We start from the raw sequence: 128,894 nt of genomic DNA, 5'->3' as shown, positions 1-128,894 counted from the left end.
AGAAGAAGTAGAAGAAAGATAAATGGGCAGAGAGGATACTCGAAGAAATGACTGGAAACTTCTCAAATTTGAAGAAAGACATGATAATAAACATACAAGAAACTCGATAAACTCCAATTGAGATGATCACAAAAAACCCACACCAAGACACATTAAAATCAAACTTTCGAGAGTTAAAGATAAAGAGCAATCTTGGAAGCAGCAAAAGAGAAATTAATCATCACTTACAAGTGATCCTTAGTAAGATTATACGCAGATTTCTCATCAGAAACTTTGGAGGCCAGGAGACAGTGGGCTGATTTATTCAAAGTGCTAAAAGGAAAAAAAACTCTCAAGCAAGAATACTATATCTGGCAAACTGTTATTCATAAGTGAGAGGAAAATCAAGACATTCTCAGAGAAACAAATGTTAAGGGAGTTTCTGACCACCAGACCTTCCCTGCAAGAAATTATCATTAAATTCCTATGAAGTGAAATGAAAGGAAAAAGATGGTAACTCAGAGGTGTGTGGAGAAATAAAGATCTTAATAAAGATAGATACATGGACAAATATAAAAGCTAGTATTATTGTGACAATGGTTTCTAACTGTACTTTTTGCTTTCTCTATGTTTTAAGAGACCAATACAGTGGGATAGATTTAGAAATCAGTAACATAAAGAAAACTGGAAAATTCACAAAATGGTGGAAATTAAACAACACACTTTTAAACAACAAATGGGTAAAAGAAGAAATCACAAGGGAAATTCAAAAATAGATATGAATGAAAACAAAAACATACCAAAACATGGCTCTCAGCAAAAGTGGTGTTAAGTAGGAAATTTCTAACTATAACAGCTTACATTTAAAAAACAAGAAAGATCTCAAATCAATAACCCAACTTTACAACTTTAGGAACTTAAAAAGAACAAACTGAAATCAAATCTAGCAGAAGGAAGGAAATAAAGATTAAACCAGAGATAAATGAAATACAGTAAACATAAACAATAAAGAAAATCAACAAAACCAAAAAGTGTTTCTTTCAAAAGAGGAACAAAATTGGCAATACTTTAGCTAGATAGACCAAGGGAAAAAAAGAGAGAAAACTCAAATTACTAACACCAGAAGTGAAAGTGGGGGCATTACTATCAATTCCACAAAAATAAAAAGGAAAGTACTGTGAATCTTTGTACTCAAAAAATTTGAATAACCTAAATTAAGTGGAAAAATTCCTAGAAACACAAAACCCACCAAGGCTAAATCACAAAGAAATAGAAAGAGAATAGACCTGTAACTGGTAAGGAAATTGAATCAGTAACCAAAAATCTCCCCAAAATAAAAGCCCTGGATCTGTTGGCTTCACTGTGAATTCTACCAAACATTTTAAAAAGCACTAATACCAATCCTTCTCAAATTTTTCAAAATAGTAAAGAGGAAGGAACAGTTCCTAACACATTTTATGAAGCCAGCATAACCCTGACACCAAAGCCAGACAAAGATACTACAAGAAAACTACAGATCAATATCTCTTATGAACCTTGATGTAAAAATCCTCAACAAAATACTACCAAACAAAATTCAGCAGCATATTAAAAGGATTAGGTACCTTGACCAAGCAAGATTTATTCCTGGAATGCAAGGATGGTTCAAAATATGAAAATCAATCAATGTAATATGCCACATCAAGAAAATGAGGGGAAAAAAACACATGATCATCTAAATTAATGCAGAAAAATTATTTGAAAACAATTGAACATCCTTTTACAATAAAAACCTTCAACAAAATAATAGAAAGAAACTACTTCCACATAATAAAAGCCATATATAAAAAAACCATAGTAAACATGTGATGAAAGATGGAAAGCTTTTTCCCTAAGATCAGAAACAAGACAAGGATGCCCACTTTCACTACTTCTATTCAACATAGTACTGGAAGTTCTAGCCAGAACAATTAGGCAAGAAAAAGAAAAAAAAAGACATCCAAATTGGAAGGGAAAAAGTAAAATTATCTCTGTTTGCAGATGATACAATCTTACATGTAGAAAATCCTGATGACTCCAATAAAAGCTGTTAGAACTAATAAACGAATTCAACCAAGTGATACAAAATCAACACACAAAATTAGTTGCATTTCAGTACATAAATAATGAACAAGCTGAAAAGGAAATTACAAAGACAATTCAATTTACAATAACATCAAAAAGAATTAAATATTCATACTTAGGAATTATCTTAACCTTAACCAAGGAAATGAAAGACTTATACAATGAAAATGACAAAATATTGGTGATAAAAATGAAAGATGACAAAATAAGTGGAAACACATTCCACGTTCAAGGATTGGAAGAGAAAATATTGTTAAAATGTCAGTATTATGCAAAGTGATCTACAGATTCAATGCAATCCCTATCAAAATTCCAAAGATATTTTTTACAGAAATAGAAAAATCCATCCTAAAATTCATATAGAATTTCAAGGGACCCCAAATAACTGAAACAATATTGAAAAAAAAAGAACAAAACTGGAGGACATCACACTTCCTAATTTCAAAACCTACTACAAAGCTATCATAATCAAAACAGTGCAACAAGTGCAACATCGGCATGAAGACAGACATAGATCAAAGGAATAGAATAACGAGCCAGAAATAAGCTCTTTAATATATGATGAAATGATTTTTGACAAGGTGCCAAGACCATTCAATAAAGGACAGTCTTTTCAACAAAAGGTGCTGGGAAAACTGGATATCCACATGCAAAAGAATAAAGTTGGAAAGCTGAACCCTTACTTAACACCGTATATAAAAATTAGCTCCAAATGGATCAAAGGTTTAATGTAAGACGTAAAACAGTAAAACTCTGAGAAAAAAACAAAACAAAACATGGAACAAAAACTTCACAACATTAGATTTGCCAGTGATTTCTTGGATATGACACCAAAAGCACAGGCAATAAAAGTAAAAGTAGACAAATTGAACTTCATGAAACTTTTAAATTTTTGGTTGAGACATTATTCACAGAGTAAAAAGACAACCCACAGATTGGAATAAAATATTTGCAAATCATATGTCTGATAAGGGATAATTATCCAGAATACACAGGGATCTCCTAAAACTTGAAAACAAACAACCTGATTCAAAAATGGGTAGAGGACTTTAATAGATATTTCTCTAAAGAAGCTATACAAAAGGCCAATAAGCACATGAAAAGATGATCAACTTCACTTATCCTTCAGGAAATGCAAATGAAAACTGCAATGAGATACAACCCTATACCCATTTAGATGGCTACAATCTAAAACAACAACAACAAAACAATGTGTTGGTGGTGAAGTGGAGAGATTGGAACCCAGTGCAGTGTTGGTGGGAATGCAATATGATATAGTCACTGTGGAAAACACTATGAGGTTCCTTGAAAAATTAAAAATAGAATTAGCATATGATCCAGCAATTCCATGTTTGGGTATACATCCAAATGAAATGAAAGCAGGGTCTCAAAGAATATCTTCACACCCATGTACATAGAAGCATGATTCACTATAGCTAAAATATGGAAGCAACCCAAATGTCCATCACCAATGAATGCAAAATGTGGTACATACATACAGTGGAAGATTTTTCAGCCTTAAAAAGGAAGGAAATTCTGCAATATCCTACAACATGGATGAGTCCTAAAGACATTATACTAAGTGAAATAAAGCAGTCACAGAAAAACAAATATTATATGATTCCACCTATATGAGGTACTTAGAGTAGTCAAAATCATAAGGAGAGAAAGTAGGATAGTGGTTGCCAGGGGCTAGAGGGAAGGGAGAAAGGGGAGTTATTATTTAACAGGTTATAGAGTTTCAGATTTGCAAGATTTGTTGGAGGGGATGATGGTGATGGTTATATATCAATGTGAAAGTATTTAATACAATTACACTTAAACCTAGTTAAGAAGGTGAATTTTATGTTATGTGTATTTTAACACAATTTTTAAGAAGGAGGAAAAAGTCTGGCAGTTCCTCAAAAGGTTAAACTAAGAAATACCATATGATCCCCCAGATGGTGGATCTACTAGACAACAACTGTCTTTGAAATAACTGTCTTAAGGATGTTCAAAGAACTCAAGGAAGATGAGGCCAAAGTCAAGAAAATAATGTACAAACAAAATGGAAAATATCAATAAAGAGATAGAAAACATTTTAAAAACCAGAAAGAAATCATAGAGCTGAAAATTACAACTGGCAAACAAAAAATCACTAAAGGAATTCAAAGGCAGATTTAAGCAAGCAGAATAAAGAATTTGTGAACTTGAAGAACAGAAAATATTGAAGCTGATGAACAGAAAAAGACTGAAGAAAAGTGAAAAATGCCTATGGGACTTATGGGGTACTATCAAACAGATCAACATACCCATAGTTGGGAGTCCTTGGAGGAAAGTTAAGAGACAGAGAAATTATCTTAAGAAATAATGGCTGAAAACTTACCAAGTTTGATGAAAGATATGAATAAAAACATCCCCAAAGCTCAACAAACTCAAACTAAAATGAGCTCAAAGAAATCCACACCAAGACACATTATAATTAAACTTTCAAAAGACAAAGACAAAGAGAGAATCTTGAAAGCAGCAAGAATGAAGCAACTTGTCACATACAAAGGATCCTAAGATTATCAGTAGATTTTTTCATCAGAAACTTTGGAGGCCAGAAAACAGTGGGCTGATACATTCCTAAGTGCCAAAAGAAAACAAAAATTAACAACTAACAATCCTATAACCAACAAAACTGTCTTTCAAAAGTGAGAAAGTAAGTAAGACATTTCAGGTAAACAAAAAATAATGTAGTTTGTGACACTCACTAGACCTGCCTTGCAAGAAATTCTAAAGGGAGTCCTACAGGTTGAAATGGAAGGACATAAGACAGTAGTTTAAAGCTGCATGAAGAAATAAATCCTCAAGAAATGTAACTATATGGGCAATTATAAAAGCTAGTATTATTCTAACAACAGTTTGTAACTCCACTTTCTGTTTCCTCCATGATTTAAGAAACTAATACATAAAAACTTATTAGTCTAAATGCTAATATTATTCTAACTTTGGTTTGTAACTCCACATTTTGTTTTCTACATAATTTAAGAGATAAATGCATTTAAAAAAAATTATTAGTTCATGGTTTTGGACACACAATGTATACATGTAATTTCATGACATCAGTAACTGAAAGGAGTGGGGACAGAGCTGAAAAGGAGCAGAGTTGCTTTATGTTACTGAATTTAAGCTGTTATAACTTCAAATTAGAGTGATTTAACATGAGGATGTTAAATGTAATCCCCAAGGTAACCACAAATAAAATAGTTAAAACATGAAAGCAACCCAAGTGTCCATCGATAGATGAATGGATAAACAAAATATGGTGTATGAATACAATGGAACATCTTTCAGCCTTAAAAAGGAAGGAAATGCTGACACAGGCTACAACATAGATGAACATCGAGGACATTATGCTAAGTGAATTAAGCCAGTCACAAAAAGACAAATTCTGTGTGACTCCACTCATATGAAGTGCCTGGGGTAGTCAAATTCATAGAAACAGACAGTAGAATGCTGGGGGTGTGGGGGAAAGGAGGAATGAGGAGTTATTGTTTAATGGGTAGAGAGTTTCAGTTTTGCAAGATGAAAAGAATTCTGGAGATGGATGGTGGGGATGGTTGCACAACAATATGAATCTATTTAATGTCACTGAACATACACTTGAAAATGGTTAAGATGGCAAAAATTATGTTAGGTGTATTTTACCATAATAAAAAAGAGCAACGGAGTGGCTGAGTTCCTGAAAATAGGTGTGTGGGTGAGGGGACTGCTCAAGCCTTCAGAGCTTGGAAGTATAAGCTCTGGAGTGTAGTCTTCCATGTGCTTTCATGTTGATTTTGCTTGGACCTCACAGTCATCGGTGCAGAAGGCAGACCCTGACTTCCCCATTTTAAAGATCAGAAACCTGAAAAAAAAAAAAAAAAAAAAAAGACCTCCACAGTGATTTTTCAAACTGAAGCCAAAATGGACCAAAGAATGTTCTGTGCCCATTGGCATAAAGAGTTTATGACACATTTAACAGCATTTTCAGCTTTCCTTAGAGAGTGCACATAACAGAAACTGAGGCAAACCTTTGTTAGGACAAGAACAGCTCAGGACCCAGGCCAAGCATTGACTGGAGCAATGGAACGTCACAGAAGCCCTGGGCTAAGAGCCAAAGGTTATTGAGCACGTATGATGTTCCAGGCAACGCCTTACAAGGTTAGTTTTGTTCTATCCCCACAGCAACCCTGGGTAGTAGAACATACAGACTCCCCAGTTCTTCTAAGAGACAGAGAGTTAATTAGCTCACCACATTCACTCAGCTAGAAAGAGGTGGAATAAGGACCTGAGCCTACACAGGCTGCTCGAGAACCTGCATTCATAGGCTCCACCCCCAAATGCCCTGAGATGGCCACATGGGGGAGGCCAGGCCCCTGATTTTGGCATACATAACAGGATGAGCCAGAGGACCAGATCTCTGGAACCCAAAAATGTGAATTTGAGCTGTGATTTATATATTTATATAAATATATATATATAAAACTATAAACTTCAGTTCACAGCCTGGTTTCACACTTCATCTATGATAGCTGACTCCTGTTTCTTTCTATAATGTGTTTAGTATAAGTCTTTGGTTATATATGTAGCCTCGAAAAGTACATCCTGTTATTTTATTTTATCTGTAAGAATTTTTTATTTATACAAATGGCATAGGCTTTAAAATCTCATTTTGTTTCCTACTTTTCTCACCTGGTACTCAGTTTTAAAGCTGTATCTATGTTGATAAGCGTGTGTGTGCGTGCACTTATATGTCAGCAGCTATGTCAGATCCATTGTATGCGTCTGTCTTATTCAGGACCCCTGCGAGGGAGACCCTGAGATGTGAGTGCATCTCAGAAAGTGGGTACAAGTGACTCATTTGGGACATGACCCCTAGAAATGCCTGAGTGCAGTGGGAAAGTGGAGCAGGGAGAGAAGGAAATCAGTTTCTTCTCTGGCACTTCTGGCCTGCCTTGAACGCAGGCAAAGGTGACTCCAGCCACCAGATGAAGCCCCTGGCAAAGAGGTGCAGGTACTGGCAGAGAAATTGTAAGGGCTGGGGGCATTGTGGGGTGGGGAGGAGGTACAAACAGCCTCTGCTACAGCATCATTCATGATCATTCCGCTTTAGACAGACCTTAGCTTTCTGCTACCACATATAGTGCTGTATTGAATATCCTTGGCTCCTGCCCCCTTATGATCCTGTGTGGGAGGGTTCCTGAATATATGGCCCAAGAGTAGAATTACTGGGTCTAAGGGACGTGTGTGCTGAGTTTCCCCAGCTCAACCAGACTGCTCTTCCCCGGCACAGCCCTGACTAACAGCCTCGCCAGCAGTGCATCAAGTTCCAGCCACACCATCACAGGATTAAAAACCATTTCTGGTCCTGTCCACCCATGGCGTCTCACCCACACTACCACCAGCACGTGACAGAATCTCTTTCTAGTCCTGTACATCAGAGAGATGGAAAGTGGTCTCCCATTCTGATAACGAGTTAATTTCTTATGTTTATTAACTGCTCAGGTTTTTGCAGGACAAAGGAAAAAGCTGGGTACTTCCTCAACACTGCACACCAAAATAAAATGCAGTTATATCATTAAAAACAAATTATTTAAATTGTAAAAATATTTGAAGAGAACAGGGTTTTTTTGTGTTCTTTTTTTTTTTTTTGCAGTACGCAGGCCTCTCACTGTTGTGGCCTCTCCCATCGCGGAGCACAGGCTCCGGACGCACAGGCTCAGCGGCCATGGGTCACAGGCCCAGCCGCTCCGCGGCATGTGGGATCCTCCCGGACCGGGGCACGAACCCGTGTCCCCCGCATCAGCAGGCGGACTCTCAACCCCTGCGCCACCAGGGAAGCCCGAGAACAATTTTGTAAATGTGAGTTGAAAGTTGAAGTGTATATTTGAAAATTGCTAAGAGTAGATCTTAAAAGTTGTCATCACAAGGGAAAAAAATGTGTATGTGACAGATGTTGACTTTTTGTGGTGATCATTTTGCAATATACACATATATCAAATCACCTTAAACTAATACAATGTTATATGTATATCTCAATAAGAGTGGGAAATAAAGGTTAAGTTTGAAGAAGACCTTTCTGCACAAGACACAAAACCCAAGGGATGAAACAGGAAAAAATGGCAAATTTGACCCCCAAAAAAATGTTTAATTCTGTACAATAAAAGATACCTAAGCAAAGTTTTTTTAAAAACACAGAGATGCAATGTAGGGAAATAGGTACAACATACATAAAAGGAGATAAATATTAAAAATACATCAAATCATATAGAAAAAGAAAAATAACCTTATGGGAAAATGGGTAAAATTATGAACAAACGATGCCCTGAAGAAGTTTTACAAATGGGCAGTGAGCAGCACAAAACACCTCACTGGAAATGAAGAACCATCAGTCAGATCCACTAAGACTCATTCATTTCTCCATTGTCAGACTCACAAGTGCTCTGTGTGGGCATGAAACAGGGTTACAGGCTTTTACCAGTTCTGTGGGTGGCAGTATAGATCCAGCCAGTCTTGGCCAAGGTACCTGGCTCTTGGGTCACACACAGGAGCTGCATGCGGAGGAGAGACAGCTACACAGGAAGTCCCAGAGGTACTCATTTCTCTCCTGAGAGCTTAGCAGAGTTTAAGCTCAAAGTCCCTTTACTGGTGCCATGCTCTAGCCTTCTGGAGGCTTCTAAGAGCTCCCCCCACCCTGAATTGGACAATGGGCAGAGGAGCAATGAGGAGGTGGTCTCTAACTTGAGTGTCAGACCTCTGGCAGCTCTTATAGCACAGATTGCTGGGTGCATTCCTGGAGTTTCTGATTCAGAGTGAGATGGGCTCAGAAATCAGGGGATGTGGACACTATATTAAAGTATGAGCAAAACATGGTTTTAATGACTGTATTAGTCTGCTTGGGCTGCCATGACAAAGTACCACAGACTGAGTGGTTTAAACAACAGAACTGTGTTGTCTCACAGTTCCAGAGGCCAGAAGTCCAAGATCACGGTGTTGTCAGGATTGGTTTCTCCTGAAGCCTCTCTCCTGACTTGTAGATGCCTGTCTCCTCTCTGCCTCCTCACATGATCATCCCTCTGTGAATGTCTGTGTCCTAATCTCCTCTTTTCGTGTCCTTATAAGAAGTCAGATTTGTATATACCAGTCAGATCACACTAGGACTCACCTAGTGACCTCATTTTAACTTAATTACCTCTTTAAAGGCTCTCTCTCCAAATACAGATTCTGATGTGTTGGGGTTTAGGACTTCAACATACGAATTTGGGGGGAACACAATTCAGCCCATAACAATGACCTCACCCAGAATTTCTTAGTCAGATCTTGGGCTTCTTTTGCTCCCCTTGGCCAGCATATCCACTTACCTCTTTTCCTCAGGTCATATTTGAGTTATCAAAAGAAATAATTTCAGAAATCTTGTGGGAATAGAGTCACCTCCAACACTACTTATTTTTCTTGATTGTATCATGTTTTCATTCATCTTACCTCCTTTATTGATGTCTCCAAACTGTAAATGCCATGAGGGTAGGGACCTTGACTGCTTTCTTTACAGTTGTATCCCAAGGTCCTAAGTACCCAGCATGTAGTAAATGCTGAATAAATGTGTATCAAATATATGACTGAATGACCCACCCCTCTCCTTCCTTCCAGCATTATCCCACAAAGCATGTTCATCTCACACACACACACGCGCACACACACACACACACACACACACATACACACACTTCTAATGTATGTAATATCTATTCAACGGTCCACTCTGACCCATTTCTTGCAAAATCTCTTTAAGCAGCTTTTGTCTGTGAAAAAGAAGCAATGCAATGCTCTGTTGTATAGATACTGATGAGGAAATGTCCCTAAGATACGTTTAACTTTTAAAAAGGAAGTCGCAGAACATATCCCCCCACACCTTGCCCCATGCCCTCTGCTCCACTCACACTTCTCCTCATCCCACACCTCACCACCACATTACTAAAGAACTAGTTACAGTAGGTCCTTTTACCCAGTACATGATGTCTAGCTGCCAAAAGAAAATTATAAGACATACCAAACAGCAAAATATACACTTTGAAAAAACAGAGCAAGCATCAGAACCAGACCTACACATGGCAGATATGTTGGAATTATCAGACCATGGAATTTAAAATAACTATGAGTAATATGCTAAGGGCTTTAATGGAAAAAGTACACAATATGAAAGCACACAATTACATATGGGCAACAGAGAGAGGAAATTCTAACAAGGAATCAAAAAGAAACACCAGAGATCAAAAACATTCCAACAGAAATAAAGAATGCTTTTGTTGGGTTCAATAGTAGACTGGACATGGCAGAGGAATAATCTCTGAGCTTGACGATATATCAACAGAAACCTCCAGAAATGAAAAGTAAAGAGATAAAAGACTGAAAAAATAAAAAAAGAATATCTAAGAACTGTGGGTAACTCGGAACTGTGGGGCCACTGCAAAGGGTGTAACATACAACTAATGGGAATAACAGAAGGAGAAGAAAGAGAAAGGAACAGAAGCAATATTTGAAGCAGTAATGACTAAGAATATCTCTGAATTAACCTCAGACACTAAAGCACATTTCAGCAGGATAAATGTAGAAGAAACAAAAAACTTGCACTTAAGCATATCATATTCAAACTTCCGAAAATCAGAGATTAAAAAAAATAATTTTGAAAGAAGCCAGAGGGAAAAACACCCTACCTGTAGAGGAGCAAAGATAAGGGTTACATCTGACTTCTCAGAAACCATGCAAGGGAAAAGAGAATGTAGTGAAATATTTAAGTGTTGAGAGGGAAAAAAACCCACTATTCTAGATTTTTGAATGCTGCAAAATTATCCTTCAAAACGGAAGGAGAGGGCTTCCCTGGTGGCACTGTTGTTAAGAATCTGCCTGCTAGTACAGGAGACACGGGTTTAATCCATGGCCCGGGAAGATCCCACATGCCACGGAGCAGCTAAGCTCATGCTCTACAAATACTTAGCCTGCACGCCTAGAGCTCGTGCTCTGCAACAAGAGAAGCCACCACAGTGAGAAGCCCACACACCGCAATGAAGAGTAGCCCCCCTCGCCGTAACTAGAGAAAGCCTGCACGCAGCAATGAAGGCCCAACACAGAAAAAAAATTTTTTTTAAAAACAAAGTCAAAAGGGTTTTATTTAAAAAAAAAAAAAACTGAAGGAGAAGTATATTCTCAGACAAATAAAAATTAAGGGAATTTGTTCCTAGTAGACCTGCCTTGTGAGAAACATTAAAAGAAGTTCTTCAGGGAGAAGGAAAATAATACAGGTCAGAAACTCAAATCTACATAAATAAAGAGTATCAGAGAATGAATATGTTGAAGGTGAAATAAAAACATATTTTTCTTATTCTTTTGTTCAAAATAATATTAGCAGCAAGGTATTCAGTTATGTATGCTAATGTGTGTATGTATGTGTATATAGTAAACATACTCTTACCAAAAAATCCAACAATAGCACTTTTTGGTATTTACTCAATTGAACTGAAAATGTATGACTGTGCAGAAACCTGCACATAAATGTGTACAGCAGCTTTATTCATTCATAATTACCAAAACTTGGAAGCAACCGAGACATCCTTAAGTAGGAGAACGGACAAATAAACTGTGATACATCCACAATGGAATACTATTCAGCACTAAAAACAAATGAGCTATGAAGCCATGAAAAGACATGGAGGAACCTTAAATGCATATCTCTAAGTGAAAGGAGCCAACCTAAAAAGGCTACAAACCATATGATTCCAACTACTGTATATGACATTCTGGAAATGCTAAAAACTATGGGGACAGTGAAAAGACCAGCAGTTGCCAGAGGTTAGAAGAGAGCAAGGGATGAATAGCTAGAGCACAAAAGATTTTTAAACAGTAAAACCTTTTTTTTTTTTGGCGGTACGCGGGCCTCTCACTGCTGTGGCCTCTCCCGTTGCGGAGCACAGGCTTTGGAGGCGCAGGCTCAGCGGCCATGGCTCACGGGCCCAGCCGCTCCACGGCATGTGGGATCTTCCCAGACGGGGGCACGAACCCGCGTCCCCTGCATCGGCAGGCGGACTCTCAACCACTGCGCCACCAGGGAAGCCCTAGGGAAGAGTAAAACTTTTGTATCATACTATAATTGTGGATACCTGTCATTATAAATTTGTCAAAGCCAGTAGAATGTATAACATCAAAAGTGAACCCTAATATAGCCTATGGATTTTGGGTGATAATGATGTATCAGTGTAGGTTCATCAATTGCAACAAACATACCTCTCTGGTCGGGGACGTTAATAGTGGATATTGATAGTGAAATAGACTGTGCCTTGTAGGGACAGGGAGTAAATGGGAAATTTCTGTACTTTCTGCTCAGTTTTGCTGTGAACCTAAAACTGCCCTAAAAAATAACTTATTCAGGGCTTCCCAGGTGGCGCAGTGGTTGAGAGTCCGCCTGCCGATGCAGGGGACACGAGTTCGTGCCCCGGTCCGGGAAGATCCCACATGCCGTGGAGCGGCTGGGCCCGTGAGCCATGGCCGCTGAGCCTGCGCGTCCGGAGCCTGTGCTCCGCAACGGGAGAGGCCACAGCAGTGAGAGGCCCGCGTACCGCAAAAAAAAAACAAAAACAAAACAACAACTCAATTTGAGAGCTCAAGGTTGCAGACAAAAAGCACAATAGGATTTCACTTTAAAAATCTGATTGAGCACTACTCGGTCCAGAATTTGGGAGAAGGAAGGATTTCGGGGCTCCACCTAGGAGGGTCTGGACCCTGCATTTGGAGGGCACTTTGTCAAGATGGAGAACAAGCTGACTTTCAAATCAAGTAATTATGAGAAATGAAGAGAATAGGAAGTATAAGGAGTTTAGAGCCCCCCTTGGCCTCTGCTTGGCGCTGCCCTGATTCCACCACCTCTTTTTTGAGCACTTCTCTGAGTCCCTACCACTTGGACCAACATGGCAGCTCATGATGGGCTTTTACATTGCCCTATACATAATTTGGCTTGAATTTTATGCTAACTAGAACAACCCGTCTTGTGGTCTATCATACATACATTGTACATCTGCTTTAACCATTAAAGAAAAGGGTGCATTGTCCAGGAGTAAAGAGTGTCCATCTGGAAGACAGAGATAAATGCCTCCCTTCCTGGGACTCCTTTGACGATAAGGCTTCCTTCCTACGAGCTAAGGCCATACTGACTCGCTGTGTATGTGCCAATCTGTCTTTTTTGAAACCTTGAAGAAATGTACCCCCATCAGGTTTGATGTTTTGTTCTGACAAAATATAAAACTGTCCTGGAAACCATGCTTCTCTGGAGCATTTCCTCAGAGCTATCTGAGAAGCTGTCTTCTGGGCAATAGTCCCCAGTTTGGCTTGAATAAAACTCGCCTCTATTCTTATTATAGATTGGTTTATTCATTGTTTCCAGTGGCATCAGCAATCTCAGTGAGCACCCTGTCAAACCCCTTCATGTACAGATCGGGAAACTGAGGTTAAGAAAGGTGGAGTGACTCACCTGAGGACACCAAGCAAATAAGCAGCAAGCACAGAAGGGAGGCCAGTCACCAATAGGTTACCCTTGTTCACTGGGCCAAGATGAATTGTGCCAACTGTCTGACTCCTTCCTTTAAACCTTGCTGATTGAGGTGGGAGGAAGAAAGGAGGTGAAATATAAACATGACACGGAGAGTCCTTTTGCCTTATTCTCTGATCATATTTTTGTTCAGGGTACATATGAATGCTTTCTTCAACCTAGATGACCCATATGAAGCCACAGGTGTGCATGTCTGGTCCATCTCTGCTGGGGATCCTGGCAAGTCACCTAGTAACTCCCTAAATTGGCTCTGAACACATGCTCCAACTTCCAGGTAATGGGTCCCTGCCCTTCTGTCACCACTGAAACTGGAACTTCTCCAATGATTACAATAACTGCCAGTTATTACTGTCTATTACTGTGCTAGGTGCTTCATATTTATTAAACCTTTTTCTCTTCATGATAATCCAAGAGGGAATTACCATTTCCATGGTACAGATGAGAAAACTAAGAAAGCAGAGGGATTCTTTTAAATGTGCTGTGAGCGTTAAAGCTAGGACAGGAGGCCAGACCCATTCAACTAGGCCTGGACTACACATTCCCCCGCTCTGGGGACTGTGGCCTCCTGTCCCCACTCCAGCTCCCAGATATGGGCCTGCAGCCTTCCCAAAAGAATCAAACTTAAATCTTTTCCTTATTCCATGAACACATCACACCTGGAACCCAAGCTAGACCCCGAGCCTGGGGCTCCTTGACTATCTCATAAAGAAGATTGATGTGATTACTTTGTTTCAGGGTCTTCATCTAATAAAGAAATCTAATAGATGGAAAAATAGAGAGAAGAAAGGAGAAGTGAGGAAGGGAGAGAGAAAGATACTAAAGCAAACCTCCCTATACCGGTTTATCTCACTACCCTGGGGGTATTCATAGTAGTGCAAAGCAGTGCATCAATACATACATGCATACACATACATACACCCATGCATACACATACAAACACATGAATGCATGTATATATGCAGGAGTGTGTAGACGTGAATATATATGTAATGTACATATTTGACTCTAATGTATAAAACTAGTAAGGATTGGTTGTACATGATTGTGAGTCATTGAACTGGAAATGTTAAATGCATGTGAAAAGATGTTTCCTGAATGACGAATGCAAGTCATCCGTCTCAACCAGTGGAACAGGAAGAGGGGACACCTGGGCATCCCACGATCACCTGGTGGGATCTGAGTGGTTATTTATTGTTGAGATTGTCATGAGGAGTTAGGGAGATAAGTTACATGAAAGCTCCCAGCACTAAGTCTAAAACTTGATAGGTACTCAACAATGAAGACTGCTATGACTATGCTGGAAATAACATAGAACAGGAAGCAAAATAAAAGCAAAAATGTAAGTTTCTTGTACAAATGTTTCATTTTAAAACATCTGGATTTGTTTTCCCACACAATAGTAGTAAGGGTCTAGGTGAATGTAGGTTATGTGCGGCACAGTTCTGAGCACTTAGCATGTGCTGTCTTGTTCTGTCTTATTTATTCCCCCACAGTCATCCTTGGAAATGAGTTCCACCATCATCCCTGCTTGACAGATGAGGGAACGAGGCACACAACTAGGAAGAAGGTGCATGGGGATTAACCCATCCTCCAGACCACACCGCACCCCCTTGCTCTCCCCAACACTAAGCACAAATCTTGTAAGGTCAGAAGGTTCACCTTCAAAATAGCATTTCCTTTAAAAAAAAATTTTTTTAATGTATTGAAGTATAGTTGATTTACAATGTTGTGTTAGTTTCTGCTGCACAGAAAAGTGACTCAGTTATATATATATATATATATATATATATATATATATATATATCCTTTTTCATATTCCTTTCCATTATGGTTTATCACAGGATATTAAATATAGTTCCCTGTGCTATACAGTAGGACCTTATTGTTTAATCCTATATATATTAGTTTGCATCTAAAATAGCATTTCCTTTTGTCCAAGCCCAAAGCCCAAAGCCCCTGGTGATTTTAAGTTCACGGTTCTGTTTGTATGACCAGCAGAGTTGAGAATTGCAGTGTGCCTGGGATTTCCCTTTAAACAGCATGCTTCCCACTGCCTAGCACAAAAGCACAACACCGGAGAACAACAAACATTATCAACAGCATTTTTTCTCTTGAGTGTATTCATTTTAGCAGTTCAAATTCATTTTTCAAGTTTCCTACAAACAAGTTTCTCTATTAAATTTGACTCCTCAGAACTCACGTGAACTCTTCACTCTTTTTTCCTTCCCTAGTAAATTAGATTTGTTTTGGTTTGTTTTGGAAATAGGATTTTGATTAAATTTTGTTTCCTTTGAAAGAATAAAGCAGTGAAAGAATAAAACACTTTTAAGCAGGTACAATTCTATCCTTCTCAGGAAGTGGAGAAAAGTTCACCGGCAGAACCCAGGGAAGATCTGGGCTGATTCCAGGCTGGCGTTGGGTTAGCTGCAGTGCCTGATTCAGGGGCAACCCCACTGGGCAACCGTCCATCTGAGAGATGAAAATCCCTCAGCTGCTGCTGGCGTGAGTCTCCTTGGTAGCCCAGATGCATTTCAGGGCCCAGCGCTCACTCCTGGCAGAAGCACTGCCCTGCAGTGGGCCCTGGGGCTGCCTCCAGTTCAGACACGGCCAGCTCACTCAGGGATCACGCAGGGACCATTCAGGGCTCCCCCATTTGGCTCGATGAACCTTCAAGAGAAGGTAGGCCACTAGGATCATTTTCTACATTCCAGATATTTATCTGATATGACCTTTGAGCCCTTAATAAAGATATTCTCTATAGGTGCATAGTAGTAGTATTAAAGATCACCAGTTAAGAGAAGACATTTTAATTAAAAACTAATATAGTCATTAGAAAGAATGTTTATATTTTGCTCATTATAGGGAACAGAGATAGAGTGTGTTAAGGACCAAGGATTCCTGGCCCTGGGTCCTCTCAGGGGCTTCAGAACCAGGATGGCCTCTGCCACAGTGTTCCCCAGAGCTGCTCCAATCCGTCGACTCCTATTCAGAGGAGCGGAGAAAACCTGTCTATAACAGGTCTCCCAAAAGACAGTGAGGGGTTAAGGGGTCCCAGCTCATGCAACTAACTCATTCCTGCTTCTCTGTACCTTGATGGGTAATGGCTAGACCACAGGAAGTATTTGCAACTCCTAGAAAAGAAGGGGATTACAAATTAACACAATGTAAATATAGTAAAATAAAATGTTATCCTAAAACAGAGAGGTGCACAACTGTTTTTCTTTTACAACGTGTCTCTGTCTCTAACTAGCTAGCTGACTTTGAGCAAGTCACTTTATCCCCTCTCCTTTCACCCCTGAGTTGTTCTCTCTGAAAAATGACTGAATTTGAACTTGATGGTTCCTGCGTGCCCTTCATGCCCTGCAGTCCCGGGCACTCTGGGCTGCCATGAGGGGATGATGGCTTCTTGGTGGCTGAGGCATCAAGTGAGAGCAGCATGGTGTACCAGGTACTTGCAGCCACAACTTGATTTAATTTAAACTGTATTCCATGAGGTAGATATTAATATACCCATTAGAGATGAGAATACAGAGTTTTAGAGAGAGTATTTACCAAGGTTCCTAGAGCTGGTTAAGTGGTAGAGCCTGGATTCAAACCTTGACAACCCATGCTTTTGGCGGCTCTGCATTGAGATCCTGCCACTATGCTAGACATTGGAGTAACAACCCCAGGTACACAGCACTTCCCAGGAGCCAGACACAGTTCTAAGCACTTTGCATATACTAACTCACCTAATCCTCACAACGGTCTCATGCCATTTCACAATTGAGGAAACTGGGGCACAGAGAGATTAAACAACTTGCCCAAGGTCACAGAGCTGGTATGTATAAGAGGGATATTCATAAGCACAAACGATAACTTAGAACTGGGTTTCTCCTTTAAAATAAAGTATGGAAATACTGTTTTTTTACAACTATCTGTAGAATATTGGCACAGAAATTTTTCCAATACCAAATCATCTACCTTTCAAAACTTCCTCCCATACTAAGGTTCTGTTCCCCAAGAAACCTAGTCACAGCATCACCCCAGGACCCTCAGGTTGGGTATACTATAAAATACATTTGTTTCTAGAACAATTAATTTATCCTTCTTTAAGAGAGCTCTCCTAATTAAGTTAATCTGCACTTTTAAAAAAATGTGTAACGTAGTTATCCAAAACTTGAAAGATGAATAGGATTCTATGACATTATAAATTGTTTATTTATAGTATCCTGAACTGAAACTTAATAATTTCACCAAGCATAAAATAAGCTCTTGTTTAAGTAAAATGCTGGACAATCATTGCTTGTACAATCTAAGATCACCCTTTTGAAGTTTTTCAGGATTTAGGATTCAGAATAACATTTTAAAATGACTCAGTGTTTATACAACACCAGCATAGGGAGGTGGGGGTGAAGGTGAGAGAGCAAAACACAGTGTTCGTATATTTTATAATTATTTATTGAGTAGGCACTAGATACTTGTGAATATAGTGATGAAAATATTGTCACAGCTCCTATCTTTGGTCAATGGAGAAGGCAGACATTAACTCATACATACACAACTACATACTTAGGTTTTATTACGTGAAACCAAGAAGTGCAGAGTCCTAAGAGAGCTTATAACTCAGGGAGGGGAGAGCTCCCTGAGAAAGTAGTTTGAGCCGAGATCTGAAGGAAATATATCTCAGATCTTGGCTGGGAAATGAGAGCATTCTAGGTACAGAGTGTGCATTCCAGGTACATGTGTCAAGATGCACAGAAGAGGAAAGGAAGGGCTAGTGGGGATGGGACACGGAAGGAAGGATTGTTAAGGATGGGGCTTTAGGTAACGGTGTGGCTGGCACAGTGGCACATCCAATTCTACTCTCTCTTTCCTGAAAACAGAACCCCACTTTATTCAGGCAGTAGGCAGACACCCTTTGATCTCAGTGATCCCAGCCCCCAGACTCAAAAGATAAGTCATAACTGGTTGGCTAATTCTTTGCCTCCTTTCCCAGTGACCGGAGAGGGGTAGGCAAGTGGCCAATTCTGACCAATAAAGGAAAAATGAAAGAATGCTGGAGGGTTCTTGGGAAAAATTAGATTTCCAGATATAACCTCAGAGATCAAGAGAAGACATCCTTTTTGCCTTGCCCGTCTTGTCCTGACTGTACGTGACAGTGTGGTGTGGTCACCTGGAATGCATGACAATCTTAACAACACAAAGCCACCGGGTGGAGGATGACAGAATGGAAAAGTAGCATCTGGGTCCTTGACATTTCCGAGCCTCTGAGCAAACCCTGGAACTGCCTCCCCCAGGCTCCTTGATATGTAGGATCATTGAAGGCCTTTGTTTAAGTCATTATTGCTCAGGTCCTCTTATTCACAACCAGATGCAACCAAAACTGATATGTGCGGGAAGGCATTTGTTTCAGTGGTCTATTGTTAAGTCATGAACCACCTCAGAACTTAATGGCATCAAGCACCCATTTATTATTATCTCTCACAGTTCTGTAGGTTGACTGTGACCAGCTGGGCAGTTCTCACTTGAAGTCTTACAGGTGGTTGCCGTCATACAAAGGCTGCAGTCATGTGAAAACTCGACCAGGTTGGATGCCCAAGGTGGCTCACTGATGTGGCTGTTGGCTGGGTGCTCAGCTGGGGCTGTCAACCATTGTGCCTATTCATGGCTTTTTCATGCAGCTTTAGCAGCTCACAGTATGGTGGCTGGTTTCCTAGAGGGAGTATTCCAAAAAACAGTGTTCTAGCAGAAACAGTAAAGTTTTCTATTACCCACTTTCAGAAGTCACATGGCATCATTGGTCAAAAGCAAATTGCAGTCATCTTTGAAGACTAGCTTCCATACTGTTGAAGGGTTTTAAGTGATGAGTGGTGTAGTCAGATAGTTGCTGTATCGAATGGATCGGTAGAAAGGAAGATGAAATAGGGAGACCAGTGAAGTGGCTTTCGAGGATTGTGATTGACCCCAGTATCCATTCTGTTCCTCCCATTGTGTATCAGCAAATCATCCCTTCTGTCCTTTACACTTACTGATTCAGGTGTGGACAGATCCAAGTCAATGTAGACCAAGGAGACTTGAGCAGAATTCTCAGGATCTCTTAGAAAATTCATTCCTTGCTCTTAAGAAAAAACCTCTTGAAACCAGTCTCTCTCTTTGCCTGGACGTGAACATGGAATCATGCAGAACTGATTACCATCAGCTGCTGTCTTATAGCCAGTGAGGAGTACTGGTCTTAAAATTATCCTGATATTGGTCTTACAAAGAAGTTAATACTGTGGTTAGTGGAACAAAGATCTCAGAAGAACCAGAGGCTTCAAATAGCTTTGTTGAGCCACAGGACTGGAGCTGTCCAGGGATGACCTGAACCTCACTTTTTAAATTTTTCACAAATTATTTGATTGATTGATTATCACTGCATATTTTGCAAGGCTACAGGTATAATTAAAGATACTAGAGCACGTGTCCAGAAGGACAAGGGATGAGAATGGGAGTGGGGACTGGAGACAAAGTGGGGGGAAATGAATGGATAGATGAATAAAGAAACTGCAAGTGATTTATAAACTTAGCAGTCTGAATAACTCAACTTTATAGCCCTACAATAATAAAAATAATAATAATGAATTGAGACCCCTTAAGAAATATTATCTAAGGAAGGGTTGCAGGAATGGATTCAAGGGTGTGTATACAAAACTACTTGTTTGATATACTGCAGGGTAATGGGAGATTTAAGGGATTTTCAGTTAATTTTAATATTATGCCAACAAATCTATTTGATTTTAAATCCAAACAGAAATTTTTCTACATCCCACAATAAGATATTATTCCACTGTTCAATACACATAAATCACTGATAACAATGACTGACACATAATGCTAAATACGTTAGGTAAAATATTATAAAGAACAATTAAAGATACAACTTTGCCTAATTTTGATTTTTTTCCCATTTATACTATATATACTTACGCATATCATAGCTTAAGAATTCAGATAAAAACAAGAGGTTTATAAAAATAAAAATCTGTCCTGGCCCACACTTCCCTACCCCAGATTCCCATTTCCAAAAGGCAACTATTTCTTTTAGTTACTTCTAAAAATTTCTTTATAGTTTTTTTTTTTCTTTATAGTTTTAAACAGCTTGCTCTTCTGGTATTTGTGTCTTCATTTTGCTGCTGTTCATTAACAACATGTTATAGAAGATAAAGATTCAGGTGTCTTACTTAACATTATCCCTCACACACATTTCAACATTTCACCAACTCCCATCTTCTCAATATAGTTGAACCCATTTTTCAGTTAAGTTCATTCACAGTGTTTCTATTATTAAATGACTTTAAACGTTGTTCACTGTCAAGCCAAACAGTGATTCCTCTCTGTAACATTTTTCTTCTGAGGTTAATTGCCTCTTTTTGTTAATTTTCTTGACGTTGGACCCACTTAGATCCATTCCTTCTGTCCTCCATCCCGTTAATCCAATTTGGCCTAGTCACACTTAGGCCTGGCCACAGCTGTCATCCTGGAATCTCCTTCCCTTCTTTTCTGTGTGAGGTGTCCCATGCCATCTTCTTTCTTGTTTTGCTACTCATTTGGGAGTGGCATATCACCTCGGAGTTTCTTGAGAAAGCGTACCAAGGTGGATCGGTTATTAAGAACTTGTGTACAGGCATTAGTGCTGTTCTGTTTTCCAGACATGGAGTAACATCACACCTCCTTGCCACATGAGTAGAAGTGGCATGTCACCTTCATGCCACAGCACTAATTGCTAGTGCGAAACTGGCACTAACACAATGATAGGTGATGTCCAGGATGGTGGCTGTTGTGTTGGCCTTAATCATGAAAAAGGGCAGTGTTACAGAATCTCCCCTACTCTCAGATTTACAAAGGGGTGTAGCATAAACAAGAAATAAACTTGCTATAATAAGCCACAAAGATTTGGGGGATGGTTGTTACTGTAGCATCACCTAACTGATCCTAATTGATATACACTGTATGTCTTCATTCTACTTTTATTATTGTGTAATAGTTAATGATAGACTCCTTTGTTGGAAATCATTTCCTTCAGAAGTTTGAAGGCACTGGGGACTTCCCTCGTGACGCAGTGGTTAAGAATCCACCTGCTAATGCAGGGGACAGGCATTCAATCCCTGGTCCGGGAGGATCCCACAGGCTGCAGAGCAACTAAGAGCGTGTGCCCAACTATTGAGCCTGCGCTCTACAGCCCACGAGCCACAGCTACTGAGACCACGTGCCAACACTACTGAAGCCGCAGGACTGGAGCTGGTGCTCCGCAACAAGGGAAGCCACTGAAATGAGAAGCCTGCGCACCGCAAGGAAGAGTAGCCCCTGCTCACAGCAGTGAAGACCCAACACAGCCAAAAATAAATTTAAAAAATTAATTTTTTAAAAAAAGTTTGAAGGCATTGGTCTATGCTGTCTGGCTTCTAATATTGCTAATGAGAAGTCTGACCCTATATTTACACTTGATCCTTTTTATATGACCTGTCCTCCTATCCTCCCTTTTAGAAGATTTAGGAGCTTTCTTTATTTTCATTTTTCTTTAACTTTACAATGGTATAAGTAGTTGTGGGACTTCTTATAACCAGTATGTTGGGCACTTGAGGGAGCCTTTCAATCTGGAAACTCATGTCCTTTGGGGAATTTTCTCCTATTATGTCTTAGATTGTTTCTTCTCCATCTTTTCCTATGTGCTATCTTTCTGGAACTCAAGTGTATGAATCTTGCAGCTCCTAAACTGTTTCTCTCATCTGTGTGTCTTTTGTCCCTAATTTCTATCTCTTTGTTTTTCTGTTATATTTTCTGGGGCATTTCTTTATCTTTCAAGACTTTTAACACATTCTTTCATTTCTGCTTCCATGTTTTTAATTCCCAAGAGCTCTTCCTTATTACCTAGATGTTCCTTTTTATGACATATGGCTCTTGCTTCATGGTTGCATTACATTCTTCTTCTTCCCATGAAACTATATTTTTTCCTTCTTCATTTCACATTAACCCTGTTTCCCCAAGTTCCTTTTTTTTTAAATAAGCTTTTTATTTTACAATAGTTTTAGATTTACAGAAAAAATTGTGAAGATAGTAGAGTTCCTATATAACTCACAACTAGTTCCCCTATTATTAAACAGCTTATACTAATATGGTGCATTTGTCACAATTGCAAAGCCAATTGTGCCAAGCTCTTTTTATTCTTTGTTTTGGTGTTTTTCTTTCATGTTAAATTATTTTTTCAACTCTGCGATGACTCTTGGATGACCAGTAATATTTAAGAGTTAGGAAAATCCTGATATATAAAGTAAATGGGATTTTACTGGGGTTTAATAAAAAAGTCTTCTCAGTGACTATGGTAAAGTCTGTCACTATATTAACATTCACTTTATTCAGTCTCTGAGTGGGCAGCAGTCCAAGGTAGGAAAAAATTAAAATTTTAGAAAAATTTTTTAAATTTTAGAAATGTTTTTCAAATGTACTGTAAACTAATACCTAATATGACCAAATAGAAGTAATATCTGAGGAAATATGGTCAATAGGGAAAACAGGAGGCCATTTTAAAGTAAATGTAGTTAATATACCCAGAAAGTGGTGCTTTAAGGCAGAGTCTTTTTTTTTTTTTGTGGTACACAGGCCTCTCACTGTTGTGGCCTCTCCAGTTGCGGAGCACAGGCTCCAGACGTGCAGGCTCAGTGGCCATGGCTCACGTGCCTAGCCGCTCCCCGGCATGTGGGATTTTCCTGGACCGGGGCACGAACCCGTATGCCCTGCATCGGCAGGCGGACTCTCAACCACTGCGCCACCAGGGAAGCCCTAAGGCAGAGTCTTTATACCTCTTTTCTCCTGTATCTACACTCATTTCCATTTCTATTCCTTACCTCTCTTCTGAACTTCGGATCCAAACATCCACCTGCCTATGGGACATCTCCATGTAGATGTCTAACATCTGCTTTCAAACGTGCTCACCTTCAGTCTTTCCCATCTCAGAAAATGGTAATGCCATTCACTCAGTGATTCAGGCTAAAGACCTTGGAGAATCCTTGATCTACCTTTTTCTCCCAACCCACAGTGGCAAATCCTATCAGTTCTATCTTCAAACTGTCTTTGGTATGATGACTTCTCACCTCATCCAACTCTACCACCGGGGTCTAACTAAGTCAGGACCTTTGCATTAGCTCCCCTCACCTTACACCAGCCACTCTCTCAGCTTTGGTATTTCTTGAATTCCCAAAATATTTTCTCATCGCTTGGTCTTTCCCCTACCTATAACACTCTTTCACCAAACATTCATAAATTTCATTCCTTTATTAAAAGTTCTATCCAAACAACAACTCTTTAGAGAGGCTTCCCTGTCCACTTTCTGTAATTCTTTATCTCTATACATACTTTCCCTTTCTTCGTAGCATTTCATGACATTAAGCCATATATTTTGTTGTTTATCTGTTTATTACTTGTCTACCCACTAGAGTGTAAGCACCAGGAGCACAGGGATGTGACATTTTTTGTGCATTTCTATGCTCCAGTGCCTTAGGAAGTAAGTGCTCAATAAATAAATGTTGATGAATTCCACATCTAGAATTGTAAATAATTAACATCTCCAGAAATTTAAAATGATCACTGAAATTAGAATTTAAATCAATGATCTGATGGGCTGAATAGGCACAACTAAAGACAAAATGGTGGACTAGAATATTGACACCAGGAATTTTACCAAAATGAAGCTTAAAAGAACAAAAATTGGAAATTTTGGAAAAAAGTTAATCTATATAAAATTTAAATACATGCATATAAAGAAAAAGGAGTTCTTTATTGTGGTAAAACATACATACATAACAAAATTTACCATTTTAACCACTTTTAAGTGTATAATTCAGCACCATTAAGCATCCTTTTATGTGCTTAGTGACTATTTGTATACCTTCTTTGGTGAAATATCTGTTCAGATCCTTTGCCCATTTTTTAACTTGGTTGTTTGTTTTGTTGTTTTTGTTCAGTTGCAGGAGTTCTTTATACATTCTGGATATTAATCTCTTATCAGTTATGTAGCTTGCAAATATTTTCTCCCATAAATAAAAAACTGTTTTAAAGGTAACATAAATAATGAGGTAGAAATAGTCAAAAAAATTGTTCTAGAACTGAAGAAAGACATAATGCTTCAGCTTGAAAGAAACCACCTAGTACCCAGCAAAATAAATAAAAATGTTTAACATTACTACGTATAATACTTGTGTGTGTATGTTGTGTCAGTCTCAGACTCTTGATAGTGATGCTCATGGTTAGCAATGCCTGAGACACTTGCCCAGGGCCTATATTACAAGCAGCCAGTCCCCACAGACATTTCCCTGACCTGAGCCAGTGTTGTGGCTGGTCTGGTCCTTGTAGTTCTTATTATGATTGCAGGATGCACTTCAGCAAAAACCATCAGGGAACTTTAAGGAACAAGGTTTATTACTCACAGGTCTTGACGGGTACTCGGCAAGCTCCAGGGCCACACTGTGAGGTCATGGAGGGAGGGAGGGAGGGAGGGATGGAGGGAGGGATGGGGTTTTCGGGGGGGGGGAGAGAGAGAGAGAGAGAGAACCTAGCAAGAATCAGGGGCTCTGCCTTTGTTAGGGTCCAGGGTTGGGGTGTGTAGGGTTTTGCAGGTTCACTCTGTCAGGAGGAAGAAATTTTTCTCTACCCTTCTAGGTTCTCTGGCTGGTCTAAGAATTAAATTGACATGAAACAGATTAACAGGAGAAAATCACACAAAATTTTAATAACATGTATACGACCCAGGAAAACCGGATAACTCACCAAAATGGCAGAAACCCTCACCTTACATATTATGTTCAGCTAAAGACAAAATAGGATGTTGGGGATAGCAGTTTGGGACTTCAAAGAGGGGGAAGGCAATTTACATGGAGATGGAAAAGCAACTCTTTGGTAAACAAATGTTTGCTGGCTATGCAGAGACAGTGAGACAGAAAGGAATTTTTAAAAACAAACTGCTAGGTTCCTCCCTATGTACACACCCAGTTCATACCATAGTTATCTATGGTGATAGCTCCCTTCCTGAAACAGGTCCTCTATCTACATTCTTTAGGCAGTTAGGAGGAAGTTCAAAGGTTCTTCATGAGTCTTTTGGGTTTTGATTTTTTTCAGCTCAAAATAATCTGCATGCCAAAGCAACATTTTGGGGTGAGAAATTTTGTTCCTCTGTAGTCCCACTTTTGAAACTTCTCTTAAGTTTCACAGTCCAGAAGTTAAGTTGATAGATTGCTTTATATCTCATTGAACCAGTATCTTAGTCCTGATAATAGGTCAGTTCAGTTACTCATTTCAGGAAGCAGAGATGCAGGTGGGCTCCCAAAGCTAGGCCTATAGGGTGTGAGAAGTTGGGTATTTAATAAGAGGCATATCTATGGAGACAAAAGAAAAACAATGGTTAATGACTGGAGCAAGTTTTAAACTCAGTCTGAGTGAGTTCTGACTGCTGCCAGTCCAGAAGATTTCTCGATGTCAGGGCTGAAGCATCTTTTGCAGTTTGAAATGTCTCTGAGGATGTCATCAGGTGTTCAGGTAAACTTTCTGAGTGCCTTACACAGCAATAAGCACAAAGATTGTCTAAACATGGGCTATTGAGTTAACCTCTCTTAAGTTTATATCAAGTTGTTCAGTTTCAGTTCACAGGACTTCAGGAAAATGGCAGTTTTAGTTCTCAACAATTCCACATCCAAAGTGGGAGAAAAATTGGAAACATTAATTTGAAAAGTTGTAGTAAAAGATTTGGGTAAACTAGAAGAATTCAGGATCCAGAGCAGCTAACGAGTGGAAAAGCAAAACCTTGAAGACAATTAACAGAACTAGAATCTAATATCCATGACTGTGTATTAAAGTTCTACTGAAAAACAACTTTATTCTCTAAAGTCACCATCATTTCTAACAAAGATAGCTGAATTAACATTTAATTTGTTTGCCAAATAAATTTAGTTTCATTAAACCTAGCCTGATTACTTAAATCCAGAAAGAATAGTGATTGACCATAAAGACTATTTTAAATTTGCTTTGCTGGACCTTTTCACAAGGAATTCCAGATTCAATTTTTATTAGCTTATGGAGGCCAGGAAGCCATGAAGCCACACCAAGGACTTGCCATCTGACTTGCCTGTAATACCTATATATTTGGGTGAATTCCTCTCTTCTTGAGGTCCCCAAAATATTCTGAGATTCTTGTGCCTTCCAGAAAGCGACCTTCCTTACTCACCTGGTAAGGCCACTGAGAACCTGTTAGCAGGGTACCAGGCTAACTTTCCAAGGGATTTTATGGCTCCCTAAAGTCAACCTCAGTTCCTTAAAGCTGTCTAGTTGTATCTGATTCTATGCACATTCTCAAATATGACTTTCCAGCCAAAGCCATAGCCAAAGTTTCCAGCTGGGTCTTGTTATAAGGGGAACATATTCTTAGTGAACTTATACAAATAACTATATTGCCATGAAAATAAGAATACTCACTAAGAGTCTCCAAATTCTGGAGCAATCAGGTAGGGAGAAAAAAAGATAACTGTTTCAATTCTACTTACAAATGTATAATTTACCAAGTAGCTGTAATATTGTTAGCTTAAGAGGAAAGATTTCCTTATATCTGGAAAGCAAAGACTAAAAAGCCTGTAATAGTTCAGATTAAAAATCATAAAAATTATGATCATGTTCATCAGTTCATTCAGTTTGGTATAATTAATTCTTATTGATCTTGATCTTTGTTAGCAGTTTTATGAAGCCATCAGGGTTTTCATTAGAGTTCTGTAATTTCTTACTCAGTTAAGTATATGATTTGAAAGTTATCAGAAAGGTATATATGTCAAAAAATTCTTTCTATAAATCTTCTTGAACGTGAAGCATTTTTGTAAAAGCATCAGAGTAAAACAGTAACTGTCTATAAATGACAAAATACTTAAAATGGTATGGTTAAAGATCTTATTATAATGCAATTGACATGGAAATTTGGTTATTTCTGTGACATACAACATTATAAAATAATAACTAGAATTGTGATTGATATTATACCAGGACATATCTGAGTTTTAAGAATTTTATATAATTTCTATAACATTTATATTAGTAACATTCATTCATAAAATATAACCTAAGGTTTATCTCAAATTATCACTCATTTGACAATGCTTTCCATGTAATTTAACATACCAAATAAGCCTAATAAGTTTAATATCTCTCTTTGAGATTTTTCAGGGGCCCTCTGAAAACCTCAAAGTTAGCTAGAGGTCAGAAAGACTTCATCTAAAATTTGATTTGGGGAAATTTGTCAAAGATATCAAAAAGTTTATAACACTTGGTCAAATAGGATCATAGGTCACTGTGAAAGAATACTTATTCACTTAACCAAAGTGACAATAAAATATTTCAAAGGCATATACAGAAAATTACAACAGATTATTTAAAAGGTAAAGAGGGCTTCCCTGGTGGCGCAGGGGTTGAGAGTCCGTCTGCCGATTCAGGGGACACGGTTTCGTGCCCTGGTCCGGGAAGATCCCACGTGCCGCAGAGTGGCTGGGCCCGTGAGCCACGGCCGCTGAACCTGCGGGTCCGGAGCCTGTGCTCCACAACGGGAGAGGCCACGGCAGTGAGAGGCCCGCGTACCGCAAAAAAAAAGAAAAAGGTAAAGAAATTTTACAATCTGCTATCAAAAACAGATCAATATTGCAAGATAATTTTGTCCACTTAACAGAGAGAAAAATTCAAATTCTAGTTTTGCAACAGCTTAGTTTTAATATTAAAATTCATTCACTAAGTTAGAAGGAGAAAAACAAATACCGTATGCTAACACATATATATCTAAGAATCTAAGAAAAAAAAAAACAGTCATGAAGAGACTAGGGGTAGGACGGAAATAAAACACAGACCTACCAGAGCATGGCCTTGAGGATATGGGGAGGGGGAAGGGTAAGATGTGACGAAATGAGAGAGTGGCATGGACATATATACACTACCAAACGTAGGGTGGATAGCTAGTAGGAAGCAGCCGCATGGCACAGGGAGATCAGCTCGGTGGTTTGTGACCACCTAGAGGGGTGGGAGGGAGGGAGACACAAGAGGGAAGAGATATGGGAACATATGTATATGTATAACTGATTCACTTTGTTGTAAAGCAGAAACTAACACACCATTGTAAAGCAATTATACTCCAATAAAGATGTTAAAAAAATAAAATAAAATTCATTCACTCAATTAAATTTATTACCTTTATTCTAAATTTATTCTATTTTATTCTTAGCCAGTCCTAACCATGCACAAAAATTTTTCTCAGAGTTTCTTTTCCATAAACCTCTATAACACCTTTCTTTTGTATATTCAAATTTTGTCCTATGCTTTCCCTTTCTCTCTCTCCTTTTTCTTTTAACTTCTTTTTAGGACGAAATTACTTGTTTTCCCCTTAACAAAATGCATTTCCATTCCTTATATTTTTTTCCCCTTACATATAAAGATGTTTTCCTTATTAATTTTAATAATTTAATTATTTATATTAATTAGAGTTCTTAACCCTTAGAAACCTTAATTTCTAGTGAAAACTAAGGAGTAAGCAATTGTGAACTGTTTGTTATACCAATATTTTTTGGTTGGCAAACATATGAATACATTTCATAATTTCTAGAAACATACATTTCCTCATAACATCATAATTTTTTTTCAATGTGGTACATGACATGTTTTAATAAATCTAAACATATTTAGTTTTTCGGTAATGAGAAGACAAAAAGTAAGTATATTTATACTTGTTTAGCAATTAATATTTCAGCAATTTATCATATTTGGAAATGATCTAGACATTCGATGAATTTTCATCATTTAATTTAACTTAGCAAAACTGTACAGTTTTGTTACCAAATTATTTTGGAAGCTGTTTTTAAGTTTTAGCTTACTTACATTTATCTACATCACTGTTCCCAAAAATTATGTTTAGATCACCCTTGAAAACTTCAGGAGACATTAGACAAAGTTGATCAACATCCCGAGCTATTTTTCTTGGTGACAAATTTTGTATCAGAGATAACATAAACTTATTTGACTTTTGATAAACCTTGGTTGAATAAAAGTTTTACATTTAATGCTGACAACTCTTAACACATGCCTATTTTAATTGAACTGATAACCTTAAATTTACATTTATTTGTTAAAGATTAATCCTGCATCACATGAACTTGAAAAATATTTGGGTTTGTTTCTATTACATTGAAAAATATTTAATTTGTAAGCACTTTTAAGCAAAGTAAACAGAGGTCTTTTACAAATTAATTTCAATAATATTATCAGAGGTGGAAAAAAATACCGTATCTCCAACATACACCACAGACATACAGATGCAACCAGTGATCTCATAGCTTCATTTTAAAACTTTAGTCATGAATCTTTTACAAATTAATTTCAATAATACTATCAGAGGTAGAAAAAATACCATATCTCCAACATACACCACAGACATACAGGCACAACCAGTGATCTCATAGCTTCATTTTAAAACTGTAGTCATGAATCAGGTATTACAATATAAAACTCACTAGGTTATAAATAACAGTTGGAATAAGTTAAGTTTATCTGCTCAGAAGACTAAGGTTTTTTACTACTTGTGGAAAAGACTTTTAAGATTTGCATTTGTCATTGAAAAATCTTTACAGAGACTATGAATTAGATTTTGGGGCAAGGAAGTCTTTCCAGCAGGTTGTACTTTTTTAAAGCTCTCTTTCCCTCTTTTTTCCCCCTTTGGTTTCAGATACTACCTGACTGAGGTAACAGGACCCAGTCTTAGGGCAACAGTGAGCTGTGTTTACATTTCTGATTAGGTAGAGATTACAAGACAATGTTTTCAATTTCCCCAGAGAACTAGGTTGCCGCCTAAATGATATGAAAAAGCTGACTTGCTGTTTCAATTACATTTTCTTTCACTTGCTTCTTTTTATCAAGGAGATTTCCAACAACTAAAATGGAAATCAAAATATTTCTATGTTCTAGAATTTCGGGGTTTATGTACCACATTTTTAAAAAGTCTGCACAAGGCATTCAACAAAGGCCCTCTATCTGAGTGCATAAGTCGACCCTAAACCAGTTCACCCTAGGGACAAAAATCCTCCGCTACTGCTCCTGTCAATCCCCAGTTTCCACCTTACACTACGTGGGATCAGGCAACCCTATTGACTTCTTTTAGTATGTTGAATTCACGTACTACGTTGCCCAAAATGTGGATTTATATGGCCTGTCTTACAACAGGCAGGGGAAGCAGTCCACAGTGAGACATAAAGTTCACTCCCACAAAACAATCAGGCAAAAGAGACACAACCATTTTACATAAAGCCCATTCAAATATTCCCATTTTCTCCAAACTGAGGTAAATAGAGCAGACTTGTTTGGGGCCTTTTAATGTTGGGGGGATGAGTAGGGGAGTAAGTAACCACATCAGTGTTTGCTTTATATATCCCACTTCTTAATAATTATCAAAAGATTTTCATCCCTCTGTGATGAATCCCATGATTCTTCCTTTTTTGATTCCACTTTATTCTGCCTCTAGCAATATTTGCTAGACATAGGTGATATGAGGTTGCCCCTGAGCAGAGCTATTTGCTTAGGTGGCAGCTGCCATTAAAAGTGCTAAAGAACTTCAGGCAGGGCAACCTTGACTCAGAGCAAAGTGTCAGGTTTGCTTTCTCACCACTCAAGTGGTTTATTTTTCCTTGTTAGACCCTAGCTGATACATTGCTTCTAAAATGATCCCATCAATCAATTTTCAAAGAGCTGGCAGAGAAATCCTGGCAAATGCAAGCCAGAGCATGTCCCTCTTCTGTTCGGAATCCTCCAACAGCCCCCATGCCATCTGGGAGATGGCAGAGTCCTGAGAGCGACCTACAATCCCCGTAAGACCAGGTTTCTTCCTCACTCCTAACCGCACCTCCTACTTTTCTGCCCTCTGGCTCAATCCAATCCAGCCAGAAGGGCCCCTCATTCTGCCTTGAGTACTCTGAGAATGCTCCAACCTTAGGGCCTTGCACCTGTTAGTCTCTCTACCTGCAAAGTTCATAGGAGCTGAGAAATTTTTGTAGTGTGTAGCACAAAGGACAATAGTATCGACTAGGTATCTGCATGGCTAGCTCTTTCATTTGCAACTAGTATTTAAGTCAAAAGTTAACTTCTCAGTAAGCCTTCCCTGGTCGTACTATCTAAAAGATCAACCTCTCAAACAATTTATATCCCCCTTCCCTGCTTTGTTACTTTCTCTCTAGGATTTATCACTATCTAAGACACTATATTTTCCTTGCCTGTCTTGTTCCTTTCTGGTTCCCTTAGTAGGATATAAGCTCCAGGAAGAAAAAGATCTTTGACTATTTTGTTCACTTCTTTGTCCCTATCTCCTTAGGCTTATAGTGGGTACTGGTTAAATATCAGTTGAAAGAGTAAATGAAGAGAAAACGTAACCTCATGAAACAAGAACTGACTGTTATGAATAAGAAACAATGAGCCAACTGAATTGCTACATTCACCAAGAACAAAATACCACAAAACTACAGTGAATTTAAAAAAACACGGTGCAAACTACTTAATGGCAAAGGAATAGTATCTAGATTACACAAAGAACTCTTAAAACTGAACAGTTAACATAAAATCCAATTGGAAAATGGGCAAAAGACATAAATAGACATTTTACCAGAGATGATATACAGACCTCTCTCATCCTTATTTGATAACAAATAAACATATGAAAATTGGAAAATTCAAATTAAAACTACAGTGAGATATAATTACATACCTATCAGAATGGCCAAAGTAAAAAATTGTGACAAGACCTGGTAAGGATGCAGAGAAACTAGATCACTGATATGTTGCTGATGGGAAAGCAAAATGGTACAGGCACTCTGCAAAATAGTTTGGCAGGTTTTGTAAAACTAAACATAAAATTACCATATGACCCACCAATTTCACTCCTGGGTATGAATCCCATAGATATGAAAGTTGATGTTCACACAAAAATCTGTATACAAATCTTCATAGGAGCTCTATTTTTAATAGCCTAAAACTGGAAACTACTCAAGTGTCCCTCAACATGTGAATGGCCTAACAATGACCTAACATCCATACCACAGAATACCACTCAGTAATGAAAAGGGAAACACTACTGATACATGCAACTTCCTGGATGTATCTTCAGGGAATTATGCTGAATTTTAAATGCAAATCTTAAAATTTCCCCTATGGTATGATTCAATTTATATAAAATTCTAAAAATGAAAAATTATAGAAATAGAGAACAGATTAGGGGGTGTCGGGGGACAGAGACTGAGGAGAGAGAAGGGGAAGTGGGTGTAGCCATAAAAAGGCAAAATGAGGGATCCTTGTGGCAAGGGAATGCTTCTGTATCCTGACTGTATCAATGTCCATATTCTGGTTTAAATATTGTACCATAGTTTTACAGGATGTTATGATTGAAGAAAACTGGGTAAAGGGGACATGAGATCTCTCTGATTTATTTCTTACAATGCCGTATGGACCTGAAAATATTTCAAAATAAGTAATTTATTTTTTTAAGTAATATTGTATCAGAATGGGCACAAATAAAATAGATTAATGGAATCAAATAGATGCTCCAGATACAAACTCTATCAGGTTTGGTTTTCCAGAAGCAGACTATGAGACAAGGATATGTGTGAAAATGATTTGTTAAGAAGCATTCTTGGGAAAAACTGGTGGGAGAGATTGGTGGTAAGATAAGAAAAGAAAGGAGGCTGTAGTAAGTTGAATGGTGGCCCCCAAAGACATGGTCTTATCCCAATCCTAATCCTACATTGTAAATGTCACCTTATTTGGAAAAGGGGCTGTAATAGGTGTAATTAAGGATTCTAAGATAAGATCACCCTGGATTATCCAGATGGGTCCTAAATCCAGTGACAGTATCTTTATAAGAAACACAGAGGAGACATACACAGAGAAAGAGGAGAAGACCATGTGAAGATGGAGATAGAAATTAGAGTGATGCAGCCACAGGCCAGGGAATGTCTGGAGCCACCAGAACCTCAAAGAAGAAAGGACACATTCTCCCCTGAAGCCTTCAAAGTGAGTACAGCCCTTCAAACGGCTTGATTTTGGATTTTTGACCTCTCAGAATATAAGAAAATAAATTTCTCTTTTTTTTCTCCCACCCCATTCGCGGTAATTTGTTACAACAGCCCTAGGAAACTAATACAGACTTTGGTACTAGGAAGTGAAGTGCTGCTGTAACAAATACCTAAAACTATGGAAGTGGCTTTGGAATTAGGTAATGGGTAGAGGTTGGAAGAATTTTGAGGTGCATGAGAGAAAAAGATTTGAAGAGTCTACAAGTAGAAATATGGGCTTTAAGGATAATTCTGATGAGATCTCAGAAGAAAGTGAAGAGCATGGTAGAGAAAATGTCTATCATCTTAGAGAATGGGGATCCCATCATGACCAGAATGTTAGTAAATATGGATGTTAAAGTCATTTCTGTTGAGGGCTCAGAAGGAAATGTGGAACATGTTATTAGAAACTAGAGGAAAGGCAATCATGGTGATACAGTGGCAAAGAACTTAACTGAATTGTGTCCTGTAGCTACTGTGGAAAGCAGAACTTTTAAGTGATGAACTTGGATAATTAGCTGAGGAAATTTCTAAGCAAAGTGTTGAAAGTGTGGTCTGGTTCCTTCATGCTGTTTCTTCAAAAATATAAGAGGAAAGAGGTAAACTGAGGAAGGAACTGTCAGGCAAAAAAGAACACAGCACTTGATGACTTGGGAGGTTCTTGGGTTATCCATATTGCAAAGGATGAAAAAATTAGTAGAGTCACTGCTGGGAAACTATGCTCTGGAGAGAGGGTCAAGGATGCAGCTGGACAAACTTTTTGTAAAGAGATTAAATATGTGACTCATGGATCCACTCAATCATCTCAGCAGAGCCAGAAGTGGAGACAGGGTTATTCAGAAAAGATCTCTGGACAACTCTCTGTCTAAGGCACAGTCTCATGACATACATGGGAGACCCACAAGGTTTCTGAGAATGTTGTATCAGCAGAAACACAGTCAGCTTGGCCTGAAGGGACAGAGACAGGAGAAAGTGAAAGAGTGCTGTTGAATTTCCAGAATTCTTTTGAATTTCCAGAATTCTACAGGGCTGTTAGAGCTACTTAGCTATAAGCATATGCTCCCTTTCAAGAAAAATGAAGAATGACTATAAGGGCAGAGCCATGGACTCAAGAGGTAGAAGCTGGAGGTATAGGAGCAGAGGTCTACCAATCTACCATAGGTACAGAGGCCTATGGAGCTGTGTGTCCAGATGATGTAGCTTCATAACACAGAGAATTATTCTCAGGCCTTGAAACAAAATGAAACTAGCCCTGCTGGATTTCTTTCTTGGGACTGATGACTCCTTTATTCCTTGCGTTTTCTCCCTTTTGGATGGAAATGTCTATCCTATTCCTGCCCCACCCTTGTATTTTGTATGTGACCTTCTGGCTTTACAGGTCAATAGATGGAGAATTTTGCCGTTGGATGGTTTATACCTAGAGATTCATTCATATCTGATTTAGATGACTTAGATGATGAGATTTTGGACTTTTTGAATTGATTTAGATGAGGGTTGAAACTTTTGGAAATGTTGGAATGGAGTGAATGTATTTTGCATGTGGGACAGATGTGAATTGTGGGCCAGAGATTGGACTGTAGCTGAGTTTAATGGTGGGCCCCCAAAGTACATGTCTATGTCATAATCTCTGGAACCTGTGAATAGGGTCTTATTTGGAAAAAGTTTCTTTGCAGATGTAATTAAATTAAGGCTCTTGAGATGACATCAACCTGGATTATCAGGATGGGTCCTAAATCCAATGACAAGTGTCTGTAAAGAGACACATATAGGACAGACAGAGAAGACCATGTGAATACAGAGGCAGAGATTGTAGTTGTGCAGTCACAAGCTAAAGAATGCCAGGAGCCACCAGAAGCTGGAAGAGACAAGGAAGGATTATTCCCCAGAGTCTTTGGAGGGAGTGCAGCCCTGTCGACAACTTGATTTTGGATTTCTGTCCTCCAGAACTGTGAGAGAATAAATTTTTGTTGTTTCAAGCCACCCAGTTTCTGATAATTTGTTATGGCAACCTTAGGAAAATAATACAGGGACTACGCAAGAGTGCAAAAGCCTGCAAGGTTCCACAGAGTACCCATTCCAGTGATCTATTGTAGCAGATAACATCTACAAAGCAACCAATCCCAAAGCAGTGGCTTAGAACAATAACAATCATTTGTTTTGCTTACAAATTTTGGGGTTGTCTGAGCTTAGCTAGACATTTTTCACTCAAAGTCTCTCAGGTGGTTGAACCAGAGGGTGATTAGAGCCAGGGTCATCTTGAAGGCAACTTCCCTTACATGTCTGGCACCTGGACTGGTAAGACTCAAACAGCAGGGGGCTGGAGCAGGTGGGGTCACTTCGCCATCTCTTTTCCTGTGTATGCGGTCCCCACATGATCTCTCCACATGGCAGCAGCAATCTACTGTAGAAGTTGTCACAAGGTACACCCAGATTCAAGCAAAGAGAACACAGACTCTACCTCTTGATGGGTGTGTCAAAGAATTTGCACACAGTACCCCGACTCAATCTAGAGAAGATGGTGAGGTTTACACCTCAGAATCGTCTTGCTCCGTGCAGCCAGGAAGCTCCAATATTCTACACCCCAGCAACCATCAGTCACCCACCCAGTAAAGGGCTGCCTGAGAAAACATATGTTCTCAGATCCTTCCAGTTCTCCATGAGAGTAGGAAACATGGGTTCTGGCAGCCTGAAGGTAGGCCTCTGAAAATTGCAGGAGCTGGCTGTTGCGAGTGAGTGCACCTGGGCGAGGCAGCGTGCGCAAGCATGGTACTGGATCCCAGGGCACCAACATCATCGGGTACATAGTGGCAACTTCATGTGCAGTGCATAGTGCTGGTGCCATTTCACAGAATTTGGGAAAATCAGGATTACTCAAATAAATGGCACTGAGAAAAATTGTTATTCCTTTAGGAAAAAGTAAAGGCCCATGCCTCTCATCATACAAAAATACAATTTCCAGAATAATTAAAGAGCTAACTGTAAACAACAAGCTGAAGCATGGGAGGAAAACCTAAGTGTGGTTAAGATGGTCTTTCTAAGCAAGATACAAACCCACAGACAATAAAGGAACAGACTGACACATTACATAAAAATTAAAATATAGTTATGACAAAAGACAATGTAAACAACTAGACAGGAATTGGGCAAAAATAATTGTCACATATGAAATAGGAAAATATAAGATATTCAGAATGCATAAAGAGCTTCCATACATCCATTAGAAAGTGAAAAATAACTAATAGAAAACTGGGCAAAGAATATGAATTGATGATTCACGAACAGACTACAAATGCCAATAAACATATAAGAATAACCATGAATAACAAGCAGCATGGAAAGTAAAATTCAGTGAAGAGACATTTTATCTCCATTAAATTAAATTGGCCAAAAATTTTTAAAGATTGATAATATCCATCATGAGATAGAGTGTGGATACACTTTCAAACATTTAAAATTCGTTGAGCCATTCTGGAGAGCGTATGGCAGTTATTTATTGACATTAACATGCATATTGAGTAAAATTCAACTTTGAGGAAACTTGCCAGATATACCCCAACACACACAGAAAGACAATAGGGCACATCGATGTTTACTGTAGCATTGTTTGTAGTAGGTGAAAAAGTAGAAAAAACCTAAGTGTTCATCAATAGGAAAATGTTACATAAAATGGAAAGAGAAATATACATAAGAAATTATTCCAATAAATAGGCTTCTGCGTTGATTAAAAACACAAGATTTATAGCCAAAAAAAGAATGGAAGAAAAGCAAATTGTAGAACAATATTGTCCCTATGCTCCCGGTTATATTTAAGAAATCCAACTGAAGTGTGTGTGCACACCACGTTGGGATATATAGGCTCTTGAAGGTTCCACACCAAACTCCTATATGGTTTAATATCTACAAAGCCTTAGGCTAGGCTTTATACACGGTAAGTGCTATATAAGAGTTGTCTATTTTTTTAAGATAATGCATTCCTGCATTACTTATGTAATTTAAAAGTAAAGAATATGTTTGCGATTGCATTAATAACTCCCTGCACCTAACTGCCTGCCAAGCGCGAGGGCCATTTATTAAAATCTCTCCATCCTAAGACCCCAGCACGGGGTCTGGCACATAATGGCCGCGTTGTGAACACCTGTTGCGAGGACCAGCTTGCCGCTTCCCACCCCTCCCCGCACCCAAGCGAGACTCCAAGTTGACCTTTCACCCCTAAACCTTCCTCAGCCAGCGCAGCCACCAGCCGCCCAGTACGCAGGCGCGAGAAGGCGGTGCCCAACTCACGGCAGCCCCGCCTTCCGGGCGTGTTGACGTCACTGGACGGCGCCGCGCAATATCAGACGTACCTGTGGCCCGCCTTCCGGAAGGAAACCCTGGCGGCTAACTATGGCGACGGTCGCGGAGCAGTGGGTGCTGGTGGAGATGGTACAGGCGCTCTACGAGGTGAGCTTGGCGACCCCAGGGGTCCACGACCACACCCAGCCCTGGGGAAGTGGGACGTTTTGTGTGGATTTTTGGTCTGAGGTCTGGGCGAGGCTGGCCTGATTATGCCCGGACCCCCGGCGTCCCTCGCTGGTTAAGGCTCATAGGCGCACACATTTCCCAGTGGCGGAATGTAGGGAGGCACGGGCGGGAGCCGGAGCTGGGGGTCTCGAATTACGCTGCTGCGAGCGCAGAGCCCTCTCCAGGTCCTTCCCGGATATAGGAGAGAGGCTAGTCAAAAACAAGAGTTGGGACTAATGGTAAAACGGAATGATGAAAGTAGATTGGAAAATCTCAGTCTGGAGAGGCCCTAGGGAAGACAGGTTCTCGGAACTATGGAGCAGGGAATAGGGGAAAGAATTGTAATAAGTTGTACTTTGTTTTTGTTGGGACGTGGGGTTAGAAAGGAAGCCAAATGATTTAGGTATGTGAAATAGTTTGTCATTCTTGCCTACGTCCCATTTTCTGTCTTGTAAAGATACAATTATTTTAGTAAAATTTTAAAGAAAGACCAGTTAGGAGCTTTTTTGAAAGGCCAGCTATTTCAGGTCGGTAAAATAATACGAAATTTAAATGTCAATCTTGGAGAATGTTCATTTATTTGACATTTAGTGAGTTTCCGTGCACTATGCAATGGAACTTTTTGCGTGTTCTCTGAGCTGTTCAGTACAGTAGCCCACTAACCACATGTGGCTGTTAAGCACTTGAAACGTGTCTAGTGCAACTGAGGGGCTGAATTTTTCATTTAATTTAATTTAGATGTGTATTTAAATAGTTGAGTGGTGCTAGTGACTACAGTATTGGACAGCAGAGATCTAGATGCTAGGAATAGTGCAATGAGGGAACAGGTAAAAGCCCCTGTGCTTACAGAGCTTACATTCACTTAAAGTGAATCTGTTTTCTTTTGATAATTTTCTTAAAACTTAATATAGCGCTTACTGGTAAGGGTGATGATGCAAGACTTTTTGAAAAAAAACAGTTAAGAGAGCAAAGAGAGCTTAAGTGATTTCCAACCTTAGGTAGATTATAGTGACTAAGAAGAACCACTAAAATTTAAGATTTCTTTTTTTCTTTTTTAGAAATGAATAATTTCTACTATATATTGTTGCTGCCTTTTTGAAGACTGGCCTTTGACTATGTAACTTCTCATACCCTGGTATTGACCATGAGTGAGACTTGGGAGAAGGTCTCCTTGATGTAACATTTCCTAGGGAAGAAAAGAAGCCACATTTGTGATTTTTATTAATTCAGTAGACATTTCAACTTTTCTTAGGATTTCTTTGTGGAGTGGAATGTTTAGTGACTTGGACTTAATGTTTGTCAACTATAATCCAATTATTGATAAAACCAAAAGGATTTTTTAGTAGAGTCCTCATTCTTAAATGAATTATAGTCAGGAGGGATCAGCAAATTTTAAAAATAGTCTTAGATTTCTGGTTTTGCTTCTAATTTCTGTGCACAGTGTATGCAGAATTTGAGGAGTCTTGCTGTGTACCCATATATATGTAACATGTATGTAATTTTAAAGTTATTTGTCCAATGACTTATTTATGAAATAGTCAGCAGTTTCCCTGGTCCCCCCTTCTGAACTTTTTTAACTATTGTGAGTCATCATTGCTTTCTTTTTGTCTAATGTTTAAGAATAATTTGTATTTACGTTTCTAAATACCTCTTTTTTTTAAAACATCTTTATTGGAGTATAATTGCTTTACAATGGTGTGTTAGTTTCTGCTTTATAACAAAGTGAGAATCAGCTGTACATGTACATATATCCCCATATCTCTTCCCTTTTGCATAAATACCTCTTTTAAATGACTTTCCAATGACAACCTATTGGAATGTAGCATCCCATAACTGACTTATGGAGGTTTAGTTGATACCTGGAATCTTTTATATGCACTTACTGTATCTAGTTGTGTAAGACATAAAAGTCAGCCTGCCTTTTATCCTGGAAATGTACAGTTGAAAAGAAGACCTGATGTGGATAATTTCATTAAGGTACCTTTATGGATGTTGACATGGAAAACACTACATACTTTTGGGGAACTGTGGTAGAAAAGAGACCTGCTATTTCTTTAAGCACTTATAAAGTCTTTTTTTCTCTGCCACGTTCCAAGGAGAATTTAAAGAGGCCTATTGGGGATACAGGAAATATAGTAAGTTGTGCAAAAGTCTTTTGAGAACTATGGAAACTGGTGTCCAAATAATTCTCAATTCATCCATGATATGTGGGGGTTGTAGAAGGCTTGTGAAGCTGCGAAATGTTTGTTACAGTCATTTCCCACCAGTAAAAATATAAATTACCTGGAGGATCTGATAGTTGATATTGTTTGACTATTGGAATTCTGTGTCAGATTTAATTTTAAAAATTAATTTTTCTTCCTAAAGATGTTTTTATTCCTAACACTGCAGTTTTAGAGATTTTTCATGTAGGAAAAATTGCCTTCTGTTAGAAATGGGAAAAGGAATGAGTAGAAATGAAATGAGCTTTTTAAGAAGTAATAAATAGGTTAAAGGTCATGGGAGCAGTATATGCAGGTGAATTCAATTTTAAGTGCAGGTTTTGGAAATGTTTATTTCACTTCTTGTTTTGCTTTTGTTTTTGACTCACTCCTAGGCTCCTGCTTATCATCTTATTTTGGAAGGAATTTTAATACTCTGGATAATCAGACTTCTTTTCTCTAAGACTTACAAGTTACAAGAACGATCTGATCTTACAGTCAAGGTAAGAAGTTAAATCTCTATTTTATTGTTCGGTGTATGATTATAGTTGCTACATCTTTCAAAACAGGACTTGTGGTGGCTCAACTATAAATGTTAAAATATTTTCTGGAATGTAAGGAAATCAGGGTAAGCAAAATATGGGGAAGCCAGGGATAAAGTGAATACACAAAGGAGTACCATGTTTCAGGCCTTTATACTTTGCTAGGAGTAAACAGCAGTCTGGGAATGTACTAGATGCTGGACGGGAAGCATGAATGCATGCTGGATTTCAAATGTCCATATACAAGAAAGATTACATGAGTTGCTCGGGAAGAGCACCACTACTTCTGAAGCCTGAATGGAAGTTTCCCCTGTGGTCTGTATAAAGGAAATTCAGAGTTAGAAGGAATCCTCCCCATCCCACTGCTGTCCACCTTCCCACCCCAAATCAAATTTTGATGTGTCCTGTATGGTCAGGGACCCAGCTCAAGCCCAAGCTAGGCAAACCATAGGAAGAAGAAGTGTCGAGAGGACTTGCAGTCTTGCCCACTTCGAGTCTGTTAGTATGAGGGACCAAGGGCTTTGTGGAATCCCCTACCTTCTCATGCAGGTAAGAACACTTAGTAACTGTGCCCCAGGAGTGAGAGGAAGAGCAGTTTTGACTGCAGTGTGGTTTCTGTAACTTGGATTGTTTCCTTATCCAGCCTCTGTAGCAATGTGCCAGAATACTACTTAGGGATACAGAGACGGTGAGAGATGTTTTCCCACAAAAATGCGTGAAATTTTGGTTCACAAGGCAGCATTGAGTGTGGCACAATGATGGAACACTGCTCTTTTCTGGAGCATTCACAGAAGGAAGTGCAAGTGGAATGGAATTACAGCAATGTGGCGATTGTTCCCCTGGTTTCACTGGCTGCCCTTGCTGTCCTGATCATTAATATTTGTCATGAGATGGTCAGGCAGTATCCCCCCTAGGGGATAGGGGATATGTGGCAAATGGTTCTTAGGGCAAATAAGTTTTGGAAACCTGGGTAAAGAAGACTAAAGAGGTGTCTCATTGCATGATTTCTTGTAACCTTTAATATGCCAGTGGATATTTGGGCTGCTGTTTGGAGAACTGTCCTAAACTTGACCATAGATCCCCACCCCTGCCTTTTTTTTTAATGAATGCCTTGTGGGATTAATGTGCCATAGAACACTCTTTTGATAGTATTGCAGTAAGATTGGGCTATCTGGGCAAGAAATCCTGTCTCTACTTTTTTCCCTTGGTATTTAGGAACTCCACATGAATGATTATGAGGCCATGGAATAGATTTCTAGCCCAACTTTTTAAGGGGTTGATCATTCCTAATATTCTTAGTTTAAGTTTAGACAAGTCAATCCACACAAATATGCATTTTAAAAGAAGGATACTGAAACATAATTTTAGGATAACCCTCTAAAAGCAGAACTTACCTAGAGCAAGATTCAGTAATCACTGACATCTCACCCTAAAAGCTGTGGAAGAAAAAAAAAACTATATGAGTGTTTCTAAAGCTTAACTTATGGCAGCAAAGAAGAAATGCCCTTCTCAGTTTTATAGGTCTGCAGAGTCTCTTTTTTATTATTAATTAATTAATTAATTTACTTTATTTTTGGCTGTGTTGGGTCTTTGTTGGTGCACAAGGGCTTGCTCTAGTTTCAGCGAGCGGGAGCTACTCTTCATTGAGGTGCGCAGGCTTCTCATTATTGTGGCTTCCGTTGTTGCGGAACACGGGCTCTAGGTGTGCGGGCTTCAGTAGTTGTGGCAGGCAGGCTCAGTAGCTGTGGCTCGTGCGCCGTAGAGTACAGCCTCAGTAGTTGTGGTGCACGGGCTTAGTTGCTCCGCAGCATGTGGAATCTTCCTGGACCAGGGCTTGAACCCATATCCCCTGCATTGGCAAGCGGATTCTTAACCACTGCACCACCAAGGAAGTCCCCTGCAGAGACTCTTGAATACCAGGCAATCCTGAGTTGATTCTCAAATCTGTGTCTGTGGTAGCAAGTGGATAGTGTGCATGATACATACTTCAGGCTTGTTCAGGCTGCTGTTCTGTGCAGTCATTGGCAGAAATAGGTGAGGAATTTATTGGCTGATTTATTCAGCCAGCACTTTTGAGTGCCTGAGCATCAGGTGAATATGCTCCTAGCCATGCCCTAGAATTGCCTATTAGGAGAAAAATGCACAGAAGCATTTAACAGGAGTGTGAAAATAGAAGTATTGAGAGTGGGCCTATGTAAGGCAAGAGTTGCTGTGGCTGTCATGTTCATCAGGTGCCTCATCTCATCCTGTACATCCAGACTACATTTTCAAAATTACATTGTTTTCTAGTTCAAGAAAGGATAAGAAACTCAAAATACTTGGAATGCATGAAATAACAGGTAAAAGGAATAAAGTGGTTTTTTATGAGAAATTTCCAAACAACTAAATCCTATTACAGTAATTACTATGAGAGTCTTTGGTATATTTCAGTTACTTCTGAATCCTTGTCAATGGCTTGTAGAAACAGTGCTTTGTAGTCTAGTTGATCCCTTCCTGAGACAGCCATGCTGTAAGAACTTAAGGCATGGCTGTCTGTCATATCTTGCAGTAGAGGCTGAGTTCCCTTACCTGCAGTCATGCCTCTCACCTTTGTGTTAAAGACTTTTTGTTTTATCATCAGTAGCAGTTATACTTCCTACTTCCCACAGTGAAAAATCCTGAACATAGGAATAAAATTTTTAAGAAATTTCCAGTCAGACACAGCTTCATGGAAAAAGAGCCTTTAGCACAAAACTCAATAGTGATTCTTTGTCATTTCCAGGCACAGCAGGTGGACGTCTGTGTCTAGCAGTGTGTTCATTATAAGGGTTCCATTACAACAAACAGCTTAGATACCGCTAGAGTTGCTGTCCAGTAAGTAGCACTGCACTGTATTTTAATTGCTTTTCTCCTGTAGGAAAAGGAAGAATTGATTGAAGAGTGGCAACCAGAACCTCTTGTTCCTCCTGTCTCAAAAGACCATCCTGCTCTCAACTACAACATCGTTTCAGGGTAAATTGGTTTTGCTAGTCAAGGGCTTATATTTGGTTTCCTGTAGGCAAACTCAACAAAGTATACAGTGGTTTATATAGTATTCCTTTTTTAACTGAAATAAGATTTTTAGAAATTTCTGGAGATCAGAAACTGCTTTTTAATAGTCTCCAATTTGGGTTTCAGAGTTTGTCCCTTTTAAAAAATGTACATATATATTTTTAAAAGTAATACACACATGTAATATTTCAAATGGGAAGACAGTTAAAATGAAAAACCTACTTTTTCCCACCTGGATTGTTTCTCTTTTTAGATCTGTTGAAGGTTACCTTCATAACTAGATATTAGCAGTATGCTTACACTACTGTTTCTTGATTGATTAATGATAGACAGTGCCTGCTGACTTTCACAATATGAATTATGAAACTTCATCTCACTTATGCTACCTACCTCCTGGCTTCCAATGTTTTATTTATTTTTATTTTTATTTCTTAAATTTAAGTATACAGAAAATGTCAGGTACATATGTATCTACCACCCAGAAGTAATAGGTATTAACATTTTGCTATCTTTACTTTAAATCTATTTTTTAAAAGAAATAAAGCGTTGTAAAGGAGAAACTAACACACTATTGTAAAACAGTTATTCTCCAATAAAGATGTTAAAAAAATAAAAATAAAATTCTCAAAAAAAAGAAATAAAGCATTAGAAATGCAGTTGACCCTTGAACAGTATGGGGGTTAGGCACTCTGACCCTCTGGGAAGTCAAAAACCTGCATATAAATTAGAGTCAGCCCTCCAGATACCCGGTTCCTCCAGATATGTGGTTCTACATCCATGGATTCAACCAACTGTGGATCATGTAGTACAGTAGTATCTACTGTTGAAAAAAATCTGTGTATAAGTGGACCTGCACAGTTCAAACCCATGTTGTTCAGGGGTCAAATGTATCACTAAAGAAATCCCTTCCCATCTATCACTTACTCTTGCCTCCCAGGCAAGATAACCACCAACTTGAAGTTGGTAGATGTTTTTCCTTTGCTTATATTTATACTTTTGCCACAGCATGCCTGTTGCCATGAAAGTGTTTAGTATTCTATTTAAAAATACGATGTAGGATATTCTCCTGAGTATGTCCTTCTACTTCTGGTCTGATGTGAGAGAGGCTTGTATTCTTCACTTTTGTGAATTTCTTTGGTCTCATGAAAGTTTTACTTGTCCTAAAATCAGACTTACCAATCATTAATGTTATGGTTATAAAATCCTTCCTACCACAAAGGTCTGATTTGCCTGTTTTCCATATGACAGTCAGTTGTCCCAACATTATTAGTTGAATAGTCCATTTTTTACCCGCTGATTGGAAATTTCCCTTCTTTCATGTGTCAAGTTCCCTTATAAAGGATCTGTTTCTGGCTTTATTTCTATTCTTTTGGTATATTTATCTCTCCCTGTGCCAGAACCTCGCTTATACCCCAACTTAATAATAGACCTTGACTAGAGTGAGTCCTTCACCTCCTTATTCTTCACAATTGTCTAGGCTATCCTTGACTCTTCACTATGAGTTTAGGTTTAGCTGATCAGATTTGACCAGAAAATGGGTTTGGGTTTGTGACTAGTAATGCATTGAATTTATGGATTAATTTGGAGAGAATTGGTATATTGCTAATACTGAATCTCTTCACCACGTACCTTGTGTGTCACTTGTATACTTAGGTCTTTTATGTCTCTGAGAGAAGTTACATAACATTCTTCATAAAGATTTTGCTTAACTTTTTTTTTCCTAGTTTTTATTTGGAAATAATAGTAGATTCCCATGCAGTTGTAAGAAATAATGCAGAGAGATTTCATATACCCTTCATCAGTTTCCCCCAATGGTAACATCTTGCTTAGCCATAGTACAGTATCACAATCAGGAAATTAACATTGCATATCTTTTAATAGCTTCGTCTCTGGGTTCCAGAGAGTTTTCACTTATGTCATGAGGCATCATTTTCTTATTGTTTCTGTGTTATTGTACTGATTGATTTTTTTACATTAATTAAGCTTGTACATAAATTTTTATGAGAAAAATTGCAAGCAACCATGCCACTCATCCTCATCCCAGATTCCAGCTCTGTAGACTTGCAGAAAGATGGGAGATTTACTCTCTGGAAAGGCTAATATATAATTGAAAGTCCTAAGAATGTGCGAGGAGGCGGGTGCCATTCTAAAAACAGAAAGCAAGTATATAATGAATAATGGGATGCTAATCCCGTTTCCTCCAACTCAGCTTTCAGAAAGTTGGAAACCAGATTTATATCCTCATATACACCTCACTGGAGGATTCCTCTCTGGTGAAACTCAAAGTCAAGAGAGTAAAAACAGAAAATTTTGAGTTTGGGGTGTCCACAGATGAATAAATAAGTCTATGTCTCATTATCATAGAGTGAAGCCCAGCATCAGTCAAGAAGCCAAGCCCATTTGCACAGTGCTTGCAATTAGCATTTCAGTGTCTTATTCTTAAAAATGGGTGGACAACCTTAAATTATGGTCCATTGATTTTCAACAGAATGCTGAGACAATTCAGTAGGGAAAGAATACTCTTTTTAACAGATTGTGATGGGGCAACGGGACATACACATGTAAAAGAATGATGATGGACCCTGACCTCACACCATGTGTAAAAATTAGCTCAAAATTTAAGAGCAAAAACTATAAGTTCTTAGTTTAGAAGAAGGAAAACAAAAGAGTAAATCTTCATAACCTTGGATTGGCCAGAGATTTTTAGATATGACACAAAAGCACAAGCAGCAAAAGAAGAAATAGACAAACTGAACTTCATTAAAATTAAAAACATTTGTGCTTCAAAGTCCACTACTAGAGAAATGATACAAAACCCTACAAAATGGAAGAAAATATTTTCAAGTCATGTATTTGTTAAGGGGCTAGTATTCAAAATATTAAATGTGTAAAAAGAACTCTTACAACTCAGTGATAAACCCTATTTAAGCATGACTATTTGGTTAATTTTTATTAATTGTTGGATTTTTTTTTTTTTTTTTTTTGCTAATATTTGGTATTTTTAGCATCAGTATTGAAAAATGAGTTTAGTCTTTTTCTTTTCCCTTACTGTGCTGGCCCAGCTTTGGTATCAGAGGTATATTAGTCTTATAGTTTTCCTGGCAACACTATTTGTTTTTTGTTCTGTTGAGCATAGATTTTTAATCATGAATTTAATATCTTCAGTGAGTTTTTAAAGCTGTTCATATTTCCTTTTTGAGTAAGTTTTGGTTACTGCCATTTAGTAATTGTTCATTTCTTCTTTTGTTTTCAAATGCATTGGCATGAAGTAGTTCATAGGATTATCCTGGGCAGTTATATGTAAAATATATACATATAACTTTGTATATAGATGTATATAACAACACATCTATGGGGTTTCTGTCTCCATTGCAGGCATTTGTGTCTCCTTCTTTCTCACTCAAATTTGCCAAAGGTTTATCCTCTGGTTTAGTTGAGTTTCTGTTTTATTTTCTTCATTTTGGGCCTTTCCTGCAAAGGCATTGACTCTCCCTTCAGCACCGCTCTCATCAGCACCCATGTAAGGCAGCATTCTCATTTGCTTTATTATTTCCTTCATCCCCAGTGCCTGCATCTGTTCTCCTCCCCAGTAAGGTAACCCACTGTAATACGTGTATTTTGCTTTCTTTTATTATTTTATGTTATTAAAATCATATATGTTATTATTTTTATTATGTATGTATGCTTGAAACCATGTAATCTTAATGTCTTATGAAAGTTTGTTTTTAATTTTGTGCTCTAGACTTCATTCTGGTTTTTTTCTTACAAGTTTTTTACTCAGCACTTATTTTTCAACAAATATTTGAGTGCCTACCATGTTTAAGGAATGTGCTGGTGAGCATGTGCGATAAATCAAAATCTTAGTTCTCTTGGGGCAGGCCGACCAAGAATGAAATAAATACAGTGTTAGCTGGTGTTGAGTGGTATGAAGAAATATCAAGCAGGGCAGAGGGGTGGAATTGCTAGATGGACTTCCTGTTCCTTTCTTCCAACTGCTACATATTATTCTGTTGTCTATGGCCACCATGTTTTACTTAGTGATGGGTAAATTTAGTGATTTTCCTTGTGATGGATACCTAAGCTACCCCCACTCCCCACTGCCACAAAAAAAACCCTGGTGATTAAACCTGTTTAATGTCCTCTTGTGGACCTGTCTGAATCTCTAGGAGTGTGGGACCAGGAATTGGGTACTACTATACGCCTGTCTCATTTCCCTATGGTACTTTCCTACATTGTGATTCTCCTGAGTTAGTATATGGGCGTTCAGTTTCCCACAGCTGTGTTTGGTAGCATTGTTTTGTTTTGCATTTCTGTGATTATTTGAGCCTTTAAGTATCATTTGGTCTACTTATTATTAGCTGCTGGGGTTTTTCCCTCCTGTGAATGCCTCTTCATATCTTTTAGTTCTTCTACTTGATTCCCAGTCTATCTTTCGATTATCAAGAGTCCCCAGTATTGTGTAGATTTTAATCCTTGGTCAGTTTTTGAGTAGTAATCTATTACAATGAGTCTAAGAAACTTTTTTTTTTTTTTCCAATTTTAAGATCTCTGAAACAGGTATGAATCTTACAGCTGCTGAGAGTCATTGTCAGCTAGGGGCAGGTGAGGGTATCATTTCTTGCACACTGATAAACTTGGTCATGGCTATGCTTACTGCCAGCACCTCAGTTGAGTTTTGTGCACTGCTGGTAAGTAAATCAGCTGATGGAAGGAGAAATGGCAAGATCCCTCCAGACAGTTGAACAGAGGCTGCTGGGACTAAGGCTTTGAACATTCCTTTGTCAAACTCATGCTGCCTTTGGGTAATAACAGTTTACTTTCTAGAAACGTGATTCATCTGCATAAAGATGAAACTAAGAGTTTAGTCCAGTAGGAAAGTTCCAGCATCAGACTTACAGAATGGGTGATACTGACTTGTCAGGTAATCTCAGAGATGATAGCGGAGCATCCTCCTAAGCAATGCCAGGATCCTCCTGTCAGCAGGGAGTATGAATACCCATGATATCCATTACGTAGCAGAGAGCAGACAGTCAGAACTGCTGACTAGAAGTTACGAATGTCTTGACTGATTGATCTTGCTTATATTTTTCTTTTCATAGGTACAAAATTAGAATGACAAAAATCTGTGTCAAGATACCACTTTCATTAAATATGAACTAAAATAGAAACAATAAGAAAACATCATTGCATTTTATTTTATTTTTTTCATTTTTGCCTGCGTTGCGTCTTCATTGCTGCGTGCATGCTTTTCTCTAGTTGCGGTGACTGGAGGCTACTCTTCGTAGCAGTGCGCGGGCTTCTCATTGCAGTGACTTCTCTTATTGTGGAGCATGGACTCTAGGCACACAGGCTTCGGTAGTTGTGCCACATGGGCTCAGTAGTTGTGGCTCATGGGCTCTAGAGTGCAGGCTCAGTAATTGTGGCACACGGGCTTAGCTGCTCTGCGGCATGTGGGATCTTCCTGGACCAGGGCTTGAACCCATGTCCCCTGCATTGGTAGGCAGATTCTTAACCGCTGCACCACCAGGGAAGTCCCTGTATCATTGCATTTTACTTGGCTTTGTCTTTCTTCCTTAGTGATAGATAAAATACAGTCAATGCCATCTTCGATTCATGAAATCCAGTAAATCTCTTTATCACCCATCTGTTAATTTTGTCTTTGGTATCTTCATTGAACCAGAATTCTAAATTTGGACTTGGTCATATTCATCCATTTTAGCCTCATGGTTTGTGTGTTTGGATACTTGTTTCAGAAATCATTACCTATTCCAAGTTCACAAAGACATTCTAAATTTTCTTCTGTTACCTTTTCCAAAATACTTTTTAGGTTTTTATTAATATGCCTGGAATTCATCTTTGAATATGGTTATTCAATTTTATTTTTCTCCATAGAGAAAGAAATATGTGTAACTTAGTAGTTAGTGGGGGCAGCTGCTATCATTTGCCATATATTTATATATAGGCATACCTCATTTTATTGCACTTCACTTCATTGCACTCCCATAGATACTGCATTTTTTACGAATTAAAGGTTTCTGGCAACCCTGTGTTGTCAGAAGATGGTTATCATTTGTTAGCAATGAAGTATCTTTTAAACATTAGAAAAAAGGGAGACCTTCAAGATGGTGGAGGAGTAAGACATGGAGATCACCTTCCTCCCCACAAATACATCAGAAATACATGTACATGTGTAACGTCCCCTACAGAACACCTACTGAATGCTGGCAGAAGACCCCAGACCTCCCAAAAGGCAAGAAACTCCGCACATACCTGGGTAGGGCAAAAGAAAAAAGAAAAAACAGAGACAAAAGAATAGGGACGGGACCTGCATCACTGGGAGGGAGCTGTGAAGGAGGAAAAGTTTCCACACACTAGGAAGACCCTTCACTGACGGAGACAGTGGGTGGCGGGGAGGAAACTTTGGAGCCATGGAGGAGAGCGCAGCAACAGGGGTGCAGGGGGCAAAGTGGGGAGATTCCCACACAGAGGATCGGTGCTGACCAGCACTCAGCAGCCTGAGAGGCTTGTCTTCTCACCCGCCGGATGTGTGGGGGCCGGGAGCTGAGGCTCTGGCTTAGGAGGTCAGATCTCAGGGAGAGAACTGGGGTTGGCTGCGTGAACACAGCCTGAAGGGGGCTAGTGTGCCACAGTTAGGAGGGAGTCCAGGAAAAAGTCTGGAACTGCCTAAGAGGCAAGAGACCATTGTTTCAGGGTGCGTGAGGAGAGAGGATTCAGAGCACCACCTCAACAAGCTCCAGAGATGGGCACGAGCTGCGGCTGTCAGTGCGGACATCAGAGATGGGCATGAGATGCTAAGGCTGCTGCTGCAGCTACCAAAGCCTATGTGCAAGCACAGGTCACTATCCACACCTCCCCTCCCAGGAGCCTGTGCAGCCCGCCACTGCCAGGGCCCTGTGATCCAGGGACAACTACCCCAGGAGAACACACAGCGCGCCTCAGGCTGTTGCAACATCACGCCAGCTCAGGCTCGCCCTGCATTCCGTACTCCTCCATCCCCCGGCCTGAGTGAGCCAGAGCCCCCTAATCAGTTGCTACTTTACCCCCTCCTGAGTGAAGAAGAGACACCCTCAGGTGACCTACACACAGAGGCAGGGCCAAATGCAAAGCTGAATCCCGGGAGCTGTGTGAATAAGAGAGAAGGAAATCTCTCCCAGCAGCCTCAGGAGCAGCAGATTAAATCTCCACAATCAACTTAATGGACCCTGCATCTCTGGAATACCGAATAATGAATCATCACAAAATTCAGGCGGTGGACTTTGTGTAATTTTTTCTGTATATCGTTGCTTTTACCATTTGTTGTAGGGTTCCATCTGTCCTTTTTTTCTTTTTTGTTTGTTTTCTTTTTATTATAGTTTTTAGCGCTTGTTATCATTGGTGGATTTCTTTTTTGGTTTGGTTGCTCTCTTTTTTTTCTTTATTACTTTTTAATTTTTAATATTTTTTTAAATTTTTTAATAACATTTTTTTTTCCTTCTTTTTTTTCTCCCTTTTCTTCTGAGCCGTGTAGCTGACAGGGTCTTGGTGCTCCGGCCGGGTGTCGGACCTGAGCCTCTGAGGTGGGAGAGCTGAGTTCAGGACATTGGTCCACCAAAGACCTCCCGGCTCCATATAATATCAAACAGCGATAGCTCTCCCAGAGATCTGCATCTCAGTGCTAAGACCCAGCTCCACTCAATGACTAGCAAGCTACAGTGCTGGACACCCTATGCCAAACAACTAGCAAGGCAGGACCACAGCCCCATCCATTAGCAGAGAGGCTGCCTAAAATCATAATAAGGTCACAGACACCCCAAAACATACCACCGGATGTGGTCCTGCCCACCAGAAACATGATCCAGCCTCATCCACCAGAACACAGGCACCAGTCCCCTCCACCAGGAAGCCTACACAACCCACAGAACCAGCCTTACCCACTGGGGGCAGACACCAAAACCAACAGGAACTATGAATCTGCAGCCTGTGAAAAAGAGACCCCGACCCCGAACACAGTAAGTTAAGCAAAATGAGAAGACAGAGAAACAGCAGATGAAGAAGCAAAGTAAAAACCCACCAGACCAAACAAATGAAGAGGAACTAGGCAGTCTACCTAAAAAAGAATTCAGAGTAATGATTGTAAAGATGATCCACAATCTTGGAAATAGAATGGAGAAAATGCAAGAAATGTTTACCAAGGACCTAGAAGAATTAAAGAGCAAACAATGATGAACAGCACAATAAATGACATTTAAAATTCTCTAGAAGGAATCAACAGCAGAATAACTTGAGGCAGAAGAACGGATAAGTGACCTGGAAGATAAAATAGTGGAAATAACTACCGCAGAGCAGAATAAAGAAAAAAGAATGAAAATAATTGAGGACAGGCTCAGAGACCTCTCGGACAACATTAAAGGCACGAACATTCAAATTATAGGGGTCCCAGAAGAAGAGAAAAAGAAAGGGACTGAGAAAATATTTGAAGGGATTATACTTGAAAACTTCCCTAATTTGGGAAAGGAAATCGTTAGTCAAGTCCAGGAAGTACAGAGTCCCATACAGGATAAATCCAAGGAGAAACACACCAAGACACATAATAATCAAACTATCAAAAATTAAATACAAAGAAAAAATATTAAAAGCAGCAAGGGAAAAACAACAAATAACATACAAGGGAATCCCCATAAGGTTAACAGCTGATCTTTCAGCAGAAACTCTGCAAGCCAGAAGGGAGTGGCAGGACACATTTAAAGTGATGAAAGGAAAAAATCCACAATGAAGATTACTCTACCCAGCAAGGATCTCATTCAGATTCAGCAGAGAAATTAAAACCTTTACAGACAAGCAAAAGTTAAGAGAATTCAGCACCACCAAACCAGCTTTACAACAAATGCTAAAGGAACTTCTCTAGGCAGGAAATACAAGAGAAGGAAAAGACCTACCATAACAAACCCAAAACAATTAAGAAAATGGGTATAGGAACATACATATCAATGACTACCTTAAATGTGAATGGATTAAATGCCCCAACCAAAAGTCATAGACTGGCTGAATGGATATACAAACAAGACCCGTATATATACTGTCTACAAGAGACCCACATCAGACCTAGGGACACATACAGACTGAAAGTGAGGGGATGGAAAAAGATATTCCGTGCAAATGGAAATCGAAAGAAAGCTGGAGTAGCAATTCTCATGTCACACAAAATAGACTTTAAAATAAAAACTATTACAAGAGACAAAGAAGGACACTACATAAAGATCAAGGGATCAATCCAAGAAGAAGATATAACAATTGTAAATATTTATGCACCCACCTCAGTACATAAGGTAAATGGTAACAGACATGAAAGGGGAAATCGACAGGAACACAATCATAGTAGGGGACTTTTAACACCCCACTTTCACCGATGGACATATCATACAAAATGAAAATAAGGAAACACAAGCTTTAAATGATACATTAAAGAAGATGGACTTAATTGATATTTATAGGACTTTCCATCCAAAAACAGCAGAATATACTTTCTTCTCAAGTGCTCATGGAACATTTCATAGGATAGATCATATCTTATGTCTAGCCTTGGTAAATTTAAGAAAACTGAAATCATATCAAGTATCTCTTCTGACCACAACGCTGTGAGACTAGATATCAATTACAGAGAGAAAATACAAACACATGGTGGCTAAACGATACACTACTAAATAACCAACAGATCACTGAATAAATCAAAGAGGAAATTAAAAAATACCTAGAAACAATGACAATGAAAACACGATGATGCAAAACCTATGGGATGATGCAGAACTATGGGATGCAGCAAAAGCAGTTCTAAGAGGGAAGTTTGTAGCAATATAGTAATATTTCTTGTTTCTTCCTACCTCAAGAAACAAGAAACATCTAAAATAAACAACCTAACCTTACACCTAAAGCAGTTAGAGAAAGAAGAACAAAAAAACCCGAGTTAACAGAAGGAAAGAAATAAAGATCAGATCAGAAGTAAATGAAAAAGAAATGAAGGACACAGTAGCAAAGATCAATAAAACTAAAAGCTGGTTCTTTGAGAAGATAAACAAAATTGATAAACCATTAGCCAGACTCATCAAGAAAAAAAGGGAGAAGACTCAAATCAATAGAATTAGAAATGAAAAAGGAGAAGTAACAGCTGACACTGCAGAAATGCAAAGGATCATGAGAGATAACTACAAGCAGCTATATACCAATAAAATGGACAAGCTGGAAGAAATGGACAAATTCTTAGAAAAGCACAACGTTCTGAGACTGAACCAGGAAGAAATAGGAAATATAAACAGACTGATCACAAGCACTGAAATTGAGACTGTGATTAAAAATCTTCCATCAAACAAAAGCCCAGGACCAGATGGCTTCACAGGCAAATTCTATCATTTAGAGAACAGCTAACAGCTATCCTCAAACTCTTCCAAAATATGGCAGAGGGAGGAGCACTCCCAAACTATTCTACAAGACCACCATCACCCTGATAACAAAACGAGACAAAGATGTCACAAAGAAAACTACAGGCCAATATCACTAATGAACATAGATGCAAAAATCCTGAACAGAATACTAGCAAACAGAATCCAACAGCATATTAAAAGGATCATACACCGTGATCAAGTGGGGTTTATCCCAGGATTGCAAAGATTCTTCAATATATGCAAATCAATCAATGTGATAAACCATTTTAACACATTGAAGGAGAAAAACCATATGATCATCTCACTAGATGTAGAAAACTCTTGACAAAATTCAACACCTATTTATGATAAAAACCCTCCAGAAAGTAGGCATAGAGGGAACTTACCTCAGTATAATAAAGGCCATATATGACAAACCCACAGCCAACATTGTTCTCAGTGGTGAAAAACAAACCATTTCTTGTAAGATGAGGAACAAGACAAGGTTGTCCACTCTCACCACTATTATTCAGCATAGTTTTGGAAGTTTTAGCCACAGCAGTCAGAGAAGAAAGAGAAATAAAAGGAATCCAAATCGGAAAAGAAGAAGTAAAGTTGTCACTGATTGCAGATGACATGATACTATACATAGAGAATCCTAAAGATGCTATGAGAAAACTACTAGAGCTAATCCATGAATTTGGTAAAGTAGCGGGATACAAAATTAATGCACAGAAATCTCTTGCATTCCTATACACTAATGATGAAAATCTGAAAGAGAAATTAAGGAAACACTCCCATTTACCACTGCAACAAAAAGAATAAAATACCTAGGAATAAACCTACCTAAGGAGACAAAAGACCTGTATGCAGAAAACTATAACACACTGATGAAAGAAATTAAAGATGATACAAACAGATGGAGAAATATACCATGTTCTTGGATTGGAAGAATCAACTTTGTGAAATGACTGTACTACCCAAAGCAATCTACAGATTCATTGCAATCTGTATCAAACTCAATGGCATTTTTCACAGAAGTAGAACAAAAAATATCACAATTTGTATGGAAACACAAAAGATCCCGACTAGCCAAAGCAATCTTGAGTAAGAAAATCGGAGCTGGAGGAACCAGGGTCCTGGACTACAGACTATACTACAAAGCTACAGTAATCAGGACAGTATGGTACTGTCACAAAAACAGAAATGTAGATCAGTGGAAAAGGATAGAAAGCCCAGAGATAAACCCACACACATATGGTCACCTTATTTTTGATAAAGGAGGCAAGAATATACAGTGGAGAAAAGCCGGCCTCTTCAATAAGTGATGCTGGGAAAACTGGACAGCTACATGTAAAAGAATGAAATCAGAACAGTCCCTAACACAATACACAAAAATAAACTCAAAATGGATTAAAGACCTAATTGTAAGGCCAGACACTATAAGACTCTTATAGGAACTCATAGGTGGAACACTCTGACATAAATCACAGCAAGATTCTTTTGACCCACCTCCTAGAGAAATGGAAATAAAAATAAAAACAAATGGGACCTAATGAAATTTAAAAGCTTTTGCACAGCAAAGGAAACCATAAACAAGGTGAAAAGACAACCCTCTGAATGGGAGAAAATATTTGCAAATGAAGCAACTGACAGAGGATTAATCTCCAGAATTTACAAGCAGCTCATGCAGCTTAATATGAAAAAAAAAAACCACCCAATCCAAAAATGGGCAGAAGCCCTGAATAGACATTTCTCCAGAGAAGATATACAGATTGCCAATAGTTACATGAAAGGATGCCCAACATCACTAGTCATTAGAGAAATACAAATGAAAACTACAATGAGGTATCACCTCACACCAGTCAGAATGGCCATCATCAAAAATTCTACAAACAATAAATGCTGGAACGGGTGTGGAGAAAAGGGAACCCTCTTGCACTGTTGGTGGGAATGTAAATTGATACAGCCACTGTGGGGAACAGTATGGAGGTTCCTTAAAAAACTAAAAATAGAACTACCATATGACCCAACAGTCCCACTACTGGGCATATACCCTGAGAAAACCATAATTCAAAGAGTCATGTTCCACAGTGTTATTTGCAACTCTATTTACAGTAGCCAGGACATGGAAGCGACCAAATTGTCCATCAATAGAGGAATGGATAAAGAAGATGTGGCAAATATACAATGGAATATTACTCAGTCATAAAAAGAAACGGAATTGAGTTATTTGTATGAGGTAGATGGACCTAGAGGCTGTCATACAGAGTGAAGTAAGTCAGAAAGAGAAAGACAAATACCGTATCCTAACACATATATATGGAATCTAAAAAAAAAAAAAAAAAAGGTTCTGACAGGAGTAAAGCCGCAGATGTAGTGAATGGACCTGAGGACACGGGGAAGGGGAAGGTGAAGCTGGGATGAAGTGAGAGAGTGACATGGACATATATACACTACCAAATGTAAAACAGATAGCTAGTGGGAAGCAGCTGCATAGCACAGGGAGATCGGCTTGCTGCTTTGTGACCACCTAGAGGGGTGGGGTAGTGAGGGTGGGAGGGAGACACAAGAGGGAGGAGATATGGGGATATGTGTATATGTATAGCTGATTCACTTCATTATAAAGCAGAAACTAACACACCATTGTAAAGCAGTTATACTGCAATAAAGATGTTAGAAAATAAATAAAATTTTAAAAATTTTCATGTCTTATTGAGATATAATTGACGTATAGCGCTGTATAAGTTTACGGTGTACAGCATAATTATTTGACTTAAACACATCATGAAATGATTACCACATTAAGTTTAGTGAATATCCATCATCTTATATAGATACAAAATTAAACAGCAAAAATTTTTTTCCTTGTGATAAAAACTCTTAGTATTCACTCTCAATCTTCATATATAATTTAACAGCAGCATTAATTATATTTGTCATGATGTACATTATGTCACCAGTACTTATTTATCTTATAACTGAAAGTTTGTGCCTTTTGACCTTCATCCTGTTCCCCCTTCCCCCACCCTGCCTCTGGTAACCATAGATCTGATCTCTTTTCCTATGAGTTTATTCGTTTCTTTTTGAAGTATAATTGACTTAAAACACTGTTAGTTCCTGGCACACAACATGGTGATTTTATATTTTTGTACATTTCAGAATGATTACCATGATGAGTCTAGTTACCATTTGTCACCATACAAAGATATTACAGTAATTATTAACTATATTACCCACACTGTACATTTCATATCCATGACTCAATAACACACAACACACCACGCATATATGCCACATCTTCTTTATCCGTACATCTATCAGTGGGCACTCAGATACTGCTTCCCCATCTTGGCTGTTGTAAATAATGCTGAAATGAACATAGAGGTGCAAGAATATTTTCTAATGAGTGTTTTTGTTTTCTACCCAGGGGTAGAATTGCTGGATTGTATGATAGTTCTATTTTTAGTTTTTTTGAGGAGTCTCCATACTGTCTTCCATAGTGGCTGCACCAATTTACGTTCCTGTGAATAGTGCATGAGGGTTCCTTTTTCTTCACTTCCTTGCCAACATTTGCTATTTGTGGTCTTTTTGATGATAGTGATTTTGACAGGTGTGAGGTGATATTTCATTGTGGTCTTCATTTTCATTTCCCTGATGATTAGTGATGTTGAGCATCTTTTCATGTGCCTATTGGCCATCTGTATGTTTTCTTTGGAAAAATATTTATTCAGATACCCTGCCCATCCTTGTCTTGTTCCAAATCTTAGAGGTAATGCTTTCAGCTTTTCACCATTGAGTGTATTAGCTATGGGCTTGTCATATGTGGCCTTTATTATGTTGAGATATGTTCCCTCTATACCCACTTTGTTGAGAGGTTTTATCATAAGTGATTGTTGAATTATGTCAAAGACTGTCTTTATCCTTACTGAGATGTTCTCATGATTTTTTTTTTTTTTTTTTTTTTTTTTTTTTTTTTCATTATGCGGGCCTCTCACTGTTGTGGCCTCTCCCGTTGCGGAGCACAGGCTCCGGACGCACAGGCTCAGCGGCCATGGCTCACGGGCTTAGTTGCTCCGCGGCATGTGGGATCTTCCCGGACCAGGGCACGAACCCGTGTCTCCTGCATCGGCAGGCGGATTCTCAACCACTGCGCCACCAGGGAAGCCCTGTTCTCATGATTTTTATTCAATTTGTTAATGTGATGTATCATGTTGATAGATTTTCAGATATTGAACCATCCCTGCATCCTTGGGATAAATCCCATTTTATCATGGTGTATGATCCTTTTAATGTATTGTTAAATTCAGTTTGCTGATATTTTGTTGAGAATTTTTGCATCTATGTTCATCAGTGATATTGGCCTGTAATGTTCTTTTTTGTGTGATATCACTGGTTTGGGTATCAGGGTGGTGCTGGCCTTGTAGAATGATTTCAGAAGCATTCCTTCCTCTGCAGTTTTTTTGGAATAGTTTAAGAAGGATAGGTCTTCACCCTTCTTTAAAGGTTTGGAAAAATTCACCTGTGAAGCCCTCTGGTCCTGGCCTTTTGTTTGTTGGGAGTTTTTATTACTGATTCAATTTTATTACTGGTAATTGGTCTGTTCATATTTTCTACTTCTTCCTGTTTCAGTCTTGGGAGATTGTACATTTCTAGGAATTTGTCCATTTCTCCTAGGTTGTCTATTTTTTGGTGTTTAGTCGTTCATAGTAATTTCTTATGATCCTTTATATTTCTGCGGTGTCTGTAACTTCTTTTTTCATTTCTGATTTATTGATTTGGACCCTGTTTTTTCCTGATGAGTCTTGCTAAAGGTTTATTAACTTTGTTTGTCTTTTCATAGAACCAATTCTTAACTTCATTGATCTTTTCTATTGTTTTTTAGTCTCTAGTTCATTTATTTCTGCTCTAATATTTATGATTTCATTCCTTCTGCCAACTTTGGGATTTACTTGTTCTTTTTGTAGTTCCTGTAAGTGTAAGGTTAGGTTGTTTATTTGAACTTTTTCTTGTTTCCTAAGGTAGTCTTATATTGATTTAAACTTGGAATAGCACACTTCCCTCTGGTCACCAGAGCTATGTGCTCTGAGTGTGCCCTGTGTGTGTGCTGAGCGAGTCTGTTTTGGTGTGCTGACTAACTACTATGGGTGCTTGGTAGCCATAACTGGCCCTTGGTCCAGTTGGTTCCCAGACCCTGCCTTGTGCAGAAGTTGCTGGCCCCTGGTAGGCATTCCCAGATCCTGGCATGGCTGGCTGCATGGCCAGGGGAGTCCCAGTCCTGGTGCCAACCAGCTGGTGGGTGGGCCCAGGTCACAAAGTAGCTGTCTGTAGGGCCAGGGGTCCCAGAGCTAGTGTTGATCTAGTGTTTGTTGGCAGGGCTAGTCCTGGATTGCCTGGGGCTCAGGGGGTTCTATGATAGCCTGCCTGCTGGTGAGTGGGACTGTGTCCCTGCCCAGTTGGCTCCTTGGCCTGGTGTTTCCCAGTACTGTTGCAGACTAGCTGGTAGGCAAGGATCAGTTTCAGTGCAAATAAGCTAGAGTGAGGATTCAAAAATGGCACTCGCCAATACCAGTGTTGCCATGGTATGATGGTCTCCCAAAAGTGTCTGCTGCCAGTGTCTGTGTCCACAGGATGAGTTCCATTTGCCTCCTGCCTCTCCGAGAGGCTCTCTAAGATCAGCGAGCAGGTCTGACCCAAGCTCCTTTCATATTACTTCTGCCCTGGATCCTGGAGTGTTTTGAGATTTTGTGTGCAGCCTTTAAGAGTAGAGTCTATTTCCCACAGCACTCTGGCTCTCCCAAGAGGAAGCTCCACTGACCTTCAAAACCAAATGTTTGGGACTTCCCTGGTGGTCCAGTAAGAATCTACCTTACAGTGCAGGGGACCCGGGTTCAATCTCTGGTCAGGGAACTAAGATCCCACATGCAGTGTTGCAACAAAGTCCATGCACCACAACTACACCAAGCCTGCACGCCTCAACTAGAGAGGCCACGCGCTGCCAACTACAGAGCCCATGCACTCTGGAACCCCTGTGCCACAACTACAGAGCCCACCACCCCAGAGCCTGCATGCCACAACAAGAGAAGAGAAAACCTGCACACCACAACTAGAGAGAAGCCCACGTGCCCCAATGAAAAATCCCACATGCCTCAATGAAGATCCCACATGCCTCAACTAAGACCCGGTGCAGCCAAAAATAAATAAAATAAGTAAATAAATAATAAAATTTTTAAAAAAACGCATATGTTCTGGGGGTTCATCTTCCTGGTGCAGGACACCCAGGCTGGGGAACCTCTTGTGGGGCTCAGACCCCTCACTCCTTGGGAAGGACCTCTGCAATTGTAATTATTCTCCCATTTGTGGGTCACCTACCTGTGGGTATGGGTCTTGACTGTACCATGTCTACACCTCGCCTACCCATCTCATTGTGATTCCTTCTTTATATCTTTAGTTGTGGAAGATCTTCTCTGCTAGTCTTCAGGTCATTCTCATCGATAGCTGCTCTGTAAATAGTCGTAATTTTGGTGTGCCCATGGGAGGAGGTGAGCTCAGGGTCTTCCTAGTCTGCCATCTTGGGCACTCCCAATGCAATAAATTATTATTTATTTATTCATTTTTGGCTGCAGTGGGCCTTCATTGGTGCACACGGGCTTTCTCTAGTTGTGGCAAGCAGGGACTACTCTTCATTGTGGTTCACAGGCTTCTTGCTGTGGTGGCTTCTCGTTGCGAAGCACGGGCTCTAGGTACACAGGCTTCAGTAGTTGCAGCATGTGAGCTCAGTAGTTGCAGCACACGGGCCCTAGAGTGTGCAGCTTCAGTAATTGCAGTGCATGGGCTCAGTAGTTGTGGCTCGAAGGCTCTAGAGCACAGGTGCAGTAGTTGTGGAGCACGGGCTTAGTTGTTCCTGGCATGTGGGATCTTCCCAGACCAGGGATCAAACCTGTGTCCTCTGCATTGGCGGGCGCATTCTTAACCACTGCACCACCAGGGAAGTCCCAATAAATTATTTTTTAATTAAGGTGTGTACATTGTTTTTTAGACATAATGCTGCTGTACACTTAATAGACTATAGTATGGTGTAAAGCACTGGGAAACCAAAAAATTCATGTGGTTCTGTTGATGTGCTATACTTGCTTCATTGCGGTGGTCTGGAACTGACCCCCACAGTATCTCTGAGGTGTTCCTGTATACAGTTTTCTTGAGTTCTGGATTCTTTCATTCGTCCGGTTGTCTGTTCTCCCTCAAGTGGCAAACCTGTTGTTAATGGGGGTCTGTGGTATTTGTTTCTTTCTGGTAAAGCACCATTGTCCTATTTCTAAGTTCACTTATGTAATTACTGACTCTCACTAATAGTGTGGTTGTGGGTTTTGGCTGGGAAGGGTTTTATTTTCCCACCTTTGACTTCTGAAACCTTGTTGTGGAGATGTCTTTCCATATCAGTTTTATTTACTTCTGTGAGGAACTTTGAAGTGTCTTCAGCTCCAGGATTCCTGTGTTAAGTGCCCCGTCTGTCTTACTGCTGCAAGCCTGCATGGGGCACAGGTGTGAGCCTTCCACTTCTCATGGAAACTTTTCCTTTCCTGCCCCATGTGCTAGGCAGAAACAAGATGTGTACATCCCTACATCATGCTGGCAGCTTATCGACTCTGGTCAGGGGCTTTGGGTGTGCTTATTCCTCATAGTTTGATTTCTCTGCGTATCACAGTTTTTGTAGAATGGCCTCAACTTTCACAGCAGCAACCATTAGTACAGACTTGTCTACGTGGATATTTTGTTTTTTCATCTTTTGTGGGTGCCAACACCACATCAGGGAGGACTTATGAAACTAAAGAAGTCCTGGGAAGTGGGAAACTAAATAACACAGTGGATTATTTGAAAGAGAAGAAGCTCTTGAAGCAATAGGGAAAAAAGAAGAAAATATGTAATGAACACCTCTTATAATGACAAGTTGAGAGATGAAGAAACTGAGGCTTATGCAGGCCAGGTAATATCCCTGAGTTTCTGAAGTGGTCAGTAGCCATAATACTGACGGATCTGCCTGACTCCACAACCATGTTCTTTTCACCGAGTCTTGTATGAGTTCATCTGCTTTTGTGAATTTACTTCAAGTAGTCATTCTTTTCCTTCCCTGGTTTCCTATCATCTTCCGTTATTTTTCTCATAGAAAACCAGTTCTGGTAAAACATACCAGTGAGAGTGGTGTTTCCCAATCTTTTCTGACCACAGTACATTTTACAGAGCAGCCCAGTGCACAGAGCAATGCATGTGTAGAGCAATTACGTGCCACCGTCCTTTCCCTGGCCTTGTTAGTGCATTTCCATTCCATTCTATTCTTATGACTTTAGGTGAAATAGGCTGGCTGTGACTAAGTAAATTGATCTCACAACCCTTTAATGGCTCATGTCCCATAGTTTGGCCAGTGTTTTGTTTGTTTGTTTGTTTGTTTTTGGCTGTGTTGGGTCTTTGTTTCTGTGCGAGGGCTTTCTATACTTGTGGCAAGCAGCGGCCACTCTTCATCGCGGTGCGCGGGCCTCTCACTATTGCAGCCTCTCCCGTTGTGGAGCACAGGCTCCAGACGCGGAGGCTCAGTAGTTGTGGCTCACGGGCCTAGTTGCTCTGTGTCATGTGGGATCTTCCCAGACCAGGGTTTGAACCCGTGTCCCCTCCATTAGCAGGCAGATTCTCAACCACTGTGCCACCAGAGAAGCCCTGGCCAGTGTTTTTGAAGCATGACTTAAAGCTAGAGTATTTGTCAGCAGAGGACGTAATAGGTTGTCTCCTCAAGAGCCCATCTGTTGTCTCAGCTGAACTCAATCCATGCTTCTACTATGCAACTGGCCACTCTGTTTTCCCCCCTTTTTGGATGAGGGGGATTCTGTTTAAGTGGTATTCCAGCATTAACTTTAGAAATTGGGAACAGAGCTCACTTATTCTTTTGGTGGCTTCCTGTAGTTAACATGTAATTTTTAAAAAATATTTATTTATTTATTTATTTTGGCTGCACCGGGTCTTAGTTGCTGCATGCGGACTTCTTAGCTGCAGCGTGCATGCGTGATCTAGTTCTCCACCAGGGATCAAACCCAGGCCTCCTGCATTGCGAACGCAGAGTCTTACCCACTGGACCACCAGGGAAGTCCTAGTAACATGTATTTTTAAACCACTTAACTGTAAGATTGTGACTTGCTCTGCCTCTTCATGCCTTTGATCTTGATCTTTTTATATTTCCTCCCTGTTTGTCTCCTTCCAGGTACTTTATTTAGCAACTCCTTTCTTAAGTGAGTTTTAAAACTAAAGCAACAGTTTGCCTTTCATCTATTCATCTTGGAATTCTAGCTCATTTTTTTAATTTAAGTTCTACAGGATGGCCTATTAAGAGTAGAATTGATGACCGAGTATGTGATTTTTTAATATACTGTTGTCTAATTTTACTTTTTAAGAATAAAAAGAGAGCTAGGAGGCCAGAATGCAAGTAGAGTAGAGTGACAACACTTGTGCGTCCTGTCGCCTTCCCTCTTCTGGACAGCTGATAATGTGTGTCCTGTAACAAGAATGACTGCTGAAGTATACCACTCTTGTCTCTTTCCCCAGCCCTCCAAGCCATAACATTGTGGTGAATGGAAAAGATTGTATAAACTTTGCCTCATTCAATTTTCTTGGATTGTTGGATAACCCTAGGCTCAAGGTAAGTAGCACATATGCTGAAGTGGACAGATAACATGACTGACGTAAGCATCTGGACATAAAATAAGAGACAAATGCAGAATATCAGAAAGGGCTGTGTAAGTATTTACTCTTTAGTAACAGAACTGTAACCTAGTTTTCAACAAAGGGAGGCAAGAGTGTCCTAATGTGGCTTAGTGTTGGGTGACAACCAGAGAACTATATGAACCAGACCTGGGTAATAGCTGGAGATGTGTCTAGGAAATTGCTTCATCTCCTGTTAGGATTGTGGGCCAGTAAACATTTTTTGAGGAAAGACCTGTGCCCACAAATGCCAGAAAGTGCGAATGCATTGAGTTAACCAGGTTTTAATGATCAAGCTAATATAACTTTTCCATGTTTTAAGTCGTATACCTAAGTCTTCCCATCCCTCTTTTCTTTATATCCTGTTAGAATTGTCTTAGTACTAAGAAAGGAAAAGCCAGGGTACTGGGGAGCTATGTGGGTTAAAGAATAGGAAATGTCATTTTTAAACTGTTAGAGATATATTATTATAGTCTAATTTTTTTTTTTTTTTAACTTTCACAAAGGCAGCAGCTTTGGCATCTCTAAAGAAGTATGGTGTGGGAACTTGTGGACCTAGAGGATTTTATGGCACATTTGGTATGTTTTCTGTCATATTTTTCATACTGCTGCTTTCAAGAATTAAGATTCAGGGCTTCCCTGGTGGCGCAGTGGTTGAGAGTCCACCTGCCGATGCAGGGGACACGGGTTCGTGCCCCGGTCCGGGAAGATCCGACATGCCATGGAGCGGCTAGGCCCGAGAGCCATGGCCACTGAGCCTGCGCGTCCGGAGCCTGTGCTCCACAACGGGAGAGGCCACAACAGTGAGAGGCCTGCGTACCGCCAAAAAAAAAAAAAAAAAAAAAAAAAATTGAAGATTCAATTTGATTTCAAAACTCCTTGGAAAAGGTATCCTTAATTAGTTGAGGTAATAAGCTGGTGAACTTCCTAGATTTTGTGTTTGAAATCATTGGTAGGAGTTGCATTTGCTTCTTATCTTGTGGAGAAGAGTCATAGGTACCTAAGGCACACTGTCTCAGTAGGGCGAAGCCTGAGCTCTTGTTGCATTTGCCTGAGAAGTCTGTTTCTGCCGTGCATGATATTGTAAGGGGAAGCATCCGGTTGTGCGTGGCTCTGCTCTTTGTAATCGTATGGGAACCCGGATTTTCTGTCCCGTTGCTCTAGGCCTGAGGGCACCGTCTTTGTCTGTGTGGCCGAAGCCAAGTGATGAGTATGGGGGAGCAGGAGTGCAGGGCATTGGTACCTGTTTAGGTGGGCAGGAGGTGTTGCTCATCATTCTGCCCACATTCTGTTGGTGAGAACATAACCCAGGTCATGTCTCCCAGCAGAGGGACTGGAAAGTTGTTCTCGCTGGGCAGCCACCATGTGCCGGGAGGAAAGTGAGAACAGATTTGGGGGATGGGGGAGGTCATAGACCGTGTAGCCCTTTTCTTTCTGGAATGAAGACAAAGGATCATTGATTTCCTTGTGTGTGGATGACCTGAAGATGGGCTAACTACATATTAGGATGAGAGTGTGATTGCAAATACGATGAACTCCTTAAATCAGAGTCATCAAAGAAGACCCTGGAATTTTATGGTGGCTTTTTATTAAATGTATATTGTTCTTTGCTTCTGAAAATTTCACAAATGTTTTTAAATAATTTTCCAAATGAGTATATTACCAGAAATAACATTCTGGTTTACAAAATGTCAGAGGGTGGGGACAATGGGGCCAGGGAAGTCTCTTTTGTCTTCTCTACTCATTTTCATTTCTGGGTCTTTGTTTTTTTTCACTTTAACAGTTAAGATATTTTTATTTAAGGGAGCACCTTTCTTTATCCCTTAGCTAATTGAGTGGTTAAATTATTTTTATTGGAAACAGATAATGGGAGTTGGTGTCCAAGAATGCTACAGCTGGAAAGGATCTTTAAAATCTTGTATTCCAGCATACCAGCTATTCAGAAGAATAGAAAGCTCAGAGAGGTTAAGTGACTTCTTCATGGTCACATAGCTAATTAATTTCAGCCCTAAAACTCGAAAATAAGTATTCTGATTTGCAATATTAATAGCAAGATCAAAGACTTAAAAGAGCAGATCAGAGGCTCCCTCTTTCCTCTAGCCTAGTGCAAATATGATTTGTTTGCCTGCTTTTTATTGGTAGCGTATTATTTCCTTCATAAGAATTAGAAAACTAGAAAAGGCATTTTTTTTTTTACAAGGTTGTTTGTTGTAATCTGACAAGGCTTTCTTTCCGTGATCTGCTTGTGGGGTAAAGAAATTGCTTTCTTAAAAGCCTCCCTTTCTAGTAGATTTTATTTGCATGTGTGGCCTTGGCTCTTGCTCGGGAGTTAATCTGAGAAGACCAATAAGAGATTTATTGCTAAATTTAGTGAAAAAAAAGTTTCAAATCTTCAAGACCAGTTTTCCCAGAGCTATGGAAATATGCTGTTTTAATTGCCCAGTCAGTTTTTCATTTGGATCACCTGAAATATGTGTAATAGGATGCTGTGTGCCTCCAGACTTGTGGGGATCTTTAAATTAGTGATTTTTAAATTATTTTTTAATTTAAATATAGTTGACATACAATATTATGTTAGTTTCAGGTGTACTGTATAGTAATATGACATGCATACATTATGAAATGATCACCATGGTAAGTCTAGTAACCATCTGTCCCCAAAGTTATTACAATTTGGCCATATTCCTTATGCTGTATGTTACATCACCATTGCTTATTTATTTTATAACTGGAGATTTGTACCTCTTAATCCCCTACACCTAATTTTCCCCACCCCGATCCCCTTTCCCTCTGCAACCACCCTTTTGTTCTGTGTATCTATGAGTCTGTTTTCATTTTGTTTTATTTTGTTTGTTTTGTTTTTTAGAGTCCACATATTAGTGAGATCATATGCTATTTGTCTTTCTCTGTCCAACTTATTTCACTTTTCATAAAACCCTCTTGATCCATCCTAAATTAATTTTCTTGATTGAATAATTCAATCCATGATATAAACCTCAAAGATTTAAAGAGATAGTGAAGTCTTCTCCCCACTGCCATTCCACCCCCCAAAAAGACGGCTACTATCAGTAGTTTCCTGTTCATTTTTCCAGGCTTTTTGCAGTGTGTGCAAACCACTTCCATACATTTTCCCCCCAGTTTTACAAAAATGGTAGCATACCACATACATGTGGTGTGCTGTTCAAGTGCATTTTAAATTTAAATTGGATTTAGTCTTTCAAGTGTCTGAATGGGCCACCAGAGTCAATATAATGAACACATAGTTGTGTATTAGCTACTCTGTGAACTATATTGTTGGTCACTGTGTCATCCTTATCCTAATGTAGTTGAAGGTTCAAACAGACTGTGGTATCTGGACAAAAGTTGAAGGTTAATTTGCAGTGTGATGGTTTTGTAATAAGACACCAAACCTGTAGCTTGGAGTAATGTGTATTGTTTTCTGAGTACATTGTCCTTCCTGTAAACTTGTTTTGATCCTTTTCAACAGTTGCCCATGCTTGCTTATCATCTTTTTTCCTTTCTTTATGTGTATATCATATGTATTTTTACTTGGTTTTCCAACAGCGTATTTTCTATGTTTTTCACTATACTGGAACTAATCACTTAAATTACTGTAGTTGTATTAAATTACCTTGAAATTTCAGTGTTAGATAAGTTCAGGAAGCTACTTGAGGTCAGCTAAGGCTATATTTTAAATCTCTAAAATACCCTCGGGACTTCCCTGGTGGCTCAGTGGTTAAGAATCTGCCTGTCAATCCAGGGGACACAGGTTTGAGCCCTGGTCCAGGAAGATCCCACATGCCACGGAGCAGCTAAGTCTGTGCACCATGACTACTGAAGCCCATGCACCACAGCTACTGAAGCTCACATGCCTAGAGCCCGTGCTCTGCAACAAAGAGTAGCCCCCATTTGCCACAACTAGAGAAAGCCTGTGCATAGCAACGAAGACCCAACGCAGCCAAAAATAAATAAATTTATTTATTTTTAAAATAAAATAAAATACCCTCTATAAATTATTCTGAATATTTAGGGTACTTTTGCCCTTTGTACTGAGCATTAAAGCAGAAGTGAACTTCCCTTTCCTCTCATTTCAGTAGCTTGTGTGTGAGGCTAGGGTCTCTTTCCCAGACCCACCAAAAGGTTGCTTTTGATTTTGGCTTTTTCTTTTCCTGGAAGTACTGATATTACTCAGGCATCTGTTTTCAGTGATGAAAATGCTCCCTCTTTTAGCTCTTTTCTCAACTTTTCAAATAGTGAATGAAAATCACTTATTGGAAAAGTAAATTTCCTTATTAAAACATTTTCTGTTTATTATTTCATAGTAACATATTAGATGGTACTGGATGATTAACACAGAAAAAGAAAATTGTCAGTTGAATTAAAATTCTTGTAGTTTCTTAGGCTAAATGTTCTCCTGCCTCCAAAAGGCCCAGCAGGTTCTTAAAATAGTCTTGTGAGGACTGTATATCAGAAGTTTTTCCACCTTCTCATCTTTTTGTTTTAATGTGTAGTTTAGAATCAATCAAGTGATTTTATCAGGTTGTGGAGCCTTCCTTTCCCCTAAGGCTAATGGGGTCCCTGTGCACTTTGATAGTTTCTCTTGTTGAACCTCTCTGATTGTTTTGTTTGTAATGCATTCAGATCTCATTTACATGTGGGTTATCCCTGTGCCTGGGATCTGCTTTGCATACATGATGCCTACTTGACTCTTTGGTCTTAAACTAAATCAAAAGACAATTAGTGGCAGAGTTTCATGGTGAGAGATAGTGGCATGTAATTGTGTTCTAGAGCCAATAGTAAACAATTGTTCATTTGTTTATTTTAAAAAATATTTTCTCTCTGTTGTAGGACCATGACTGCATGTAGGAAGGGCGTTTGGTCATAAAATTCCTAGATCTGCCACTTCTTCCTACCAGTCATGGAACTGCAGTGTTCGCAGCGTAGGCAGGGAATGATCTTTGTTGCACAACTTAGAACATTTTGGTAAGAACCACATAAGATACTGTATGTGAAAACATTCTGGAAAACATTCAGCACTGTTTTTAATGTTCTAATGAGTACATAGGTGATATTTGTACTTTTAAGAAAATTGTCCAAGTCTCAAGGGATTTAAAAAAAGTATGGGGCTTCCCTGGTGGCACAGTGGTTGAGAGTCCGCCTGCCGATGCAGGGGACACGGGTTCGTGCCCCGGTCTGGGAAAATCCCACATGCCGCGGAGCGGCTGGGCCCGTGACCCATGGCCGCTGAGCCTGCGTGTCTGGAGCCTGTGCTCTGCAACAGGAGAGGCCCCAACAGTGAGAGGCCCGCATAACGCAAAAAAAAAAAAAAAAAAAAAAAAAAAAGGTATGTAACACAAAAATATGGAGATTTTAAGAGAAAATATAGTTGGTGGTTTTTAAACTGTTCTAAAGTTGGGTATTTTATAGTCTTTCCTCTGAAAAACAGTCAAGAAGGCCACAATACCTCCTTTTATTCTGATAAATAGGAACTTGAACAAGTGGCTTTAATATAAGATAGTCCTTAAATATCCAGGATTTGGGGCTTCCCTGGTGGCGCAGTGGTTGAGAGTCCGCCTGCCGATGCAGGAGACACGGGTTCGTGCCCTGGTCCGGGAGGATCCCACATGCCGCGGAGCGGGTGGGCCCGTGAGCCATGGCCGCTGGGCCTGCGCGTCCGGAGCCTGTGCTTCGCAACGGGAGAGGCCACAGCAGTGAGAGGCCCGCATATCACAAAAAAAAAAAAAAAAAAAAAAAAAAAAAATCCAGGATTTGGATAACTTAATTAGCAGATAGTGTACCTTTTTTCCTTCTAAAAGATTACTTTTTTTAATTCTACAAATATTGAGTTAATTGAACAAACACCAACATGTTGCTTTTTCCATGCCAGACATTGTTCTGAGTATTTTATAAGCATTCTCTTGTGGTTCTCATAACAATCCCTTGAGGCAGGTAGAACTGTTAACCATTTGACAGAGGAAGCACCTGAGAGGCACAGAGCAGTTTTGGGCCTGTCCATGGTTCACACCTGGCAATGAGGGAGCCCAGATCTGAACCCCCTGTGATGACTGCCATGGCCAGGCCTTGTGTTTGGTGTGGGGCATCCTGCCCTGGCCTTGCCTCCCATCTTGTTACGTTCTGGTGAGGGAGCAGGTGCCAGAAAGGGCAGCAAGTGCTGAGAAGACACAGAGGCTTTCTGGTCACCTTCCTCCGTGGCCTCTTGCGTACCATATTGGTTCCTAGCAGTGAATTAGAGAATGACACATGCAAATCTGTGGCACTAATTGTTGAAATGGATCATACACACAGAAGATAGGCATCCAACGTCAAAGAACATGCCCTGGCAGTTTTTCTGTCTGCTGCCTCCCCTGCTCTTGGGTTAAGAGTTTCTTCATTGCAGAGTAGCTATCAGACATCAAAAGAAGTTATGCAACTGTCCATGTTTACCTGTCACAAAACCTGCTTTGCAAGGCTGACATCAGCTAAAACCCAGTGTCTTCAGATAGGAGGAGAAAAGGCACATCTTTTTTAAACTTTGGGGACTAGGCAAGAACCAGTTAAGTCATTGATTTATTGTAGAGAGATTCTTCTTACCACTTTATGGCAATGACATAAAAATGGCTATGAGTATGTATAATGAGAATACTAACATAATTTTTATCAATTGGGTAGCTAACTCTAAAGCCCTAAAACAAAGCCAAGATTGTTTTACTGTTTTATTGCTAATCAATGAAGAGAGTCATTTAGAGCTACAGAATGATTTAAAATCCTGTTTTGTAGTTGGCAAAAACAGTTTGTCTGTATCTATATCATGTTTTTTCTTTTTAAAAAGTAGAGAGCAATTCATTGTGGCTTGGGTTGTCCATCTGCTAGCTAAATTGTTGAGATTTGGGGTAGACGATTCCCAGTTTAGAAGCAGTATTGTAATTTGAAGGAGGCCTCCTACGGGGAACCTGCCCTCCTGTCTCATCAGAAATGAGAGGCAGCAGAGTGGTGGAGCCCTGTCTGTAGGCAGGGTGCTCAGGGAGCACAAACAAAGAGGATAGGAAGACATGCCTGAGACACGCCCATGCCCGGCTGTGTGCAGGTACCTGCTTCTCCGGTGCTTTGCTGCTTTCCTCGTTCTTGCCAGACTTTGCCTGCCACATTTCCCTGGCAGCATATCTCGTGGAAGGGCGGGCAGTCAGGAGCAAGATCAAGTCTTCAGACTTGGTGGTGTTGATGTCACAGATTTGATGCTTGAAGAGCTAAGCACTCTTTTGTTACCATTTTGATCAACCGGGATGCAGTCTTCTAAACGTTATTGTGAAATCTCATATTTGTTTAATGTTGATCTAATGAAAGTGTCACTTCTATAAAAATGACTACCTGATTGGTAATGGAAATCAAATGGTATTTCATGTGTTTTTTATGTAATAAACTATGTTGGTATACATTTTAACTTATAAATGGGAAGAAGCATGCCTAGTTGTTTATCGTTACTTGATGGGATAAATTGGAAAGGGATAAATAGTTCATTTTCACAATTCTGTATCATCCTTTAAGAAGTCTCCAAATGAAGTGGTCTTCAATTTATTTTATTACTTGGATATTGCTGCTAAATTTTCTAATTCCTCACTATACCTCTCTTGCCATCAAATTGAGATTTAGTTCAGACCTTCTGTGTCTTCTTATCTCTCACTCAGTAGCTGGCACCCACCCCAGCAGCCTTTGGTTCACAATCGAGGGACCTGTGTGCCTTTAGTCAGAAGTCACTGTGAACGTCTTGTAGTTCTGAGTATAGAAGGGACCCAAGTGCTTCAGACCAGGGGACTGAAAGCACAGCTTAGCCTTGTATCTGCCCTCTGGGCTCTGAGTTCTCCATTGACAGCTGCCAGATGCCTCTCTTAGCTGTCTCACTTTGTCAAGTGGCAGAAACCCTATATTTCTCTTTGATCCAGTGCTTATCAGAGTATTTTTATGTGATACTTACTAAATGTTTGATTAACAATTGAATGAGATTGTTGGACAGCCCTTATTTAACTACTTTTAAAAATATAGTCCTTTGTGAAGTTGTATCTTTTATAATTCTTAATTTTGTCTTTTACTAGTTAAAAAGCATCACAATAAGATTAACTTGCCTCTGATAAATCAGTGAGTGGGTTTACAGATTTTAGACACTTTATTCAAATATTCTAAAAAGTTGTTTATTCCTGTTGCTGAACTGACCTTACTCACTTGTTCCTCCCTGGAAGTTGGTGGAAATCTCACACTTAACAACTAACCAGGTCTCTGTTGGAAATATTTAGTCCACTTAGTGTCCAGCCTTGTATCCAGCTGGGTTAAGTTGTTTCTTTTGTACATCTCAGTCCCTCAGGTCTTTTCCCTCTCCCCCTTCTCACCAGGAATGTCTCTGGTAGGGAGGGGCATACTTGGAGGGAAGGCTGATGCTGAAGGGGTCTCCTGGAGTGAGGCTCCCACCCACAGGTCCTCGACATCTGGGCCAGAGGGCTCTGCCAGGCCATCAGCCCTCTCCAGCACCCCTCACTGGGGAACATCTGGGTCCCCTGCCACTGCTTACACTTCTGAGTTCCCCTCAGTGGACATGCTCTGAAAGTCTGCCTTTACTTCTCAGAGTTCCTCGTTTCTCCCATGAAGCTCCAAGGCTGGAGGGGCCTGCCTGCATCCTTCCTGTATCAACTTCTGACTTCTCTTTGTGCAGAGCATGTGGTAAAACTCTGATCTTGTTCTCCAGACTTGGGTCCTGCTATAGTTAAAAGAGCTGAAGAAAGTTTAAAAATTTTTTCTCTCTCTTGGGTAATGCCTCATTTGCAGACACTTCGAAGTTTTCCAGTTCACAGCCAGCTGGTACACTATTTATTTTAGACATCGCTGGTCCCTCCATCCCAGGGTGTGAAGCCTCATGGCTTAGCCTGAGAAGGTGAAATGCTATATGGAACCATGATGTAAGAGAGGAAAAAAAAAACAGTTTAATAATTACTATTTATGCCTATAATTACATCAACATTCTTCTTAAGCTGCTTCCATAAAAGGACCATATTTCTCTTTGTACTATACGTTTGAATTCACCAGTACCCTTGAAAAGAAATTCAGACAGAAACTCAGTCCTGCAGAGTGTTGGCAGGTGCCACAGCTAAGTGCTGACACAAACTGTTAGAGGAGTGACCACCACAACTGAAAAAGTTCCTCTCTCTTGATGCAGAGTATGTGGGGCTCTTTTTAACTTAACTACTTTTCTTTTTTCTTTCTGTTCCTTTTAAAAGCTGGTTGACAGTTGTCTTAATGCCTGGTTTGGTCACTTCTAATAAAATGCAAAAAGGCGTTAATAAATCAATGTCGTACATTGGTAAAGTCTTGGCATTGTTGGTTGAGGGAAGTTAAAGCAGGCAAGGTCACTGGACCTTGAATTCTTATTGCTACAGTGATATAAAAGCAAAACCTAGAGTCAGAGCTGTCCCAATCACATATTTATAGACAAATGAGTAGCTGATTCATTTCACAGGGTATAGAACCAGTTTTGGCCCAGAATTATCTTAGACAGTATTAATAACTAAACTGTTTATGTTATTTTATTTATTCTTTAGTCAAAGAAAAAGAATAATAAGACAGTTTAAACATTTAACTTTTTACTCTTGAACTAGATGTGCACTTGGATTTGGAAGACCGCCTGGCAAAATTTATGAAGACAGAAGAAGCCATTATATACTCATATGGATTTGCCACCATAGCCAGTGCTATTCCTGCTTACTCTAAGAGAGGGGACATTGTGTTTGTGTAAGTAATCTTTACTGACATTTCTTATCAGAATTCCTTTGGAAATAATATTGGCCCTCCTAGAGAATTCCTTTGTTAGAGGTCATCTGCCTAAAATAATATTGATTTTTTTTTTTCAATTTTAAAGAAATAGATAGTCACCCAGCCAAATAGTTCTGCAGAATTAGTGAGACCTCCACTGGAAGGATGCCTTAAGGTGTCGGTACTTTGTTATCTGCCATTATGATTTTATTTATTGATGTTGAGAAGGCCAGACTTACGTAGGAGGGGGCCAGCCCTCTGCTTTCCCTGTGCAGCTCTGTGACAGTGTGGTGTCCTTGTGAGTCCATGGTCATAACCCACATAGTCACTCACACTACCTGATAAAGTCACTCCACTTCTCAGCACCCTCGCTGCATCTCTTGGTCTCTGCTGATCTTGCTTCATGGCTTGTTAAGAATATAGAAGTCATGAGTTGCAGACTTCCTTAACTTTCCAGGAACAAATCTACACACCTGCATACATGTGCACTAGATGTATGGTGTTGCTTTTTACTGTGGAGGGGAAGAGCAGAGGGGAGTAGAGTGGGGGCTGGCATAGCCCAGGCAGCTGGTTATACCCATCAGAAACACCTGCCACTAGCCCGAGCCTCTGTTATCTTTTGAGTGGACTATTAAATGACTCTCTTAATTTAGGTGTCAGAGTGACTTTTGTTTCCTCTTTTCCTTTTTGATGCCATAGCCAGACACTCCATTTAAGAGCTTTCATTGTTCCTAAAATAAATATCCAAGTTTTTATTATGACCTTGTACATTCTAGACTACTGTTTTAGGCCCATTTTCTACCATTTTCCCTTAGGTGGTCATGCTTTGTAGCCTTATCAGCCTTATATGCTGATAAGGCCTATGTTATTTTATTTATTCTTTAGTCAAAGAAAAAGAGTTATAAGACAATTTAACCATTTAACTTTTTACTCTTGAACTAGATGTGCAAATCCATTGTACAAATGTCTTGTTGTACAAATGCCTAGAACATTGTTCCTCCTCTCATCTCCTACTTAATTCCTGCTCATCTTGCACATATACCGCCTCTGCAGGAAAGCCTTCCCCAAGTTCTCAGATCAGGTCAAGACCCCTTGCTGCATGTGGAGAAAATTGTACAGCCAGAGGAGTTTGGTATCCTTGTGAATCCATGACCATGTAGGCACTTACATGCCTGTCAAAATCAGTTTCTCAAGCCTCCCTTAACTTATATATGCAGGTGTGTGCATGTGTGCTCATGTGCACCCGTACCCTCTGCTCTAGGCTCATCTCGCCTCACACTCACTGTACTCTTTTATAGCACTTTCAACAGTTTATACCAGCCCATTGCTTGGATGGCATGTGCCATTTAGTGGTGCTCAATAAATACCTTCAGTAAGAGAGTGACTGGAGGCTGGAGCTCAAAAGAGGGGTCCAAGTGACTGGACTTCGGAGCCCGGCTTACCTCCGTCCCTGTACCATCCTGCTTCTCACTCACTGTCAGAGCACCTGTAGTGCAACAAGCTCAAGCATATGCTGCAGGGCTGGCTCTTCCTGGGGGGTTTTCAGTGCGCTTGTGACCCATTCTTCCCTACAGCCCTGTGACAGTTACCTCAGAGCACTCCAGCACATGGCGTGGGCCTGAGTAGAATTGTTTCCCAGTGTGACCATGAAAATGAATGTTTCTATTAATTTCTTGCACATAGTTTAAAAAATCAATAATAAAGACTCATCACAAATTTGAGAGCCAGTGATTTAAACAGTGATTCTAGGTTTTTAATAAAGCATAGTTGCAGACAGCTACAATACAGTGTCAGCCAATATCGCTTTATACAAACCCCCACCATAAATTCCTTTTTGAGTTTAAAGTCCAGAAAAAGTTTACAGTTACAGTTGAACTTGTATGCTTCCCTTGTCCGATAATAAATACTATATTGTCCTTTTGGTTTTCACTGCTAGGGTCCCTAGTCTAAACTCACTTTCAAATCTTATGCCTGGTGTCTTAGAACTTCAGTTTCTAATGAGTCATTAGACAACTTAATTATTCCCTTATACATAATTTTAAATATTCCACCTGAAATTCATTTGAAAGTAGGAACGCTAGAGGTAAAAATGGTGTTTAGTAAATTATTTGATAAATTGTTTTTGATAAATTCATTGGGCATAGACAATATGTTCGATATTTTATTTTCTTTCTTGTGTAGTAAGCAGTGATAATGCTTTACCAGTAGGTCTCAGAACAATGGTTGTTTATATACATAAGTCTTTCCTTGTCACTCTGTCTTTATGTTCTTTGTATACCCTTCTCTAATGAAATGTTTTATATTGAGATAATTGTGGATTCACATACACTTGTAAGAAATAATACAGAGATTTTATGTGCCCTTTACCCAGTCTTCCCCAATGGTCACCTCTTGCAAAACTGTAATACAGTTTCAGAAGTGGGATGTTGACATTGATGAAGTCAAGATAATCCCTCTTGTTGCCACACCCATATCCCTTCTACCCTACCTGCTCTTTAACCCCTGGCAGCCACTAATCTATTCTCCATTTCTATAATTTCATCATTTCAAGATTGTTGTACAAATGTAATCATACAATGGGTAAAACATTTGAGGATTGGCTTTTCTCATTCAGCATTAATTATTTGGAGATTCTCCAGGGTTGTTATGTGACTCAAGAGTTTGTGCCTTTTGATTGCTGAGTCATATTCTATGGTATGGATACACCACAGTTTGTTGAACCATTCACCTATTAAGGATATCAGAGTTGTTTCTAGTTTGGGGCTATTACAAATAAAGGTGCTGTCAATATTCATGTATAGGTTTTTCTGTGAACATAAGTTTTCATTTCTTTGGGATATATGTCAAGGAATGCAGTTGCTGGTCATAAAGTATTGTGCATTAAATTTTTTAAGAAATTGCCAAACTTTTCTAGAGTGGCTGTATTATTTTACCTTTCCATCAACAATGTATAAATGATCTAGTTTCTCCAACATCCTCAGGAGCATTTGGTGATGTCACTTTTTTTTTTTTTAGCCATTCTGATAGGTGTGTACAGATATCTCATTGTAGTTTTAGTCTGTATTTCCCTGATGCTACCATACTTACTGTTTTTAGACTTTGGTCTTGGCATCAACGTAATACTTTCATAAAATCAATTTGAAAATGTTCCCTCTTTTATTTTCTGGAGAAACTGTATAAAACTGTTGTTAATTCTTTAAGTGTTTGGTAGAATTCTCCAGTAAAAACAACTGGACCTGGAGTTTTTTTTTTTTTTTTTAGAAGTATTTTAACTATGAATTTAATTTCCTTAGTACTTGTAAGGCTGGCTATTCAAATGTTGAGTGAGTTGAGGTAGTTTGTGTTTTTCAAGGAGTTGGTCCATGTAGTTTATGTTTTTCAAGGAGTTGGTCCATGTCTTCTAAGTTGTCAAATTTGTATGTGTAGCATTGTTTGTGATATTCCCTTATTATCCTTCTAATGTCTGCAGATCCCTGTTCCCTTCCTAACTGGTAATTTCTGTCTACTCTCTTTTTTGTCATTTTTTGCTAGAGATTTGTCAGTTTTATTGATCTTTTCAAAGAATCAGCTCCTTGTTTCATAGATTTTTCTACATTGTATTTTTGTTTTCATTTCTACTGATTTCTGGTATTATTTCCTGCCTTCTGCTCATTTGCAGTTTAGTTTCCTCTGTCTAGGTTCTTGAGGTGAGAACTTCAGTTACTGATTTGAGACTTTTCCTCATTTCTAATGTATTAGTGCTATGAATTTCCCTGTCTTCACTGCTATAGTTGTGTTCCACAAATTTTGATGTGTTTATTTTCATTTTTGTTTAGTTCATTTTTGTATTTTATTTCTCTTTAGACTTTCTCTTTGACCCATGAGTTATATAGAAGTGTGTTGTTTAGTTTCCAAGCGTTTGGAAGTTTTTAATTTGTTACAGTTTGTTTTATGGCTCATGATGTGGTCTATCTTGGAATATGTTCCATAGTGACTTAAAAAAGAATATTCTGGCAAATACAGAGAAAAGGCCACATGAGGACACCAGTGAGAAGGTATCACTCCATGATAGGACACATGTGATTAATTTCCTTCTTTATACATTTCTGTTTTTCATATTATAGTATTCAATGATCAAATGTTACACTGATCATTATTTTTTTAAAGTCACTGATACGCAAATTAAAAACCAAAAAAAAACATACAAAACATTCATTTGCCACTTCTATCCTTTAATCCACTAAGGAGAGCGCTAGCTTTACATGTCAACTTCCTAAGGTATACTTATATAAAAGTTTTAGTGAGACAAAAAGCAATTTACATATGAAACTACCTTTTGAGAGAAAATATTTTTTTTGTCATTATCATTAAATAGAAAAAAATATTCTGCTGAATGGAGTGTTCTATAAATGACAATTAGATCTTCCTAGTTGATGGTGTTATTGAGTTCTTCTATATCCTTGCTGATTTTCTGTTTGGTAGTTCTGTCAGTTGTTGTAATTTGTCAGTTTCTACTTTCACTTTTATCAGTTTTTGTGTCTTTTGTAGCTCTGTTATTTGGTGCATATTTAGGATAAGTTTTCCTGGTTAATTGATTCTTTTTATCATTATATAACATCCTTCTCTGTCTCTGGAATTTTCTTTGTTCCAAAGTCTACTTTATCAGATTTTAACATAGGCACTCTGCTTTCCCTTTTGAATGTTTGCATAGTGTGTTTATTGTATGTAATATGTATGTATTATACCCTTACTACCTATATTATTGTATATAACATACATACATATATACAGCATATAACTATATATATATATAACTACATGTATACACACACACACATATTCCCTTACTACCCATCTCATTATATTCGAAGTGAATTTCTTATAGGCATCATGTTTAATGCACTCCGCCACTCTCTGTCTTTAAATTGTATATTTTAGCCATTTGCATTTAATGTAATTATTGATATATGGGATCTTAAATCTCCCAGTTTTTATTTTTTGTTTCTTATTTGTTCTATTTTTTGTTTTCTTTTTTCTGCCTTTCTCAGGGTTAATTGAATGAGTTTTGGAGTTCCATTTTTATTTATCTCATTTATTTTATTTGTTTTCAAGTGTTTCTCTTTGTATAGTTTTTTAGTCATTGCTCTAAGTATGATGTTATATGTATGCATAAGTTATCACATTCTACTGGTGTTATTTTACCGTTCAGTTATAGAATCCTTTATCTTCCTTTACATCCCCTTACTCTCCTTATTTATAATACAGTTGTTTTCAGTATTTCCTGTAAACACTTTGAGAACCACATCAGATAGTGTTAGAATTTTTACTTTAACCATCCAAAATAACTTAGAAAACTCAAGAGGGGAAGAAAAGCCTAGTGTGTTTGTTCATACTTTTTACAGTGTTCTTTCCTCCTTCCTGATAAGCTAAGATTGTTTTATTTATTTTTTCTGTGTGGAGAGCTTTCTCTAGCCATTCCTTTAGGGGAAGTCAGCTTGGGACAGAGTGTCTTAGGTTTTTTTCAACTGAGAATGTCTTCTCCCCCTCATTCCTAAAGGATATTTTTGCTAGTTTTGGATTCTTGGTTGCCAGGTCCTTTTTTTCAGCATTTGAAATACATTGGGACACTTTTTTCCGGTGTTAATGGTTTTTGATGAGAAATCTACTGTCACTCAAATTGCTTTTCTCTTACATGTAAGGTGTCATTTTTCTTTTACTGATTTCAAGATTTTTTTTCTTTGTCATTAGTTTTCAGAAGTTTGACTATAATCGTATTGGCATTTATTTGTTTGGGTTTACCTGCAAGAATTTTGCTCAGCTTCTTTAATCTATAGGTTTTCAGCCATTATTTCTTTAAGTACCTTTTTAGTCCCACCCTCATTCTCTTCTTTAGAACTCCACAGACTTGAATGTTGCATATTTTATTGTAGTCTCACAGGTCCCTGAGACTGTTCTTTTCTTTCTAGTCTACTTTCTCTCTGCGATTTACATTGACTTGATTTCTACTGTTACATCTTTCAGCTCACTGATTCTTTCCTCTCTCCATTCTGCTGCTGAATTCATCTACTATGCTTTTTCTTTTGACTGTTTTACTTTTTAGTTCTAATATCCCCACAGGATTCTTCTTTGTATCTTCCTTTTTTCTCTGCTGCAGCTTCCTATTTTTTCATTTGTTTCAAGCATGTTCGTAATTACTCATGAAACATTTTTATCATGACTGTTTTAAAGTCATTATCAGATCATCCTGACAGCTCTGTCATCTTAGTACTGGCATTTGTTGACTGGTGTTTTTTTTGGTTTTTTTTTTCATTGTTTGATATTTTCTGGTTCTTGGTATGACAAGTGAAACATGAACAGTTTCATATTATGCTGTTATAGTTTATGCTTTATTTAAACTTTCTGTTTTAATTGGCTTTCTCTGACAGTCTTCCCACAAAGGCAGGGGGGCACTGCTGCCTCATTACTGTCAGGTGGAAGTACAAGTCCAGGGTCCACATGGGGCCTCCACTGACACTGAGATGGGGTTATTTTCATTTCTTCTAGTTGTTGGTGAGGGTCCTACTCTTCTCTGAGCCTCCCCTGACACAGCCTAAGCATAGGCAGGGGAGAGTGTCTCTCCCTGCAGGGGATTGGAAGTTAGGTCTCTCCACATGGTCTTTCACTAACACCACAGTGAGAGCCACTTGTTACTACCCAGCAGAGATACAAGTTCTGGCTCCCTTCTCTGACAGCTCCCACAAGGGTATTGGGAAGCCTTGTTATGGCCTTGTGAGGGCTAGAGTCTGGGTCCCGCTCTCAGCCTTTGCTAGTGTGGAGGGGACAGGCCCAGGTTTTTCTGTGGTTTGGCTGCAGTAGAGACATTTGCTGGGCTGCCCCCTTTCCTGTCCCTTTGGCTACAGAGAGCAGACTTTCATCAGAGCTTTTCTGTCTGCCTGTTGGCATTTCCAGTTTGCCAGCTGCATCAGCTCCAAGTTAGGAAAATCCAGGAACTTGTTTCATGTCATTTCTCAGGTCCCTCGCTGGTCTGCCTTTTCTCTCCATTTTTCAGCATCCTCTTATGTTTGTCTTATACATCATGTCCAGGATTTTTGGTTGTACCCAGTGAGAAAAATAGGGAAAATATGTCTATTTTCTCAGAAGTAGAAGTGTTGCGTGTACTTTTAAACAATACACTTAATTTAAGAAATATATCCTGCCCCGCATTAACTCAATTTAGGAGATCTTACTGAAGATTAATCTGCATGACTCAGAGCTCTCCCCTGGGTTATGTAGAGTCAGTAACCCAGTATTCCTTTTGATGGCAAAGTAATGGCAGAGTGGTGGCCAGTCAAATCAGAGATGCCACTGATGGTGAGATACACCAATATTTCATTTATTTTTCAGAAATAGGAAAGTACTTTGAATACGCTAATATGCCATCCGTATAGTAAGATGCATGCGGATTTCTCAGAGGTCAAAATATGGCAAGAGTTTACTTCCTGGAACAGAATCAGTATGGTAGTTATGTGGAAAGACTTGCAGAGTAAAGTGCAAACAATAACGTATTAATGTTCAAACATGTTTTATTTATTTGCCATGTTCAGTTTAACAAGTGGATGTTGGTCAGCTTACAAAAGCAAGCATTCCTTTTCTGAGAATGTTGACAAAGACCCTTTAAACCCCAGTTTGGTGGGTCTCTCTTCCTTGCAGAGATAAAGCTGCCTGCTTTGCTATTCAGAAGGGATTACAGGCATCACGTAGTGACATTAAGCTATTTAACCATAACGATATGGATGACCTGGAGCGACTATTGAAAGAACAAGAGATTGAAGATCAAAAGGTATGAATCTTAAAAAAATTAAAAATAAATTAAAAAAATTTTCTTAAAAAGGTATGATTCTTTTGAAGAAAATTACACAGTTCTTTTGTACTTTCTAACCAGCTAAATTATAAATGAAATGGTAATTTGTCATGAAAACCTGCCTGTGGATCACATTTGTACATTAAATAAGGGTGTTTCTGCTTATTAAATGTACCTCAGATTAGAGAGTCAAGGCTGATAGTAATTTCCTCACCATTGCCATAATTATATATGGCAAATTGGGGGGAAGGTTGTCTAGGTGGTTTCTAAAAGAGAGAAAGAAAAATAGCATGCATTTTGGGGGTGGAGGGATGTATACTCAACTCTACAGAAGTAACAACAGAACTCATTAGGGCATTAACAAGGTGTATCTAGTGAATTCAAAATAGCCTTACTCATATCAGAATAAATCATGTATCAATTCACCAGAAGAAACTATGGTGGCAGATCTTAATTTATGAATTTATGAACAAAGTGAAAACTCTTTCTCCCTACCCCAACCTCATCCCAGATCTCTGAGCAGCTGCTCCCTATGGGAAGCAGCTGCCTCAAGCATGGTTTCCTTCTACCTTGCAACCTATTTACACTTCTTCTCAAGCACCTGTGTAGTCCCTTGGGACAGGGAGGGAATTAGGCAGGTAGAACTTGCTCCATGTTGTTCTGATAGAGAGTGGAACAGAGGAAACGTGTTCAAAGCATCACTGTTAGAATTAGCATTTATTTGCCACTGGCAACATGAACAGAGAAGGTAGTTCTGTGGTCTGTGGTTCTGCATCAGGAACCACTGTGTGTGGATTGTACTGGGAACCCGGTTACCACATCCTTTGTCTCAAACACCACTTTCAAGTGGACTTTCCCAGTGTAACCCGTCCATTACTAGAGTAACTGATAAAAATGCTCATCACATCCTTAATTTTGTGTTAATTTCCATTTTTCCAGATATTTGCATTATTCCTTTTGGATTCTGTTATCTTTGTTTAGGTGATAGCCTAAGAGCAGCACTTCATGATTATACACATTCTTGTGATGAATATGCATAGACTTCTGCTATTTTATGCTAGGTGTGCTATAGACAGTGTTTTATAATTATACAATTTAGAAAAATCTATAGGGAAAATCTTAAAATTGAGACCATTCCACCGATGAATTCTTTGTACAGATTGTAAAAAGATGTCCCTTTTCTGATTCAGTAATAGAATGCTACCGTATTTTAAAACACTGCCTTAGAAAGTGTGACCAATGAACCAGTCTACTGTAGAGTTATTTCGCCAAATTAGCATTGTACAAATTTGGAAGACAACATATTCAAGTTCTGTGTGTGTGTTGTATAAGATTTATAATCTGTGGAACATTTTTTTAAATGAATAACAAGAAATAAAGTTATCTTAAAATTTATTTCCATTTTATAGTTTTTACCTTTTTACTAATTAATTTATACCACATATTCCTACCAAGAGTAGGCTTTCTAAATTACTTTACATTTTGGTTTTTAGAAATAATTCTTTTTAAATTTTGTTTTCACAAAAATAATAAATGTTAACTTCTTAAATATTTTGTACTTAGATGCTTATATTTCCTTTGAAAGTAAGTTAAATAATCTGAGTTTGGATCAAACTCTTTTTGTCAGTTTCCCAACTAATGGGGTTCATATGTTTTTTCATTCCTTTTCTTTTAGAGTTCTCTTATCCCCTATTAATCCTTCTTTAAAAAAAAAGACAGTAGATAAAAATAGCAGTTCATAGAAGAAATGCAGATAACTGAGCAAATAGAAAATAGTCTGACCTCACTAACAATTACAGAAATTAGGATAAGAGTTTTTGCCTTTCCAATTAGGGAAAACTTTTTATGGTAATAATCAGTGCCACACTGATGCATGTGCAGATACAAAGGGCCTTCCAGAAACTCTGAGGAGAGCTACAGTTGGCACAGCCTTTCTAGAGGGTAAATGGGCAGGTATATTCTGGGATTCTTAAATATCCATACCCTCTGGAGTGCTATCTTTAGAAGAGAATCAGAAATGGTGTCAAAGATTGAAGCATATTCACGTGATGTAAAAAAACAAAATGAGGGAAACAACCTAAGTCCAACACTGTGGGAGTAGTTAAATAATTTATGGTATATCTACAAGGTGGAATATTAAATCTCCATTAAAATCATGGTTTAAATAATATTAAATAATGTGAAAATGTTCACAACATAATATTTTAAAACCTCACGTCCTAGAACGATTGCAGTAAAATCCTGATTTGAACAAGGTAATTTACAAAGATATGTATTTACAAGAAAAAGTTACCAGTGTGTGGTGTAACAAGCTCATTTGTTAAATTCTTTTTTGTACTTTTCCATTTCCCAAGAATATTCCAAAAATAAAATATTCCTTCATTGAGTATTTTAAGATGATAAGAAAGATACTTTGTTTTTTAAAGGCAAGGAGAGGCGGGATGCCCCCATGTACTCAGCTGTGACCTCCCAGCAGACCCACAGCCTTCAGGTTTGAGTTAGTGACAGAGTGAATATGACCAAGAATGATGTAAACTTTTGCATGCTTCAGCCGACACTTTTTTGAGCATTACATACAGCTGTGGGTTCTAAAATACCCCTTAAAGAATAGCTCTGATATTTGAGTTTCTAGTTGTTCATTAGAAGCTTAGAGGCAAGAAACCTTTGAGTAGAAAGTTGGCGGCAAACTCTGTGGAATTTTTTCAGTTCAGCATACCTGAAACATCTACAAATTCAGCAGTGGGAGTGGTTTATTAGTGATATGATGTCAGTGGGGTGTGGGAAGGTGTGTGTTACTTGAAAGAGTCCCTCCACTGCACCACCTTCAAACATGGTCATAGTCCAGTCTTACTTGAACCAGTAGTGAGGAGTAAGGAAGGAAAAGGGTTTCATCTGTTTTTTGGTAAATAAAGGAGATCAGGGTTTGTCTGTTTTTTAACTTTTTATTAGGAAAATGTCTGGCACATTCAAAGGAAACAGTAGTGTAGTGAAGCCCCCGGTACCCTTCTCCCAGCTTTGTTTTCAATATTCTGCCATTCTTGTATCATCTGAACCTTCACCTAACTCCCCACTCAATCTCTGTGATGATGATGATTGTCATCATCATTAGAGTCCTTTTTATTTTAGGTAAAATATACAGACATTGAAATACATTAGTCCTAGTTATACAGTTTTGACCAGTGGTTATACCTGTGTAGCCCAGGTATCATGATGGCCCCCATCATGACATAAAACGTCCCCATCTCCCCCAGAAAGTTCCCTTAGGTCCCTTCCTAGTCATTCTGGGCTTGGAGGATTTTGTGTTTTAGTATTCTCAGTGTCTAAACAGTTTGTGTTTGTGTGTGAGGCCTCCTAGTTGACTGTGTGACCTGAAAACATGTCTGAGAGAAGAAAGCACTGTTTTTCATCTCAGAATAACAGGATCTCAAACCTTGAGCTTGAAATTAATTTAGTTTGACTATCTATTTGTTGATTTATCTTGGTGAATAAATCTTGTAGGGTGAAAGTGCTAGAGAGCACATAACAGATTTTGTTTTTGGAGTTACTGAAATTTAAAACATCTATTTTTGTTTTTCTTTTAAAGAATCCTCGCAAGGCTCGTGTAACTCGACGTTTCATTGTAGTCGAAGGGTTGTATATGAATACTGGAACTATTTGCCCTCTTCCAGAATTGGTGAGCAACCATGTTTATTTATTATTTTAGTATTCAGACTATTTGGCAGTTATGCCTTTTGTTTATGACCATTTTTAATATATAATGTTTGCATTGCTTTGCTTAATAGGTATCATAAGCACATTCTGATCATACTAGGGAAGTAGATTAACATTAAATGCCAACCCTGACCTTTAAAGAGTAATTAAGACTGAGTTTTATAAAACCAACTTTGAGGCATAATTGACACATAATAAAATATACTCACTTTAAGTGTACAGTTTAAGTTTTGACAGATGTATACTCCCCTATCACCAGCACCACAGTCAAGATATAGAACATTTCTGTCACTCCAGAAGTCCCTCATGCCCCTTTGTAATCAGTACCCCATTCCTGGCCGCAAGCCACTGTTGATCTGCTTTCTGTTCCTGTAGTTTTGCTTTTTGTAGAATTTCATATAAATGAAATCATATAATATGTACTTTTTTAAACTCAGCTTTTTAAAGGGGGATACAGTACACTGTCTTTAGAAACCATGACTATTGAGTTTTTTTTTTTTTTAGGTGAAATTCACACAACATAAAACTAGCCATTTTAGAGTGTAGGGTTCAGTGGTATTTAGTACGTGTGCAGTGTTGTGCACTCATGAACTAGCTAGTTGTAAAACCTTTTTGTCACTCCCAAAGAAGACCCAGTACCCACTAAGCAATCACTCCGCATTTTTCCTTGCCCCTAGCCCCCACCAGTCTGCTTTCTGTGTATATGGATTTACCTATTCTGAGTATTTCTGATGAATCATATAATATATGACTATGGCTTCACTCACTTATAATGTTTTCATCGTTTATCCAATTTGTGGCATCATTTATCAGTATTTCATTCCTCTTTTTATTTCTTTTTTTCTTTTTTTTAAAATTTATTTTTGGCTGCGTTGGGTCTTCGTTGCTATGCGCAGGCTTTCTCTAGTTTTGGCAAGCAGGGGCTACTCTTCGCTTCATTCCTTTTTAAAGCTAAGTAATATTTCATTGTGTGGGTATATCACATTTTGGTTTTGTTGTTAACAGATATTTGGATTGCTTCACCTTTTGGCATTTGTGAATAGTGCTGCTGTGAACATTCATGTACAAGTATTTGTTTGAATCCCTGTTTTCAACTCTTTCGTGTATGTGCCTAGCAATGTAATTGCTGGATCATGTGGTAATTCTATTTTTAACTTATTGAGGAACTGCCATGTTTTCCACAGTGGCTTGTACCATTTTACATTCCCACCAGCAATGGAGGAGGGTTTCAGTTTCTCCACATCCTTACCAATGTATACTTTTTTTAAAAAAAATTTTTGCCATTCTAGTAGGTGTGAAGTATATTTGCATTTCTGATTTGCATTTCTTGAATGACTAATAATGTTGAGCCACTTTTCTTGTGTTGGCCATTTGTATATCTTCGGAGAAATGTCTGTAGAAGCCCTTTGCCCATTTTTAAACTGGGTTGTCTTTTTGTAAAGTTCTTTATGTATTCTGGGTACTAGACCCTTATCAGGTATGTGATTTGCAAATATTTTCTCTCATTCTATAGGTTGTCTTTTCATTTCTTTGATAGTGTCCTTTGATGCACAAAAGTTTTTAATTTTGGCAAAGTCCAGTTTATCTAGTTTTTTGTTGTTGCTTGTGCCTTTAGTGTCATATCTAAGAAATACATTGCCAAATCCAGGGTATGAAGATACACCCCTGTGTTTTCTTCTGAGATTTTTATAGTTTTAGCTCTTATTTTAGGTCCTTGATCCATTTTGACTTAATTTTTGTATATTCTGTGAGAGAGGGATTCAGCTTCATTCTTTTGCATGTGGTTATCCATTTGTCCCTGTACCATTTGTTGAAGAAACTGTTGTTTTCCCATTGAATGATCTTGGCACCCTTGTCGAAGTCAATTGACTGTAGGTATATGGGTTTATTTCTGGACTCTCAGTTCTATTCCATTTGTCTATATGTCTAGCCTTATGCCAGTACCATGCTTAATTACTTAATTCATGTAGCTTTGTGGTAAACTTTGAAATCAAGACGTGAGTTCTCCATTTTTGTTCTTTTTCAAGACTGTTTTGGTTATTTGGCATCCCTTGAAATTCCATTTGAATGTTATGATCAGCTTTTCCATTTCTGTAAAAAATGACATTGAGATTTTTTATAGGGATTATAGTGAATATTTAGATTTCTCTGGGAAGTATTGCCATCATAATGATACTAAGTCTTCTCATTGATGAACATGGAATGTATTTCCATTTATTTCAATTTTCTTCAATTTCTTTCAGTATTTGCAATTTTTACTGTAAAGTCTTATACCTCTTTGGTTAAATTTATTCCTAAGTATTTTATTCTTTTTGATGCTATTATAGATGGAATTGTTTTCTTAATTTCCTTTTTGGATTGTTCACTACTAATTATAGAAATACAGATGACTTTTGTGTATTGATCTTGCATCATTCAACTTTTGCTGAACTTCTTTATTAGCTGAAACAGTATTTTTATGGATCTTATTCTGTATATAAGATCATGTCATCTGTGAATAGAGCTAGTTTTGCTTCTTCCTGTCCAAGGATGGATGCTTTTCTTTTTTTTTCTTGCCTGATTGCTCTGGCTAGAACTTCCAGTACAGTGTTGACTAGAAGTGACAAGAGTGAGTATCCTTGTGTCATTCCTGCTCTTTAAGGGGAAAGCTTTCAGGCCATCACCATTGAGTATGATTTTAGCGGTGGGTTTTACATAAATGCCCTTTATCAAGTTGAGGAAGTTCCCTCCTATTTTTTTTTTTTTTTTTTTTTTTTGTGGTACACAGGCCTCTCACTGTTGTGGCCTCTCGGTTGCGGAGCACAGGCTCCAGACACGCAGGCTCAGCGGCCATGGCTCACGGGCCCAGCTGCTCCACAGCATGTGGGATCTTCCCAGACTGGGGCACAAACCCGTGTCCCCTGCATCAGCAGGTGGACTCTCAACCACTGCGCCACCAGGGAAGCCCCCTCCTATTTCTTATTTGTTGAATGCTTCTCTCATGAGAGATTTGGGGTTTGTCAGATGCTTTTTCTGCATCAGTTGAGTTAATCATGTGGTTATCCTTCATTCTATTAATATGGTGTATTACACTGATTTTCCTGTAATAAACCACTATTTTTTTTTTTTTTTTTTTTTTGCGGTATGCGGGCCTCTCACTGTTGTGGCCTCTCCCATTGCGGAGCACAGGCTCCGGACGCGCAGGCCTAGCGGCCATGGCTCACGGGCTTAGTTGCTCCGCGGCATGTGGGATCTTCCCGGACCAGGGCACGAACCCGTGTCTCCTGCATCGGCAGACAGATTCTCAACCACTGCACCACCAGGGAAGCCCAATAAACCACTATTGCATTTGACCATTAAAATCTGAATCTATGAGTCCATCAATTGAATAGGAATTCAAAATGTTTCATATCTTATTTTTTTAGTTTTTCACTGTTTCTTGAGGAAATCTAGATACATCCTAAATGTCAATAAAAGAGATGATTTGTTTTCCTCTCCTTCCTTTTGTGAGTGTCAAAGACTGATAGAATAATGTAGGAGAGATAGTCAGCCACAAGATAATAAAACTGTATGTTACAGGGGTACAATAATAAAGCAGTACTGATGGGCAAATATACAACCAATGAAACAAAATGTAAAGTGAAGGAACAGATCAAGTACCTAAAGTACTGAGTATGTAAAATTACAGGATACAAATTAGGGTTTGACAAAAGGATTCCAGTTTTGTTTTACTTGTCTATTTGTGTTCTAGTACTGTGATAATATTATTAAATATTTTCTAAAACATGGTTTTTAGAAACTATCTCACTCATATAATACCTCATATTAATGGATGGGAAAGAATCAGTATTGATAAGATGTAATTCTCCCCAAATTAGTTTGTTCATTGTTAATGAAAATTCAGCTAAAAGCCCAGTGAGGACCCCTCTCCCAATCTGATGTTGATTCACAAGATTAGCCTGTAAAATCTTGATGGTTAAAAAATAAATTATCAGACTCATGATATGAGACATCAACCCATCTTATATATTTCTGTGCATTATTTCTATAGTTACAGTGGAAAAAAATCATAGTATTTAAACATTTAATAATTAAAATTATGATTCTGGCACAAGAGAAGATTACATGAGTCATGGAAAGATTTAAGAGCCCAACTTCTCACGTTATATATATAAAAATTTAGTGGTTGATAATCACTGTATTTTGATTCAGCTGTGAAACTTTTCACATACATATCATAAAAGGGTAAATTAAATAAACCCTAGGGGGAAAAAATCTGTACATACGTTCAGCCTCCCAATGTATAAACCAAAATATTTATGAAATAATTAGAAGAACATATAGATAAATATGCATCTAAACCTTAGATGGGAAAGGATTTTCTTATAAGCCGGAAAGCAAAGGGGAAAAAAAAAACATTAAAAAACATATTAATTAAAACTTTTTCTGGGTTAAAAAAATGAATCTAAATTGGAACAGTGCCTCTGAGGAAAGAATATTTACAACATTTCCCTAGGAGTTTTTATGTATAATCAGACCAGTATTTAACAGATAGATTACATGTCTGTACTCATAATGTCTTAACAGTTCCTTTAAAAATTAGCATTGTGCTGTCTGTATTACTGAGTTAAATTGAATCATTTTAGAGCATCTAAAGTACAGTTATTTTTCATTATTCTGTAAAGTGTGTGTGTGTGTGTGTGTCTGTGTGTGTGTGTGTGTATATATATTTATGTTCTATAAACCTGCTGCAAATACTGTACTTTTGCTCCTAGGGCTACAGAGTTAGTTTTATGTAAGCCTCTAGTCACAACATTTTCATCAGTCACTCAATACATAACGTTGTTTTATATGTGCTTCTGTTTAAAGACACCTTATTTAATATATATCGTTGATTTATTCATATTGAACTCACAGCCAACAGTACTATAACTCAGGCCTGAATGAAGCTTATGTGACACACACATTTTTTCCATCAAGGCATATCACAGCCTTCTTGCACTTAGGGACTCTAGGGACTCTAGCACTTCAGCACTGTGCTTGGGGGCCATTTTAAACAACAAAAAAGCACAAAATGCGAAAAATGTGGCAGTAAACAGAATGTGAAAGGGACACTTGTTTGCACTATAAGCTGAAGCAGTAGCCTGTGAACTCAGCTGGGAAGGTGCATTTCAGGTGACTCAAAGTTTTTCACCACCCTGCAAATATGCCCTAAGTATTGATTTGGAGGTTACAAATAAATTTTAGCAAGTAGGCAGGTTCACAAATATGAATTTGATGAATTTTCAGTATTTTAAAGTTGTGTTTATTTACCACTTAGGTTAAGTTAAAATACAAATATAAAGCAAGGATCTTTCTGGAGGAAAGCCTTTCGTTTGGAGTCCTGGGGGAGCATGGCCGAGGAGTCACTGAACATTTTGGAATTGATGTAAGCTCTCCTTTTTTGGAACATTCCGTCGTATAGTAACCATGCAGTTCCATCCTGCTGGGCAGGTTTCATGGGCACAAGACAGTGTTCCTCATCGATGTGCAGCGTGCAGCTTTGGTGTCTGTCACTTCACTGAGCCCACAGAGGATTGGGTCAGCCAGACCAGGGTCCCTATCTTCCCTTGGAACTCAGTGGCTAATCATAGAATTTGTGTTCTGTTTACACGGTAATATTTGACCCCAGCTTTCAGTGTTTCTTCTCTAGAAACAGTTAAATTTGCCTTCCATTTTTTCTTTAAAATCAGTAAGAATTCTCTAAGTTGTCCTTTAGAAAGTATCAAAGCAGTGAAAAGATGTTCTTTCTAATATTTAAAATTCTATATTGTTATTTGTGTGTATGGGGGTGATTTATATATATATATATATATATATTTTAGAAATACCACCAGCATGGATTCACAAAGCCGCTCAAGGTCCCAGACAACTGGAGTGAGTTTTTCATTGTTTCTTTTGCTGAAAGGAAATGAGCCTCAACTAGCCCCACTCTTAGTGGGTTTTGCTCCTAGAACCTCGGAGAGGAACAGTGTGGGCCCATCTGCAGAACCTCTCCTCACCCACCACTTTGTGACCTGTCCTTACCCACCGCTGTGTGGTTGATGTGAAGGAAGCTTTTCTCCAAATCTTGTGCATAAAAGTTTTGCAACTTGTGTTAAAATGTTGAACTATAAAACATACTACCCATACAGACCTAGAGAAAAATGTAGAGCCGAATGAATATCACACCAAGTTGACTGAAGCATACTCTTCAAAGACAAACTGACATTTGGCAGTGAAATGCACTCAAGAATTTAAAACGAAAATGTAATTCAAGTAAAATTTACACCAGCGCAATTTTTAAGGCATGAAAATTTTAAAGAAGGAAAAAGCACTATCTAGTTTCACTGTTCTAGTTTTCTCACTGCTTCCAGCAGTTGTCTCAGAGGTAGTATTTATAATGGCTTGAGTAAGAGTGCAGAATGTATGAACCTTATTTGGACCCTAATTCAAACAAATACTGTGAAAAACAAGCTTTGTGAGATACTTGAACACTCAGTATTTGATATTAAGACATTTTTCATTTTTTAAGTGTGGTAATGGTTTTGAAAGAGTGCGTATCTTTTAGAAATGCACATTGAAATATTTATAGGTGAACACATGTAAAGTCTGAGATTTGCTCCAAAGAAATGAAGAGGGCAGTAGGGGGCTTATATGTGGAACAGGATTGTCCATAAGTTGATAATTATTGAATCTGGTGATGGGTATTCTTTATACTTCTGTATATGTTTGAAATTTTTCATAATGAAAGGTTAAAAAAAAAGAAGAGGAGTGCACAGGTTTCCTTGTTGGATCTGTGGAACACTTGGAAAAACACCAGATGTGATCTGACCAGTCATTATTATGGCCATCAGTGAGTAATTACAGAATGGCTACTGTATGCAGGATGGAACTTGGTGCTGGGGGCTGGAGCAGAAGGTGAGGACCAAAGGAGTGCTGAGCAGTTGAGAAGGTAGTGGGTACTCAGGAGCCCAGTGGGCACATTAAGTTCATCCACTGCCCAGTTGGTCCATTTTGGTCAGAGCCTATGATGGCCCATTGCCATCATGTTTGGATACATTGATTTCATTTTTGAAAATGTGGAAAAGGTAAATGGAATGTAGTACTTGTTCCAAAGTGTTCAAAACCCTGATAGATTTCTTTTTATTTCTCTCAAGTACCTTCTATGGAGAAGGCCAGCTGAGACCACTGTTTTAGCAAAGAAATGATCTTATCTTGTACCTCTGAATATGTTAGTATCAAACAACTTTAGATTTCATCTTTTATCTAGCTCTTCCAATGTGAATAAATTGTCAATGAATGATGGAATGGCAAAAAAGTATAAGGTGAGACATCTTCAGAGGTGGGCTATGAAACATCGGTCCTTTTAACAATTGATTTTGTGTGACTTACCCTTTATTTTCAAGGAGATAGTTTGAATACAGATGTTGACATGATTAGTGCTGAAATTTTGTCTCTAGGATTGACATTGGCCTTTTTTTGCCCCCCTCCTTTTCTTTAAATTGAGAAATAACTCCCACTGTCCCTCTTTTCTGACAGATTGATGATATTGATCTTATCAGTGCCAACATGGAGAATTCACTTGCTTCTATCGGGGGTTTCTGCTGTGGCAGGTCTTTCGTAATTGACCATCAGGTGGGTTCTTTTTAGAAACAAAAGCAAAAACTGAAACCTGTTGCTCCATTGGTCAACTAAAAATGTAACCACTATTACAAAATTTAATTCTAACTTAGTTTATCACAAAATTTTATTTAGAAGTAGATTTGTTAAAGAATCATTTAAAATATTTTCGTTTAGAAATTATCTCCCTTTCTAAAAAAGTTTTGGTTTTGTTACATAACTTCTGTACATGCCTGGGTCTTACCACCTCACCATTTGTACGTGCTGTTTGGTAGGGAGTGCAGAGATTTGGTGCCTTTAGATTTTTTAGCCAAAGAAAAAGACCAAAAAAAAGTTTATGTTTTATAACTTGTGTGTTTCTTCCCAGCGACTTTCCGGCCAGGGATACTGCTTTTCAGCTTCATTACCTCCCCTCTTAGCTGCTGCTGCGATTGAGGCCCTCAACATCATGGAAGAAAATCCAGGTATAAACCTTTAAACACAGGAAATCAAAGATATTTCAAGTCATGTTAGCCATGCTGCTGGTTTGCCTTTTTGGAGAAATTAGCTGGAGGAAATGATTTCCCAGACAAAGCTCTGGCTCTGAATTACATTATCTGGCAATTTATGGGAAAAATGATGGTGAAGAAGTTGTCCCTGCCTGAGGGTTTTGGGTTAGAGCTTCTCTCTTGTTTCTGGAGATGAAGCCAGAGCCAAAGCAAAGCTTGCACCCTTGGTGGGCAGAGATGCCAGAAAAAGGAGGGACTAGCTCTGGGCCAGTCATCATTTAGTTTATCAGGTTTTTTTGAGAAATTAGCTGAAGTATGCTAATTTTTGGTACTTATAATTTTATAACTGTTGTCTAGTTTTCTTCATCAGCCTTTGATTCATGAGTTGGTGCTGAGGCCATACAGGTTTACCAACTATTAAAGCTTGCTTAATGGGCAGCCGACTCAATTTAAAATGTGGTTTTGGGCTGTGATAGCGCCTCCTCACCAAAGGCTAAAAGGAAAATGGAAAAGCAGGCCTGGTATTTGTAATTTTAAATTTTATAAATTTCTAAAGATTCAGCATTGGTTTTAATTCAGAGAATCAATAAAAGTGAGTGTTTCTACGTGCACATTCATATACTTGCTTGTCAGATATCCTGCTACTCCTGTCTCCTCAGATATTTCAGTTTGTGGATTTTCCTTCAAAGAAAGTGAAAATATCAAGAAGAGATCATAAACATGACTGCAGTGTCTCTTTTTTTCGCAAATTGTTTAGGAACCAGAAAGATTTAATATGTTTGTACCCTTTTGTTCTTGGCCAGATAATTTATAGTATCTTCATAAGAACAAGAGCCATTGTTTTGTTGTGGAACAGCTCATCCCAGATTTTGCTGAACGTTGGGTGAGCAGGTGCCAGCTAGTATATGCCACAACTGAAAGTGGGGACCTTCACAGGAGTTACTGGCTGGCTATTCGTGTGTTATTTGTAGGCAGAAGGATTTGCTGCATTTGTAATTGATGAACTGGATCTTTAAAACCATTTTTAGATTAGTGTATGCAGTCTTCCAAACGTACTATCAAAGGTATTTGTTTCCTTCAGGTATTTTTGCAGTGTTGAAGGAAAAGTGCAAACGAATTCATAAAGCTTTACAAGGGTGAGTTTTATATATTTTCAACCAACTCAAAAGTTTATCTGCACAACATTTAAACAACTTGTGAAAAATTTTGAATGTCACTTCTTTGGTTTTCAGTGCATTTAATAGGCTTGAGTCAGTTTGTCTAAACTGCAGCTAAGAAACCAAAAACACAGTTCATTCAGATTTGTCTCTGTGTGTGAAATCAGAGCATCCATTTTGTCATTGTTTTAAAAAATCATAACTTTGTTTTTCCAAAAAGGATACAAGCTCATTGGTAAAATATTACAGCAGTACAGAAGATAACAAAGATGAAAAAAAATAACACAACATGCTGCCACCAGAAATAACCAGCATAAACACTGGAGAATTTCCACACATCTGTAAGGGTAAAAGGATGATAGTGAGTTCATACTGTCCATGCTGCTTTTTAGAAAATTACTGATTTATTTTAAGTTACTTCAAGAAAAAGGAACAAGTGAAATCGAAAACCTTATAAGTGTTCTGTTTAGTTTTAACTACACAAGAGTAGTTCTTTAAGATTCCTCTAGAATTGAGAAAAAAAATTGAGGCTAGTGACATCTTCAGGCAGATTTCTTATCTTACAGAAAATGATCTCACCTTGCTTGTGCTTTATTTTTGCCTTTCCAAGTTGAAACCTGCCTTCTCAGTCATGGAAGTCCTATCCCTATTGCCAGATATGGAAACTAGAAACTTTTCTAAAAAGCACAGTTAATAAATAAGCGGGTCACAGATGTTCCAGATAAAGTAGGGGGAGAAATAATTGAAGTCTGGGTCTGACTTTGTGATCCTAACAAAAGTCCTTGCATGATTTATGGTAGAGAGATATTATTGTTTCCAGTTACATTGGCTTATGAAATATTAATAAACCAGCTCAGCCTAGCACATTGGAGTCACTGTCAATTCATGAACACCTGCCTCAGATGCCCTTTATTCTATGAGTGTTAATTTTTTAAGTCCAGTCCTCTACTTTTCCCAGCTCTTTCTTCTCTCCAAAATCCCTAACCTCTGTCTCACTCCACCCACTTTTAGCTGACAGCCCTGCCTCATGCTGTCACTTGGGAACTCCCTCATTTTCCCTCACAAACCTGTACACCTGCGGGTATCCGAACCAGTCTTCCCTCGTGTTATAGCCAAAGAAACGTTCCTCCATCCATCACAGCTCTTCTTTCTTAAGGACCGAGTGCCTTTGGTTGTCTCCTCTCCTTTCTCTTCAGTCTCTCCCCTTTCCTGAGTCATTTGATTAGCATTCAAGTACACTCTGCCTTATCTTGTCTTAAAATTCTTCTTTCCTGTGACCCCATACTCCCCTCTAGCAACTAGCCCATTGCTCTGCTTCTCTTTGTAGCCAGTCTTTTTCCAGAGTTGTTTGTGCCCTCTCCACATCCTCACCTCTCATGTACACTTGAAACTACTGAAACCCACCTCTACTCCTGCACTTTACCCAGAATGTTCCTGTGACTACCAAGGGATGACTGTATTTTCTGATGTTAAAACATCCTTGCATTCCTGAGTAAATCCCTCCTTGATTACAGTATATTTTTCTGCACTGTTAGTTAGAATTTTGAATTTTTGTATCCATATTTATAATTTAAATGCGCCTATAATCTTTTGTTACAACAACCTTACATAACCTAGCAATCAATGTGTGGTAGTCTCAAAAAGTATTGAGCAGTTTTTCCACTTCCCTGCGTTATGTAGCCATTGTATAAGACCAGGCTTGATTATTTGTTTCTTCAAGGTTGAGCAGGACTCCCCTGTAAGACTCTCTAGACTTGGGGCCTTTGGGCTGGGCATAGTCTGTGATTATCCCTCTTGTGCCTGTATTATTTCCCCTTTTTATTTTCTGTTTCTGTCATTTTCATTCTTTTTTTTTTTTCATTTTCATTCTTATGATAATCTTTCCAGGATTTTGCCCAGCACGTTTTTTTAAGTTTGATTTTGTTTTTTACTCATATTTTGTTTTCTCTGATTGATTTTTTTTCCTTATTTTTCTACTTTCTTGTTTCATTGAATTGTGGTTTTTTACTCTTTTTAAGCTTTTTACATTTAGGTTATTGGTTTTATTATTTTCCAATAAATATCTTAAGGATAAACATTTCAAAGACAGTAAGTATTTTCAGTGTTCAGTTCTAAGTAATTTTTTTTAGTCTCCTCTAATCAGTGATTTGCTTCTCTCATCTCTGAGGTTGCATTTGGGAGAGGAAGTCAGCGGCCTATGCTACTTTGGGTCCTTGCTGGAATCTTGGAAGAGCCCCTAAATTCTAACAGATAATTATTCATGTCCAGCGCTTTCCCCACACTAAGCACATGATGGAGACCATGTCTGAATTGTTGATTGTTCTATCCCTAGGACCTAGACCAGTGTTTAGTATTTCTATTTGGTAAAACGGGTAAAATAATATGGTAAATAGTGTGCTCTCCAGAAATGGTTTTTTTTTTTTTAAGTATAACAGGCTCTGAAACACAGCTTCTAACTTTCTGAACTGAAGTTATAATTCTCTGTCCATTTGGTTTTAGTTAAACTTTAATGCGACATTCAGCATCCAGGCAGCCAGAAAGAGGGCATTTTGTTTCATTCCATCTCTCACCAACTTGCTCCACCTAACATGTGAGATGAGCCCATTTGATCAAATACTAAGCTCGATTGGGCTTATAGGTGCCTTGTTTGTATCAAGGATAATCCAGGCCATTTAATTCATATGAAATGCAATTTGGAAAGTAATTTTTTAAGTTCTCCCTGCGAGTACATGACCTAAAACAATTACTATTTCTTTGTGTACAAGTTTAACACATTCAAAATTCACCTAGGAAATGGGTTTTGAAAGCATATTTCTTAGTTTCTACAGTAGTAAAAACAACTGATCTGTAAGGTTTCCCCATATTCCAGAAGCCCTAGAGTCTAAGATGCCATGATTCAAATCTGCAGCCTGATTTATTGAGAGATCCTAGTGTGATGCACGACATTTAAAGAAAGTAGACACAAATTAATGATGTTCAAGGGTGGTTTGAAATGCAGGTGAGCTTAGCGTCCTCACTTCACGTGATAGTCGGCACAGGTAGTCACTCAGTAAAAGCTTGTTGAGTCATAAACATATTTGAAGAATTGAATATGCTAGCAAGTGCTTTTTGTGCTCATTTCATTCTAAGGGAAAAGCAAATCTTTCCAGGTAAAGCAGACTAAATGAAAGCCATTTAAAATGTTTAGCCCAATTTCAGATAGACAAGTATCACTATTTCTGTCCTAGGAGATAGGTCAGAAATCAAACCATACCTGGCTAAATTATATGGCCTACAGTTCTCATAACAATAATCATAGCAATAATCATTTGAAAATACAGGCTTTCACCCCCTAAAGAAATCTCCCTTCCTTCCTGAGAAACTGCAGATTTCTGTGCTGTTAATCCTAAGAAGGAAGAAAATAATTGTAATTCAAGACAAATTTTAAATTAAACATGTACACAAGAAGACAGCTTTACAACCTAAATATATTGTTGGTGATCAAAATAAAAAATTTTAGTGTCGGAAATCATCCCTGTAGTTTATAAAAGACAAGATACAAACTAAAGATTTAGAAAATAAGGAAGCAACATTACAATTATAATATGTTATCCATGGAGGAAACAGAAGTAATAGAAAATGATGGTGCAGACACTTCCTAAAGTGGGTGATGAGGGAGGCCCCCAGAGGAGTGACCCTGGACCTGGGACCGGGCGTGTCTGGCGCTAGCCATGTAAGAACAGTAGAGAGCAGGTGAGGAGAGGAAGTGACAGGGCAGAGGCCGAGGCCTGAGTGGGCCTGCAAGGGGCCCCTTGAGGAGGGGGTGGCCCCAGCCAAGGTAGGTGAGGCACGTGGACCGTCTGGTGGGAGGCTGGGGATGACGCACGTGTTCTCTGTGAAATGTGAGCCAGAGGGTCCCACGGGACCGGGAATCCTCTTCCCAGCCATGCTACAGGGTATCCTAGACTAGGAAGCACTGCCCAGAGCGTGCGTTTTTACCTCCCTTTTGTCAGATCTGGAATCCCACCACATGACGTTTCCCATGGAAGTCCCAAGTTTCTGTCACATTCATTAATGCAAACTTTGTAAAATTCTTTATATATGAGAAATCTGAGCTCGGAAGAGGATTTATGCTTGTGTGTGTGTTTACCTTCCTCAGCATTTCTGGATTAAAAGTGGTGGGTGAGTCCATTTCTCCAGCATTTCACCTCCAGCTAGAAGAGAGCACTGGGTGTCGAGAAAGAGATGTTAAACTACTTCAGGAAATAGTAACTCAAGTGAGTATCCAGTTCTTCGGGTGAATCTCTTCGTACCCTTCTACCCTGAACCCAAGCAATTTTTAAGAACGCTCTCTTTGCCCTAAGAGATTGGGTACAACAGAAGTTGTGGTTACCCCTCTGGTGACATGGAATTGTTCTGATGCCCAGCCTTCCCGACATCTGTCCCTGCCCAATGGAGTCTGTAGCACGTCTCTACTGACAGGCTGCAGGTTATTCCATCGGGTCAGTTTTCAGCTCACATTGAAGTTGTGTTTTTTGCCACATTGTATTAGAATACAGTTTGCTTCCACTCTGAATAATTCGTCTTCCAGAAAACCCAGTTGCTTACTATTTACAAAGCCAGGCTTTTGCACGTGTAGGTGGGGATGGCATTGTGTATGGTGATGGTGCACAACACCAGACAGCTGACTGTCTGGGGCAGAACACCCAGCATAGCTCAGAAACAGGTGGAAATAATCTTGTAGCCAAAAAGGAAGGAAGAAGAGCCACTCCTTTACCATGCCTAACTTGGGAGCTTGATTTAAATGTCTGACTTCTGAAAGTCTTACTACTAAGTGTACCTTAGTTATTAACTAAGAAACGCATCACTAGGGAAGATCCCTTGGCCTTTACTGTTCAGTTGAGCTGCGTTCACCCAAGTCCTCTCTCCTCACTTTCCTCCTTCTAAAGAACAGTCAAGTGGCCCTGCAGCACTGAGCACCGAGGGGGGTGCTGCCTTCTACTTGAATCTGAAATACATGGAGTATGTGTTTGAGAATGAAGACAAGCTTCACTCTGCTTCCTTGTCCTGCTTGTCCTGACGGTTCCTTTCAGAGGTTCCTTCCCTGAGTCCGTGCTGCCAGGCGTCAGGGTAGTAGTGATGGTCAAGTCTGCCATGTGCCCCTGCCCGGCTGTGGCACAGCAGGCAGTCACGTGGCTGCTCAGTATGGAGACTGTGGTGCTCAGCCAGCCTCTGGCTTCACTGCCGGCTTCAGCTGACCTGTACCCTACGATGTGTGAACCACAGTACCAGCAGTCATGGATTCATGGACAGTTTCTTGCAACTTGTGGCCTTCTAGAACAGTTGTCCTAAAAAAGCAAAATAAAACCAAACCCAGAATATGAGATTCCTAATTAAGGAAACGTGTCAGATTATGTATGAACAGGCTGGAGTGGCTCTCGCCTTGCTGGGTGAGGAAATGTCATGGATGTCTCCTCAGGTGCAGCTCTACAAACATGAAAAACAAACTCTTTAAAGGGGAAAAGCATCCCACAGACCTTTTTTACTGCCTCGGTGTTTTTATTGTCATATTACTCAAATGTATAAGCTATAAAAGGAAGTACAACATCCTTTAAATTAGAGCTCCTATACAAATGTAATACCAAAACAAATTTATAAATTAAATATGAGCAGAACAGACAAGCCTAGTAAGAGTCAAATTATGACATTACCTTCATGTGACAGCTGAGTTTCCTAACTGAGTTGCCAGGTGGTGTGACTGATGCTGACCACCGCCAGAGCAGCCTTGTGAAGCTGTGTGTCCTGTGTTGGCATCTGTGGTGATGCCGTTATTATCCCAGAGCCTCCCCTCGAACCCCCCTCAGGGTGCTTCTCTACACACTCTGTGTCATGGGACGTGGGCCTTCTCTAGGTGCCAGGGTGTCAGTTCCAGTCAGATCCACTTCAGTTCTTTTCTCACTAGGTAGCAGTAGCTGAGGTCTTACTGCTACTCTTCCAGAGGGAGACTCAGAAAGGGCCTGTGAATCAAGCGCCTCGATACTTCTCTTACATAGCTTATCCTCATAACAAAACGAGAAAAGGAGTCTGGACAACTCACAGATCCCAAAATTACATCTGTGAGCTCCCACTGGATATTGGCTGTCTTCAGGAAATCACCTTGAGAGTTGAATGAGGAGAGAACAGGCTCTGGGGAAGGGAACAGAATACTCTCTGGAAACTGCATTTGTAGGAAGGAAGAGGAAAACTCTTAGAGTTTCTTTGCATCATTGCAGCTTCCATCTTCATAAGTCTTTTGTCCTGTTCCTCTTTGCTTCTTCTTTTCAATATTTGAAAGAGAAAAAAGGATTGTGACACCATAGTTCTTGTTTAAGCTTTGCAGAACTGAGCAGTTCTGCCAAATTTTTGTTGACTTCCTGATAAAACATTTTTTTTACAAACTGAGCTGTGGTTTATACTGTTTCTTAACTAGACAGGACTAGAAACAGAGCCAGTCCAGATGTTTGCAGAAGGAGTTAACTTTTCCAAGTACACTTCCGGAATGTAGAATCAGCAAAAGACATTGCCTGCCGTTGTTTTCCATCTTTTCCTAGCAGAGGAAAACCTTGCCTCACAGCTCACAGAATAGCCCCTCTTCAGGCAAATACCTGCACTGCCACATGCTGGCAGTGATTGTTCTTTCCAGCACCCCTTGCTCTAGCTGGTTGTTTGTTTGTTTGTTTAAAAATACAATTCACGTTCCATAAAATTCACTCTTTAAAGTATACAATTGAGTGGTTTTTAGTATCCTCACAGGATTATGCAGCCATCGCTATCTGATTTCAAAACATTTCATCACCCCAAGGAGAAACCCTTATAAACCGTTACCCTGGTCTGCCTTTATGCTTTATTTTGATAGCGGTTACTTAATTTTTAGAAAAATGTTGGCAGGTAGCTCATGTATTGGAAAGCTGTGCAAAATGTGACACCAGACTCTTCTGTGCTTGGTAGCACTGTGTCCAAGTGTAGCACATGGGAATCAGAGATGTTGTTGATATTTGACGTGTGAGCAGTTCCTCTCTGAAATGATTCTGCTGGCGTTATTAAGTCCAGCTCTTGGTTAGCCTCCGAGGCTTTGTTGGTCCTGTTTCCCCTTGTCCTAACTCTGCTTTGCCTAAAGTGGTAACCACTAGTTACCTATGGCTGGTTAAATTAAGTCAGATTCAAAGTTCAGTGTTACAGTTGCAGTAGCCATATCTCAAAGTGCCCGAGAGCCACGTGGGCCCCTGACTGCCGTCCTGGACAGCACAGGACAAACACCTCCATCATTGCAGGAAGTTCTGTAGAACAGTGCTCTCAAGATGGTAAGATGATTCTGTGGTATTTTGTTTTGTCTTCTAGCAGTTATAATTGGAAAAATGAATTAAAACTACTATTGAGAGTAGCATTTCAGTGCACCTTCCTGTTTTAATGACCAGTGTCTGCAGTCCAGGTTGCAAATGTATTCCTTTTCCTCATACAGTGCATGGACAGAGGCATCGCGTTAACTCAGGCGCGCTACCTGGAGAAAGAAGAGAAGTATCTCCCTCCTCCGAGGTTGGTAGGCTTAAAATTATGACCTGAGTCATTGTTTTCTACTTTAAATTCTGTATGAAATGTACTATGTTTTGAAATTTTTTGAAAGACTGTCACAGGATAAGGAAGAATGTGTATTGTTAAAAGATAGAACATCACCGGTTTCTTTTCTTAAACTAGATGTTTTCCCATTTTAATTGAAAATCCCCTCAGGACTCTGTAATTAACTTAATGACACATCTGCGATCCCAAGAACCCAGGTTCGCATTGGCGACGACCTGCCACTGTGCTGCGGTAGCATGTGCTGGGCCATCTGTTTCTGCCAGGCTAGTCCTTACGGGGGTCGGGGGGGCACAGTCTGGGGGGCGCTGCTCATCCCACCTCTGGCCCAAGCACTGTGTGGTACTTCATCTGACAAACACGTATTAAACAGCCAAGGAAAAGCAAAGTGACAGAACCTCTACAGAGGTTCAAGCAGCCCTCAGTGGGAAGGCGCCTCGACTCATGATTTAAAATTGGCGTTCATTCAACACCTGATTCTGTCCCCGAAGCACTTAAACAGTGTCGTCCAAGAAGGTAGACACCCAGAGCTTGAGGGTTTCAGGGTCATGACACAGGTCAGGGAGGTCACAGAGGAGGAGGGCATGGTTAGTTCTGGCCTGGGAGGGGCTGAGGCTTCCTAGAGCAGGAGACACTTAAGCCGAGCCTGCAAAATCAAGCGTATCAAACAAGCCGCGGTGGGCATCGGGCCTTCCAGCAGGGTCTGCAGTGGTGTGGAGAACTACAGGTGCATCTGGGGAGCCCAGAGCACAGGTTTGAAGGCACCATGGAGAGGGAGCCTGGAGTCTGGGAGAGACCCACGAGAGCACACAAAGTCAGCGCTGTGCAGGCATGGGGCACTGGGCTGGGTTCTGGAAGACGGTTCCGGCAGCAGGTCGGAAGCACCCTAAAGATCCTGCTCTCTCCATTCTAATTACACCATCCAAAGTCGTGATCCTATGTTTCATGAGGACAGGGACCACCGTCGTTTTGTGCCCTCAGGACTCTGGGCCCAGCCCTACTCAGTGTGTATCTGTCCAGTAGCTGATGCAGATGTTTGCAGAGGGGAGTGAGAGGGACAGGGGTAGAAGTGCCCTGTCAGGCTGATATTTCTGGTCTTCAGTTTCCTGAAAACTTGAAAATTTCTGCCTCGTATCAAAGTATTGTAGAACTTCTGTAGACTTATTGAATTACACTTATGAACAACCACACACCCATTAATATGAGAAACGTTGACTTCCTGCTTTGGGCCTGATACGGCTTGCAGTGGTAGATTTAAAGGACAGTTTCCTACCGGCCCTGGGCAGAGCCCTACTGCAAGGTTGCCTTGACTAGGTCACTACTAGTCCAGGCAGGGAACAGCAAACTCCTGTAAATAGCAGATAGTAAAATGCTTTCAGCTTGCAGGACACAGGTCCCTGCCACAACTACACAACCCTGCCGGGGCAGTGAGAAAGTGGCTATGGACAGTAGGCTATGTTCCAGTAGAAGAGCTTTATTCACGAAAACAGGTGGCAGGCCGACGCTTGGTATAGACTCTCATTTGACTGTCTTTTGTGTCCCTTATTATTTCTCAGCATTAGGGTTGTGGTCACAGTGGAACAAACAGAAGAGGAACTGGAGAAAGCTGCGACCACAATCAGCACGGTGGCCCAGACCGTGCTGCTTTAGTCTGGGGCCTGGTGGCCTCTCACCACGCAACACGCAGACAGACCTGAGTTACTGCAGAGTGAGCCAGGGGGGGCCTGTGGGAACCAGATAGGGTGTCACTAGATGGTGTGGATATCGACTCAGTATATGACCATGAGAAGGATGCTGGGTACTTAAATCCAAAAGCCCAAGAACTGATTTTCTTAAGAGAAAAACTGTTGACAGCATATAACTGATATTTAAATTGTGCTATTTAGTACTATTTAAACGTTTTATTAATGCTAGTATTTTATATTCTTTTTTTTGTTGTCATTGTTTAAAAATGGAGCTTCAGTGTATCTTCTTTCCCTTCTAATGATAAAGATTGTGAGCACTCCTTAATATCTCATAGAAAATTGCAACATTAAAGCTTAGAGGCACTTCAGCATATATGATACAAAATGTATTGAAGATCTAATTCAACCACATCTTTTTCAGTCTTCGTCATGTGAAGCTCAATGGTGGCTAATATATAAAGAATACTTTATATGTGATTATTATAAAATTTTCATTATAATATATTTGAATCCTAGAATTTTTATATACACTAAATACTGATGTTACACCATTTCTAACAGTGAATCTTAGCATCCCTAACCAGAGAATAGTCATTATACTTCCTAAGCGAGCAATAACTTAAATCAAATACTATTTTATTTTAGTATAATTGACCTTTACATTCATTATGTGTTGACTTCTAATCTGTTTTTAGAAGAGGATTATTGTGAAGATCCAAAAATAGAAATCATGTCCCTGATATTTTAGAATATCTAGAATGTATTCTTTTTTGTATAGGGACGTATAACTACAAGCTTTTTTTCTAAGCTAAAGAAAATGAGACCTTTATTTCTTTTTAGCTTATGAATTCCAGATATCTAAAAAAGATATGAAAGCACTAAAAATAGAATTTTTAAACTGTGCTTCAGCTATCTGTTTTTTCTTTAGCAAACCAAGTTGGGTGGTATAAATGTTTGTGATATGTGCCATAAGGTAGTACATAAATATTACACTATTACTCCATCTCTTATTAAAGGGAAAGGAATAAAATTATACTAAAAATGTCATTTTATAATATATGTTCATATTAACAAATGGTCTTCAACATCTTTTTAAATAACATATTTTTTTAATGTTTAGTTTCTATTTTGCTTGAGGTATTTTGTACATATGTGCCTTGTGATTGCTGCTGCTTGAAAAGATACAGTACTCTTGGGGGATGAATCTGTTTTGTTTTGTTTTTTAATGAAATAAACCTACATTCCTGATAATCAGTCTTTTTCATATGTAATCTATTCAACAGAATAGTCTCTTGACTATTTTTGCAGACCTAGGGTAGTATTCTGTGTGTGTTTGTGTGTGTGTGTGTGTTTGTGTCATGGGGGTTTTTGGAAAATATTAATTTAATTTCTTAGTGCCTTTCTTCAATGTACAGTATCTGAAATTTCCTTGGTTCCTACTGATTTAACCCTTGGCCACTTATGACTACAAAAATACCAGACCTATTATTTTTATAAACAGATTAGGATTGTAACTTTTCAGCTACTTTTATAATACTCTATAATCCAAAATTGCAGTAATCTAGTTGTTCATTGCTATGTTTAAAAAATGATTGGATGTTCCTGGAAAAGATGGTGGACATTATTTAACTTTATTAACATTATTTAATGCTCACACATTATTTAACTTCAATCCTTGAAACACATCAACACGAACCAAAAATAGAGTCTTTATATTAAAGCTATAGAGTGACCACAATCTGGTAATACACACCACAGAAAATATCTACTGGAAGCAATAAATTTGTATGAAACAAGCAAAATGTTGAGAAACAACAATCATCTCAAACCTCAATCAGGTTACAAGTTGCTGTTGTAGAAACAGAGAGAGAGGGTTCTGAAGTGCTCTATCAACAGACCTCTGTTTAGAAAGGCAGTGGCTGGGTGAGCAGCATGGAAACCTTTTGAGCCAGTTTCCACTCAACAGTTGCCCCCGGGGGAGAAAGAAGCCACCCACAACAGCTCCCTTTCTGTTGTCCACAGGAGGCTCTAGCTCAGGAAAAGTGGGGCTTTGAGTCCGGTTAGGACACATGGACCACAGGCCTAAATATAATTTAAGCTTAAAACTACGAAACTTCTAAGAGAAGACACAGGAGGAAATATTTTAAGTCTTTGGTTAGGCAAACATGGATACAATACCAAAAGTGTAAGCCATAAAAGGAAAAATTGGTAGATTAAGCTTCATGAATTCATTGTTTAATTTGTTCTTCAAAAGACAGCTTGAAAGAAATGAAGACAAGTCACAGACTGTGAGAAAATATTTGCCAATCATATATAATAAAAGATGTGTATCCATAAATATAAAGAACACAACCCCAAAATAAGAAATCCCAAAAGCATAATTTTAAAATGGTGAAAGACTTGACATTGCATCAAGAGAGGCATTCAAATATCTAAACTCATGAAAACGTATTCGACCTCATTAGTCATCAGAGAAATGCAAATTAAAACTACAAAGAGATACTATTACATACTCACTAGAATGACTATAATCAAAAAGACAGCACCAAATATTGGCAAGATATGGAAAAAATTGGAAACAGTACATTGTTGGTGGAAAGGTAAAATGGTAAACTACTTTGGAAAAGTTTGGCAGTTTCTTAAGTTAATATAAATTTGTCATGTGGGCTAGCAAATCTACTTCCAAGAGAAATAAAAACATATTTGTGCAAAAAATTGTACACAGCATTCATAGCAGGATTTTTTTTTAATTTATTTTATTTATTTATTTTTGGCTGCATTGGGTCTTCATTGCTGCGCGCGAGCTTTCTCCAGTTGCGGCGAGCGGGGGCTACTCTTCTTGCAGTGCACAGGCTTCTCGTTGCAGTGGCTTTTCTTGTTGCGGAGCACAGGCTCTAGGCGCGCGAGCTTCAGTAGTTTTAACACGTGGGCTCAGTAGTTGTGGCTCGCAGGCTGTAGAGCCCAGGCTCAGCAGTTGTGGCGCATGGTCTTAGTTGCTCCACGGCATGTGGGATCTTCCCCGACCAGGACTCAAACCCGTGTCCCCTGCATTGGCAGGCAGATTCTTAACCACTGTGCAACCAGGGAAGCCCTGTTCATAGCAGGATTATTCATAATAGTCAAATGTCTGCCAACTGATGAATGAGTAAACAAAAAGTGGTATATTCGTACAATGGAATAGAATTCAGCAATAAAAAGAAATGGATAAATAACTCTCAGAAAACATTTTCGTAAGTGAAGAAACCAGATGAAAACAACCACAAAATTATGTGATTCCATGTATATTCAATGTCCAGAGAAAGCCAGTGTAAAAAGAAGATGTTAGTGGTTGCCTGCAGCTGGGGATGAGAATGGTTGACTCATGAAGCACCGGGGACCTTTCCAGGAGGTGTTCTAAAACCAGACTGTGGTGATGGGCGCACAACTCTGAATATACTAGAAACCGTTGAATCAAGTACGAATCTCTGATAATGAACATAACTACTAATGAACTGACTTTCTTCCAGTCATTACAGCAAATACTTTCTTATCTGTGTTGTCCATGATGAACATTTGGAAGTCTGTGACGTGCATGGGGTGGCAGGCCTCGGCACAGGGGACAGTGTGCCAGAACAGAGCAGGAGGTGGCCCCAAGGCAAATTCGAAAACAGAACAGGGTCTGGTTCTAGCTCATTTACTCCATAGCCATGAGTCCTTGGACAAGACCCTACTCCTCACTGAACAAGTTCTTTCTTTGAAATAGAGAGTTGGGCTGAGGGACTATATTTGAATTATCTTAAATCCTCCTGCTGTCATAGTGTTTCCCAGGCCAAGTTGGAAAATTCTTCTTGGCTCCAGACAGAACTCTGTCACTGAGAAAGAACTACCCATACACACACACCTTTCCCACAGGGGGTGTGGAGGCACCTTTGTTCAGCCTCACACCAACCAATATCCTATTTTGATGAAAATGCACAAGCCAGAGAACTTCAAATATTGGGTTCCATTCCCCCGATTGTTGGTACTTATCCTCAGAGTGACTGTCCCCCTGAACCCCATGCCATCCCTCCCCTGCTTAATGGCTTCCAAGAACTTCCTTGGAGGCACCCTCCATGCTGCTCGTCACCATGGGCCCCTTTGTCCTCTCACCCTCATTTAGTCCACAGACCCCGTGACATCTGAGGAGGCTGCTGAGTGCAGAGGAAGCCCTGGAGTCAGGTCATCTAGACAAGGACCAGCATCACCACCTGCCATCCGTGTGAACCTGGAGAGTGGCTTAAACTGACCGTGCCTCAGTTTCTCCATCCATGAAATGAGAGTAACCATGCCCCAGCCCACAGAGCCGTTGTGAGAGTTAGGTGAGACGATACATGCAAATACTTTAAATCACACACGATGTGTAGTAAGTACAAAATGTGTGTTATTATTAATGATAATAATGTGAATGAGACAAATTGGCAAAAAGAACTCGATACAGGAGTGCAGATCTCTTAACCTCTTACATGATCCAGTAGGAAATCACTCCAGGAGGGCTTAGGACTTACTTGACATCCAGGTCCGTGATTTTTCCTGCAACTGCTTTATGCAAGCTACCGCAAATACTGAAGACTGAAGGAGTATTTCTGTCCCCTTAATTCACATACACGGCTTAGAACCAGCTTCCTGCATGTTCTGTTGACAATCCAGACCTCCTGGCAGTTAATTCCAAGCCCACCCCTCCATTTCCCACATGGGGGCTGATAGAAAGCTGAGAAACTGAGTGCGCCACCCACCCTGGGGGCTGGAGCTGAAGAAGTAGACCTCTGTTCAAATTCCCAGCGTGTTTCTTTAGGCTCTGATGCCACTGAAAGTGAAAGAGGCAGGGAAAGTTTGGTGTGTTGTCGGGTTTCCCAGCTCCTTGCAGGTAAGAAAGACTTGTATTTGCAGCTTAGCCCTTTCTCAGCTCACAAGCTCAGAACTAGTAGAGGTCTGGAGGCCAGGCCTCCCAACAGGCTGCCTCCATGCAGGCAGGCCTGAGTCCCCTACCGGGATAGCAGAGATGTCTATCTGAGCATCCTAGCACTGCTGCTGCTGAGCTGAGTTGAGTTAGAACAGGGCTGAGTTGCCATTTCCATGGCCTCACATCATTTTATGGTTGTCACATCTGCCTCTTCCACATTCTTGATTTCTTTTGTTCAAGTGAAGAGAAAACCCTCATTTGCCCTGTGCAATCGACCCACAGTCTCTGCTTGGAGCTGAGCACCAGGGGATTGGTGAGTGCACGTGGCCCACGGTTCCTCCACATCTGTTTTCTGTCCCTTAGTGGCTGGGTGGCCTCCTGGCTCGTCTGACTCCCCAGCTTAGATGGATGTGCAAAGTCCTTATTCTTCGTCCCTGGGGATGAGGAGCCTTGTTTCCTCGTTGTTTACATTTTTTAAATTACACAGTGATTACAAGTTCAAATTAAACATCCGAACAATGAGGAGGCATGAAGAATAAAACTTGAAAATCCTATTTCCACCCATTCCACTCCCCTTCCCAGGGGTAACTCTTATTCACAGTTCATTGGAGATCCTCCAGGACCAGTTTCTATTTACATATATACCTATATTCAAATAGACTTTTTTTTTTTTTTTTTTTTGCGGTACGCGGGCCCCTCACCACTGTGGCCTCTCCGGCTGCGGAGCACAGGCTCTGGACGCACAGGCTCAGCGACCATGGCTCACGGGCCCAGCCGCTCCGTGGCATGTGGGATCCTCCCGGACCCGGGCAAAATAGATTTTTTTAAATGCAGAAGAACAGCCTTGTTCTTGTTCCTTGTCCTGACTTAACCTAGGAATTTTTCTATACCAGGCCCTCATTCCTTTTACTTTATGAAGAGTATTCTGTAGTTTGGATGTGTTACAATTTATTTGACTAATTTCCTTTTTGCAGACATTTAAGTTTCTTATTTTTTTCCTACGACAAACAATGCTGAAATGAACATCCTGGAACATGTAACTATATGTGCCTCTGTGGGTATTTCTACAGTGTGGATTTTAGAATTGGAATCCTTTGCAAAGTCTTTCTTTGGATAGATACCAACAAATAGTTTTATCAGGTATCTATACGACAAGTTTTTTAAATTTCTTTTCTTGAGTTTGTTATCTTTCTCTCTACAACTATTTCAAATTTTTATGCTATCAAGTCCTCCAGTCTCTTCCATGATGGCCTGGAAATTTTGTCTTGCTAAAAAGGTGTCCCCACTCCAGAATTATAAAAAGGCCATCCTTTCTCCTTCAAATACTTCTTCGTATGGATCCATAGCCACTTGTTGAGCCGTTTATCTTGCCTTGGCTAATGTCAGAACTTTCCAACTATTGTTGATTTCTAATATGTTTTTGTATCTGGTAGGACAGGTCTCCTATCTTTCTCTTGTTCAAAATATTCTTTGACATTCTCACATTTTTTCTCTTCCAGAAGAATGTTAGAATCAACTTATCATATTTTAAAATCGGCATGGTTGTATCTGCACCATACAGCCTTCAAACATGTTGATGGAGACCTTAATTCTCTCAGGCACAAACTACCTGATGAGGTCAAATGCTCCAACCAGCTGTGTTGATGGAAACCTCTTCTGAACATGCTAGAAGATCCACAGGGAGGGACTTCCCTGGCAGTCCAGTGGTTAAGACTTCACACTCCCAATGCAGGGGGCACAGGTTCAATCCCTGGTCGGGGAACTAAGATCCCACATGCTCCACAGTGAAGCCAAAGAAAAATTTTTTTTAAAAAAGAACATCTATATTTATTAATCTTTGTCCCCTCTGCCCCCTGCATCAGTGCAACCTGACCCTCATCGACCCAGTAAACATTGAGTGAATAGATTCTAGGACAAGAGCAGTGAGCTCTTGTTATAGACTCACGGCATTGGCTCTTCCTTACAGCCTTGTACAACCCTGAGCAAATAGCTTTACTTTATGACAGTTGGCTTTCTCATCAGTAATGTGGTCACAGTCTTACAAGTCCTGCCTACCTCTCGGTGATTCTAGAACCAAATGTGTGCCATGCAGTGTCAGAGCACTAAGAGAATGAGCTAAGGTGAAAGTCCCTGTCTAATGAAATGAAAAGGCGAGGAGGTGGAAAGACAGGTAAAAGCTAGACAAGAAAGAAAATGTTCTCCTTGGACTGTTTGCTACCCATCCCCCAACCACCCACAGAAGGCTCTAGAAGAGACAAAAGACATCCTGTTCTCAGGGTCCCGGGAAGTCTTAGGGAGCTGCCTGGGACCTGGGGGAGTAAAACACCTCCAAAAATGATGGATGAACCTCTGCTTAAAACATCTGACAGGGCTTCCCTGGTGGTGCAGTGGTTGAGAGTCCGCCTGCCAATGCAGGGGACACGGGTTCGTGCCCCAGTCCGGGGGGATCCCACATGCCACGGAGCAGCTAGGCCCGTGAGCCATGGCCGCTGAGCCTGCGTGTCCGGAGCCTGTGCTCCGCAATGGGAGAGGCCACAACGGCAAGAGGCCCGCGTACCGCAAAAACAAAACAAAACAAAACCAAAAAAACCATGTGACAAAATTGCAAAAGAGTGTACAGAGCCCAGACCCAGCAATGACTCCTCCTTCTCTCCTTGTCCTTACCTCTCTCTGCTCCTCCTTGGCCTTCTGTCTGTTGGAAATCAGACCGAGGAAAACGATGGTCCTTAACTGAAAGCTTACAATGTACCAGATACTGTTCTAAGCACTTTTTCATACTCAAGGAAACCCTGTGAGGTGGGGATTATTGACATCCACATTTTATGGTTGAGGAGATTGAGGCACAGAGAGGTGGAGTGACTTGCCCATCATCACACAACCAATAAGAGGTAGAATCTACATAGAACCCAGGTAGTTGGGCTCCAGCGACTATGTGCCCATCCACCAAATCACACTGCTTCTTATGCAAAATTACATTTTCAATGTGCTCTCCCTCTCGGTTGGTTACATGTATCTGAGGATCCTAAGAATCTTAGATACCCTTCTAAGAGAGATATATTGATACTCATCTCCAAAGTAAGGTGTCTGGAGTGATGTTCAGCTAATGTTAATGTTAATTCATATTCAAAATGAAAATGCTTTGGAAACTATAACGTACTTTAAACATAAAAGATTTATTTGGTTTACAAATCACTGTGCTGTATACCTGAAACTAATACAGTATTGTAAATCAACTAAATTTCTATTTTAAAAATTCATTAATTAAAAAAAAAAAACTTCTGCATCCTAATTCTAGGAATCTGTGAATGCTACCTTATTTAGAAAAAGGGTCTTTGCAGATGTAACTAATTTTAGGTTCTTGAGATGAAGAGATCATTCTGGAATATTGAGAATTGACGAGGGCATACCTAAGTCCAATGATAAGTATCTTCAGAAGAGAGACACAGGGGAGATGAGAAGACGTGAAGACAGAGATAGAGATCAGAGTGATGTAGCTACAAGCCAAGGAATGCCAAGGATTACCAACAGCCGTCACAAGCTGGTCATCTTACCCCAGAGCCTCTGGAGGGAGTGCAGACCTGCCAACATCTTGATTTTGGACTCTGGCCTCCAGAACTGTGAGAGAATAAATTACTGTTGTTTTATTACCTATCACCCCCCACAAAAAAAAGATTTCTTGGTTTATATTTTTATGTACTCTCACGTTTGTATTTCATATCTATTTCATTTTCAATATAATTTTTTCTGTTCAATGTATTTTTGTGTTCTTGTAATCTGCTAAAAAGTCTTATAAAATATATATTTAAGTCCTATATAAGATTTATTAGATCTATTTTTTATTTGTCACTTATCTGTACCTATTTGAATCCTTCTATTTTGTGAATAGTATGTTGCCATCCTTTTTGAAATTATATCTTAAAATTTTTATTCTTATGCAACATTTTCAGTTTAATTACTACTGACTAGATGACTCTCAGATATTTCCTTTAATTTTTTGAAAGATATGGATGAGGCTATTTGACATTAGTTCTTTCTCTTTTAAAATTAAAAAATCAAACTATATTGGGCTTCCCTGGTGGCACAGTGGTTGAGAGTCCGCCTGCAGATGCAGGGGACACGGTTTCATGCCCCGGTCCGGGAAGATCCCACACGCCGCGGAGCGGCTGGGCCCATGTGCCATGGCCGCTGAGCATGCGCGTCCGGAGCCTGTGCTCCGCAGCGGGAGAAGCCACAACAGTGAGGGGCCCGCGTACCACCAAAAAAAAAAAAAAAAAAAAAAAAAAAAAAAAAAAAAATCAAATTATATTGAAGGATTTCTACCCCAAATTTTCCCACCTTCAGCCACACTCTCACGAGGCAACCACTTAAACCGTTTTCTCTTTATTTCTTCTGGAGAACCAAACATTTATCTAAGTAATATTATGTCTCTGTTTCCTCATTTATCAGCCTTAATTAGGATCTCCTATTTCGAAAATATTTTGTACATATCTTTTCCCCATTTCTCTATTTGAATTACTACCTTTCACTTGTTCATTCTTCTAGGAGTTTTTGGTTTATGCCAGGTAATAACCCCTTATAGTTTCATGCAATTGCATTACTAGCTGACCTCTGTATCTTAGCTGTCTCATTGCGCAGAAGTGTGCATTTTGATGTAATGAAAGGTATCAACTTTTTTTTTTTTTTTTTCGGTACGCGGGTCTCTCACTGTTGTGGCCTCTCGCGTTGCGGAGCGCAGGCTCCAGACGCGCAGGCTCAGCGACCTTGGCTCACGGGCCCAGCCGCTCCACGGCATGTGGGATCTTCCCGGACTGGGGCAGGAACCCGTGTCCCCTGCATCGGCAGGCAGACTCTCAACCACTGCGCCACCAGGGAAGCCCCTCAACTTTTTTTCCTTACAGTTTTTGCTTTTGAAGTTTAGTTTAAGGACTTTTCAACACTCTTAGCTCTCCACTGATTTCAGATCTTTATTTTCAAATTTAGGTCTTTAATCCAGCTAAAGTGTGTCCCTGTATCAGGATTAGGTAAGGGTCAAATTTCATTTTTATTCTTCTTCACATGGTGAGATTGTTTTCCCAAACCATTCACTAAGCAAACTGTTGTTTCTCCATTAATTTATTCTTATAGTTTATCTTATATTAAGCCTCATACAAACAAGGATCAGTCTTTAAGTTATTATGTTCCCTTCGTCTGTTCATCTGTTCTCGTGCCAATTTCACTGTCTTTATTAAATGATCATATTTCAACATGTCTTAATATTTGGCAGGGCACACTCACCCTTTGTTTTCTCAAAAACTGACTTCACTATTCATAGATTTTTATTCCTTCATATATGTTTTAAAATAAATTTAGTTGAGTTCCTCAAAAAATATCCAAGTGGAATTGTCTGATATTGCATTTCATACATAGATTAATTTAGGAAGAATCAACATCTTATAATATTAAATTGTCCAATCTAAGAGAATGGGACATCTTTATAAATATTTATTCAGATCCTCAATCTCCTTTATTAGAATTAAGTTTTCCCATAGAGGGATTTTTGGATTCTTGGATAATTTCTAGATATTTTATACTTTTAGTTATTGTAATTTGTATTTTACTTTTGTAGTATTTACTGGTCAGTTTTGCTGGGGTAGGAAAGCATTGACTTTTTTTTCAAATTTATTAGTAATTTATTATATTATAGAGTAAATGCTTCAAGTAAAAGAAAAGAATTTTAAGATTGGATAGCAAAAACTTAGGTATATTAAAACTCCACATAATGTGCACTGTGTGTAAAGTGACATTAAAAAAGTAAGGTATATAAGATTGAGCAATTAAGGAAAAGCAAACTGATATAACTACTGATATACTTACTGATGAGCATCATTAAGAAGTAGGACAGCAGGGATCCTGTTGCCTCTTCTTGCCCCAGACACGGGCAGATGTCTAGGGGAAGAGCTTTCATAACTGGATTCCAGATGCTTTTCTGTCTTTCCACCCAGACTGGCCACTACAGTTCTGCCTCTTCCAGGAAGCCACGTCTCCATCACCAAAACTGTTGGAACTGTGACTCGATTATTCCCTTCTTCCAAGGAAAGTTAGCCTGTTTGTCTTGGTTCCCTTTGTCCCTGAGTCTCTCAGGGGTGACACAGAAGGCCCACATGAAGTCTGCACATGCGCTTGGTTGTCTCACAAGAGAGGAATGCTGAGGTTGTGGGATTTATTTCAGTTTCTTTGAAGTAGGAACCAAGCCTGCTTGTTGTCTCAATGGGAGAGATGAGCTCGTCTTTCCAAGTTCCTCACTGCATTTTTCAATTCGACGTTACTGCTTCAATTCCAACAGATGTTTCCCCCCCAGGATTATGCTGCTGAATTGCTGAGTCTTGGAGGACTCCTCTTCTCTCCACTGTCCTCAAATCTTCTTCTTGTTCTAACCAAGAGATCAGAGTGGGTTTCAAAGATTGATACCCTGCTGTGGTCAGGTTCTTGTAGTTCTCCAGCATCACATCTCTGAACAGAGTCCAGTAAAGTCCACTCTTCCTGGGTGAAGTCCACAGCCACATCAGCAAAGGTCACTGAATCCCAAGAACAATTTCTCAAACACTCAGTCATCATCCTTTCTGCCTCTGTCTTTTCTTCAGGAAGGCAGAAAGGGTCCTTAGAAAGGACACTTTTTCCATGTTCATTTCTTGTGGGTACTGAAAACACTTCATTATATATATGATATACACATCATATTTGTATTAGACACCACTGGTCAAGACTGCAGCTGGACATTTGAAGGGAAGTAAGATGAAATTTTTTATTCAGTTGACATGCTTGAGCTTCGTTGATGAATGTTGGAGAAGCTTGAGGCTCTGGGCTTCCCTTTAATTTATCTCTGGCTTATTCCTTTATGCATTCAGTAGATAATTAAGAAGTTATGAGCAGTTGAGAGCAGAAACATATTCAGAAAATGTCTTGGCATTATAATTCAAAGTTCCAAGCACACTCTGAACCACACGATGACCAGCATGACTCCAGCACTGATTTTTATAAGTTGATTTTGAAAACTTACTGAATCATTTGTTGATTCTTTTGTTTTTTTCTAGTTAGATGTTCATTATACCTCTTATTTCTTTTTCTTTCATTGTAGCATTGTCCAGGATCTCCAGAAAAAGATTAAATGGTGGCAGTGGTAGTGGGCATGTTTATCTTGTAATTAACCATAAAATAAGTTGGGAAGTGTTTCCTCCTCTTCTCTTTACTGGAAGAGGAGCAATTTGTAAAAATTGGTATTAATTCTTTAAATGTTTGGAGAAATTGTCTATTTGAAAACATCTGAAACCTGGGGATTTCTTTTTCAGGAGCTTTTATTACAAATTCTATTTCTTTAATATTTATAGAACTATTCATGTATCTATTTTATACTGCTGAATTTTGGTAGTTTGTGGTTTTTAAGGAATTGGTCCATTTCTTCTACGTTATCAAATTTATGAGCATTGAGTTTCTTGTAGTATTTGTTTCTTATTATTTTAATGGCTGCAGGATCCTTTGTGACATTGGTGATTTCTGTCATCTCTCTTTTTGTCAAGAGGTTTGCCAATTTTATTGATTTTTTTTGACAAATGAGTTTTTTGTTTCATTAATTTTCTCTCTTGTTTTTATTTTCATTGACTTCTGCTTTTTTGTTGTTGTTGTCTGTTTTGTTCCTTCTGTTTGCTTTTTATTGTTGTTTTCTCCTTTCTTTTCTATTTCCAGTCTTTTGAGTTAGGAATTTAGACTACTGATATACTTTCTTTTTTCTCATGTAAGGATTTAGTGCTATAAATCTCCCCTCTCAGCCCAGCTTTAGATGAATCCCACCAACTTTGATATGTTTTATTTTTTATTTCATTTATGCAATTTTTTAATTTTTATTTTTTAATTTCTTTTGAGACTTCCTCTTTGACCCATGGATTATTTAGAAGTGTATTGTTTAATTTCCAAGTATTTTGAAAGTTTTCTGTTGTCTTTCATCTACTGACTTTTTAAAAAAATATCTTTAGGGGAGTATAATTGCTTTACAATGTTGTGTTAGTTTCTGCTGTACAACAAAGTGAATCGGCTATATGTATACATATATCCCCATATCCCCTCCCTCTTGAGCCTCCCTCCCACCCTCCTATCCCACCCCTCTAGGTCATCACAAAGCATTGAGCTGATCTCCCCTGTTCAGCTTCTGACTTCTTGATTTGATTTTATTATGGACAGAAAGCATACTCTCTATGATTTTGATTATTTTAAATTCATTAAGGTTTGTTATATGACCTAGGACATAGTCATCATGGTGAATGTTCCATGAACACTTAAATAGAATGAGTATTCTGCTATTGTTGGGTGGAGTGTTCTATAAATGTCAGTTAGATCTACTAGGCTGATGGTATTGTTCACTCATCTGTATTCTTGCTGATTTTATCTTTGGTAGTGCTACCAAATACTGCAAGTTGGGTACTGAAATACCCAACTACAATTGTGAATTTGTCTATTTCTCTTTTAATCTCTAGCAGTTTTTGCTTCATGTATTTTGAAACGCTGCTAGGTGCTGCACACATACTCAGGATTGCTACATCCTGGTGGGTTGATTAATCCTTTATCATTATGCAATGCCCACTTTTGTTCCTAATAATTTTCCTTGCTCTGAAGTTTACTTTATTTGATATTATTGTCACTCGTACTATTTTCTAATTCCTATTTACATGATACATCTTTTTCTATCCTTTTACTTCCTGCTTATCTATGCTATCTGTGAAGTCATTTTCTTAGTCTGTATATAATGGATAAATGTGTTTTATTCACTATATTTTTAATTTTTAAAAAAATATTTTATTTATTTATTTATGGCTGTGTTGGGTCTTCGTTTCTGTGCGAGGGCCTTCTCCAGCTGCAGCAAGTGGGGGCCACTCTTCATCATGGCGCGCAGGCCTTTCACTATCGCGGCCTCTCCTGCTGTGGAGCACAGGCTCCATACGTGCAGGCCCAGCAGCCATGACTCAGGGGCCCAGCTGCTCTGCGGCATGCGGGACCCTCCCAGACCAGGGCTTGAACCCGTGTCCCCTGCTTTGGCAGGCAGACTCTTAACCACTGTGCCACCAGGGAAGCCCTATTTTTAATTTTTTTCCAACTTTACTGAAGAATAATTGATCTCTTTTAATTGGTTTATTTTAATTAATCCTTGATGTGTTAGAGCTTAAGTTCTGCCATTTGGTATTTGTTTTCTATTTGTCCCTTTGTTTCTCATTCCTCTATTTTTTTCTTGCTTCCTTGTGAGTTACTTGAACGTTTTTTCTTTCTTTATTTGTAATATTCTTCTTTATTTGTAATATTTTTTCATATACCACTTTGTATAACTTTATTGGTGGTTGCTTTAGGTAAATTACCTATGTAATTTGTCACCACCTATGGTGTCAGGGTTTTTACCCTTTTGAGTGAAGTATAAAAACCCTATTTCCATTTAGATCCCTTTACCCTACCCACTTGTTAAATATAATTGTCTTAAGTGTTTTCCACTATATACACTGAGCACGATATCAAATGGTGCTATGAGTTTAGCTTCAAACTTAAAGTATAATGAAAGAAACTCAGAGGTGAAGAATAGTCTGTTGGATTCACCTCTGTATTTCTTCATTCCAGGGTTCTTTCCCTCTCTGAAGGTCCCATCATTTGTCTGCTGTCATTTTCTGTATTAGTCTGCTCAGGCTGCCATAACAAATACCACAGAGTGGGGTGGCTTAAACAACAGAAATTTATTTCTCACAGTTCTGGAGCCTGGAAGTTCAAGATCAAGGTGTTGTAAGGTTTAGTTTCTCCTGAAGTCTCTCTCCTTGACTCATAGATGGCTGTCTTTGTGCTGTGTCCTCACATAGACTTTTCTATGTTCATGTGCCCCTGTGTCTCTTCTTCCGATAAAGACATTAGCCCTATCGAATTAGGGCCCTACCCTTATGACTTCACTTAACCTTAATTATATCTTTAAATATCTTATCTCCAAATACAGTCTCATTGAGGATTGGGGTTTCAACACATGAATTTTGGGGGACACAATTCAATCCATAACATTTTTTTTTAATGTTTGGAGAGCTTGCTTTAACCAATCTTTAGATGTAGATCAGATAGCAACAGATTCTCCTAATTTTCTTTCATCTGAGAAGTCTTATTTTCCATTCATTTCTGAAGGATAATTTTGCCAGATATAGAATTCAAGGTTGACAGTTCTTTTCTTTTATCACTTGAAAGGTGTTGTGCTGCTAAGTTCTGGCTTGATCATTTCAGATGAGAAATCTGCTGTCATTAGTTTGGTTTTCCTGTACAGTTAATGCATCGTTCCTCACTGATGTTTTTAAGATTTATTTTTTGTCTTTAGTTTTTCAGAAGTTTAATCATGATGTGTCTTTGTTTGGACTTCTTTGGGTTTATCCTATTTGGGTTTCACTTAGCTTCTTGACTCTGAAGTTTTATGTCTCTTGCCAAATTTATGAAGTAATTAAATATTATTTCTTTGATATAATGAAAGAACTATTTGAGTATTTTTTCAGCCCCACTCTCTTTCTCATTCTTTTCTGGGACCCTGATGATAGGATGTTATATATTTTAAATATTTAGTTACATATCTGTTTCACCGATCCCTGAGGCTCTGTTCATTTTTTTTTCAGTCTATATTTTTGTTTTGTTCATATTGTATAGACTCAGTTGATCTATCTTCAGGTTCATGGATTCTATACACTCATCTTTACTCTACTACTGAGTTTATCACGTGAGGTTTTTTTTTAATATTCGTTATTATATTTTTCAGTTCTATAATTTCCATATGGCTGTCTTGTGTATGATAATTTCTATTTTTTTGCTGAGATTTCCTATTTTTTCATTTGTTTCAAGAGAATTTGTAATTGTTTGTTGAAGCATTCTTATTAAATATGAGGATTTTTAAATCCTTATCAAATAAATTCAGCATCATAGTCATTTCAGTACTGGCATTTTTTAAGTTTTAGTATTGGATTTTTTTTTTCCTCATTAAAAGTGTGGTTTTGCTGATTCTTGGTATGAAGAGTGAAATTTTATTGTATCCTTCACATTTTGGTTATTATATTAGGAGATGAGTGAACTTTTATTGTATCCTACATATTTTGGTTATTATATTAGGAGACTTTTAAATGCTATTTAAATCTATTTTATTAGATACTCGCCCTTTTTAAGTTTAATGTCTAGATTCTGGCTGATTTTTGTGGGCTGTAGTTCCAGTGACAGTGCTGATGCTGCCCCGTGGTGGATCAGTCTACCCACCAGTCCCCAGAAGAAGGGGTGGAGAAGGGGTTGGGTCAGCCCAGTGTGACATTGAAGGCAAATGGAAACCTCTGATGTGCCCCCTTGTGAAGTGGGAGTTAGCATTCCACCCCACCCCCCACCATTTTGGCTCTGTTGGGTTTCTCCTTTCTGGGTTCCTTGGCCAATACCTTTCTTGTTTGTTTGTTTGTTTGTTTGCTTGTCTATGCACATTGGTGATTCCAGGTTTCAGGCCTCTCTGGCACCCATATGAGGCATATAGGAGATAAAAGAATTCACCACATCATCAGTCCTGAAGTCCTGAGGTCTCTAACTAGTCCACCTCTTCTTTCCAGCTTTCAGAATCCTTTATTCTTGTCTGTTGGATTATTTCCAGGCTATTTAGCTGTTTTTATTTGGGGGGTGGTGTGGAGGAGTGATACATGAGCCTACACTTTCTTGTTCTGGAACGGGAAATGCTATTAAAGATTTTGCATATGGAAAGAGGAATGAACCATTTAAATTGCATGGCTGCAAGAGCCACTTCTGGGCCTTGGTACAGAGTGGGCACTCTGTAATCATTATTGGTTGAATGAATGAAAAAAATGGAGTTTTCATACTTTAATTTCAGTGTCCTAGAGGCATGTGTAAGACAGAGCCCCGTTTTCCTGAATTCTTGGACAAGTGCTTCTCAGGGCTTTTAGGCTTCATCTTTCTGAGAAAAGACCACAGTGAACTGCTGGCCTGAAGATAGGAGATTGCTATTGTTCAAAAGCGGATGGCACTACTATGTCCTTATGTCTGTCTATCCATCCATCCATCTGTCTGTCCATCCATCCATCCATCTCTCTGTATATATATAATCACCTCGAGGATTGTTATTCTTTTCTCTTTTCCAAAAAGAAGAAAACTTGCTCTTCAGTATTCAGACATACTTAGCATAATAAGTCAGGACTCGAAAACACCCCCTTAGCTAGAACCTTTCTTCAAGAAAAAGGCCAGTATTTAAGATACGGAAATGATAAAATTTTTGAAATTTTACTATTAGTAACACCAGATTAACATGACAGAACGTCAGCATTTTTTAAAGATGTTAATGTTGAGATTTCAATGAGATTTCTTTCAGCTCATATTTCCTTTTCTCTGTGAATATTATGATGTCTCTCAGATGTGGCTTTTTAAATAAAAACATCTTAATGAAGCAGTAAATAATTCTACAGTGAGGGGATCAACTGTGAGGGGTGTGTTTCATAAAGGATCACACTCACAGGTTTTGTTTTTGTAAATCTGAATTTTACTCCCCAGTAGATACCCCGCTTTTTGTATCCAAGAGATGAAATACATAAGGAATTCATTAAAAAATCAGGCTTTGGTGGGACAGCTTTGATTTGACACTTTTGAAATATGATCTAGGTCACAGTGGTGAATGGTGCAAACCTCTTTTTTGGCAATGGCATCTGGACTTGATTATTTTAAATTAGGTTGTGGGGTGCTGGCATCCACCCCTCTGCAAAACTGCTACTGCAGACAGCCCTTGTTCCTCAAGATGATATGGCAGATTAGATGAGTTCTGAATACTTAGAAATAAACTTTTATATTAATTCTCAACTTTGTTGTCTCAGTACCCCGTTTTTATAAGCTTTTAGAATGTCACCTATTATCTTTCATTAGTAATGATGGCTTTCATGCCAAAGATAAATTAAACCTGGAGCATTTCATTAATATTTAACTTCTTCCTTCAGAAGCATAAGTGACACTAAATAGGTTCTTCAGCGAATATTTATTAAACGAATGGAAAATTACCCCAAGGTAATCTACCATTAAGAACACGCAGTTGTGTTCCAGGAGGTCCGCGGGCGGCTTGGTGGCTACCTGCACACTTTGTCCCACGGGCTTCACTCCCTTTCCATCTCCAGTGTTCAGGAATTCAAAACCCAACTGTCTCCTTCACTCCACCCTGACTGCAGTCAAACAAGAGGGTGTAAAATTGGGTTTAAACCCAGTTTTCGGCAGCTAATATGTACAGTTTTCTGATTTCAGGAATGTTTCTATTTGAAAGTTGATTTTTCAGAATCAGAGTCTGGTTTAAAAAGAAAGAAAAAATACACTTTAACATCTAAAGAGTTTACCAACTGTATTTCCTCTTTTATGTTGTTTCAGAAATAGTCACACAGCCATTTCTTAAATAATTTCATAGAAACAAAATTCCAAGTGTGTTTATGTTTCATAGATGCATGGGTTATTTTGATGAGCTTTAAAATTTGAAAGGGCTTTATAACAAATATTTTGGGAAGAGATTGTGCACCAAGAAGAAATGGAATGCGGATCTTCATTTGTACCCACACGTCAGGGTGACACAATTGGATCCCACTTATTCTTCTCCCCAAGACTTAGCTTAAAAGTACCCAAGGGTGTAGATTATTAGCATATGTCACATTATATCTCAAGGCTCTCCAAGAAACTGCAACTCATTTAAACCCCACCCAAACCCCACTTACAGATGAGAAAAGAGACAGGAAAACTAACTTGCCTCTCGTCCTACAGCCAGGATGTCACCAAGACCTGTTCTTGACTCCTATTCACTCCATTTGCTATACTTTTCTCTCTATCACACAGCAATCCAAAATGGGCTTAAAATAGCCCTGGAAGATAAAATCCTGGGAAAACATTAATTTCCAAAAGGGCCCTCGAATCTCCCTTAATTTCTAATCAACGTGACTTTCCTTTGTTCCACTGAACTGTAACATCCTTTGTGTCCCACTCACTACCTTCTACTTTTAAATTTGGGATTTTTTTTCCCTTCAAATGGTGGTGTTTGGGGTTTTTTGGGGGGGAGTTGGGGGTTTTTTTGGTGTATCAAAAAATAACTTATAAATCACAAAATGAGAGAAACGCATTTATTTGTTAGAGAATAGGTGTTTAGAGTCTTGGGAACATTATTGATATTCCTGGGCTACTGTTTCCGAATCACTTTTCATCTGTTTGTGGACAGGCAGAGCAGACTCTTCCACATTAAGAACAGAGAACTCTGGAGTTTTTCAGGAAGATAGAATTTCAATAAAGGTCTCCCAGTTTCTTAGCTCTATGACCTCAGGCAACGTTTTGAGCCTCAGTTTCCCCTTCTATGAAGTGAGGTGGGGCACGCTGCTTCCCAGAGGTGTGGGTCAATTCCACAAGGCTTAGGTAATCAGATACCCGACCCATTTAGGGCAGAGCCCTGATTCCAACGATGGCCAATCAGAATGGATGCACACAACCAACGGCCAATCAGAATGGCACCCACAGCCAGCCTCAATCTCAGCTCTGACTAAGCGGGTCATGCAGGGCATCCAGCTTGGTGCTGATTGAATGTCTACTGACTGTGGCTGAGTTTGGGCTCCCTCAGGAGCGGACCCTGCGATGAAGATTAAAGTGACAGCAGTGTATCTGGGAGGTGATCCTGGGAAGCACCTGCAGGGGAGCGGGAGGCACTGACATCTCTCCAGGGATGGATATCAGTGAGAGGTCACGCTGTGGACATCAGGGGCTCAGTCCTGCTGGGAACTCTCAGTTGACTGCTTGGAGAGTCAGAAGGCTGGTTAGTGGCCCTACTCCTGCCCCTCTGGCTGAGGGCTGCTCAGCACATTCTTGCCCACTCTGCACAAGCTCCTGCAGCCACAGGTGCTGGCTGTAGGTGTCACAGATGGGCAGACATGAGCTCTGAGGGAATGTGGCATCCACAGCGTCTGCTACAACTGCTATATACAGGTTTTGCAAAAGAGGACTCAGCATTTAGCGAGTCTCCAAGGGGACAGTGGTCACTTTCAGCAGATAGTTAAACCTAGGACTTTGGAGGACCTGGAAGCGCCCTGCCTGGCTGTGCCGCCTCTCCCTGTTCTCTGCGTGGTGAGCAGGACTGGCCTGATGCTCAGGTTCAACTCCAGGCACCGACCGCAGGCCTTCACACCAATCAGTCATTGGGCGAGTTGCGCTCCCAAGGTAAGGAGCTCACTACAACTGAGACAGACCCTGAAGGAGCTGACAGCTAGGGGCAACAAACCCTGCCTTCAAGGAGTAACTGGATGGCGTGTCTATCCAGTACGTTCTACAGTTCTGGCAGGCAGGCTCTCAGCTGCACAGGGCCACCCGCTCTGAGGGTCCTTGGAGAAAAAACCTCCAAGCACTGACGTGTGGAGTGAAAGAACTGACTCACTCCTAGGAGGCCCCAAACTCCCTCAGCCAGCTTCTCAGCACCTGACTCTTCAATACCAGTGGACAAATGAGGATCACATCGTGGGAGGGGCCAAAACAGATGAACAAATCAAACATAATCAGGTAAAGAATTATTTACACACACATTCTTGTGGTTGGATATCATCAGAAATAGAAGAGAAAATTCTGCATTTGTGAATTGAGAAGAATTATCAGAGACCAAAAAAACCCAGCCTAAATTAATTTATTTTACAAGTTCAGTAGGTGGCATGGAAGATAAAGTTAAGGAGATATCAGGGTAAGAAGGATGGAAAAAGTGGAAAATATAAGAAAATTAGAGAAACATTCTAGGAGGAACAATATCGAATTACCAGAGGTATAGAAAGAAAGAACAGGAAAAAAAATGTTAAATGTTAGCGGATTCGCATTCACTTGGGTTTTTTAAATTAAATGCTTCCGCTTTAGCCAAATGTTCTAGCCGAAGCTGAATTAAAGAATCTGGGGGCTTCCCTGGTGGCACAGTGGTTGGGAGTCCGCCTGCCGATGCAGGGGACACGGGTTAGTGCCCCGGTCCGGGAGGATCCCACATGCCGCGGAGTGGCTGGGCCCGTGAGCCACGGCCGCTGAGCCTGCACGTCCGGAGCCTGTGCTCCGTAACGTGAGAGGCCACAACAGTGAGAGGCCCGCGTACCGCCAAAAAAAAAAATCTGGGGTTTAGAGTTATCTACTTCTGCCCAAAACACCAGGGAGAATTGATAATCCTAAACTTCCATAGAGAAAAAAATACAGATCTTCTATTGTGACAGACACTGTGGATGTCCCCAGATCAGAAGCCTGCAGTATGGCCCCTCCTGGGGGAAGAATCATATCCAGGCCAGGCATGGTCAGCGAGGGCCCCTTGGCCAGTTACTGGACAGGGTGTGTTGTGGCACAGCCCTGACCAAGCCCTGTGTCAGGGAGACATCTACTGGGACTGTTTAATCTTACTGCTACTCTCCTTGTTACTTGGGCTGTGATGTGTGGAGCTGGTGCAGCCATCTTATCCCAATGAAAAAGCACCATTGCTGACCCACTGAGGAGGCAGGAGCAGAGCTGGAATGAGCCTGGAGCCTTGAAGAGCATGGGAAGGTGCCAATCCTACCTCGGGATTGCTTCCTTCTAGACCTCTCCTTAAGGGAGCAATCAGTGTACTCACGCTACTTTTAGACAGATGTTATGTTCTGGGAAGAATCAGAACCATACACCCCAAAATATGACGCTTTGGCATAAGGATAATTTTGAGCTGAAAGCAGTTGAGAAGCAGCAGATACAGGAAAGGCTCTCTAGCCTCCCCCTATCTGCCTAAAAACAGGGCATAAGTTTCCCTTCGTGAAGCTGTACCCCTCTCCCCTACCAGGAAGGGAAGAACCACCTTTATCGCTGGAAATGGAGGTGATAAGTCTGCATTAAAAAAACTTACTAAATAATCCTTATCTTTCACTACTTTCTCCCGTATATTTACCTCCCCAGAATTTACTGCCTCTAGAAGCCTAAACCCCTCTCCTTTATCTAATTGCATCTCCACAGTTTATCACTTTGTTAAAATGGCATAGAAGTCCCCAGGTCTAACCACCCCTTTGGGCCTTTATTTTTTTTCTGTAGAGGCCTCCATGTACACATAAAAATTCAAATTAACATCAAATAATTTGTGTGCGTTTTCTCCTGTTAATCTGTCTTTTGCCAGTTTCATTTGCAAATGCAGCTACAGAAACTAAGAGGGTAGAGGGAAAGTTTTGCCTCCCCTACAGTTCCTTGCTACCCAAGGCAGCTTAATTAATACACATACAAAGAATCAGAAATAATAGTAGCATGGAACTTTTCAGCAGCAATATGAGAAGTTAAAAGGGTAAGAGATTAGTAGAGAGCGCACGTTTCCCTCTGTCCTCACCAGCACTTCCAGTGGGTACCCCATGGTTTCTCATTGTCATTTTAATTTACATTTGCTGATAGCCAGTGAGACTGAGCATTTCTCACAGATTTATTGGCCATGTAGATTTCTTCTTCTGGGAACTGTCCACTCATTTAATACAGTTTGAATTCCTTGCTCTTTCCTTACTGATGTGTAAATTTCCTTTTGTCTTCTGGTACTAATCCCTTATTCTCTATGTTGAAACTAACTTCTCAGTCTGTAATTTGGGGAGACTAGGGCTTGCATTCTGGCTGTGTCATCTTTTTTTAAAAAAAACTTTATTTTTTAGAGCAGTTTTAGGTTCATAACATAATTGAGAAGGTACAGAGATTTCCCATATATCCTCTACCTCCTCACATGCACAGCCTTTCCCATTATCAACATCACTCACCACAATGGTACATTTGTTAGCGAGGATGAACTGACATTGACACATTATAATCAACCTCAAATCCATAGTTTACCTTAAGGTACATTTTTTTTTTCATTAATTTCATTTATTTTTTTTATCGAAGTATACTTGATTTACAACATTGTGTTAATTTCTGCTGTACAGGAAAGTGACTCAGTTATACCCATATATACATTCTTTTTTATATTCTCTTCCCAGGCTATTAAATATAGTTCCCTGTGCTATACAGTAGGACCTTGTTGTTTATCCATTCTATATATAATAATTTGCATCTACTAACCCCAAACTTCCAATCCATCCCTCCCCCATGCCCCCTCCCTCTTAGCAACCACAGGTCTGTTCTCTATGTCTGTGAGACTGTTTCTGTTTCATAGATAGGTTCATTTGTGCCATTTTAGATTCCACATATAAGTGATATCATATGGTATTTGTCTTTCTCTTTCTGACTTACTTCACTTAATATAATAATCTCTAGTTGCATCCATGTTGCTGCAAATGGCGTTATTTCATCCTTTTTAATGGCTGAGTAGTATTCCATTTTATATATTTATATATATATATATATATATATAGAGAGAGAGAGAGAGAGAGAGAGAGAGAGAGTACACTCTTGATAATTGTACATTTTATGGGTTTGGATAAATGTATTATTATATATGTTCATCATGATAGTATTATACAGAATAGTTTCACTGCCCTAAAAATCTTCTAAGCTCTGCCTCTTCATCCCTTGCTCTCTCCCCTTTCAATGACAACCACTAATGTTTTTAATGTCTCCATTGTTTGGCCTTTTACAGAATGTGGTATAGTCAGAATCATCCAGTATGTAGGCATTTCTAGATTGAGCTATTTCTTCCTTTTTTTATTGAAATATAGTTGATTTACAATATTGTGTTAGTTTCAGGTATATAGCACAATGATTCAGTTACATATATATGTCATATATACATACACACATATATATATGTGTGTGTATATATATATATATTCCTTTTCAGATTCTTTTCCCTTATAGATTGGTTTTGTCATCTTTGAGACTGAACCAATTCCTTTGTGATCTTAGGCAAATTACTCAATTTCAGCCTCCTCTTTTCTAACCAGGTGATATAACCCAACTCACAGGATTGTTTGGGGCATTAAGTGAAATAAAGTATGTCAGCAGGGTAGTAGATTAATATATGGAGGTAGCTTTTGTGATTTTTAGAGCAAGAAAGAACCTTAGAAATCATTGAGTCCATTGATCATCAAACCAATGCTATTTAGACAACACTTACCAGGTACCAGGTGCAGTTTTGAGAGTTTTACACATATTAGCCTATCTAATCCTCACAACCACGCTATTCGATAGATACTATTATTACCCCAATTTTAGTATGAGAAAACTGAGAAACAAAGAGACTAGGACACTTGTCCAAGACATCTTGGAGTGGGTAAGCAAGATAAAGCTGTTGATACAATTTCTGCTCTTTCATCAACTGGGAGGAGTGCTCACAACAATTCAGTTAAAAAAAAAAAAAAAAAAAAAGAATGTTGTTTAAACAGGAGATCATTTGAAAAGGACTGATAACCACTCCTTAGCTATTACAAAGACATCTCAAGTTTCTAAAGAACTACTGGTTGAGACCTACACCAGGGTTGGAGGAGCCATGGACCCAGACCTGAAGTGTCAGCTACAGTCCTCCTCCCAAGCCCACAGAGCCCCAGGCAGTTTTCCCTGATCATTTCCCATAAGTTTGCAAGAAATGCCTTTGGATGCTGTAAGGAGGGACCACCCACCCTCATTATACACAACTGTGCTCTTCTGGGAAGAGAGTCGTAGCTTCCATCAGATTCTCAAAGGGGCTTATCATCCCAGACAAGGTTAATTTACTAAACAAGCTACCAGTCTAAATCTTAAGCTCCCCCCAAAAAGCTAAGAGACAGAACTTTCTTCTTTTTACTTTTACAATGAAAAGAGCTCCAGTTTCCCTGAGCTGCAGGGGCTCCTTGAACAAGATTTACTCATGTGGATAAAGGAGAGTCAAGTGGTGGTACAATGAGAGGGAAAAAAAAATCCATTTTTTCACACTCTTATATT

General features: G+C 39.2%; 1 protein-coding gene across 1 annotated transcript; it reads left to right on the top strand.

Moving 5' to 3' along the window:
• Nucleotides 1–38,113: 38,113 nt before the first annotated feature.
• On the top strand, nucleotides 38,114–105,343 carry SPTLC1 (serine palmitoyltransferase long chain base subunit 1). Its single transcript, XM_059071038.2, has 15 exons — nucleotides 38,114–38,238; nucleotides 40,895–41,002; nucleotides 43,938–44,032; nucleotides 64,075–64,168; nucleotides 64,737–64,809; nucleotides 73,869–74,001; nucleotides 81,691–81,820; nucleotides 85,425–85,514; nucleotides 90,852–90,959; nucleotides 93,092–93,187; nucleotides 93,540–93,636; nucleotides 94,742–94,796; nucleotides 98,956–99,073; nucleotides 102,295–102,368; nucleotides 103,964–105,343. The coding sequence occupies exons 1-15, from the start codon at nucleotides 38,182–38,184 to the stop codon at nucleotides 104,055–104,057; spliced, it is 1,422 nt and encodes a 473-aa protein (XP_058927021.1). The 5' UTR covers nucleotides 38,114–38,181; the 3' UTR covers nucleotides 104,058–105,343.
• The last annotated feature ends 23,551 nt before the right edge of the window (nucleotides 105,344–128,894 follow it).

Source organism: Kogia breviceps, chromosome 8, assembly GCF_026419965.1.
Source record: "Kogia breviceps isolate mKogBre1 chromosome 8, mKogBre1 haplotype 1, whole genome shotgun sequence".
Lineage (NCBI taxonomy): Eukaryota > Metazoa > Chordata > Mammalia > Artiodactyla > Physeteridae > Kogia > Kogia breviceps.
The sequence above is the reverse complement of the archived record's forward strand: the minus strand, read 5'-3'. Positions and strand labels throughout refer to the sequence as shown.

Coding starts and splice junctions, on each gene's coding strand:
- SPTLC1 (XM_059071038.2), top strand. CDS start 38,182: ATGGCGACGGTCGCGGAGCAGTGGGTGCTGGTGGAGATGGTACAGGCG. Junction 90,960..93,091: donor CTGAACATTTTGGAATTGAT/GTAAGCTCTCCT, acceptor CTTTTCTGACAG/ATTGATGATATTGATCTTAT. Junction 99,074..102,294: donor TTCAGGAAATAGTAACTCAA/GTGAGTATCCAG, acceptor TTCCTCATACAG/TGCATGGACAGAGGCATCGC.